Raw genomic sequence first — 140853 nt, 5'->3', positions numbered from 1 at the left:
TGATGGCAAATGCCATGTTAGGAGAGAGATTAGCCTTCTGCATGGCAATGATAACATCATAATTGTTCCCTATTTTTCACAGTATTTATCTCCTCCCAGGTGTAATGGTGCTGCCCTGTTCAGGTGGATGGGGTAACTTGTTTTCTTTTACTGTGTTATTTTATGTTTTTCTCTAACTTGTTTGCCAAATTCCCGATGCGCTCTCTGTTATTGCAGATGCGAGGCAAAAGACAGATGATAAGAAGGTTTGTTTCTAAAACTTTACAGAATCTGTTGTACACAAGTAGATAATTGGGAGTGTTCTGAGTTGTTTATGAAAATGGGTGATAGTGGTTTTGAAAACACTGCATTCTGTCTGTATTATCAGAGAAACAGCACTTTTTTTGTACATATGCCAGCTGTTACCTTCTTTCTTCTTGCAGTACTGCAGGTACATTTCCTGTAAGTGGAGGAGTTATGCATTCCTTCTCGTGCATTTCTGTTGGACCCAGACTTCATGGTCTAGTTTTACAAATGATTTAAAATAGTCCTGGAGATGTAATCAAAGTCTTGGTCTGTCTTTCAGCAAGTATTTTCACATGATATATAAGGAGCCTTGGGTTTTCAGACTGCTCTCTTATGTTATTCTGTCTTTTAGATCTTTGACCTGGTAAATATGCATATTTTTAAAGGAAGCGGGGAATGATGCTGTTTCTGGTTTTATGGCCATTATAAGTGAGTGTGTTTGACACTTTGTTTCGATCTGCTGGTTCATAGAAACTATCTTGTGTACATGAATAACTTACTATTATTAAATTTCTGGCAGAAAGGAATGTTGATGAAGGAGTTGGGATGGTGGTGGTGTAAAATCTAAACAAGAGCTGCTGAAAGTCTGAATTCTTTAAAAGGCTGAAAGATGGTGTCATACTTTGGTATGTGCTGTTGACACTTCAGCACTGATAGATGCTCTGAGTCTGTCTACTGATGTAAATACATGTCGGGTTTTGGTGAAATATGAGTTGGAATATTGCTGCTGTTTCAGAGGAAAGATGAAAATTAAAATCAGAGCTAAAATACATGTGTGATGAGAGCTAAAATAAATATGCACATACACAACTATAGGTAAGGTCAAAATTGTTTTATATTAAAGGTGTAAACACACTGTATGACACCAGCTAGAGGAAGAATGTAACTACTTTCTAAAGAAAAAAACCCTCACCTTGAAACTTGCTTTAAAATTGTGACTACTCAGAGATCAATTGTCAAATGTGAAAAAGCAGCAGAATTAGTATGGATATCGGCATTAGTGTAGAGTGTGCAATTTTTGTGGTAACTGCACTGTTTAATTCTATTTAAAGTATTTCATGTTACTTTTTCAAGAAGACCAAGAAAAGATGAGACTGAAGTTGGAAGGAATTTTTCTATTTGAGGAGGGGAGGTGAAAAGGGAAGATAAATCTGTTCGTGTGCATTCTCACTTAAGTCACAAAAATGAGTTTATATGTAAAGACCTCTTTTTATGTTTTTTTCATTTAATGTAAATACTTCTTGGAAAAGCAAATATGTATGAGGAAGAGCAGGTTTTGTTTTCAGTTGCTGTCAGTCTGTTTTTAGTAACCTTAGAACCACATTTTGGGATCTATTCCTTAGAATGCGTAAGACTGATCTATGTGGTAATTCAAAGCTAGGACAGTGGTGTTGAGTAGACTTGAAATACCTCAACTTCTTGTGCTCAAAGACCTTCCAGAATATTTGGCTTTCAGGAACAGCATCAGGTTAATGAGTCTGATTTACTTTGTAATCCAGCACAGCTCCCCAAGTTCTTTTCTACTTTATTGCTCCTTGGATGGCCAAATCTGTGTGTGTGTGTGGTTTTTTTAACATTTTGTTTTGCTTTCACCTGCATGAACTTTTATCCAGTTGGCTTTAGAATCCCTGATTTCCCAAGCTCACTTGGAATCGGGATTTCCTTCTCTGTACGCCTTGCAACTGCCACCCCCCAGTTTGGTGACATTTGCAGATTCTTCAAGGGGGCCTTTGGTCACCCCAAGTAATAAAGAAAGTACTAAGCAAAACTTGCTGCAGGTCAAGTTCTAGCTTGATCGACCTGAAATGCTTCCTGTTTTTTATACTGAGCCACGGCTTTAGTTATCTGAAAGTGAATTTTCCACTAGTTATGCTTATCTACACTGATGATTTTGGATCTGTGGTCTCCAGGTAATGTTGAACAGTGTCAGAAATGTCATTTATATAAACTATACCTGATGCTTCACTAAGACATTTACCCAAGGGAGAATATTATGTTGGTTTGTGGCTTCGTGACTGAATTTATCTTTCTCCCCTAACTTAGAACAGTTTTTACCCCTCTTTCCCCAGCTATATATCAAAATCTAAGTATCAGAATGAGATTGTTGGTCTTACCACTTCTTAAGTAATTTCCCACTCCTTCACAATTGCTGAAGAACATGTACCCTAATTCATATTGCGCTGGGATCTCCTGAGTTTTACTAGTTCTCACAGTAAATCAGTAATAGTTTAGAAGTTATTGAGACTAGTTATTTCTATACTCTAGTACACATTATTGTAGGTAGCAGGATGAAACCGTTAATTTTTCTAATTCAAAGATCAGGGTTTTTTAAAAAAAGGAGAATGGTTTTTTGAGTGTTACTTTGGGAACTTTCTTGCTGCTTCCTTTTGGAGCCCTAGAGTATCGGGGTCCCTCAGTGTTTAGACTAGATTATAAAATTGGCTGGCGATGCTATGTGCCACCACAAGTTTCATCATCCCTGTAGGCTTTGGTGGCCTGGTTGAGATCCAGAATCAACAGGGGCTATCTAAGCCAGCATGGTATTGAAAAGCTGCCATTATGTACTTATTCTTAATGAATTTGAGAGCAGTGTTGATATAAAGCTCCTGATTTTTTGTTGTATGTGAGTGCAGTTTGTAGCCCACCATCCCCAAAACTTATCTTGCAGAGCTTTGCTGGACTGGTATTTAACTCAGGAAGACTTGGAGAGAATAACTAATCCTGTATTGCTAACCACCTACTTACATGTATGATGTTTTTCTGCAGTTCCTATCTGGGCAAGACTAGGACTGACTTAAAGGTCGTCTTGCCTGAGTCAGAACAGTATAAAAGAGTGCATAGAAGGAGGTTCTTGGCTTGCAAAGATATAAAAAGCCAGACAAATGAGTGGCCTGTGTGACTATTTTTGTTGTACTACACCTGTCATTTGAGCAGACTTGCTGTGACTTCAGCAACATACAGTATTGCTAGGTATCCTGTAAATGTATGTTGTAATATAGATCCTGGGACTGCCTCGCTCATAGGTCTTCCCCTGTGATGACTGGAACCAGTTAGCAAAGGACGATGGTTCAAAAAATCTGTTCAAATAGCTGTAACACAGCTACATGTGCTGAAAGCTGAAGCCATGGTGACTGGACACTATCCAGAAATCTCTAAAGGCTCTTTCCCTAAATGGTTGCTGTTTGACAAATTTCTTCTGTGAATTACTGAACCAGTATTGAACATCCTTTGCTGGTGCTGCCAATTATACCACTCAAACAGCACGCTAAAAACCCTTACTCCCAAGAAGATACTTTATCTCTTCCTTTAATTTTATGAAATAGACTATACTGGTAAAATCGAGACATTAAAGAGCAACAGAAGACAAGCAGATGCAAATTCAATCTGGTTTAGTATTTTTTTCCATGTAGGTTTTTTGATAACTTCTACTTGACGCATGAGCTTCTGTTTAATCTGTTATGTCTGGGAAGGCATTTTAAGTGCAAAACAAGTAGAAAATAATTCCAAATGGCTGGAGAACTGAAAATATAGTTGTGCAGCAGTTTTACATTAGTTTGCTTTTTTTTAACTGGAAAGAAAATGTAGGGATACTTGCTAAAAATAAAAATTGCAAGATCTAAACCAACAGAATTACATTAATGACCTTAGGAAAATGTTATACTTTCGAGTGAAGGTTGATTTTTCTTTTCTACTTATGTTCTTTTTCCCCTTCGTTAGTGGAATTAATCTTACTTGTGAACAGCTGTTGAAATAATAAATCCTACTATTCAAATTGTAGTCATAGATGTGCTGTTTTCTTCGAAGTCTCAAGGAGATTTAAAAAGCAAACCCAAAAACTTCAGCTGGTTAAGCCATCAGAGGATAAAGTAGGCAGCTTACACAATAGAAGTTCCAAATAGAAAAAATTGAGTGAAATTGGAACATTCTTGAGTTTGGCCTACACATTAATTCACTGAATGCTTTTAATGAATGTACCGAATGCACTGGTGCCCCCTTTGGAAGGGGTGGCCCTGGCTTCTCCCACCTGCTGATCTGATGGTGGTTTGAGGGTCTTTCACCCAGAAATAGCGAGAGAGGATGACCGTGTGAGGGCTGAGCTCCAGAGCACAGCACATGCGCTTGTATTGCCTTGTGAAGTGCAGGAGTTGTCTCTTAGATCTCTTAATTCAACTAACCAAATATTTCCTGATGGGTTATGTGGCAGTGCAGGTTCCAATGCACTTGGATAAAACTGACCTGCACAGTATGAAGCTGTACAGTTAAACCCGATGCTTTTCTGAGTGACTCTGCCTGATGAATGTATCTTGAGTTGGCTGCTTGCAGCTGTGTGCCCTCTCCTGCCCTGCTGAACAGGAGCTGGAGTTGCTCATCACTCAGTTCTTAATCTGCTGAGGTTTACAGCCTGATGTAAGGCGACTCTGCGTTGATGATGGTTTGCCTTAAATGCTATTCTGGACATGATAGTTGCTATCTTGACTCATTGGTCAGAGCTCTGGGATGTGCAGTGCAGGAAAACCCCCCAGTGTTTTGTTTAGCTTAACCTACAGTTATTTAGATAACTGTTCTAGCAGTCCCATGACTTGGAACTTAGAGAGTGACTGCTCTGTCCCAATTTAAGACCTTTTTGTCAAAGAATTTTAGCTTGGACAGATTTCACACACAGTTTAGGTTTACTGTTCTGGCAGCTAAGTTTGCTGAAGGACCCTCATTTTCCTTCACTCACTGTTTGTAGCGCTGGCCGGACTTTGCCGGGGCTGGCGGGGCACCTGCACGTACCCTGGTGCGTGGCTGCAGTGCCAGAGCATGTCTTCTCCTTGCATCGCTTTCTTCTGCAATATTGGCCTCTGTGAGCTGTGGGTCTCCGAAATGAGAGTGCAGGGACAGTCTGTTCGGTACTGGTAGTGCTGTGTGTTGGCATCCAGTGCAGAGCGGAGGGAGGAAACGATCGTGATTCAAATACCAGAGGGCTGAAGAACAGAAAGGCAGGAGAAGATGCTGGGCTGGGAGACAGAGCGCCAGGCACTCAGAGGAGGAAGGAAAGACTGCAAGAGCCAGAGACTGTTGAAAAGAAAAAAGGGTAAAGAGGGGGGAGGGAACAGTACAAGGAAAGGTGGGAGGAGTTGATTTATAAGCAGTGAGCAGGAATGAGTAACAAAAGGAGGTTCTGAGGATAGGAAAACTGCAGATAATTACTTGTTCGGTTTTTAAAAGCCCTGGACGGCTTGGACTATTCTATGAAAGTAGTGCTGTTTGATACTGCTGAGATTTTGTGGCAGATGCTCTCAGTGGAAGGTTCTTTTTTTTCAGGAATATGGTTCTTCAACTCCTTGGTTATCTACATCTTAAATTAGTTAACTCTGAACAAGAATACTTTATATTTTGTTTAGTTTTGTCTCTATTTTACCAGCTGCTGCATCTTTGAAGAGAGATTTCCTGTGCCCTTCTTCAAATGTCTGTGATGCTTCCGAGAGGAACCATCTTTCTGTAAGTGGAGGTCTTTTCTGTGAACATAAAATTCATAATACGAATTAGTTGAATGCATTAATAGGATTGTGGGTGTGCAGAGAAGTCTGAACAATTTAAAAATTGGATGGTTTTAGTACACAATATATTTTTTGTGGTTTATAATTGAGAATAATGATCGATGCTCAGGGGAAGCTCCTTTTTTTGGCTTTGGTCATTTGAAATGAATAGTACACTTCTATTATAAACTTAGACAGTGATAATAAAAGCAGTACTTGTCTCTGTCAACATTTGAAAAACAAGTCTCTGGAGATTTCTGAATGTTTTATTTAATGATGAGAACAGTAAATCTGTCCTGTGTAATGTCTGGGTGAGCTGTCTTATATCAAAACATTATTAATTGATTTTTATACTTTACAGCTGTGTTTTGGGAATAAGTACTGGAATGAAAGCCAAAAGCTCAACTCTGGATTGTACGAACCATATTGGAGAAGAGTTAAGGAACTGATTTATTTTTCTGGTTTAGAAATTTTGAGCAGGAGGAAAAGGGAGGGGGACTCGAGCTGCTTACTTAACTTGGTTTGATCATCACAGGAGTGATGCTGACCAGCTCTGTGCAAGTATCTAGGTGTATGAAGATGGGCACCCAGCGAGATCTTTGTTTGCCCACAGATCTGTTATTAATCTTGAATTGTGAAAGGAGAGGTTTACTGGAACTGCTGAGGAACTGTGTATTTGCTTCTTTAGACATGAATATTGTGAAGACCAGTCTTCAAAACTTACCTCTTCTAGAAACACAGATCTTTATGCTCTGGATGCATTGTATGTGTTAATTCCTTAGTGTAAGGTCAGCAGTAGTGGCTACTGAAATGGTGTTTGCAGTACGTGATACAGTATGGATAAACAGCTATGCATGCTTATAAAGAAGTTTTGCTTCATCTTGAGTCAGAAGAATTCAGAGTTTACTCCACAGTTTAGAAACAAAGATTTTTAGGGAAATAAATAGCTTCACAAGTAGCTGTGAAGTAGGTATTTGTGGGGTGAGTTGACCCTTAGACATATTTTGCTCTCACAAGGAGAAATTCCTTTGAGTGTTGCAGTATGAGCTAATTTCATTTGAGTCATGAGTTTTTCAGATACATGTGCTGTATTTTGCTTTTTCTCCTCTAATGCAGAGGGCATACACAAGTTCTTAAAACCTTTAGGATATAGTAAAGTTTATTGAAAATGTTTGTAGATTTAAATTATGACTGGTGGTTTTGCATTACAGGTAAGCAGTACCCTGAAAGATTGAAGTCTTTTCTGCTCCTCTCTCTTCTGTTCCTCTCCGTAGTTCTCACACTTATAAGTTGATCTGCTGCATCATCTCAGCAATAAGAGACTGATTTAGTTTTTGTTACCGGGTTAGTTTTCCTACTGGTGTGGAAGCTGAATGTGTCTGTAATGTGAGGACATGACTGTAGGCCAGAAATAGAGAAGGAAGGAACGGAGGAGATGGGAGGGTTCAGTCTCCCTGTTCCTGGCAGCAGCAGGCTGTCAACTGGGCTGAAGCTGTAATGTTAAACTGCAGCCCTGGGCTTGGTGTGGGCCCCCCGCTCAGTCCCTGCAGGCCTCATAGGTGTTGGTATCTGTGTTACCTCTAACACAGATTGGATAGATCAATGGGGTGGCATTTAGACAGCTCGAGACTATAGGCACATACAATTGGCATTGATTTGCAGTGCAGAAAAATATCTAAGTCTAGGAGAATACAGCTGTGTATTTTCCCACTGTAAAATAATTCTCAGAAATCCTGTGATGCAGCACATTTTAGGAGATGTTCAGAAACATTGAGTTCTCTGGAATCACGGCTATTAGAAGTTAAGATTATGTGTGCTACTTTAATTATCTCCGTGTGTGTGTGTGTGTTGTGATGTAGGTATCTCATGTTTCCTGAGATACTGTATGCTCATGGAAGACTCTTCCCGTTGGGACCCCATTGTGGTCTCTTGAAAAGAATATGATGTTTATCTGATTAAACAGCAATTCCTTTATGATAGGATGGGCCTACTGAGGACATGCAGCATGCACAAGAGAAGGGGTTTGCCTTCTCTCCAGCCCTTAGCTTTCTCCTTTTTGGAAGCCAGAAAAATTGAGGGGAGCACGAGACAAGTAGGGCCAAAGTTTGGAAGGGGGGAGTTGGATTAGACAGAACCATAGCTGCCTCAGCTGGAATCACAAGGATTGGGGTGGGAGAGACAAACAGGGTGCAGAAGGCTGTTTGGCTTGTTAAACTGGGGGGGTTGGGTGGCTGGGGGTTGCCAAGGTTTGGGGCAAGCTGGAAACAGCCCTGCTTCCCCATCCGCTACAGTGTGAGAGGGAAAATGTGTCAGAATGTGAAGGTCTTGGGAACTGTGGTGGTAGTGGATTGATGTTGTACTGCTTCTTACTTGAATTGAAACATCTGTGATTATGTAGTCTGGTTTTGTTCCTACCTTTCACTAATGACTTCTACCTAATTGTGGTTTTGTACATGTGCTAATGTTTGGAAAGAATTTTGTGAATGAGTTTTTCTTTAGCTAAATGAATAGTGGCTCTTCTTTATACTAACTTTCATGTAAAAAAAGAACAAAAGAGTGTTTGTTTGTCTGGTACTAAAAACAGGCCCTTGTATTAATCTGTTAATAGGAAGGGTTTTCATCTACTATAATATAAGTAACAAGAATAACTAAACTGAACACTTTGTGCAGCACCCGTAATCGAAAACTGCATCTACATAGCCTAGAGAATAGCTATGGAGTAGGAGTCTCCTCTTTGAAAGTCACAATAACTTTGAAGACTACTCAAAAGTGGGGGAAGAAGAAAAAAGGACTATGTGTACTAGCTGTCTTTTGAGAGGAAGTTGGCCCATGGTTATGAAAGCAGATGTATGAATTTAGTAGTCATAGTAGTGGTATCATGAAAATGCCAGTTGTGACCTCTATTGCTTTCTACATAATTGAAATTTTAAAATTCTCATCAGGCTTTTTGGTATTGGGAATGAATGACAAATACAGATGGCTTACTGCATAAACCTCTCAATGGTAAAGCCAGCAGATAATATCAAGATTATTGAAGCCTCCAACACAGAAACCTTTTGTCCCACTGAAAAAAAACCCCATCCCATGTCATTAGTGACAGAAAAGTTGAAGCTTTAGTTACTGGTTTAATTGATTATATTTTATATAAAAGGTTTTAATGGTATTTCAAGTGATTTGGTTTTCAGGTATAAAGTGTATGAGGAATAATTTACATGAAGGAACTTGAACTAGGAGAGGGTTTGACAGAAGGTTTGATTTCAGCTCATCCAACAAAAACTGCAGAGCTTCCTTTTTCATCTACCTGCTTTATGTAAACATTCTGTACTTGTACCAAAAATATTTTACTCTCAGGAGTATAATTGTCTTACCTGCAATTTCATCTAATCGTCCAGTGTTACATTTAGTTTTTTAAAAAATGCACTGAGAATTTTTAAAAGTTCAGACTTAGGAATTTGAAGACATCAAAGGAGTAGACCAGTGACTGGGGAAATGGCCACAAACAGTGCAAAGAATTGATTAACAGGGCAGTGGCCAGGAGCCTGTACTGTGACATGCCAGATTAAAATAACTGGAGACATAAGGAAATAAGCAAATTATTTGATGAGTTAGCAATGATCTTAGCTGAAGCAACTTGAAGAGAAGCAAGGGCAGCCAACAGCTTGTCAATTTGATGGATTACACCCCAAAGTTCACTTAAAAAGAAATCATTAAAGAAAATCTATTACTTCTGTGTGGTTTCCCAGTGTTTGTTCGCAGGTTGTGGTGTATCTGAACCAGCAGTGGAATTTGGAGCCTGTCCATCATCTGTAGACCAACATATTTCTGATAACCATGCAATTGATCAATGGGATAGGAATAATTCAATATGTCTTACAAAATGCTGAACAAAATAATCAGAAAGAAAGAAAATAGAAAACCTTCAGGTCAACTTGGAAGCATCTGATAGTCTTCTTGGTAGTCCCCAGACTAGGCAGGATGACAGTTGATCTCTGACTTCTCATCAGTGGGCCTGCCCACATTTAACTTCAGTCATCAATCTCCTTCCATGCTTATATTTTTGCATCATATTGTGTAGAGCTCTGATTGCAGAAGGTGTGGAGGGTTGTGCATGTTCCCTTCCCACCCCAACTGCTTGTGTCTCCATGATGCTTTTCAGAGCTCTGCCCTTGCATGTTTGTGTCTGATTAATGAGGCCAAGGGTGTTGGGTTGGGGCTTCATAGAAGAATGGTCTTGAAAGAAGACAGGTGATTTTCCATGAGCTGGTGCTAACTACCTATTTCCTCTCAGAATTTTCCTGGGGAGGAGAGACCTCACCTTCTGAAGCTTCTGACAGTAAAACAGTTTTTCAGAAATTGAGTGGCTGAGTGAAGAGCGCTTTACTTTCACAATTCTTAAAAGTCCCAAGAAGACTTTTCCTTTTGCTAAGCTTGTGCATGCATTAATGGAAACTGTCTTGCATATAAAGATATAGGAGAGATTTTTTTAAATATTAGTAGGAATTGGATATTGGTAATCTGATTTCCAGTTAGTGTTAGCTGAGACTTCAAATATATGTTAAGGATACTTAAAACTGCTGTGCGTTTAAGATTATGCAAACAAACGTATTTCAATTATGATGTATTCACAGAAAAACTTTCAAATTCCTACATCTATAATAAATAATATACAAATGCTCATCTGAAACAACAGCCAGTGAAAATTGCTATTGTGAAGGTTTTTTTGATAAGATTTTTTTTCCTGGTCAGCCTACTATTAATTTGTGGAAATTTTCAGAAACTGTGGAGTGGATCTGCTTTATCTGTCATGAAATTTTTAGTGCTTACAGATGTGTTTAATATTTACAGAGGTTGGGTGTAATAAGTGTATATCAAACCCTCAAAGCAGGTTTCAGTAAGAACATTGGCACCCTCAGGTGCTTCCTTGATGCTTAGTAGCAGTATTTTGAATACTTACAGAAAATGAAAGCAGCTTCAGCATTGTATTATGGCAGTTGAGGTTATAGTGATTCTAAATGTAACTGGGTATAACCAAATACTCCTGTTGTATGGATATTTTAATTTTTTTCATAACTGTAAAATATTTTCTTTTCTTCTTTAGAAAGCTTTGCTGGCTGTCACTGTCTTTCAGATGCCTGTCAAGGTACTACCATAGCTCTTTTCATGTGTGCACATTAAAAGTTACAGTATCCGTAGGGAAAATATTTTAATTGGAGAACTTCCTTTTAATTTTTTATGGGTAAAAACATATGTATAAATTACTCCCTCCTTAAAAACAGCCAAATGCAATAACATGCAGGCTAAATCAGAAATGTGGACTTAATTCACCTGGGCATCGAGTCTCAATATTTATTTTACTGTACTATAAAATGTATATAGAATTTACCTTTTGTGGCTAATACAAATTTGAGAAACAATAAGAACTTGCAAATGCAAATTTTATAGCACAATTTCTGCATCAGCATAACAGTGCATTTTAACTGAGAGTATGTGTACAGTATGTGCAAGACGAGGACCTCACAAAGCTTTAAAAAAAAGAGGAGATGGGCCGCAGTGACTTGTATAATACATGGAAGATTTATAAATGAGGCTGGTGTTGTATTTTATTAGTTTATTATTGCCATTAATTATTGCCATATGGATTCATATTGTCATTTTATTTTTAACACTCTTAAGCACTCTTTTTGTTCGGCTTTTGCAGATGTTTATTTTTTCTTTGATTAGATCTAAAGGGTTTCTTGTGTCCTAAATAACTTAAGAACTGTTAAACCTCATCTTCTCCCAAGTCTCTTTTCTAGCTCTTTTGATGAGTTGTCTATTGCTCTGTTTCGCTCTATATTGACTCTCTCAAGGAAGGGAACAGGGATTGAAGATGTTGCAGGTGGTATAATGTCCTCAGAACTTGACCACAGGGCAGTACTGTGTTATTGGCATGTATGGTATCAGTTTGAAAACCCTTATTATGGAGCGGGAATGTAGTCTGCTATCTGAATGGTGCTTGGATTCAAAGGGAGTCTGTGATGATTGCAAGTTTTCTTATTTTCTTAGAACTCTCTGCACCAGACTGCCTGAAATGTGCAATCACAGCTTTTGCTTTTTCACGATAGTGCCCTTTTTATGAGTTTCAGTAACACTTTCTGTTAAGCTTACTTACTCTCTATTTTTAAATTGACTGGGAAGAAAAGGAAAAATGAAGAACTCTTCATAATTTCAGAAACATGGCATTATCAGACCAATTTTTCTTATATTCAATCATTCAGTACTTAGTGCAGGTATATTTAGTTTGATATGGTTGGTTTCTGCAAAGTATTTTCTTCAACTCATGTAGGTGCACAGTTAATACTGTAGAATATCAAATCATAAATCCACTGTAGAAAATACATAGGAATGTCTAGTGTCTTTTTACCTGTAACTTAGAAAAAAGATGAGATCAGTCCTGAAGTAAAAGATATTCCTGGTAAACAACAAGATAAATTGAAAAATGGGATTAACCTTATGTAAGAGTGTTCATGCACAGGGATGACATTGGTTTAACTAAGTCAGTGCAGTGTGAGTTGATGTATTCAATTGATGTAATTTGTACATATTGAACTCACTTTCCCCCAAGGTACTTTCAGAGAATTGTTCGATCTGGTTTTTTTCTATGTCAATTTGTCCATGTTTAAGAATATCTGACTATTTTTCAATTAATGAAATGAAATAATGGATTTAAGTCAAACGTAATTACTTCTGTTCCTTCCCCTGCATGTGCCCCTTCATGCGTGCACAGAGGGAGTGCTTAGATTTTTGCATGGTGAAATGAATTTCTGGTAGATTTGGAGTTTTTTAACCTCTGTATACATTAGAAAAGTTATTCTTCAGTGGCAAGTGATTGTGTAAAATGTGCTTTTTAGCTAGCACCCTGGTGAGTTACCATACCCAACACAGAATTTGTAGATCTAGTAATTATGTCAGGTAACTAAATGATGGAGAGTTTGACTTGAACCAGTCACATCTAATGGTTTTCTGTGAGTACACTTTAAGTGACAGCCATACAAAAGTTGAGCACTTAACAGGTTACTAGTTATCTTAGAAGTAGGTTTTAAATGTTAGGAGAATGATGCTTGAATGATGTCCATGTTTCTAGTAGGGAAGGGGTGATGGGCATGAGATGTGCCTTCCTCTCTGCATCTTGCTGATCTGCAACATAGGAATATCTTGGAGACTTAAGCTTTCTTCCTGAGGAATTATCTGGAGAATTTTCATTAAATTTTAATTTGCAAGAAATTGGCTCATCTGTCTGGTTTATTTACAGAAAATTAATAGGATTTGTATAGAATGCTAGAAATACTTTACAGCCCTTGGTAATGGTATTGTATAATTGTATTAGCCATAGAGGAGGTGCTTGCTGGCATGTACTGTGGGGAGGCTCTCTTTTTTTAACTAGTTGCCTGCTGTTGCTGGTACCAGATGAATGCTACTTCCAAGTTAGGCTGAGGAGCATCTTTCTGATGCCTTCACACAGAATGCCCTGGTAACCAGCCTCCTTGTTGCTTTGATTCTTAATTTAAGAGTCAGGTGATTCTTAATTTAAGAGCATGTGTATTAACTAACTCGCTGTGACTGTTTCTGAGTGGAAAGGGCAGTTTTTATTTATTTTCTTAAAATAATAGTTATTCCTGGCAATTTAATGAGGTTCATATGCACATTAGTAGAACACAGGCTCATCAGAAGCTCCTGTGACTCATAAGAATGTAACTTTTCAGCCATTTTAATTTTTAATACATTTTTTCCCAACAGAGTATTAAAGAAATATCCATACAGGTGCATACTACCAGAAGTGCCCTTTTTACCAGTAAAGCTTGAAATGTTCTTTCTTGAAGAAGGAAGCACTTTACTCACTTGAAAAAGTGTACTGTTTTTCATATGCCTCTGCTGCCTCATTGGTTAATACCTGTCTCAGATTCACTTCTTGTGCAGAGGATTATTTCAAGCTCTCTTCTCCATCCGTTATGAGGTTTGGGGATGTAGCTTTGAACAGTGCACCTGACACATTTTCAATACACACTTAAAACATACAGACAAAAGTATACCTTCTTACACTTTTTTTATTTCCTTTGCCTATGTTGTTTTCTTAGTTTCTTTTACTGGTATGCGATGACCTTAGAAGCTTTTACTCAAAATGGCCTCTAGCTTTTATCTGAACATGCTGACTTGTTCCATTTCTACAGATTTCACTGTACAGCTGGAATAGCTGTGCTTCACTAGTTTTAACATGAAAAAGGATTAATTTGTTAGTTTGATAATCTCTGTGTTTCTGGATTTAAGTCATACTTGCATCTGGTGAAGTTTGTGGAAGGCTGTTTTCTCGGTACAGAGACCGTGGGAAATGCATCGTATGTAATCTTCAAGAATATTATTTTCAGTAAGTGTCATATACCAGATGGCTTTGAGACCTTTAGCTATCTGTTTTTGTTAATCTTGCTTTGTTTGCTTGAGACCTCAAAACTTAATTTCCACACCTGCTGATAAATATAGGGTCAAAGGAATTGCCATACTGGGTCAGACCATCTGTTCTTTAATTAGGAGTAGTAACAGATGCTTGGGATGATGATGCAAAAAAATCTATAATAGGCAGTTATGACAATAATATACTCCAGAGTGTATCTCTGTGGGATCCTGTTAGTTCGGCTTGTGTCATAAAACTCAAAAGACATTTGTACCTTTTCCAGCTCTTTGTTTTGAAATGTTTTATATTACAATGTAATTTTATCTTTTGTTCTCCCCTTTAATGCTGCTGAGCTTTTGGCTTTGCAGGCCTGTATCCCTCGGCAATGAATTCCTTAGGTAGAAATATCCCTTCTTGTTGATTGTAAAGGTGTCACCTTTCAATTTAGTTCAATATCTTCTCTTGCTCTTTTAGTATTCTGGGAAGAAAATTCTTGCTGTGCCTTTCGTGTGCCACTTTCTGTAGTTTTTTGAGGGGAAGGAGAATCTTACTCTTTCTGATTTTTTTCTTCTTCATATTGATATTTCCATGCTGCTTGTTATTCTTGGTTCCTACCTCTGCGAGGCTTTCAACTAAGCTGCAATAACTGGATGATTCAAATTTCCTACTATGCTTCAGTTGAGAAATCCCCGTGAGAGAATTTTCTTATCTTATGCCACTGAAGATGTATAATTTGTAGAAAATGCCTTCAGAATTTTAGCTTTTAATTGAGGAATATGTGCTTTGTTGTAATGGTGAAGGTGTCTTTGCAAGGGGAATGTTGGCTAAACCTGCAACAGTGCTGCAGCAAAGTGCTGCTCTGAGCAGAAGCAGTGCTACTTTTTTTTTTTTCTTACTGCAACTAGAGTGGTATTTAAAGAATTGATGAACTGGGGGGCAAACGTTGTTTGTTGGTAGTAGCAGCAACATGAATATCTAAACAACAGTTCCCCAGACAAGGATTATGTCAGCTACAGATGGGCATGGAACCCAAAAGAAAATAGTTTGCTGGCTTGTGGTATCCTGTGCTGATCAAGAGCAATTGGTATAGAAACCAACTGATGTAGATTAAGATATCTCTGCAAAAGGGGTCTTAGTTCTCATCATTCTTGCCAGTTTTACTTCTTGGTGTGGAGTATTGCTTGGGTATTGCCAGCCTCCTTAAATTGCTTACGTTTTTCTGCGTAGATGCTTAGAAAACTTATTAAACCTTGAAGTGAGTGCAAGTTAGTAGTGAAGGAGTCCATAGGATTTGAGTGAACGGCTGTGAAGGCAAGTGAGAAAATTAATGGGGGAGTGAAACAGATTCTTGTTAGATACATTAGTAAAGAGAAATGAAGTGTTGAACCCTATCCTGACTAGCAAGGGAATGCAGTTCTTATTCTAACCTGCTTCTAAGCATTAGAGCCAGCAGTCTTTGTTGTGTTGTGTTCAGGTTTCCAAGGAGATGAGAGATATTTTTGTGAAACTGAGAAACTGAGAAATCATGGGAAGAGGAATTTTAAAATGTATGTCAAACCACAAAATACAGTGGCAGGGAGGACCTCTAATACACAGTATTTTAAGGGTGGAACTTAAATGTCATATGACTGAAATTGTCTTTTTCACCAATGGTAATGATTAGTGTTTAACTGAGAGCTATTTTAGGATGATAAACAACATTCCTTTCATTTTTAAATGCTTGGAGAAGAGACTAAGTGCCCAGTAATAGATGCTGTTTATTCCAAAGTCTGCAAGAATTTTTTACTTGGAAACAAAACCCCTAAAATGTTACTAAGAAATTAAATTTTGTTTAAAAGTGCTGGGGATCTAATTCTTGAGTTAGCTGTTTGGATTGAGAGTGTTTCGTGAAGAGATCTTACAGATTGAGCAACCCGGGAATGTTCTGTGTCTAAGATGTTAAGAGCTGTGTAAGACTGTATGAAGTGCTTGAGTCAACTTCTTGAGGAAACTGGAAATTTTCAGTTGACAACAGCATGTGTGTTGCATGCAACACAAACAGTACTCTGATGCAGGCTTATGCATATGAGTTCTGGGTAGCTGCAGCGAGTCCTGTGAAGCTGCTGGAAGAGTGGGTCAATTTTACTCGTTGTGGACATATGCCCTGTTTTGTGAAAGACCTCATGAATTAATAGTCAAGAGATGGACTTCTGTATTGGTGGTGGCATCACAATTTTTATGTTACAGAATGCAGCCTTGTTAACATTAGATAAATGAGACTGCAGCAGACTTAACAACAAAAGGAGAGACCAAGTAGCATCTCTGCTTACATAGTGCTAATTATATACTTGCTGCTGTATGGCCTGTTTGGATTTAAGATTTATTCTAGTCATCCACTTCTGTAGATTTATTTTGGTTTTCCTGGCTGCATTTCTATTTAATCTATTTTAATTCTCTTGTGGTTTTGCTTTGGCACCTAAGCTGTCACTAAATGGGCTGATTAGTGTCTTTATCACTCTGATTACAATACTATTTGTGCACCTCTTTTATGGCTGGCAGGTTGAGCAGACAGGTAGGGCATGTAGCAGGAAATCACGGGGAGTTTCACTATGAATCTCTGTGAAAATGCTGGAGAAGGCTAAGTGGAAACTAAGAATACTGCCCATGTGGTTTAGAACTTGAGCTGGAAGCCTGTGGGGATTGCAGTGAGGGTTTGAGGTAGTATTGGTGGGAAAAAAAAGAGGAGATTTAATGCATATGAGGAAAAAGTTGGCTCCAATTTAAGTGCAATTAACATCATAAATGAATCCACAATGAACTATATGACTATTGGAAATTACTCTTCCTCAGTACTGCTTGTTCAGCAGAGCCAGCAACCCATGGCATTGTTGGATCTTCAGCCATCATAGTTCTCCTTCTTGTTTATTCCATAGATTAACGAGGGTTTTCTTTTCAAGCAGACAATGATGTGACTTTTAAAGATATATGGAATATCTGATTTATTAAGAAAAACCACACCAGAAATGGATTTTTAGAACATCACCATGTAAGAAAAAACAAAATGCAAAGCACTGACTTAAACTATTCTGTAAAATGCTTTTAATTGGCAAATCTCTTTATAGTGCTTTCAAGCTGATTTTTACTTTTAAGATTTAGGTTTTGTTTTACTGAATATTCTAGGAAGAAGGATTGACCTACATTTATGTAATGTGTCAAACCTTAATTTCATCCTGTCACCCATTAAGATATTTGAACACTGATGTAAACTGAAATGTAAGCTGAAAACTTACTTTGTCTTCATTAATGAAAATATTTGTAGTATCATATTTGAAAATACTGTTGTTCTTGGGAAATCATTGAGCACAAAGTTTTGAAGAATATGAAATGTCTAAAGGATATTTTATTGATGCACAATAAAGGACACCTTTACCAGCTCTCTCTGTTTGCGATTTTCACTTAAACATAGTAATTTCTTAAAGTAGCAGGCCTGTGAACTGCGAAAACGATGATGGGGGTTTTGTCTTTGCTTGGATAATATTGTATGTTTGAGACCAAAATAATAAAATAAAAAAGCTTGAGGATTGAAAATACAAAAGCTTTGGAAAACTGAAACGAATATTACTGAAGGTTACATTAGCTAGTGTATAGGGGCAGTTATTAAATTGTTTCTCATGAATTTGACTTTATATTTGTAGAAATGGTGAAAGTGTGTGTGTGGAATTATATAGGGACCAACTGCTGAGAAGAATATCTTTTTTTCCTGTTGGTTTTGGCACCTGAATTACCTAATGCAAAGTGAGCTTCAGTCAGCGCTTCAAGTTGTGCAGAGATCCTTTCCCAACTTTGCTGACAGCAAAGTGCAGGTTTTTTAGTGTTGGGTGTTTTTTTTTGCTTTTTGGGTTTTTTTTTTTTAGTAAATGAGGTTCCAATGAAACCTTAAAGCTGAGAGGAATTTCAAAATGAAAATAAAATTATATTTATCAGGAGAGATTCATTGGCTGCTATTCAGTACAGAAAACTGTGCAAAAAGTTTGTGGCCAGCTAAATGAATACTAATGTGTTACATTAATTTTTTTTTTCCTTGCATGCATAACGGTACATGATTAAAGTTGGTTAATGACCACTTTGTATTTAAAACTCTTCTGAAAGAAAATACATGCTTTTTCTGAAAATCAGTTTTATGCTAAAGGAGTGATAAACACAGTTTTTTACATAGATTATTTATTTTTTCTTCAGTTATCTTCCATATAAAACTGACATCAAGTTTCGTTAAAAGTATGGTTTGATGCTGTGAGCATTTAGCTTGTTAAAGCATGTGGCAATAGCGCTTCCTAAATGTAGTTCTTCAATAATTTTATCCTTGATGACCAGCACTTACGGTATGTCACTATACATCTCATACAAGGAAGGATCATGACTTGAGTACATATTTTGATGTAGAGTCAGAAGAACTACTGTCTAGGTTAGATTTAATAATTAGTAAATACAATTCTGCCAAATGTTTTTATTTGCTATAGAAATCAATGAGGCAGAGATTTTGCAGCAAAAAGTGGCTATCTGAAGAATTAATTGAGCATTTGTGTAGCACTAATCTATGTATATGAAAGAAGAAATTGTCTAACAATGCAACAGCTTTTCCAGATTCGTCTTTTGGTTGTGATGTTTTAGAAGTTCTATTTGATCATTTGTTTTAGAGAAAACTGAAGGTGGATTGCAGTATTAACTACTAGGCTACAGCAAAATGCTGTTCCCCACAAAGGGTGTGGGTCAAGCAAATCTTCTGACATGGCTTTTTTTTCCTCCGATGTGAGAGATCTCTGCTCTTGCCTGCATGCAACTGTCATATAGGTGAATGCCAGTTGATACTCTGAATGAGGAATGCTACTTCTGTAGTAATGTATTGGCTGCCCCCAAATCCACTGGTTCCCATACGAGGCCTTGTGTCCACCCCAGTGTGCCTGCCCACTGGGGACAGAGCTGTCTGCCAGCCAGTTCAGGGAATACAATGGAATTCTCAAGTACGTGTTTAACCCCTGAATTTAGGAAGGTGGTTATGCACCGCCCCATAAAACAGGGCAGACAGGAGGTCTGTCTCTAAGTGGTGTTTTTAACATGCACAGTAGATGTAACAGTATAGGCTTAATGCTTTTCCCATCTGTCTTTTGTAGAAGATAGTGTGTACCTGTGCAAAAGCTTTCATCTTTATTTTCAGTTGAGAGAAGAGGAAGGCAGCATGCTTTGCAGCTAGTTACATTTTAAGCTTTACATAGGGACCTTTGTTTCATGTTGTACTTCTAGGAGCATTTCAGAGCCACGCTGCGACTGCAGCTCTTGTATGGTCACTTCTCACCTCCAGCTCTGTCTTCTCCCCTGAAATGCTGCTGGTGGTTAGTTGGATAAGAAACAAGCTCAAAGTTGTCTTCATGAAGCCATTAATTAGGTGCACACTTTAGATCTGGATCAGTTCTTCAATTCAGTTTGCCCATATGGATACCTGTCAGTAGAGGAGAGGGACCATATTATTTGGCTGCTGCTTTTGGTGGTAACCCTGGCCTGTGCTGGTCTGAAGGGCTCACAGAGCGGCAGCATATCGGTGCTATATTGCCTCCCTGGTACAGTGACACAGAATTTTTTTTTTTTTTTCCTTCACTGTCCTATCCTGGGAATTTGGAAGAGGGTTGTCCATGGATCACCGTGTCCCGTGGAGCCGTTACATGGCATCTGTTTAGCAGGTATAGCATACACTCTTTGGTACTTTGGTTCTGGCAAAAGTAGTTTTGCTGGGCCAGAATTGTTAGCACTGAAGTTGAGCCAAGACATGGCAAAACTTGAAGCAGCTCTGAGTTTGTCAATGTTTGGTCAGCTCCCCGAGCTCTTGTAGATAGGACTTCAGGGGGAAAAAAAAAAGAAAAGAGGATTTGAAGAAAAACATAATCTTTTGCTTCACCTCCATTTACTAGAATTTGGGGATTATGGTTGTGCAAGTAGTAATTACTGTCTTACTCTTCTGCCAGTGAAACCCTCCTTTTTCCTTACTAACTGTTGTAAACTTACTGCAGCAGTGTTCTGCTCTTTAGTTGGGACTAGTGTTCCTCTTCTGAACTCTCATCAGCTGTAGAAATGTAATAGAATAATGCTCCTTTTACAAAAAAATGCTATATAATGATGTGTGTTTTCCTCTTCCTTTCTCCCAGTTCTTTTCCTTTGCTACTGTCCTTTCCGTGTGCATCTTGATGTATTGTGTTTAGTCCAGACAAAAAAATAACTCTTTACAAACATTACTTGCTACTTAAATTACCTTTTTTATGTGAAGGAGCAAGAACTATGAGAAAGGGCCAAAGGCAGGATAAGCACGAAATATCAATGCTGATTTTGCTTTCCTGGTGTCTGATGTGATTTTTCTGTGTTTACAGCAGCAAAGAAGTAATCCTAGCCTGTTTGATAATCTGAGTCACGTGCATCTCTGGCCCTCAATAGAAAAGACACTGAGGAAATGGTTTTCCCTCTTGGAGAAGTCCGTTTTGAAAGGATATGAATTTGGCTATTTGATACATTTTATAGTGCATAATGTTGTCACTGGGGAAGAGAAATATTTAGTTTGGGGCACTTCATACACTTTCCTGTTGACAGTGAGATCATCTTCAGGGTGGACTCTACTGGCTTTAAAAAGAAAATGCCAATGGATTGTGAGGAAGGAGGGAAATATACATGTTCTAATAAAAAAGTAGTATGATACAGTAATACAGAAAAGATGGAAAATGCAGTAGTGTGAGTCAATGCTTATAAAAAAAAAATGCTGGTGAAGCAGCATTGCTTTCTTTAGTAGGATATTGTCCCCTCAAGATCTTGAATTTGGCCCTGACTGTGGTGGCACAGTATCTACATCTGCCTTTTTTTCCTTGCTGTTCTCCTTGAGGCTTTCCATTACTGTGCAGTGAAGAAGTCACCTTTATGGCACTCGATGTATAGTATTACCTGTGCTGCTTGCGTTATCATTCAGTTTGTAAAACGAGTACCTCATGGATGTCTTTGGAGCTAATTAAACATCGTCCTCCCAGGAACCAATTCTCCGCAAGCAGAAACAGCAGAATCATGATACTGTGCTGCGTCCCAGAGAGGATGAAACATTTCCCTTACTGCTAGTTCTGCCTTGGCTGACAAGTCAGTATCCATTTTATCAGTCACATTTACATGTGAGAGCTTTAAGCAGAAACCTCAGGGCATAGTAGTGCTTAATGTATAATAAATACTATTTGCCTTTTTTTAATGGCTAAATGAAATGTGCATTTTGAGCTTTAACAAGAATCTTTGTAAGCATTTTATACAGCTTTAAAACTAATCTTTAATGTGTTTTTTAAAAGGTCTGGTTAATAAAATGTATTTTCTTACTAATGCTGTCACCTAGAGATTTAAAGAAAAAAATACGGCTGCAGCTGAAATCTGTTTAACAGTTTCCTGATGGAATGATGTTAAGACGAAAACAAGAGTGTTCTAGCATTATGAACCTTGGGCAGTTTGGAGATGTGAAAGTTCATCAGTGATGTCAAATCCAGAAGGTGACTATATACAGATTAGGACTGAGGTGTATTGATGGGGCTCTGAGAGCCTTGTAGTATTTGTGCACTAGTTCTAGCAGTCTGTTTCCTGTTGAGTTAATCAGATGCTTATGACTTTTTACAGCTGTTTAGCCTGCAAAGGGCTAATTTTAGCTGCTTTATGATGTACAAGAGGCATGCCACGTATTACTCTTGTACTTCTTTCTCATTTTTACAACAAAATTAGGAAAGTATTTGTCTGAATCTTAACCTAATTCCTCAAAACAAATCTCTCAACAAAATATTACTGAACAAAACGCAAGATTTTTTTCCTCTAAAACTTCTCCCTTGACTATTTACTGTTCACCTTTGTCTTGTTTGTCTTCAGTCCTCCATTTAATACAGTGTCTTTCAGCTGCAAATATGAATAGACAGTGGAGAAAGCATCTCCTGCATCTGTTCCTTGCTTTACCTGTAGAGAGGTGTTAAGATCTATCTGTATTTCACAAAGATTTTTTAAAAGTGAATGAGACTGTTGTTCCTCTATAGGGAAATGTCATTTTCATTCTCAGCTTTTAGCTCAGTGTCATGCTGCTGTAATGATTACTTACTGTCAGCCCTGTAGGTTGCTCTGGTGAAAGTATGTTTGTGAAACTTTTTGGTGCATCTTACATGCTTGGGAGCATGGTTTGGGGTATTTTTACCCAGAGATACCACATGCTTCATCCACAAGAGTTTTCAGCATTTGAAACTGTAGATTCTAGCAAGCAAAATGCACTACTTTTATAGAGATTATTCATTTTATAATGGCTGGCACATTGTTAGGTCACCATGCTACAGAATCTAATTCCACCGGATGCTCAGCTGTCTCCTAGCCTCCAGCTGCTGCTTCCCTTACACTACACACTCAGATGGCTTGGAAAGTATTTGCAGTAATAGGGAAGGTGGACTTTGGTGTATTTTAGGCATCTTGGACTAAAGAATTTGATATTTCTTGGCTGGGCTGTATCACTTTTAGAGTTGTTTGGTCTTTTTAAGTGAGATGGTAACATTAGAAGAAAAACAATAGCAACAATCAAAACGTCCATCCATTTCTTTTTCATCTACGACATTTCTTCTGACACATCATCCTGTGGGATAATCCTTTTCTAACATGGTTCCTCTGTATTCTAAGAACAAACCACAGAAGCGGTTACTGTCTTCAGGGTTGTCTATGTGCACGGTTTCCTTGTGAAGCTTAGATCATTCAAAAAAGTTTTCTGCAAAATAAAATATGTCCCTTTTTGTTTTTATTTTAAACACTATTCTGTACTAAAGCTTCTTACTGATATTGAAGTTCTCTTATGAAGTGACTAGTTTTTAAAAATAAACTAATAGCTCATTGGATAATATAAAGGTATGTTTAAAAAAATTATCCTGATTCTCCGTTATTATTTTCATTGGCAGTTGTAGGGTGCGGTGGAGTAATAGTTGAATCCGTGAAGATGTGCAGTTTAGTAATAAATTCGGTGATGGCTTTAATGATAATACTGCATAGGCAGTCTTTTTGCAAGGAAATGTAATTCAGTAGTACCAGTGTTATAACGTACACTTTTTTCAGCAGTTATCATGCAGAGTAAAATTCGCAGCACAGTGGAATAATGAAAAGTGACAGTTGCTTGTTCCGGTGTAAATTACATAATAAAAAATTATGATCCATGCCAGAACTTTTAATTGGTCTTTTTATATATGTTTTAATAAATTATCCTGACATACTGCCAAAATGAAGGTGACTATGAATGAAATTACTATGATTTTTAGTTAAATACATGGATTTATTTCTCATACCCTTCTCCCTGAAACAACACTTCTGTAGAAGACTGCATTTAAAGATGCTTACCCAGAATTTCTGGATTGTCCTTTTATTCAAATATCAAAAGTGTATGTCAATAGCTTTACAAAGCTATGGTTTTTCATATATATTTATTAGTGAGGTTTTGAAATTGGCTTTGTGCATATCATTTTGTTCGGTAAAGTCTACCTTTTTCCCCCTTTGGCGGTATATTGTTCATTACTTTTTGTGGTGTTTTTGCCAATACTATACTGTGCTGGAACTGTAGAGTCATTGCTGCACAGTAGTGTTTGTCTAAGTCCTCATTCCTAGCCAGAATTTTCTTTTAGGTGTCCAGTGAGCTACATAGAATTATCTATCTGCATGAAGATAGTTAATCTGTGTTAAACATATATATATATATCATCTATATGTATGTATCTACATTAACATATCTGTGCATAAATATAGTTATACATATTATATATTTCATAGGTATAATATAAATATCCTAATTTTTTTTCTGAAGCTTCTTGAATCAGTATCTTTCATTATTAGGTTTGTTTCTTGCCTGCCTGATTGTTTCCCAGGAGTTACAATAAATGTCAGGTTCTGGTGTGTGGGAAGATGGGTGATAACCTGAATAATGTAGAGAGAATAATATTTTTAAGGGCTATTATTGTGCCATGTTCATTAACAAACCAGAATTTACAAGTACATCTGCTCAGATTGGAAGTTGTAGTCAACTAAAATGAGGTTCTGTAATAGAAGTTTTTCACAGTCGTCATGGTAGATGATGTTGATATCCCAGCTTTTAATGCTGCAGATGTGTTTTTCAGAATACTTTTCATGATGAGTTATCCTTAAAGTGATTTATCCTTGTTTAAAATATTGATATGTTTGGCAGATCACGGGGTTAGATGGGCGTGCCAACATTTCACACTCCTGGACTTCAAAACTAAGATTCCTCCAGTTCAAAAAAGTAGAGCTTATTAGAAGTTTTGATTGCTTTAAAGAGTTAACTTCCTTGATTAAATGGATATTGCGGTTTTAAGATTCAGAGGCTGAAAATAACTATAACACATCTACCTAATTTTCTGCTGTACTAATCACTTGTGGAGCTTCACAATTAAACTGAACGTGTCTCACTTTCAGGCTCCTATTGCTGTTCTTTTTCTGATGCATATGCATATGGATTTTTTCAGTGTAGCTCATATTGCATGGAAAAGCCTTGGAAGGCAACTACAGACAGGGTGAAGTATTTCATGCTGGCATGAAAGTAATGCTGTATCTGCTAAATAAATAGCCACCCAGCTCATTTATCATTTTCTGCTGTGTGATAGCTATGCCACCTGGAACACAGTGAGGATCCCTGGTTAAGTCTGCTGCTTTGGATGCACTTCTGCCTTGTTCTCTGTGTTACTGTGTCCATCTCATGTGTCCTTTACTGTGGCTTTCTGCATTTCTCTTTGAAACACTCTGCTTGTTTCTCTGACTTTTGTGCTTCATCTCTCTGCTTCTGCAGGGTGTAGAGTTACTCATCCTGATATGTACTCACTCTTTGAATGGATTCAGCTGCCCACTTGGAACATCAGCTGTCTGAGCTGATCTGTGATGACTTTTCCAAAAGGGACTGTACTGTCCTATGCTTGTGTCTGCATGTTTTGAAAATCAGTAAACTAGTGAATGGTGTGCTCTCTTAAATTTCAAGTGTAGGTTGTATAGTTCTTGTTTTGTGCTCAGATTTTTTTTTTAAATGAAGTTGATGTAAACTGTTGGTAATTTGGCATCAGTTAAAACAAACATTTGTACTACTGGATTTAAAAGCAATTTCTATTCCTGCCTCGCCATGCTAAACTTGATCATTGTTCTAAAAATATGGATTGTCTTTTCTGTACATTAAAAATCCTGTTGTTGTGTCTATATAATTGCTTGTTGACAGAGAGGATGCTGTTGATTTCAGAATCCTTGCTCAGCACAGTAATTAGATCTTCAAACTGTGTTTTGTACTTGCTGTCTGAAAATGACCTTTTGGGGCCCCATCTGTAACCTGGAGTTCTGGATCCATCTAGAAAGCAGTGGCCTGACATGGCTAAATGGACCTGCATGCGGAGCTTAGATACCTAAGGTACAGAAGAGTGTGCTGTCAGGACAGGGGAGGGGAAGGAAGGCTTTAGTCACCTGGAGTTCTGCCTCAGCTGGAGTACGTAGTTACCTTCTGTATTGTCACTTTGTGCTGCTGCTGTGATTAACAGAACTGTGGGCTGCATAAACATACAACTGTATGCACCCAGTCTACAGTGGTACAGTTTTCACCAAGACAGTAGTAAATCTGCTAAAAGCTTGAAAGTGCATCTCAAGTATACACCATTTTTAGCACATTACTTTCTTCAGTTTCCTTGCATATCATTTAACATCAGGGAAAAAAGATCAGACTTGAGTAGAAATGTCAGTACCAAATGTTTAAAGTGCTTGGGAGGAGATGGGGTATGTGAAATGTTGTCTAAGCTACCTTCATTACTCGGTCCATTTTTTGGTCAGAATTTCTGTATTTTTTAGTGTTCTCTTAACAGTTCACTTGCCTGGTATCTGTTATGATTTTTCTTCCACTCAGTGAATTCACTTGTTCCTATCCAAGACTATACCAGATAAAAAATATTCTCAAGTCTACCGATTTGATGCAGGAATTCTGCATGATCTGGGCTGTGAGGTCTTTGAGATGACCAAAAAGGTGTAGATCAGAGTCAGGATTGAGTTTTCTAAACAGGGCTGTTAGTGCTCTTAATGTTTCAGGAAGAGACCTATTATGAATATTTTTACATGCCTCGAATCAGCCAATTTTTGTGTCTCTCATGCTTCTGAGTCTTCTGAGTTGGTGTTTGTTGAAGTTTCTGGTTTTGATCTGGTATTCTAGTAGATTAGTCTCAGAAAATTCCTGGGAACCCTGTGGCTCCACTCTCCCTCCAGGTGATGGGAGGCGCTTGCCCTGTCTCCTCCTCTCCTCAGGACTTTATTTTTGTAGGGTGGGAGCTGTCATAACTTCTCTAATACCTCACAGGATGACAGTGTAGTTGCATAACGCTGGCTGAAATGTGCTTCCAATTTTTACTCTTTTCTAATGGATCTAAAGGTTTTGCGTTAGGACTGCTGGATTAATGAGACTGGTTTCAATTCAGAAGGATGACTTCACATTTACAAAGCCTTGTTGGAGTCTTCATTTGTAGTTTGAAGAAATATACTTTCCCTCAAATGAATCAGAGGAAATGTCACCTTCTTTCTATCTCCCAAGGATTTTTCTCTCACTTTTTTCATATGCTCTAAGCTGACTTGTATCCTACATTTCTGCCCCTGTGTACCCAAGTCAGTTATGCAACTATTGCTTTATTAATACAGACTTAGAAAATCTGTTGTTTGATCTCCTTAAAGTATGTGAGACATTAATGATCTTGGAAACATATCTTTATTTGATCATCATAGGTAATAACCCTTCCAATATTTCATGAAGAGAAGTTAAATGACATACCTAGATAAGATTTGTCTGCTACAGGAAATCAGTTTGTTTTGTTATTCAGCAGAGAATTCAGTCTCCATTTCTAAGGTTTGGCTTTTCTTGGAGAAGACCTTCTTTATCTGTTCTGCTACCACAGTAAATCAGTCAGGCTGTTTAATATGTGTGAATTAAAATAACATACTGTTTTTTCTGATCACTGGGAAAATAAGTAGAGTCAATAAAAATTGATGAGTTGTTCCAGCTTTTACATTTTTGACAGTTGAGCAGAAATTGTTGCTGATTTTTTTATTTAACAAATTCAATGCTAATATTTGGTTTGACAAGTGTGGCTGAACTTCAGGGCTTTTTCCAGCTTCCATTTCATTAGACAGTGGACCACACACTTCAAATTTGTATGAAAGTATTCCAGCAAATTAAGAAAATTCTGGAGTCACCTGGGAAGTTGCAGCTGAAGAAACTCTCCTAATCTGGTACAGGAGTCCTTAGGAGTTTCAGTAAATACTTTTTTCCTGGACAAACATCAGTTTATACCTTTGAGTTGTATCTCTCTTACTCATTTCATGATCTTTCTAGAGTTGTCTTGATCGCTTAGTGGGATAAAGTAAAATTTACTGAGGTTAGTGCTGTTTTGATTTTCAATCCAACTCCAGTGATTTGGGGAAGGCTATATGGTGCAGTTCAGAGTTTAAATGGTTTAACCTTTTTTTGCCAATGGTTGTATTGAAAATACTAGTTAATAGTGATCAAACGGTTATATCACTTATTTTGGAAACAGTTACATTACTATTAATATTCTGCTGAAGAAAAAAATTAAATGGTCAGAGTAAACAGCTCATGTGTGAAATGTGATTAAATGAAAAACCCAATCCCTTTCCAAGTGATAGGGGAGATAGTGAAATATTTACATATAATGTGGAACTGCACTGACTATAAGCAGATAAGCAGGATCATATCTTCCGTGATTCAGTGATGGGCAAAAACCATTTCATTGCTTGGTGTAATTTCTTGGTATACTGCTTTCTGAGTGCTTTAAGAGAACCACCTTAGTTCTTTGAAAATAATTGCTTTGTGATATTGTGCCTTTAGGGATCTTGGGTCAGTAGTAGTAATTGGAAAGAATTTTAAGGTTACTGAGTAGCACTTTAAATAGATTGAGGTAAATTTTTTCTAGTCTGTGAGCTTTGTTTAATTTACCTTGTGTGATTTCATATGCGTATAATTTCCTAAACTGCCAAACTGGTGTCAAGTTAAAACACTGGCTTCCCTCCATTCTTCACTTGATATGCCTTTTGAAATCTGGCTGTGCTACCAAAAAAACCCTAAAATGCTAGCTTTTAAAAGGTATAGAAGGCCCTATCTAGCAGATCTAAAAGAAATCTACCTAATTTGTAGTTCTTATCAAGATTTGAGATAAATGCTGACAATGAATATGGCAAACAGTCAAACAGTATGTCTGGCTTTACAGCAGAGGCAGTATTTGTGATCTTGTGAGCCCCAGGGGTCGAGAATGTCTGATGCTTTCTGTTATTCCGCTCTGGGTCCAGTAACACAACTTCTTGGCCAAAAGATTGAAAAGTTTAAAAATATTTATAAATGTATTCGCAAACCTTGCTGTCAGGACCTCTGCCATTATTCACACCTGAGTCGCTATCCTTTGCATGACGTATCCCCTTGAAAAATAATTAGCTTTATAGTGAGTGTGAAGTGGGAGTGGATTTGTAATCTTGGTGAGTTTTGCTCTTCCCCAGAATTACATTTTTGCTTAAGATTTGGGTTTTGTTCTGCCATAAAGACACAAGATTTACATTTTCCTTGGGTCTCCAGAAACACAGGAAGAAAAAGGCAAACTGTAGTGGTTCATGAATGATCAGGAGAATCTTCCCTCTGGTAATGTCAAATTGTCATTAAATGCTGCTTTCAAGGGTCTGAAAAATAAACTTTTCTAGATACAAAATACTTTAAAAATTCTGAGAATTTTTCATGCTTGTCGTCATCAGCCTAGATGGAGCTCTGAAGTACATTGTTGATGTTAGTGAACTTTGACTCTACTGCAATTTTGTGTATTATGTAAAGTGAGACTTTAGGTTAGCCTTCTATTAATAGTTGTCTCTTATTCTCATATTTCAAGGTTATATTTGTCATTAGCATTTTTCTGTCTGAGCTCCAGTTGCTGAAGTATCTGAAGGGTCACAATTAGGGATGCTTTTTCAATTATGGATGCTTTTCATTGTTTAAATATGCTTCCCATGGCATACTTTATCTACAGTGTGCAACATTATACTTCAGTGTTTTGGAAAAAGTTGACTGAAGTAATTATACCTAAAATGATAGCTCTACAAGTCAGTTCATTGCGTGACAGCATGAAATGCGTAAGTTGCAAGTATGCTGTAACCTCCCTAAAATCCTGGGTAGATTGGATGACAGTGTGTGCTGAAAACATTTGAAGCAGTAGCTTCCCCCCCCCCCCCCCCCAATGAATTATATTGCTGGTTTGTAAAGCACATGCTAGGTGCTAGGTTAAACAGTTGAAATAGCACTTGTTAGACAGTACAAATTATTTACCATTGTATTTTTGACAAGGTTAGTTGCTTTTTACAGTGAGATTTATTTGAGAGCTCCCACTGTAAATGCTTGATTGCAGTCCCTTAAGTTGACTTTAAATATGATTCAGCAACTTCGAGGAATAAACCTCAGGGTTTTGGGGGGTTGGGGTTGGTGTGTAAGTTTAACGAAATGTTCATGCTGTTCTTTGAATCTGAAGTAGGAACTTAACATTTGGAAGGTGCTGTAAGGGGTATGACTTCTTTCAGTTTTCCTGAGTGAAATTTTTCCAGAGAAGTGGTAATCTTTGTAAGCCTTAAAAATTGTTTGCATTTACACAAAGAGACTCTCAAAAATTGAAGCAATTTATCAGCAGGTACAGTCTCTACAGATTCGGTCTTTGATTCCTATTGACCATACTGTTAACCTGATTTCCCTTCTGCATGAAAACTGGACAACTTTTCTCATATAATCATGCAGATGTGTTTACTAATAATTCTGTGATGAAGAACTTTCTCATACTTGCTTTAGACATACTGATCTTAAAACAGAAGACTTAAGACTTACAATTCCAGAAAAGGACACCCCACCCAACCCTCTTAAACTATTGAAATTATTCTGGATTGGTTAAAGCGAGTATTTGAGTCTATGGTTGTTGCTTAAAGCCATGAATTCCTGTCCCCATCCATAAACTGTATATATATATTTTTTCAAATAAATATCTTTGACACTTCCATCTCAATTCTTGCAAAACATATCTACTTTTTTTTTTATATTCATTAGGCTTTCTGTTTTCTTGGATATCGGTTAAATCAGGGTAAGTTCACCAAAACTTTTGGATGCAGGGACACAGAGGGTGGGAAGAGAGAGGTCTTGGCTTGTCCCTCTTTCTTCTGTGTAGTATCCTGTAAGAGAATAGTTTTTCCCCCTTTTAGCCATCCTTAAGCTTTTCTGGCATTTTCCACCTGTGAACTTCAGAGAAATTCCATGTTGAGATTTCCTTGGGAGTCTCTTAGAGGGTACCTGGATTTGGGAATTTAATGGTCTCATGGAACAGTTGATTTGAGCAGCCACCAGCCTTGTAGAAGAATCAAATTTTGCTTCAACTTCATGTTTCAGTATATCAATTAGCATTTTAAAAATGTTTACCTACATCTCAGGGGGGATGTGATGCTTAGAGCAGTACTGCACTGCATTCATTTGAATCTACAATGGAGAAAACACATATATCTACAGAATTTACAGGAGGATTTCCAGTGAGATTTTTCCCCCCCCTTTTGTTCTTGCTTCTTCAGAGATATTTAGTTACCATAACAACACAAGGTAATTGTTAAATGCATGCTGAGGCTTTTTTTTTTTTTTTTTTTAGTTTCTTTTGCTGCTTATGTTTGAAAGTATATTATATGTAGCATAAAACCTCCTCAGTCACTCAGGAGCAGTATGATAGTTCTGTTAATGGCTTTTATTCTAAAACTAAAATATTCAGTTGATAAATGTGATGAAGTATTTAGGAATGGCACCATGGTTTTTATACTTTGAAGCTAACCCGTGGTATAGTGCTTATTAATGTGTAAATCTGGATTGAGACTAAAAAAAGACATAAATAAATAACATGTTTGTTGTCAATCTTTTTTAAAAGTAGTCTTAATCCACCTGAGATGTTATTAGGGCTTAGACAAGATCGCATTGTGATGTATTGCAACTTGAATACTTATCTACCTGACTGCTTTTCAACCGGTAGTGAGAACTGTCCACCTGCAATACCCATCCAAAAAAAGTGATGAAATGTAGGTTTCCAATGCATGCTGGTTGTCTGTGTTTTAGTGTGTTAAGTAGAAACTGCAGATAATTGTCTTTAACAGCAGTACACATACTGTTGCTGATGAGGAATGCTTGTTTTTATGTGCTGAACTCTGACACTGGCTTGTGGGGGTGAGGGGAGCACAACTGGTCACTAAACTCAACAGTGGTTAGAGCAATCCATCGTGGAGCAGAGTCTGACGGTAGGAAATACATCTGCTCTTCTTTGTGTGACTTGGTAGTGGGTAGAGTGCTGCATTGGCTTAGCTTCAAACTTCCAGAAAGGACAGAGCTATTGAGTATTCAAGCCAAAATGCTAAGTTATGAAAGAAAGCAAACGTTGTGCTTCCATTTCTGCCGGTTGCTGAAGCTGAGGAGCTGACATTTCAGCAGCAAAGTGATGTCTTCATAGAGATGATGAGTACAGGCTGAGTCATGTAATTTTCAGTTTCAAAAATTTAAAATTAATCTGCTGTACATAAAGTTTTTCATTGCTGCCAGCCCACTCTCAAAACTTAGTTATGCCATATTTGCCAGTGTAATTGCAGCAGTTTTGGCTGGCTTTTCTGTTTTTGTTTGGGTTTTGTATTTCTTTTTATAAAAGAAAAGAGAAAAGGGTACATAATTTTTCTAGAAACTTGCCAACAAACTACATTTAAACAGCCACAATGTCACCTTTATTTTGAGTTACTATGCCAGTTCCTTATGAACTTCAGGCTTTTTCTCTTAGCAAGCTCTATTGATAGCTAATTCCAGCTCATCAAAGTCCAAATGAACATTTTGTGGGTCAGTTACAGTCACTTTGAGGTTTAAACAGTAATGTGGATTTTTTTTCTTTCTGGGATTTACATTTTTTTTCCGTAGCATTTTAAGCAAATTTATTTAATTAAACATTCATATTTTGCTACAGGTCAGTAATATAAGGTGGAATCGAGTTTTAGGTTTGTTTGATTTTTACCTGAAATAAGGTACACCCATGTCTAAGTGTCTGGATAATCAGTTTGGCAAGGGAATGGGAAAACATGTTTCTCTGAGCTGTATTCTATGAAGTATAATACCTGTTGATCTGCTGTTTCTGGAGTGGATTATATAGTATCTTTGTGCATCAGGATGTGTTAGAGGACCAGTTAAAGCATGATGTTGGATGTACGGAATACTCTGTGTGACCGAGGGAAACAAGGGAAGATAATTCAGTGGTTTGAGATTTGGACTCTCCCAGTGTTAGAAGTTGCTCGGTTTGTTACCGTCGTGGTTTTTAAAACAAAACAAATATGGGAGAAAAATCAATCTGGAGGAAATGCTAGCAGTAAGGATCAACATACAATCTTGCTGTTAAATTCTCTCGACTTGGTCAACATTTTGGTTTATTTCTTATTTCACTTACTGCAGTGGTTCTGTTTTCATCTCAAGTTATTTAGTTGTCTTAAATTACTGATGGTTCCATGTGGTGGTACCACCATATATGACATAGCTGATGTGCCTGGGCAGTGTTTCCAAATCCGTGCTTGCTAGGCTCTGCCTGTTTCCTTCTCCTCTATACTGCTTTGTTTTGCCCATCCAGGCTTTCCTGTTTAGCTATGCTTGTCTCTGTTTCTGATGGGGTCCAACCTACTTTACCTTACCCTGCCTACCTTACCCTGAGTAAGGTGAAGTGAGTTCTTGAAAGTCCAGGATCTGTGCTCTGCTACTCTTCTTCCTCACTCCCCTCAGGCTCTTATCCATCTCTGTTGTCATCGTCACTGCAGCCAAGGCTGCCATTGAGCGTCACATCCCAAGCCAGGTCTTACTGGTTTGGGAACAGCAATCCAGTTGTGCATCAACCCTGGTTGGCCCATCCAGTACTTTCATCAAAAACTCATCCCCATTGCTCTAACTTTGTTGTAAAGTGTGAAATAAAAACATTTTTTTTGACTCTTAGATAGTAAAATTAATCTTAGCTGATTAAAACAAAATGTGATATTTTATACAAAATTGTATTTTCTGGAGCCATTTGCTTTTCTGTGTAAAATAGAAACTCGGGACACCTTTGGATGGTGGTAAAATACAATAAGGGGGACTTCTTTGCACATATCAGTATTTTATGAGTCAAAAGCAGAGGCAGATTATCTGGAATCAAGAAATTACTTTTCATGTGTGCTAAATAATCATGCGGGAGACATTCATTGTGAACAAGCTGGTAATACTTTCTGAAAGAAATTGCTGTGGTAACAGTGACATTTGCCAATTTGGTCTTAAATTACTTCTCTCTTTCTGGTAAAATGTAGTTTGTCCCAATAGGGGTTACACAGTTATTCTGTACAGCATCTTTTTACAGAGATGAGTGTTAGATTTGCAGACCATCTAGGTCATGTTTTTCTGGTGGGTTCCTTTTTTTTTTTTTTTTTTTTTAAATACCTGTCCTTTTAATGGAAAGGATTTGAAGAGGAAAATCATGAAACAAAATTTAGCTTAAACTCGATTAGTTTACTGCCAAGTTTACACAAGAATTGTGTGTTATCCACGGTTCATATTTTCAGCTGTAGTTTCCTCAATGATGTTTTAATGGAGGAAGAGGTCAATAAATGGCTCGCTGCCAGGAGGTATTGGCATCATACTAATGCAGTTTATGTGGTGATTCTTGCCTGAGTGTCAATGCTGAAGTATAAATAAATAACTTAATAGTTTCAGTGGGATTGAGATGTACATAGGTTAAATATCCTTATCATGTGATACCTTTATCTTTCAATTGAAGCTTATCCATAATGAAAGATCCTCTTTTCATGATGCATTAGTATTAAATATGAATTATCTTGTTTCTGATAATTTTAATTTTCTATGTATAAATATTTGCTACCAATGAGATTACATAAAAGGCATTAGGGAAAACTTGACCTGAAAATGGATAATTTTTACAGGCAAGGATTATTAAATCAAATAGGGATGTAATATGATGAGGAAAGTTCTTTCAGTCTGTCTGACGTTAGACATCACATCTCAAGGCTGGTAGGGGAAGAACTGTGAAATGTTGTAGTACCACTCGTGTAACCTATACATCACCTATTGGAGATGAATGTGTGGCAGAAGTGAGTCTGGGTTAAAAGGCAACTTTTGGGCTGCAGTTCTCTTGCCTCCTAACCACCAAGAAACCTTCCTCTTCTTATGGAGTTATCCATATTTTTGTTAGGTCTTCTGTCTGATCTCACCTTCTGACAACAGCACCTATGATCTGGTGGTATATTAGTTGTACAGGAAGGTGTATTTGTTGCCAGTGGTCTCATCCATGATGTCTTCTTTTCTTTTTAAAATGTAAGCTTTCCATACAGCTGAGTAAGAAATGAACTTTTGGCTGTTTTTTATCTTCCTAGGCAGACAGAAATTTCCTTGTTATCCTCTTTGAGGGAAAAATCCAGATAAGTAGTTCTTGGTATATTTTCTTAATCCTAACCCTCTTGACCAGGTAGGGCAGTAATCATTTCGTATGATGGCCACTCTCTTTTAAGAGCAACTGTAATTAATGTAAAGTGATTCTTTTGTGTGACATAGGTTAGCTATCTTGTAGCTTTCAAGTATGGAGTTCATTTGGCTTATCTCCAGAAAACAAACTGAAGGTTGTTTTGGGTTTTGGATGAATTGGGTTTTTTGTGTATAGTATCTGAATCATCACATGGAGCCATTTTTTTTCCCCTGTATTTAAGAAAAGATGAGAGTTTTCCCACTGTAAAGTTACCTACTTTTCCTAATGTTTAACATAAAGCAAAACAAGAAAACCTGTATGATTTTTATCATCTTAACCTTTTTTTCTTACAGAACTAATTAATACATTGTTTTTAAAAATTCTTTCTCTTGTATATTGGTTGCTTTTGTGGTCTGTTACTTAAAGACTATTCAGCTTTCATCTGAAAGGATCAAGAACAGTTCTCTTGAAAGACTGATACTTAGTTACTTGCATCCTACATACAAGCTACTGAGTGATGCTTTTGATGACCATATTATATATCAAATTTAGAAAAATTAAAAAAGACATTTTCTGCTCTTTTCCCCATCCTTACTCCCCAACTCAACTTGATAAGTCTTGGTCTCTTTGCTAAAGACAAGATTCACATACTAGGGAAAATGTCGTGAATTGCTGGTACGTTGCGGGGGGCGGCGGGGGGCTTGTGTTCTGCTTTGTCATCTTGTGTCTCTTGACAACTTTAGCTTTTAGCAGCTGCTGTACACAAATTGATGTTGGTACTGAATTATTCCCCATGAAGTATGAACATTATTACTGCATACTGGGATGCAGGCTGTAGAAAATAATAAAATGAACAAAATGTAATAATGCATGCTGTCATTTTAACCAGACACTCAAATCTCTCGATATACAATCAACTCCTTTAAAGTGAAGTCCGGACATCAGCACACCACAAAGTTGATTAATACCACCTTCTGTCAAATAGTGTATCTCTCGGGCAGCTCACTGTAGATGCTAATCTCCATTTTATTTTTAGCAAGCCATTAGTCTCACAGGGGAGAGTGGGAGTAATTGTCAAAGCTGGAGAAGGACTGCTATTAAACTGAATTGCTGTGGCAGGTGTTTTGTGGTATCTCCTTTGCTTTTATCAATTAGCAACTAGTGGCTTCACATTTTAAAGACATGTGAAAAGCAGCCCTGTCATGCCTTCCCTTTGGCATTGTTAGATTGGGTCTTTTGACAGGTATTCCTTGCAAAGTTTCTGTTCTTTGTCAACATACAATAATTTGTACTATGTAAATCCTTTCAATAGTCTTTTGGTTAGTTTTTAGAGGTGTTTTTTTTTTGTAGTGAACTGTGTTTAGCCTCAGTTTGCTAAGGGAAGCAAGGCTTTTGTGACTATACTTGCCCATCCATCAGTCCCTTTGTCTTAGCCCTCCTCCCTCACGCCAAAAGGCAAAAAAATGCACCAGCATTTTGGATGTTAACAGGGTGCTGATTTCCACTGTTGACAGAGGGGTGAAGGTCTCAGGATAAACTGTTGTGAAAATTGGTGGTTAAGTAGAGGAGTCCAGACCTTCACAGAGAAACAGTGAGGTAAAACCTAGACCATACTTATCCTGGATGGCCACATGTGCTTCTGCCTGTCGCTTTGCCAGGCAGTGTGCATCTGCAGACTTGCTTCTAGCTGTCATGTTTCATGGTACGGAAAGGATATATGGATGTATGAACTAGGGAGAGGAGAGCACTGGACTGTACAAATAATGGGGCCTGTTGGTCTCAGCAACCATCAGGAATGTGAATCAGATCTGCAGGGAGGGAGGCGATGGGTTAGTTTCTTTCCATCCTGCACGTTGTCTTAATACCAGTGCTTGCTTTGTCCATAATTTTCAGTCCACTTTGCACTTCTGAAGCCAGCAGTGTTTGAGGAGTTTGTTCCTTCAATTATCCTGAAAGTTGGAGCCTACAGATTTGTTAAAACAAAGCTGTGGTTGCATAGAAACTCCTTAGTTATCTTTGATTTAGCATTGTTGGAGTCCAATTTAAAAACAAAAAAACCTGAAAAAAACCCCACCCTAAAACCACTGAGTTTAAGAAAGACAAGATAGGAGAAGAAAAGATTGTACAAAGGAAAACACAGGCTACTTGCTTTGTGTATATCTGCAGCGAGTCCTGTGGTTTACCCAGACCGCTCCTTTCCTTAGTAATACAATCATGACCAATTGTATCTGACAGAAGACTTCTGTAAATTTATTGATTCCTTTATTGCTACCTTCACTGAGAAGCTTGTTACACACGTGTAGATATTCAGGAAGCTCACGGCAGCACAAGACAACAACTCAAAATAAACACAGTTCCCAGCAGGGGAGCTCTTAATCAAGCACTAAGTTGAGAAATCTTGCGGAGTGATGATCCAGCTCTTTTTGGCGATGGGATCTGACCTAATTAGGATTAATGCTCTTCTTCAGATCGTAACTGCCTCAATTTCTGTAAATGAAAAGCAGCTGTTAAAGCACCATATTCATTTGTTAAATAATTGGCCTGCAGAGCCAGCTCCAGGACCTTACAAGTTATAAAATTCTGTAAGTTTTCAGTTTGTAAGGAATCATAGAAACAGCATTTAGTTTGGAAAAATCTGGAAGCATAGGTAATGTCAGTACATTATATCTTTTCTTCTTTCTGTCCAGTTGTCAGAGCTATGGGTATCAGGTGAAAATGTGGTTGATAAAGCTGTCACTGTGTTGTGAACTTGGATATTAATCAGATGGCCAGCACAAGTTCTGAGCATTACTACATTACTGAGATTTCCCACATGAATGTTCAGAGGAGGATTTTAACGGTGCTTAAATCTTCTGAATCTCTGTAGCAAATTCTCGTTTACTAAACCAGGGCAAAAAAATTTAGTTTCATGCTGCTGTTATCCAGTTTCAGTGGGTTTTTTTCCTCTTACTGTAAGTTCTTCATCCATGTAGCTATGAAGGTCTGAAACGCCACTGCCTTTTAAGAACTTCCTTGTCTCTTGCTACTGAAATAGCAGATACACAGTGATAAAAACATAGTACAGGAATACTAAAAATTGAACCTAAAACTGTAAGCGGCATGATATGTAGGAGGATTAATGCCTCTGTTGCTGCATTAGGATTTTTGTATCATTTTAATGTAGTTCTAATGACACATTAAAGTTGAAAATACACATTTCATTTGGATTTTTTCCTGAAACAGGTTACGGTTTGGTTTTGAACCTTTTCAGGTTTGTCAAATAATGTATGAGTAATCAAGTGGAGATACTAATATTGACAGTGCTGATTTATCTATTGCAATATAGCAAAATACCCAATTTCAGAGTGCAAGACATACCCGATTCTTGAGGTTTCTTTAGATGGTCTAGTAAGAGGTTACTGGACAAATGTGTGTTTTCTTTCTCTTCTCGTTTCTAGTGCATTCCAGTGCCTTTTTTAGTAGAATAAAAAAATCAATCTCAATTTGGAAGAGGAGATTACATTTGCAACTCATTGCTTCATCTTTCAAATACATGGTTGTCATGTTTTTATTAGTGTTTTTGTTTTTTTTTTTAACGTGATAAGTGAATCAGAGTTGTTCTCTTGTTTGTTGTGAAGCCTTGATACATTCCAGTACGCATCCTTAGGAAAGAGCTTGGAAAGAAAACAATTTTCTGTGCAGGTCGTCAGAGACACTGATGAAAGTTTCTGTCTCTACTTCCCAGGAAACCTCATAGTATTCTTGATTTATTAATGGTGCATGCACACTTGTATATGCCAATTGCATATCTACAGCTTGATTGTTTTGCTTTTTCTACTGAGGATCACAACTAAATCAGTAAAATATTTTATGGATATAGAAGTCAGCTCTGGCCCTTGATTTTGGAGAAAATGGAAATAATGCTGTGGTTTTGAGGTAATTGGAAGACTGTTGAAAATAAATGTATGTAATTATACTGAATATACCCGCATGTATGTTTGTTAGATGGAAGAAGAATTTGTGAATCAATTTACACTAGATTTTTCTGAGTCTTGCATTTATGGTTGACTGGGTATTACTTTCTTCCTACTTAGAAAGTAAAAAGATAGAAAAGGGACCCCTATCTTGGTAAGAAATCCATACTGCCAAGAAGCCTACTTTTATTTGGGCTAATGACTTAATCAGAGAAGCAATGCATAGTATGCTGCATACCACAGTAGTCTGTTCTCTGGCCAGAAATGTAGCCTGTTGATGACGGGAGCTCCTTAGTGATGAACTTTTTTTTTTTTTTTTTTTTCCTCTATTCACTTAAAGAATTTACTACCTATCTATTGCACTTCTTGTGTGGCACAGCCTGCTGTACTTCTTGGTTTGGTTGTGCACAAAGTGATTATTTCAAGTAATTATTTGACTAAAAGGTCATCTTTGTTTTACTAAAAAAAACCCTCAAACACTTTGTTTAACAACAGAAGACCTGTCATCTTTATCCTGTTCCCACATTTATGTTTTAAAGGTTTAACAAGTTAGAGGATGAATTATATTAATTCAAGCTCTACCAATAAGGCTCTTCAAATGCAGAAGAGTAGAGTGGTATGGGCTGAAACTACATCAATCCACTGTTTTAAAGCCAAGTGCTTATAAGCCTGAAGTTTGATTTGGACTTCATAACCTGTTAGTTCCTAGGTGCTTGTCATGATGATCTGCTCTCAAATAAAGACATTCTTAGTTGTTGACAGTGTGTCATAAATGAGTTTGCTTAAAAGTATCATCAAGTCATAATGCAGTTACCAGTATAACCAGAAGTAAAAAAAATAATCAGTGTATCTTTTCCTCTTCTTACCCAAATCAAGGCTTTTAAAGCCACTTGTAGGAACTGCAGTTTTGTAGTGTCCCAGTTGTGCAGTGATATTCCTTTTACCTGACAGCATGAGAGTGTTTGGAAAAGACTCATACAATTTCTCAAAGCTTCTGAGAGTGCAGAGAAGCCTTTTCAAGAGTTTCCACTGTATGTGAACTAATCTTAACTGCAAAAGATTGTATACTGTACTGTCTGCTTATGTTCCAGTTTGAGTAGTGATATGAATAACAATAAATTATTTACATTGTCAGTTCATGCATAAAAATACAGTGTTTTTTACTAAAGTGCTGTTTACTCCCCCATTCTTGTTGCCAACATGTTTTATTTTGCACAGGTATTTCAAGATATCTGGTAATTCTCTGTATGTACCAAAGGCTTTTATCTGCTTATTTTCTCCTCTGCTGATTAACTATTGACCATTAGCTGCAGGAATTATGTGCTAATACAGCCTCTCTGCTGGAAGTTAGGCTGTTGATCTAAAATAATATTTGTTAGGATCAATACCCTAGAAATACAGCACTTTACTGCTGCCACTTCTCATTATCAGTCATCATCTTTTCAGAGTACTCACGGGATTGTTACACCCCTATATATTACTTGTAACTCAAAAAACAAATACTGTTTCTCACTCGTCTGTGTTTGTGAGAAACAGATTGGTTTATTTGGATGGTCTATATTGAATTTCCTATACAGAAATGATGATAAAGGTATATTTTATGGTATTTTAAGTACATACATTTTAGCTGCTGTGCTGAATACATAACTATTTCTGTTAAGAAATGTGATTCTTATTAATATTTTAAATAGTTTTCTATTTAGGAACCTTTAATGTTAGATTTGAAAAGTGGAAGGATGTACTGATACACTCCTTCACAATTAGTTCTCATCATTTCTGCTTCTCAAACTTTTACTTAATCTCTGCACTGTGGGTTGTCTTCTGTCTTTGTACAGTTCAATTTTGGGTCTCTGATCTGTGTTCTTGATGCTTTTGTTTTCTTCTGTGGATATATCTTAAGGGAGCTCTGGCCACTTGTTTTGAGGGACATGAGGTAGGGATGGATGTGAGTTGGATTCTGCAGGTATCACTAGTGCTGTGAGTTAATGTACTGCAGCAGAAAGTGTATCAAAGTGGAAATACTGTCCACACAATGGAAATAAATGAAACTTTTTAATTACTGTACTTTAAACATTCTTTTTTAAGTTAATATGATCCATTCTACAAATTCTTAAGTCAGACAGGATCACCTTAATTTACTTTCGGTGTGTAATTTAGATGAAAAATCACAGTGCTAAGAACTGAAAAATTAAAATATTTTTCCATTTGTCAAAAAGTTGATTTTGAATCTCCGCTAGGAACGTGAATACTTTTCACAAAGATTTCAGATGTAACCAAGCTCAATAAAAACTTAATTCTCACAGGAGCAATAATCATCATATTCAGTCTATAAAATGTAATGAACTGGAAAATTTTAGCATCATGTAACTGCGATTATTACATATATTCAAGGGGGTGTTCTTCTGTGATTCCCAAATGCTGTAATCTCTCAGTGATTGTTTGCAGGAGTAGTAGCAGGAGATCCATTGACTTTCTTTTCACATGTATTAGCACTAATGCAGCATCCCTGTTCCTTTCCATGTGACTTTCATCCAGCTTATGTTCTGCTTTTTTTCTCTCACTGTGCTTTCTTCTTTTGCTCACATTTCACATATATTTCTGACTAAAATATTTTTTCTTGCCATACCTGGAATGCATGACTTCTCTCCTTGAGGTTAGGTAGAATAGAGTTAGTGGGGGGTTGATGCAATGACATTGTAAGAGAGGGAAGTTATGACACCAATTCTAAAACAATGTGGTTTGAAAAATGGCAATATCAGTCTGTTCCCAGTGCACCGTTTGCACAGTTCATTTTCAATATGTCAGCATCACAGTACTGTGGCATAGTAGCAGTGCACAGCTCTATAACATCTCCTAGCATATGCAGATTTTTCAATTTAAGATAGGTACTGTTGATGATGTACCTTGGCATGTAATGTGCTTTTCACCTTGAGATCAAAGCTTTCCCTTCTGTTTTAGCAAGAAAGCTTCGCTGTTGGCTGTGATGAATGAATGGATGGGATAAATAACATTAAGAAGAAAAAAGCTGTTATGCTTCTGTCTTCCCCAGGCACATTCTTTCTGTCCTCTGTTTACTTCCTTATTATCCAGACTCTCAGACTGTTAAAGTAATCTTGTACCTTTCCACTCTTCTGGTTTTGATTTATATCTTTCTATTCTCTCACATGGCTTTGCCTGAAGGTTTCCTGATGGGGGGCTGTGAGTGGAGGGTGCCACTCACACTAGCTAATGTTAGCCTGGTGAGTGTGGTTTTGTAGACTTCATCTGTAATCAGTGAGGAGGGAGCCAAAGTCTCCTTTAGGGGGAAATTCAGGGAAGACCTGACTTTGCTGCTTATGTTTTAGATTCAGTAGGGTGAAGACAGACAAGGTTTTCAGGGAAAGAGTTGCTATGATAGGAAAAATCCTCAAACTAGCTTTTAAAATACCGTTAGATGTAGTCCTCTTACTATGACTGCATGCATTTGCAAGTTGCCAAATCGTGAAAATGCTTATATTTTGTGATTTGACAGACAGTCGTGAATAGGTGACATCTAAGCAATAGGTCTTAAATGAATATTTTGAGCAATAGGTCTTAAATGAATATTTTGAAGTCAGCTTAGTTCTGAGAGTAGTTTAGTTTCCAGAAGCTGCATTAGTGTATACCCCCCCCCCGCCAAACCTGCTGTTGGCATCTTTTCCTAATATGTTCCTTACCTTGGTGGGTTTTTTCCTTCTTCAGTTTATTGGCTGCTCTGACCCAGTGACCCTTTTTAAAATTCATTTCAATAGAGTAGCATGTTGATTTGGGGAGATAAATTTGCGAGACAGAAATAATTGCTAAGTTTTTAATTCAAACTTATAACCAGTGTAAGTGTAACAGTCTTTAAGGGCTTTACTAGTGCTTTTCATCTGAGGTGGCAATATAAATAGTATCTATTCCTTTAGGCTAGTTTCTCATATTAATAAAACTTGATAGGTTAATAAATCTTCAGTAAGAACATAAAAATAGCTGTTCTGAATCAGCTGCTATATCTCTTTGTATGGAAGAGAAAGGTGGGAGCAAGCAAATAGTTATCCATCTCATGGTATATTTTTCTAGTTTCTAGAAGTCTGAATGAAGAACTTTCTCAACTGCATGTTATACTATTTGTACTTGAAGCCCTTAATGAGATTTTTTTTCTTCCATGCATTTATCTGACTGCTTTTTCATGTAAGTTTTGGCATCCATAAGTCATAGTTATGAGATTCATAGTTGAATTATACGTACTTGTTGGTTGCTTTATAGAAATTTTCTGTTTCTAGGGTAACAGAAGTGCTTGTAATATTTCAGTTGATACCACAATTTTGGAGCACATAACTCCAACCCCTGATCAAGCTTCTTTTTGCATTTTGGTGCCCAGGAACATGGAACTAAGGTTTTCAGAGATCTGTCTGCAATATCTGCAAATGTTTTATTTGTTTTCTTAAGTCAGAAAAAGGTGATTAGGACTTATCATTCCATATGTCTAGTTAGTGAATGTCTCTTTCTCTTCTGTGTATTTATCAACTCTGAAGAAGCGGTAAAGTGATACATGCAATTCAGTCATTATGAAGAGATATTTCTGCAACTCTTTGCATTCTGCCAGCTGTTGACTGTCTTCCCTGTTGAATCTTTTGTTACCAGCTTAATTAACCGTACATAATCATCAGACTTTGGTGTCTTACTGTCTTCTCCAGATTATACACAAGAGTGTTGAACTGCATGTTGCCCAGTGTTGGTCACCTCTCTGCTGTGGAAGTGATCATGTGAAAGTCCTTTCCCTTATATCCTGTCCTTATTCATTTAGCCATTCATGAGGCTTTCCCTTTCATCTTCTAATGGTCCCTTTTTCTTTCACAGTCTTTATCAAGCTTGTCTTATAGAGGATTTAGGAAATCAGTCACATATGAAACAGATGTGTCTCATACTGGATGAAAGAATTGTAACAGACCTGCAAGGCAGGACTTCTCTCCCCATTACATCATTCTATTTTGATCAACTAATTTTGGCAAAATTAATTATTGTATTTATTTTTCTTATCCTTAGTTCAGTGATCACATAGGAGACTTGCAACAATTTTTGACCAGTCGGGAATATCCTGGGTGATATGAATGTCTTGTGAGAAATCTTAACCTATGTTATATTACGTTCTGAAGCGGTAATATTTTCTGTTGCTTTCTTGATGAATCTTATCATTGCACTATGAAGGAGTATGAACTATATGTAAACAGTTGAATTCTCTCGGGACTATGAATTCTTCTTAAACTTTTTGTCATTCCTTTTAGACTGTAAGAAAGGATGAATTTCAACTGTTGGTCTGTGAACCAAGTATCGTAGGGTGAGTTGCCTTAAGCAGTTGTTGCATCTTTAATAAAGATTAAAATGAACTGGAAGCATCTTGTCTGGCTGTAAAAATTCTCTGGTGATATTTTTACAGCAACAGTTTACAAAGAACAGACACTTAATTATGTATGTGAAGAAGTCTGAAGACTCAAAAAATCTGTTTTGCTCCAGTGTAGAATTTCTGCCTTCCGGTAACTATATTTTTTTGTTGTATTCAGAAAAAAAAAGAGCTTTACTCCCTCTTCTGACATAATGAACTACTGGAGAGTATCAGAAATATAATCTTGTTCAATTTCAGAAAGAGATTATTTATTCATTCATCATAGTTTATATGTTTGAAATTTACAACTAGGATGATTGCTTATCGTCAGTGGAACTTCTGGCAACTCTGTATTCAAGTACAGGTGACTAGAAATTTATCTAAAAGCTTTAATTTAAAAAAACCAAATGTATTTTGAAGTACTCCTATGATCTTGGGAATCAGTGCTCACTAAACAGTTTTAAAACTGTGTCTTTATTTTGAGCCATCTCTCACTACTCAAAAACAATTTTTTGGCTCACTGAATTTGGTAAATGACTGGATGGCTAGGATGAAGAGCAAAGAAAAAAGTATCCGTAGAACTAGCTGTACAGTGTTTTTAGGTCTAATGGCTTTTTCCTGCATGTGACCCACTCCAAACAGATTTGTCTGCTGTAATCTCATTACTGTGCTCATGGTAGGCTTGCAGATTAGAGGAGGTTTAGTGGGGTTTACAACCCAACTTGAGCTGTCGGGGTCTGATATTTTATTTTTATTTTTTAATTTTTCCTTCTCCCCCAAACACATATGTGCACACAAGTTCACATAGTTACACTGGCATCTTTGTGTAAAATCCTGAAGACTTAAAGTTCTATACATATTGAAGAGGATTTCCTTCAGTGAAAAATTGTGTTTTGAGAGCTCTAGTTTCCCCATCTGTGTGGGTTTGTTGTCTGCTGGAAATCTCCCTTCTCAACAGGCCTGTGGAAATTGCAAAATTTGCCCCCACTGACAGCGAAGGGCTCTTGTTCAGTCTCATCTCCTGAGACACCTTTCATGTTTCTGTGTAGATTCAAAGTCTGTGGCTTGACACCACTGTGGCTTAGTAGTGAAATAATTATAACACAACAGAGTTCTTAAAAATATGTAGGATCTGAATTTTTGAAGTCTGCCGCTGTTGCTGCCTCTCTGTGCTTGCAAAGCACACAAAGTCTGACATTAATACATTTGCCTGTATTGAAACCCCCTGTTTTGGGGCTAGGTTTTGCTAAGGGATGCTTGTCAAAATATCTGCTGCTGTCATAATCAAGGGGAAGTTTTACTTTATGATGAAGACCTTAATGGTGCTAACATCACACTGGTTACTGAATCAGCTACTTAAATTGTCATAAGACACGAGCATTTTTCTTAAAGGTTGTCCCGAAAAACCCCTCTGTATTCCAGTACAGAAAGATGAGTTGCTTTCAACAGTGATGGTATCATGGAGCAAAGTTTCCTTAATGGAAGGAGATATAAAACCATTTAATCTTTACAGGGTAAAATCAAGACTTGATTGTAGAGCATAGATATGATCCCTTTCTGATCAGAAATCCTACCAAGAATTTATTTGCAATGCTTCACAATTGCTGACATTTTCAAGAAGTTTTCGGATATTGATCTGCCTAACAGATAGTATGTGATACTGGTAAAATTCCTGTTTCCTGTTTCAGAGTAATAGAAGAGGGTATAAAAAACAAAAAAGAAAGTGTGCATGCTTAAAAAAAAAAAAAAAAAAAAAAAAAAAGCAGCCCTGCAAATTGAAGAACACACATTTGGCTTCAAAGTACTGTTTGTGTTACTAAAAAAACTGAGAAATCCTAGCAGGGCCTTCAGCTTCTGAAAAGGAGACGTAGCTCCAGCTGGTGCAGTGGGAATCACTTCAGCTCTGTGTGAGCGGGGAGTGCGTTAGCCCTCGGAGTCCGCTTTCTGCAGCCGCCCTGCAACGGCCTGCGGGTTGTGGTGGCAAGCAGAGCTGAGGAGGATGCTGCAGCTGTCACCATACTCGTCATAGGGACGAGCCACAGCCTTTATCCTAGTGGATAGTTCAAGCCAATTCCTGTGGTTCCTAGTTGGCTGTTAAGGCTTTTACAAAGCCGTGCATGGCTCAGGGAAGTCACCCCCCGACGTGTACGCCTCAAGGGTGAAAACTGGTGCAAGAACAGTATTTCTCTTTTTCAGAATGGGTTAAGAAACATTCTTTCTGAACTGTTATCAACGTGATTTTATATAATGAACCATAATCAGAAATAGTATGCTGGGCTGATTAAGGCTGTTGATGCAGTGAAACAGGAATACACCCACACATGTACTTTCTGTAGGTAATTTGCTTTTGAAGGTTTAGTATTGGAATCTAAATTATTTCAAATCTGTTTTCATTTTATAAAATGTTTTGCATGCATGTAAACCAGGAACAGATGTAGATATTTCCTTTTACTGACCATGCCTGGAAAAAAAAATCACATGAGTAAAAAGGCTTTTGCATCATACTTCCTTAGTTTTTCATGCAAAAATCTCAAGTAGACATGCTGGACTAAAGGATTCAGTTAGAAAGAGGTAGGTTTATTTTTCTTGTTTCTGCCAGATATTATAGCCCATCTTATGGAAAAGACAATAAATCTTCTAAAGAATAAATTCACTGGTCTTGGGTTGTAAGGGCAGTTGGTAAAAGACATCTTTAGCGTTGTGAAACCTGAGGTGTACCTGCATGGACAGGTGGGCAGGTCAGACACACCCAAGTTTCCTTACACTTTGAGATAACCGGCAGCATCCGACCATCCACCTACATTTGCCTCTTAAATTTTAAGATGTCTGGATGAAGTGCCAGTACTGCTGGCATATGTGTGCTTGTAGTAGACTGATTCTTATTTAAATTGCAAAGTGTGTTTTTTAGGTGTCAGTGCCACCTTGCTTGCTCTTTTCAGTTTGTATCCTGCTTTGCCAGCTTGACTGTCTGGATTCGTGACCAGAATTGCTTATGTTACTTCTCCCTAGTATTGCAGTTTGGTGTAGGTTGCTTTACACAATGGTTGGGCACAAATTTTTGCAATCAGTCCTTGAGAGTTGATGTATATAGCCAGCTAGGTATCATTTTTCCCTTTGTAGTTACTGGAGATAATTGTGTCTTCAGCCAGGTGACTTGTATAGCTATCTTTAAATTTAAAGTACTGCCTGTTTGAATGTTTTCAATTGCTTTTATTATATAGTATATGTTAGAACTATAGAACACGATGTACCTACATCATCAAAGCAAAGGATGTCATCTACCTGTTGGTCACTGCTGAGATCTGCACAAGAGAGAATTTCAAAATAATGAAGAACCTCTTCTAGGTTTTCTGCATATAGTTATTCCTCTGGTTAAGACTTCTGAAATCCTACCTGAACGCCCACTCATAGCACAGTGCTTTCAAGAAATGAATCAACTGAAATATTTATATCTAGCTTTATTATTTTCTAAATCATAAATGTTGCAATGGTGCAGCACGCAGATTTCTGCTGAGTAACTGCATATTTTCACAGGTAATCTTTTTTCTCTTTCCACATTGTTTTATTCACGCTTACTAGGATTTGAAGCATTGTAGAAGAATAGTTTAGGTACAACCAGTTGGTTTTTGTCTTGTGTTCATGTATGCATTCCCATGTGCAGTAGGAGAGTGTCATTAAGATACTAATTAATTTAGCAAAGTACAAGGCTTATGTAGTTGTACTGTGTTCCCTTCTAGGTTTTTAGTGCAGTTTACTAGTTTATCCATCGGTCTTTTGTGTTTCGCCTTGAAAGCTTCAGACATACCTTTCAATTTTTAAGGTGGTAATCATTAACAGATGTAACACACTTATCTTTATTGCCAGGTGCCTAGTGCTCAGGAATTAATTTCAGTTGTTTACAGATCCCATCTGTATTTTTCTGATGGGTTTTCATACCCAAAACATTGGTGAATGCTTGTTAAAGACAGTGTTTATTTTAGTCTTAAAGTTAAAGGACTCTGGAAGTACCAACAGGAAAATTAACAAAAGCCATATAGAGTCCTATGTGGAGGTTGAGCTGTTTATTCTTTTGTAGCCATAAAACTATGGAAACATAGTTTTGGAAAACAAATGTGTAATACATGTGATTGCTGTTTTTGAGAAAATACATATGAAGAGCTTTCCATCCTTTGACAAAGTGAATTACCCCCGGGGACCTCTGATGTCATGCCTGCTTATGTTATATAAGAGTTTAAAGCCTAAAAGCTTTTTTTTTTCCTGGTGGATTTATGGTGCCTCATAAGTTTAGATATATACAGCATGTGTGTCAAATGGTAACCTAAGATGGTTTTCCTATTTGGTCTGTGGGATGATCCCCATACTTAATTCTGAATGGGGAACATAGTAAATATATTCCTTGGTCAAAGTTTGCAACCTTTTTAGTTTGGCAATATCCATTATATCGGAGGGCTGAGAGGTGTTGCCATAAGCACTACCTAAAGAATATGTAGTGACTTATTGAATTGATTGCCATGCCTTCTAGGTGTTTAATTGTCTGAAGAAAAATGTTATTTCATCTGGTTATAGTTTTTATTTGCATGTATGCATAGACGTCAGAAAACACAAAACATGGTTCCAGAAAGAAGATTGCACCCATTCAGTTTCCCCCTATTGGAGAAATTCAGCATACAGTAATCCATCAACATCAGTAAAATACTGGTCTAGATGTTTGCTAGTGTTAGTAATTTAGAATCCTTTGCCAGTTAGTACAGAACTAATTTTTAAGTCTGTTCTAGTGAAAGGACACCAGAGTCTGTCTTGTAAAAGGGACTGCTGTGAGTTAAGTGATTTCAGGAAAAGTATGAAGCTGATGGTCTAAGAGAAAAAATGAAAAGAATGGAAAACATGAAAGTGAAGAGTTGCTGGGAATTATTCTTGTTTTCATGTAAAATCTGTTGCTCTTTTTTATCTTCCAAGATCAGTATCTAAATAAGAACACAGTTATAACTTTTTTCTTTAAACCCTTGTTTTTAACCTACCCTGAGGGCATTTTATTTCTTTTTTTTTTTTTTAAATCAAGTTCTTTACACTGGTATACCAGTATTCTTTTGAGGGTTTAAAAGTGTAGTAATACAAAACTTGTAATTTTTTAAAAAGTAAACCGATATATTGTTGAAAAAAGTATTAACGGGTTTTCAGATTCTTTTCCAGAAGGATTTACAGTGGAAGGCTGTGGAAGTTTCCCCTGGGTGCCTTTCAGTTAGAATGTTCCAGTTGTCCACAATCATAAAAGAAAAAAAAAATTCAAAATATTGTCCAAGTTTTTGTTTACAAGTGTGCATCCTCCTTTAAAGGTTTTAATTTACTTCCTTTCTTGGTGTTTCACACTTGACAGTCTCCTGAAGCAGAAGCCGCTATACTTCTTGCAAGGATTATTTGAGGATTACATGCTTCCCTATCTGTTCAGACATATGAACTGTTAAAAAGATCTGTCTCTTACTCTCTGTAGCCCTTGTATGACTTTATAGTCTGGACTGTGATTTTCGGTATTTTTTATTATTTAATTTTTATGCTGTCTGTACTTGACCAAAGTTTGAATGATCTGAATACCTAATACACTTCTACCGTGGAGCCTATCCTGGGTTATTAGGTTCTGTAATTCAAATTTCCTGTAGAAACATACAATGAAAATTTGGTGACGTTAGGTTTAAAATTGTTTGCTTTTCTTCATATACCAGTAGTGAATACAGATTGATGAAGTGTATAAAGTAGTTGTGGAAACAGTTGTTTAAACGATGTCACGATTAATTACGGTGTTTGCTTATATTTATGTACTTTTGTCTACAGTATACTCAAACTTGCTTTCAGAAGATAGCATTAACGACTTGTGTGTGAATATATGTAGATATATGTATACAAAAATATACGTGGTATATGTACCTACACACAAAAGCAAAACACCTTTTTTAGGGTAAAATACTTTAACTTTGTGTATGCTATCACAAAAGAATACCATTTAGACCAACAGACCTTTTTAATAGGTTATATGACAGGAAAATCCTTTTTCTAGCCGTCTGCTTTCAAAATACTTTATTTCAATAGTAGTTTTGAACTTGTTTTTTCACTTACATAGTGCTTCATTTTATCTGTATAACTTCTAATAGGTTTCTGTTGTTTTTCTCTAATATTCAGGAATTGGAACAGACAAGTCAATCTGCTTTGTGTTGTCAGGACAGTAGATAAGGCAGCAAATTCATTGAACAGCTATTAGCTATTTGGAAGCTTGAAAAAAGATCATTTTCTTGATGAGATGCTCAGCTGTCTTTTGAGTGGCTTTTGTTGAGAGACGAAAGCATGGTCTGAAATTGAAATGGATGGTGTCTGTTCTGCTCTGGTGGGGGGCTGCTGCATGACAGAGGTGTCCCTGGTTTGAGAAGGAAGGATTGTAGAGGGCAGTAGCTGAGAGTGCCAGCAGCTGGGCTTAAAGTGAGACGATGGTATGTGACTGGGTGCTGAGGAGGCCTGGGGCACAGGTGAAGGAGTGGTGGTGATGCAGGAATTGGGAACAGCTCATGTGGGCATTGAGTAATAATCTCCCTGCTTCTAATTCTCATCTCCAGTGCTGCAGCAGTACTTTTAAAGCAGGAGCAGTAGTTGCAGGAGTGCATTTAGGAACATGTGTGAATATGAAACACTAGATGGTTAATATGGGGGTTGCTGGGAATAAAGCCTATTAATTTTAGGTAAAATTCAACTCTCACTTCTGAAAAGCTGCTTTTGTTTCTCCCTTAAACACTTGACTGTGTGATCAGTCAACCTATGAAGACATGGTATTCTGTGGAGGTTTGAGAGCTGGATGACTTTCATGAAGACAGCAGAACAGCTCCTTGCAATTCTTTTGCCAAAACACGAGTTTAGGGAGAAGCAACTGCAGTGAAAGAGCAAAGAAATTAAATGGTGTTGGGAAAAATACTTTAAACACTATCAAAATGATGGTTTTATATTTTTTAATAATCCTATTACCAAATTAGGGACACAGTCTAACACCTGTCATTAAAACAATTAGCTTTGAGTTGTGCTTCAAACTACTTAGAAGCAGCTGGAAGTTTAAAAGTAGTGTGTTGAACACACTCTTTCCACCTCTTCCAGACTGAGGTCTCTTGCTCAGCTCTGTGGGATGCGATGAGGCGCGTGGTGATGACTGTGACTGCCGGCACTAGTGTGCCAAGTGTGGCCAGCAGGAACATGGCGAGTGGCTCAGCACAGAGACCACAGGCTGAGCTCTGTCTCTGGGTTGGTACCGAAGCTATGGCAGAAACAAACTTGTGGCTGGGCTGGAGGAGGGTGGTGGCGTATGAGCCTTGGTGCTGCAGAAGTATGAGCAAAGATGCAAACCTCAGGAAAGTGCATTTGTGGTACTTACTGTAATGTATGGCGATTATGCTGAACTGTACCCATACTGGCAAGTATCAGCCCATTTCCTTTGGGGTTCCTTGGTCTGGGTTTTTTTGCGGGTTTTTTTGGTTTCTGACTGTTCACAGGTCAGTCTCACAGTATCAGAAGTTATTCATTGATTAACTTGGGCTCTTTGCAGATAAGTAACTTTTACAGGAGTCCACACACCAGAGAGAGCAGTGTTTCTGCAACTATTACCTAGGGATGCAATATATCAACAGCTAGCAACAGAAAAAGAAACGCAGAAGAGAAACATCTCTTTAAAAAAAAAAAAAAGGGTGATGAGATGTAAGTGGAACTCTTCCATAGTTGCTAAAAATTTACTTTCTTGAGAGATGGTATCTGGGAACTAGAATATTTTGCTCTCATGTTTTGGCACTGGTTTAGAGTTGCTTCCTAGAGAGCAAGCAGTGCTATCAAAAATAAACTATTGTTGTTAACAATCTCATTCCAGGCATAGAATACAGTATAGCATCCAGTAAGGTTTGTCAGCATCTTTTTTTTCCGATTGTGTAAGTTAGCTTCTGGGAAAGGGATTCTGCATTTAATTAACTGAGTGACAGTGGTACCAAATTGGAGCATGAGTGTTGAAGTAAGAATAAGCACGTGTGGTACCTTTCCTCTCTCTCCCCCTCTGTCTCAGTTAAAAGGAATTTTAAAGGGTTTGTTTCAGCAACAGTTACTTGTACACTTGAGTATTGTGATATCCTTGTCTTGATTAATGGTTACGAAAGTGATGTGAAAACAGAGGACACAGTTCTGGCATGAGATGTTGTGGTGTTTACATGGAGAATAATACATGGAGAATAATGAGTGAGAGATCATAATGGAGAAAAATGTGCTGAAATGCACAGGTAGGGAATTACTGTCCCCCATGTTCATATATCTGTCTCAATTTGATAGCTTTTATTATGCTTCATTTAACATCCTGTTTGGTCATGAACATTTTACCACTGACTGCAAGTGAGAATGATTATTGAATGTGACTTCATGGTCTCCTGCACAGGGAGGCCAGCTGGTTCAGTGTACTCTGAGCCAACGGACGGCTTGTGTCTGCAGTTAGCAGGGCTCATAACCTGAGGGAGCAAATTTTGCCAAGTGCCACAGCGCACGAGTTTAGCCTTGGCACCCCTTTTAGTGACATCGCGCCCTCCGGTTATTTCACGTGTGGCAAAGCAAGCTAGTGTTTGTCTGTAGAAAGGCATGCCGCAAGAGCGTAGAAACTGATGGGAGTAATTCACATTAATTACTATTACACCTTAAAACCAATGTAACTTTGCCTAAGTACATATATATACACACAAAGTTCATAGGAGTATGAGCTTCTTCAGCAAAGAATGAAGTTAAGAATAAAGCACTATTAAATCTCAACAGATGAGGTGATCTACGGAGTGATCTTTGTGTATATGGCGACAGGTGTCACGCAGTTTCTTAGAGCAAAGGTTTTCTTTTGAGGGCTATGGAGCAAGGAAACATTCAGAGAAAAAGGTAGAAACACAGACTTGCTGACGTGTAGATTAGCGACAAATTTTGTAGATAATATACATTGGGGAGTTGGGGGAAGAAGAAAGAAGAGTTAGGGGAAATCTTGTCTTTCATGCTATGCAAAGCTGACAATTGTCACAAATTAGCTAAACCAAAACCAGCAATTCCTCTAAGTGTAACAAAAATAAAACTGGTAAGCTAGTAAAATACCAAACACTAGTCTTCAAATAGCCTTTCAGCTGATAAAAACCTTTCTCTGAAAGATGAACCCTTTAACTTTCCTTCATTTATAATGATATAACTAATCCTGGGAAGAGAATAAAGTTAATAATAGGTAACCACATAATGCTAAGTATTTCTAAAGATTAAATTGAATTTTTCTCTTCTGAGGAATTAACTTTATGAAATTAGGCATTATTTTGTACATATAATAACTTAATTGGCTGATAAATTAGTATCCCCCCCCCCCCCCCCCCCCCCAAGCTTTTGTATATATAATACGAAACAGCTTTGTAAAGCTGGATTATACAGGAGCTGTGACAGACAGCATTTTGTTAGCCAGGGGAATAAATGGAGCTTTTCATATCAAATCAGTTAAAAGTATGTGTTTCTATTTCGTTTCAGTCTTTTTCGTTGTTCTGATTTCTTTTTCTGGTTTCATAGATGCTACAATTTTTCGGGTTTTATGCCAGTGCCAGTTCTTTTCCCAGTAAGGGTTAACATGTTTTCTACCAGTACTCTGTGTGTGTGTGTGTTACACTGCATTTTCTACGTTGGCTAGATTTTGGTAAACCCTGTGGAATATAGATGACTTCATTTATATTTTAAAAAACTATTCATGTGTAAAATGTTATTCTGAGCTGCTTATCCTACAGTTTTCAGTATTTTAAAATATCCTTGGTGATATGCTTTGCTTACCACCCTCTACTATATTTTATTGTTCGAGGTGGGCTTGGGGGAGTGGTATGGAGGCTTAGCAAAAGTGAGACTTCTCTGGAATTTGAAAACAGATTACTTCCTTCCCAAATTTTTAATTATAAAATGCCACTTTTTAATGAGGGCTGATGGTGATGTATGAAGTATTTCCTCTGGATTATTATGAATCATAAATAATTTGGTGCCCTGAAATCTATCTCTGTCAACATCAGAGTATTAAGATCATTAGCATCTGTGATCCTACAATCTGAAGTCTCAGCATGTTCCCAGAAGATAGCAGAGTAATTATTAAACCTCTTTGAGTAAGACTTGGTTATGGGTAAAATCACTACTTTGCAAGGAAAACAAGCACAATTCCACATAAACTAAATCTAGGAAAAAACTATAATAGAAGGTCTCTGAATCGATGCGTTAGACTTGATCTATTTTCCATTCATCTGAACAAGCAGATGTTGAATTATCTTATTTGGCTACCTGAATGAAAGATAGAAACTGCTCAGTGTGCTGTAGTTTAGGATTTTTATGCTATCCTGAGTTGACTGGAGCGAGATATTTCTTCTTAATCAGCTGCTTCTGTTTGCTGCTTTGTAATCCAAAGGCCTCTGGATGAAATCTTGACTGGTAGGTCTTCATTTTCCTGGTGGTTAATTTCAGTCACGAAGAAGAAGAAATCACAATCTCTTGACCTAACTGTCTTTTAAAAGTGATGTAGAACTGCAAAACTATCCTGGGATTCGTTTACAAGGACCTTTTAAGTTTGATCAGAATGGTCCTTTGTCCTACACCTGGAACCCTGGTTTTGAAGGAGGGAGCAAAGTAAGGGCAGCTATAAATAGAGAGGGGAAGAATGAAAACAGGTTTGTCTATAGCTCATTTTGAGTTGAGAATAAACAAAAGGTCCTCTGGTGCTGGTAAAAAGCAATGAGTAAACTTTGTCCTATGGATTTGAGACCCCTTTTGAACAGATCCTTGGACTGCTTTGCTAGTTAACCGCATGCAATGTGATAAGCAGATCATTGGTTTTCCAAGCTCTGTTCTCTTAACTGGTTTTATTTGATATAATTCTTACTAGATTTTCATGGACCTCTTTGTAGTTTTTGAATGTGGTTTTAATTTACAACTTTTCGTATGTAGTCATTCATCTGAGTATTTTGTTGGTCTTCTCAATCAGTTCAGATTAAGTGGAGAAGCATACATTTTCTTGGTTATGCTAGTTTGTCCTCACCATATTCTTTTCACATAGGCATTCATAGCTCTGCCTTAAATTATATTTTTTCTATATTGAAATAGTAACAAAATAGGAATAGCTACTCTTCACAATTACTACTCTTGTCTTTAGAAGTAGGTACAATACTGTTTTATCTTGCAGTTGTAACTAATTTTAATGGATTACATATTTTGTGTTAGCAATTCTGCTACTTAATATTTAACTTCCTGCAGGTTTTCCAGTTCATAATATCACTGATGGTCATTTAAATAAAGTGTGATTCACCCTGTCTTTTAATGCTGTCATGTTTTGCGAGTAAAGATGTGAGAAAATGTTTAAGTACAGATTGCAGTTATTGTTCCTTTCCTATTAAATCTGATGACCAGCGTACCCAGCGTCTATGCTTTAGGAGTTTTTAATGTTATCGAATGTCATATTTTCACTTTATTTTGATTGGAGCTAATTGAACCTTTTAGATCAGACTGTTAGATCTCAAATTAGAGACCCAGGACAGGAAGGTCTAGGGAAACAACCACAGACAGGTGGTTACGGTCTCCAGAAAATTTGATGTAAGTGATTTAATTCATATTGACACAGGCAAGGGGTGGAGTTCAGTTCTGGAGTTCAGAGTGTGGTATTAACTATTGCCATAATCATTTATTGTCTGTATTTCAGCTGCTACAGCAGATGAAGTAGGACAGTTGCAAAAACCTGTAAAGCATGAAACAGCTGGTCCCCAGAGTGAGACATCCTTAATGCTGAGTCAACGAACAACAAAAGTATTTCCTTTGGAAAATGTACCATGTGGTCATGTAACTAACGACTGTACCATACGTACAAAAGATCACGAATAAGTTCAACAGACTACTTAGCTATTTTTTTTTCACACGTGATTCTGTATATATTTTTATATATATATCCTTAATTATTTAGAATTATTGTCTTGGAAATTTTTAAAGGAAAAATAATAATCTGAGACATGGGGGAAACTGGTAGCATTTGGATGCTTATATGGTTAATACCGAGCTTGGGAATTGTTAGAGCTGTTGTGTGAACTTCTGCCCTTAAGTTAATGAGAAACTTGTACTAGTAGGTTATCTGTTTCTGTAAGGAGCAGCACTTGAGGGGGAGGAGATGTATACTCTGCTTTGAGAAATACTGACAGTGGAAGGGGAACAGTGAGGGACAAAAATCTTGGCTTTCATTGCAGGCTGTGAAGAGGAGTGTGCAATAGTGGACAGTTGTAATTCTGCCTGTTTTATGTTCCATCCTCAACCTGACTCTTCCTTCGCTATCACTTTTAGCCTGTTTTCCTCTTGCCCTAAATCCTTATCAGTTTTCATTCTATTTTCCTTCCATTCTGACTATAAACCGAGCCTGCATAACTCTGTAGAAAGGGCTATGTAGTGTTCCCATTTCGCAGAGCTTATTGCATAAGTGGTATTTGCTACAGCATCGTTGAAAAGCAAAGACAGAACATTAGGTTATGTGATGTCACACAGTGTTTGCATTCTTCCTTCCTTGATCTGATTTGTTCATGAAGTTGTTTCACCAGCTTGATCAGTTCTTAGGCTGGAGAGTGTTAGAAATCCATAAAAAGTTACAGCTGAAAATTCAGTAGTTTTGCAACAGCTACGTGAATAGATTGCCTTTCTAAAGGTATTCTAATTATATAGGTAGAAAAAACTATTGTTTCAGCAGTATCATTGTAGCAGAATTACAAGGAAAGTAACTGTGCTTATGTAAATGGCTGTGCAAATACAATAATAGCGTAGATCACTCGCACCGTTCTGGTTATATGCGATGCAGTCAGCTTGCATTTTAAGTATCCCTTATGTGTTCAGCTTTATATAAATAGCAGCTATTCCAAGGAGGTGCTGTCTATGGCAAGTGAAGTAAAACAGGCTGCCTTTGGAGGCAGAAAGTGCCCTGACTTGATATTTAATTAGTGTGGAGCAAAGTACTCCATAGCTTTGAGAAGAGACTGCAGAAAGTCCTAGTTTCCCTGGAAGCATCAGAAGGCTTTGATTCATAGACAATACTGCATTGTTAACACGGTGCTGGTTCAGCAGCATCTCTCTGCACACATTTGACAAATATTTAAAGGCCACATTTTGTGTAATTGGTTCAACCTTTGAAAATTATTAACTTCTTTGTGTTAAAGGATGTACACAGCAGTGCAAGATTTTATCTTGACAGTCACATGCTTTTGTCTTCTACCAGCAAGGATGTACTTGTGGAATTTTTTTTAGCTCCTCAAAGGGTGGTATACTAAATGCTTTGTGATCACTTTGGTACTGATGAGGTATGGGAAGGCATTTAACTTCCATGGCTTTGTAAAGCTGGATTATACAGGAGCTATGGCAGACAATATTTTGTTAGCCAGGGAAGTAAATGGAGCTTTTCCTATCAAATAATTTAAAACTATGTGTTTCTATTTAGCTTCAGTCTTTTTATATGTTGTGAAATCTGGGCAGAGATAATAGATGCTTTCTGGACTATCCAGCTAATCTTCAAATAAAAGCTGTGCAAAACACAAAATAAAATGGGACTGATCGCCATACTCTCTATTATCATTCTGTAATCTTTTTGCTAATTAGCTTCCTTCCTTTTTTTGTTAGCATATTATAGTTACTTACATTAATGGCAAAGTTGAATAGGCATTGTTAATACCTAATTGCTACTTGGATGTGTGACTTGTATACGGTAAATTCTTTAAAACGTTTATAAACAAATTTGGAGTCCTGATCTGGCTCCTCTGTGGCTTCTACAGAAATGTATGCTTGCTTGTATCCTTCGGCTGAGGAAATTATTAACACCCTACTCGTGCTTTGTAAAACTGGCTGCTAACCCAACTAAAAAGTATTACTAACCAGTCCATAAGGAAAAAATTGTATTTAGGTGTGAAGTCTAAAGGTAAAAGTATTTTTTTTAGAAGGCAAATGAACAATATCTAGAAAACTCTTCATCACTGTATAACACAAATCTGTGTTTTTGAGATGATGATCTACGAGATTTAAAAGAATGTTTGTTAGAAATACTAATTCTGTGTAATCACTTCAATAGTTTCAGTTACAAAAATATATATATTAAATGATTAATGCTTTTATCTCTCTTTTTCTCTGTTCTAGGCTTAGAAGCATAAGCAATTGGATTACAACTCTCACGTTTTGGAGCACAAGTGATGTTAAAACAATTTGAATGTATTGCAGCATGGCTACTTCTTAAAATGCAAAAGTTAAAGGAAATTATTGCTTATCAAAACCTACTGAATATCTGAATTTTCTAGACATCCTGAATTTAACTGTATCCTTAAATGTCCATGATTAAGATCTCATGCAACCATTGTATATTTTGGAGACTATTCTCCAAAAGAGAACTGTGCATTTAAAAAGCAGAAATGACTGTGTTTTCTCTGGGAACCTACTAAGGTTAAACGTACTGAAAGATCATGACCAGCTTGAAGCGGTCCCAGACCGAAAGGGCTGTTGCCACTGGGGTATCAGTTGGAACAGATGGCACCTCAAAAGTCCACTCGGATGACTTTTATATGAGGCGCTTTAGGTCACAGAATGGCAGCTTAGGATCTGCAGTCATGACACCGGTTGGACCGCCTCGCAATGAGAGTTCCCATCATGTTACCTCTACCCCTGGAGTCCCTAAAATGGGGGTCAGGGCAAGGATTGCTGATTGGCCCCCGAGGAAGGAGAACATCAAGGAAACAAGCAGATCTAGTCAAGATATTGAAACATCAAGTTGCCTTGACAGCATGTCTTCTAAAAGCAGTCCTGGGAGTCAGGGAAGCTCTGTTAACTTGAATGCTAGTGATTCTGTCATGTTAAAGAGCATCCAGAGCACACTTAAGAACAAGACCAGACAATCTGAGAATCTAGACTCCAGGTTTCTTACACCTGATGGCTATCCCAGTTCCCCAAGGAAAGCTCTTCGCAGAATAAGACAGCGCAGCAACAGTGACATTACCATAAGTGAGCTTGATGTGGATAGTTTTGATGAATGCATTTCACCCACTTTTAAATCTGGACCATCTCTTCACAGGGAGTACGGCAGCACATCTTCAATAGATAAACAGGGAACTTCAGGGGAAAGTTTTTTTGACTTATTGAAGGGCTATAAAGATGAAAAGTCTGATCAAAGAAGCCCAGCCACAAGTAAGCTCAGTGAACTCTTGATTGCCAGTGGAAGCAAGGGTTCAGGTTTCTCTCTAGATGTGATAGATGGACCTATTACTCAAAGGGACAACCTGAGACTCTTTAAGGAAAGGGAGAAGCCCCTTAAGAGACGCTCAAAATCAGAGACAGGAGATTCATCCATTTTTCGTAAGCTGCGCAATGCCAAAGGTGAAGGAGAACTTGGAAAGTCTTCAGATCTTGAAGATAACAGGTCAGAAGATAGTGTCAAGCCTTGGACTTGTCCAAAGTGTTTTGCTCATTATGATGTACAGAGTATTTTATTTGATTTAAATGAAGCAGCAATCAACAGGCATAATGTGATTAAAAGAAGGAACACAACCACCGGTGCATCTGCTGCTGCTGTAGCATCACTTGTCTCTGGACCCTTGTCGCATTCTGCAAGTTTCAATTCTCCAATGGGCAGCACTGAAGACCTGAATTCAAAAGGAAGTCTCAATATGGACCAGGGGGACGATAAAAGCAATGAACTTGTGATGAGTTGTCCTTATTTTCGTAATGAGATTGGTGGGGAAGGAGAGAGGAAGATTAGCCTTTCCAAATCTAATTCAGGTTCCTTCAGTGGATGTGAAAGTGCCTCGTTTGAGTCAACTCTGAGTTCTCATTGCACAAATGCCGGAGTAGCAGTTCTGGAAGTTCCCAAGGAGAATCTGATTTTACATCTGGACAGAGTGAAAAGATACATCGTCGAACATGTAGATCTTGGTGCATATTACTACCGAAAATTCTTCTATCAGAAAGGTAGGTAAATGTTATTTTTCCCTGTGTTTTATTAAGGACTTTTTCATTTTACCAACATACAAAATTCAGCTGATGTATAACAGTATTTGCAAGAATTATATATATTTTTTTAATCATCATCATCAGTTTAATCATCATGGTATATTTTACTGATCAGTACATGCTATGTCTAATAGAGTCACAGTGTTGGAGTAAGAAAAAAATGTTGATTTTAGTACTGATAAAACATCAATGGCTACAAGTTATAAATGTATTGAAACACAGCTTTGGTATCCATGGGAGTGGGAAGGGGTTGGCCCTTGAAAAATAAAAAAATAAAATTCTGAAATAAGAGAACTTTCTTCTTTCCACATCAAGACTTGACATACTGAGGATCTTGGAAAGTTAGCATTTACAATAATCTTTGGACGTTTTATTATCTTGATCATCCTTTTCAAAATGGGGGGGCGGTATATTTATTTTAAATCAGTAATAAAAATGAAGATAAAAACATGTTTTTCTTGCTCACTATTTCCATTAAAGCCATCATTCTAGTCAGAAAATTCTAATTTGTTGGATTTTGCAGAAACCGGCACTGTATATCCATAATTCTCTCTATATATACACACATGTGTTGCAATGACAACACACTCTGAAAAAAACAGAATACAATTCTCTTATCCCATGGTTCTGTTGAAGCCAAGGATTATAATTTCCATTGAAGGTATGCAGAAAAGTGCCCCCTGCCCCCCAAATGATGCTGGCAGTGAGATGCAGATCTTTCTCTCTGTTCTTCCTGATTCTGAAAATGATCAAAAAGGATTACAGACCAAAGTCCTGTAAATTGTAAAAGAGTTCTGTCTGCAGAATTGTGTGCCTTGCTATGGTATCTCTTGATAGATAGAACTGATCTAATGACTGGCCTGAAGAGTGCTTGTTCCTTAGCTACCAATGGTCAGGACTGGGTTTCATCTCTTCAGGGAAAGCAGCTCCAAACAGTTTGTTTCCTAGAGATTAAAGCAACAGGGATGCCTGGTTAAAATGAGTGGATGGTCAGTTGAAAAAAAAAATTTAACTGCATGTTACACCCAATAATCTCATCTCCCATTTTTCCCTTGCTGCTTTGAAATACATCTATCTCTCACCTTTTTCCCTGCATTGTCCCTTGGTTGAGTGGCTCTTGTCACACTTTCCATAGTCTCGTTTTTGTGCAGTCTTTCTAGGGCTGAGGGGTAGCCTTTGCTGCGTGGTTTTTGAGAGTGCCGATCCACGTCCTTCGGAGGGAAAGGAGTGAGGAAAAAAATGCTCGTTTCCCAACAACAGTAAGCCAGATGTGCAATGTAGGATGAGGTGTGTTTGGAGGGGAGAGCCTGAGATTAGAGACCTTTGGCTGCGATTACCTTCCTGTCTGTCTCCCACAGTAACAATTAGATTCCTTATCACTCTGAGTTTTGTGATCAGCAGCTAAAGGTGTAGTTTCATGTTATGAAATTGACCTAATTAACAGCATTTCAGCACTAAAAGGGGAACTTACTCTTCCCTGTTCCTTCTACCAGTTCTCTTGTTTTGTGCAAACTTGATAAGCCGGTTCACTAACCAAGCAGAAATCTTGCTATCACAATAAATTTGCTTTTTGTTGCTTGGTTATTTCTCACAAGTTTTAGTGAGTCAGATCAGCTTTCCGTGCAGTCAGAGAAGTGCCAAAGCCTAGTGGCCCATAAGCAGTGAGAATGAACAGCAGAAGAGGAAGGAGGTGTGAGTGGGATTTCAGCCCTGGGGCAGCAGCAATTTATTAGTTTGGTTTATTCTTAAGGGAAACCACACCCCCATGCTACTACAATGCCAGTCACCATTATATCTCCATTTCTTTCTAGTTGTAATTAAGATAAATTAGATATGATCGACACAACCTAGTCCTAAGGGTATTGGTGAGCCGGCACACGAACAAATCTGTGAAAGTTGCACAAATTTGACCTTGAAATAAGATTAAGCTTTGAACAAAAAGAATAACAATGCATGGGGGAAAAATTATTAAAGGAAGTTGTTAGTTGTTTGAATTTTACATGGCAGTCATGTTTTTTTTGTAGGACGTTTTCTCTTCTTAACTTCAGTGCCTGAAAATACAGTTTCTGACTTGTTTAAGATAACAGGATCTTTTCTGGCATCTCTGTTTCTTAATCTGACAGAGACCCTTCTTTTAAGATGTCTCTTTGTTAGAGGGGTTTGCAGTTCCTATAGATGTAGTAATTAGCCGGACAGAGTAACGCTAGCTTCAGTTCAGTATGGCAAAATTTTTAAAAACTCTGATTATTGAAATAAAAGGTTTTTTATCTCTAAACATGGTGCTTTTAGAATTAATCAGAAGGAAAACAGATTGGGTTTGTTGGTTGGTTTGTTTTTTTCCTTTTCTGCACAGTGGCACCGAATGTAAGGGTGGGTGAGAAGGAAAGATTTCCAGAAGCTACCTGTCAGTTGTTTTGGGGCTACTTTCCGGACTATTTTTATCCTGTAGAGCATTCTGACATTTTTGTTTGTCCTATGATTTTGATGAGTATAAAACCTTGTAACTAATTTTCTAAGAAAATACCTGCTAAGACCGCTGATGAACTTCAGTTTTGATAAAAGGTGTATGTTCTTTGACACAAAGGAGAAACAAGTTGCTCAGGCCTTCTTACTGAAATGCAAGAAAAGATGTCTTTCTGTGTGAGGAAGTGAGATTCTTACTTAAATACATAACTTTCTACCCCTCACCATTTTGTACTGCTGACCACAATGCTTCAGTTTATTTAAAAAAAAAACAGTAAGAGAGATAGAAGCAAAACCCTTGAGCTCACTGCTTCTGGACATAAAATTACAGTTCCCAGAGAAGGGAAGTGTTGTCATAGGTCAAGCCAAAACTTCTAGTCCTACCTTCTGGGAAAGGCCAGCAACAGATACTGAAGGAAGAATAAGAATAGGGTGAAGGCATAGCAATACTTTCTGGGTATACTTCGCGTAGATAATGGACTTCTCAAACTGGTGATAATAGTAGTTTTTGGACGTATCTTTCAGGCATTTATCTGGGTGTTTGTTACCCTGAATAAACTTTTAGCATTCACAAGTACGCCTGCAGCAGCAAGGAGTTCTGCAGCTTGACTACACTGGTCATAGAGAGCCAATTTTTAGTGGCTTCCTGAAAGAAAACTAGGGACATCAGGTTAAACAGTCTCATTGCTAGGTGAAAAAGTTTGCGTTTCTCACCTTTCCTCACTATGTGTTTATAAGCCTCAACCATGTTATTCCCCTCAGTCATGTTTTGTTGCCCTTCTCTGAACCTTTCCAGCTGAGATCAGCAGACAGTATTTGAGACACAAGCAAATCACAGACTTAAGTAGTATCATAATGTTTTCTGCTTAGAAATTCCAAACATCTGGCCATAACTTATCACTGAGACTTAAATTTCTTTCCCATACATGGATAAAAGCTTTGTGTATGTGTTCTGGGTGAAGTCTTATAAATGTTTGTACGGTTAGGTGTAATGGGTTAATTATTAGCAATAAAGTATTTTTCAAGGAGAGCCACGCTTATTAGCCTATCTATATCTTGATATTTAAGACTTAGTAGTAGTAATAAAACCATGGGGATAGAAAAATTTGTTTCCATCAGCTTGTCTAAGTGCTGCTTAGTAAAAAGAGCCTATTGCTCCAGAGGAGCTGTCTGCTCTCTCTGTCCTCCCAGTTGTGTCTGGGAATTACTGCTCCCCTGGAAAGAACCAAGATCAACCATTTAGCTTTGGTCATCACCAGGCAGTAGTAGCTAACATCATTACCATTTAGGAGAAATTTGAGTTACTGTCTTAGAATGGAAGACTTGACTGAGAAGTAGTTTCCTGAGCTGGTTTTATAACGACTGAGCTGTTAGTCAGCTTTCCTTTTAACTGTTGATAGCCAGTGAAAAAAACCCTTTGCTCTGATGCTGTAAATCGCTGCATTATTTTATCCCTAAACCAGTCTCTTTCAAGTATGTGGCTAGAATGTCATGAGCAAGAGTCTGAAGACGTTATAGGACTGACATCTAAAAATGCTGCCCTCTTGTTTCTAGAAAACTGCTGGGGAGAGTTTTCCAGTGCTGTAAATACTGTGGCAGGACTAGAGGAAAATACTTGATGCAGTTTCATTCTGAAGTGAAATATTTGGGATTTTTACTTCTAGTCTGATTACACAAAATACATCAGTTGTGCATGATATCCAAAGGTAAATATGGTAAAAGCAGAAAAGAACCTTCTTGCTCAAAATGAAGTGCTTCTATTTGGATTTCCTTTGCAAGGGAAGCTCCTAAATATCTGCCAGGAAAATGAGTATTTTCACTTAGGTTCTGTCACTGGAAGTGTCTTTTGAATTATATGATAAACGCTTAACTATTTTAAAAGTATATATAATCTGTTTTAATGACCAGGTACCAGAAATTAATTATTTCTTTTTTGGCTTGGATTTATAAATTAATTTATGGATGTTGTTAGTTGTCCCCTGAATGTCTTTTAATTAAATAATTTTTCAAAGTAAATTAAAAAATGTCAGGCTTGAGAAGTGTCGCTTTCAATGAGGTTCTGTGTGGGGTGGAGGAAAAAGCTGTCTATTATGCTGTTGATGTTTGGCATAAAAGCCTTGTGAAGTAGCCCTTGTTTTTACAGTAAAAGTCCTAATTAACTACCTTTAGGTTGGATATTAAGTTTTGTGCAGTTAAATTCTGCTACTGCTTTTCCTGCTCCAGGAAAGGGAAAATGATTGAATGCAAGGAAATTCAGGATGTAGTGGAAAATCAGATGGAGATGCACCTCTGTGCCACGGTGAAAAGTAGCCAGATATGGGGGTATATACTGTAGCTTTTAGAATGAATACAGAGGTGGGGTAGAGGAGGAGAGTAAAGATGAAGGTAATGAGTGAATGACACACTGTAGTAAATGTGAATAGAGGTGAGGACAGTGTGAATAGAAGATGGGACTGGAGGGATAAATAGGAGAGTGAGAAAGACAACAGTGCAGAGTGAAGGGAAAGAGGATAAAAGACATTTCCTCTTAGCAGAGAAGTGTAAAATTCAACACTACTTTGTGCATTTTTCCAAATAAATAGGAGCTAGATAAAAAGCCTAATCAAATTATACAGAATTGCATGTGTATTTTCATGCAGCTTCAAATGTTCCTCTTACCAGCCTTCCTAAATGTTTTTTTCAAAATGTAGTTTATCCTCAGAAAATTATCTTATCTGAATTGCAGGGTAGACTAGTTACAAGGTATACAAATTTTATCGTGTATAGAGTTGTCAGTACAGAAAGCTTATGTAATCTTTGGACCCTCCTAGTATGTATTACCACCATATAATTTTTTCATTTGAAATTTCTTTTAAAAGTTACATCAATGTTTTTAACTCACTGAGCAGTTCAGTGTGGAGATGGCCAAGCTGTATCTGCTTTTGGAAGCTGCACAATATGCTGATAGAAAGTTGATCTCATGTTCTCAGTGACTGTGCTGCTTCTGCATTGACCCTCTCTGCCATAAACTGTTTGGTTGAGCTATAAACATCCTGAAAAAAACAAATCAAGTAACGAAGGAAGAAGAAAAGCTGGGGTGCTAATAAGATGGTTTAGGTTTTTAAACAACAGAAGCTCTCTGGCATTTACAGGGCTCGTATCAGTGGAGTAGTATAAAGATTTAATTAGGCTTATGTGGATGGTCTAATTTATTCATAATTTCCCCACTCATGACTAATTCAGTCACCCAAAACTTACACCAATATTTACGGGATATTCTACAAGATATTAAAAGTATTTTGAATCTTAATTACCTCTGTGCAGTGTATTGGCTTTTGATGGCTTGCAGAGGAATTTGGTAGAAAGCAAGGTTCATAAAACTGTGAGCATATTTCTTTTATGTCATACATGCTCTGAAATCTTAAATGGAAAACACTGAGGGAAAGGGTAATAAAATACTAGATACTGGGAAACAGAACAGAGCCCCCCCCAGGCTTAAAGGGGTGGACAGCTATGTGAAGACAAATGTGTAATTCTAGGGCACAAGTAAGTTCATAAGGAGAGAGTGCCTACTTGAAAAACTTTAGTGTTTTGGAGGAAAGTATAGCAAGAACCAGAAATACAATTTTAAAAAGAAATAGAATAAAAAATGAGGCACTCAAATTTTTAACACAGCAAGTGGTTGGAAAAATGACTGCCATTCACTTTGGATGGAGTGTATTTCAGTATCTCTTTTTAGTATCTTTAAAGATGCAGTTCTTGATGATGATATTAAAATACTTTACATTTTATGTCTAGAGCAGAATAGCTCTAGACTGCTCTTAAAGTTCTTGTTTTAAAGTCCCAGTTGTTTTAAGAATAACAAGTAATCTGTATATAGTAGTTCAGGCAGAATGGTTATGTTTCCTTTCAGGGCAGTTACATCTTTTTTTCATTCCACTGAATTTCACTTTTCTTCTTTGAACTGTTGAATTTTCAGATAGCTCTAACTTTCTATTTTTGTGCATGTATAAATTCATACATGCAGATATGCAGCATATGGAAAGTGATGATATGGAACGTAGTTTTCTTGTACAATGTTTGACTTCTATTTTTTTGACAGTTTCTGTTAAAATTTCCTTTCAGGTATTGTATGTTTAAATTCAGTTGTCACTTGACATATGTGCAGCTTTGTTTATATGTTGTTGTATTATGGTGAGGTACCTCTGTCGTTACTCAAAACAGTTTATAACTCTCAAAAGGTTCAATAGAAGAGCCTTCAACACCAGTCTCTTAAATTGTTGAGCTTCAGCTTTTGCAGATGCACTTTTCTTATTTTTTTGGCTTTACATATGTACAGTTAAATGAATATAAAAAAATATATCAAATAATCTACTATTTGCCTAGTGAGCAGTTTCTCCAGCCCTGTATTGTCTTCTGCCACCTTCTTAACCAGGCTAGTTTTAGACTCTTAGCACTTTAAATTTACTCTGAGTCGTTGGACACTTTGCTGTTAAATATTTATACTAGTCACTTTGTTTCTTGCACTTTATTTTATTTTTCTATGATACTATGATTTTATTACTACGAACAAGTCTTTTAACTTCTTTTTCATCTTCATCGGTTTCTCCCCTTTTATTGAGTAACTTCTTTGACTGTATTTTGCTTTTTCCATACAAAAATAAATGTTACATTCTTTGCTAAGTACAATTGTTTGCCGCTCCCATTTTAACATAGAGTGGTGAGTTTTCCACTTTGGTGCATTTGACTTCCTTGGTTTTATTTTTAAGGAGGGGAAATTGGTTGTACTTATTTAGCTCAATATGAATGAAACAGATTTCAATTATAAGAGCCAGTGCAAGAGGTGTATCCTGTTTTAGGCCTCTTTAAGCAGAGATGCAATGTTGAATTTCAGCCTTCTTGTTTAAAGGGAGCTCATTAGAGAACTGAAGCATGAGAATTAAATCCTGGTACCACTGAAGACATGCTATTATTGACTCTAGTGGAGCTGGCAATTTATTTCCAATATAACAACTAAGCATGAAAATACAGTTGAAGTGTAAGAAGTAAGATGGCTTGTGGTTTGTTTTGTTTTTGTATGCAAGAACACTGGAACTATTTTGGCGCGGATGAGAACCTGGGTCCAGTAGCTGTGAGTATAAGAAGAGAGAAGCCAGAGGAAATCAAAGAAAATGGACCTCAATACAACTACCGGATCATATTCAGAACCAGTGAGGTAAGCAATTCATGAATGAGAGTAAAGGAAGCTAGAAGTGAGCAGGCAAAACCAGGTGCTATGTGTGGGGTTTGTGTACTTTTCAACATTGATAGTGGCTTTCTGTCTCCTCTACATGCATACAATCCAGGAGTCTTGTGACAAAGTTATGCTGCATTTTATTTTACACAGAATACAGGTGTATCAGTGAGTTATTCCATAACATCTACTGCAGAGGAAACTGAAGGTTGTTTTGCTTAAAGCTGAAAAAATTTACAGGTGCTGTATTAGCTACAAGCAAGCAAAGAGGAGGGAAATTACTTTCTCCACTTTTATATGTGACAGTTGGTAGATCTGAGAAGCATACTTCTATGCTCTGCTAGAAATACTACTACTAACCTTTTCCAAGTGTTAGTTTTCTGTAAAAATTAAATCTGTTGAATCATTTGAGATATTCTGACTACTGTTAGCTATCAGTGAGTGACATTTTGCGTATCAGTGTCTGTTTCATGCAACATAAGTTATTTAATGTCCTCAATCTCTGTTAAGAATTGGAAAAATAGTACGTTCTGCTCCACTGCTATTGGTAATCAACCTTTTCTCAGTGCATAATTCAAGATATAATTTATTTTTGTTTTGTATGCTTAGCTGATGACGTTAAGAGGCTCTGTGCTGGAAGATGCTATCCCTTCAACTGCGAAGCATTGCACAGCCAGAGGACTTCCCCTAAAAGAAGTGCTGGAGTATGTGGTTCCTGAGCTGAATATCCATTGCCTAAGGCTGGCCTTCAACACTCCAAAAGTCACGGAACAGCTTATGAAGCTGGATGAACAAGGGGTAAGTGCAGAATTATGGAGTGAGACGAATTGTCTTAAACTGTCAGATTACTGCCATGAACTGCAAAATTACCTTTTAGCTTTAAGTGATTAGAGTCAGCCTATTAAAATGCCTCATTTAAACTAAAGCTTCTCATCTGTAGGCAGAGTTTTGTTGCATGTCTTTCCCCAAGTCTTGCAGAATATTTGGTATGTATGAAATCATGTTCATTGCTCTAAGTAGTCTGAAGCTTTAGATTAAAGTTACGGCAATTGTCTATTTTATTTTAAAAAAGACTATAATAGTTTTTCAAAGACTGTGGGGAGGAGGGATTCTGTTTTGGTTTTCTTACTGATATTGTAATGAGAAGAGACATCTCCCATGTTACTGAATGTTTAGTTGTAATATTGCATTGGCACAACTATTACTGGTGTGCTGCCTGTCTATTTTTTTTCTTTCTTCTTCTTCCCTGAAAAACTACATGACAAAATATTCTAAGATGCTTCTTCATACAAGTGGCTTGCGATTAGGTGATAGTCCCCATGTCTCTTAAAGATGGAACTGAGTCTCATTAGCTATATAGCTTAGACTCAGCAAAATGGCAAAATGAAAGACCATGACTGAAGTGAATTTTATGATTAAAATCTTCAACAGTGACATTTAACAGCTCTGAGTACTGAGACTGTCTCTTTCTCCTGGACTTTTTTGCTTCTCATGATCAGCCTTTACTGCACAGAATTAGTATCTATTTCTTCTTGTTGTCAGTCTTAACATTGCCCTCATAAAATTGAAAAAGGTCTAATTATCTGCCTCACAAGGGAGAGAATATAGCTATTCTAAACAGGTTTATAAGTGACTATCATGAAGATTTTGTCAGCCTCCTTGTGGTTTGGTTATTAAAATGGGCAAGATGAGGAATCCCCAAATAAATACCTACCAGAAGTAAAACTTGAGCTTGACACTTTGTCCTCTAGTTAGTTTCAGAGCCTCCTCTGTTTCACTAAGAATATGATACAAGAGGATGAAGAAATGGGTAGCTGTGGCTGTCACAGAGCATCCAGACTAACACAGGAGTGGTTTTGTGTGGTCAGCCAAACGTAGGTGCAGCCCAGTATTATCCCTGACCATGACCAACAGTGAGTGCCTGGTTAAGAATATGAGAACAGGACAAGCATAGAGTGATACTTTCTAGTCCTGATACCTTGTAGGCTTTTACAGAGTTCTCTGTACTACCACTGTGTTTTACCAGTTTGATGAGTCCTAGTTCAGTTAGTCATTTCTCATGTAGAAGTTTCTGATCGTGCTTTTGCCTCTCTGGAGTCTTTCCAGTTCCCTTCCTTCTCTCCCACATCTATTTTAAGAGTGCACTTCTGAAAATGGAGAAAAATTTTGATTTAATATGCTTCCTTATCTATTCCTTCTCTAATAATTACTGGTATTTTATTTGCTTTATGGCTGCTGTTGAACACTGGAAGTATCTTTTCATGAATGCCTAAGATCCTGTTCCTTAGGGGTGTAAGTCAGAGCTCATTGATGTAGATACAAAATTGTGTGTCTTTGTACCACATGAATTCAACCTTTCCTGCATGTGCATATTGGCTTCTGCAGAGAAACAACACTGTGATGAGCCAGCAAACATGGAAGGTTGAGAGGAGATAGCCTGCTAAAAGGACGACAGAATATTTAGATGCTTGCACTGCTCAGTATAACTATTCTCTTTAACATAATGAGATCCTAGTAAGTTAGAGGCCAGTGTGTTTTATTTGGATGATGAGAGCAGTAATTCCAAATACGCACATATTCAGTGTTTATGGTTTGTTACCTGAGCATAAGCCTAATCTACCCTTCGTCCAGAATCAAGCTTATCAGGCACTTGAAGACACAAGCATATGTTTCCGGCTCTTTCCAAAGTTTTCTGTTTCAGCAGTGGAGGAAATGGAATTTAATACAACATGGCTCCATAAGTGAGCCTTTGGAGTCAAGGATCAGTACCTTACAGGTATGCCCATCAAGAACCTGCAATTTCTGTGAAAATTTTCTCATCAACACTACTGAGAAAAAAAAAATCTAGCAGAAAATTCTATTTAAAAAAATAAATTCCAAAATTATTTCTGGTAAATACCTAATTTGAAAAGTAATTTAGCATAATTTGCTTCAGAAGTTGGCTATATCTAAAAAAGTGTGAGATTAAATTACCCTTATTTCATTTCCTATATGTCATTAAGCTCCCACAATATGGTATATAGTATGGTTTTCTATTACTACTTAAACTTTTGAAAATCATTAAGGACAAGCGATAGTTAAAATTGTATTACTACATCAAAGTATTTGCTGGGTTTGTGGTAATGAAACAGTTTGACACTTCTAACAGGAAAAGATATGCACACTCTCTACTAATTAGAAGCTGTGTTTTTTTATCAATTCCAAGCTAACAGAAAAATTTGGATAACAGCTGCTCTACTAATTAAGTACACAGAATGTTTATCACTTCTTGCTGAGTGTTGCAGTGTTTCATTACGGCATGAACAGGTGCCCATTTGATATAGCAAATAAATGTTTTGTAAATTGAAGAGTTAAGACTATAAAATGACCGTAGCCATTAAATTTCACCCAGTAACCCCTACATTGAGCCAAGTTTGCCTGCACGAGTTTTGATTAAGATAGGCTATCTTTTTTTAAATTTGAGTAAAGGTTTTAAAGCAGTTGGTGGTTTTCATGTTCAAGAATTTGCAGCTTCCAGACTTCTGATATCTTTCTCTGCTACATCTTAAGTGTGAGATTTTTTTTTCCAGCAAAGGTTTTTGTATGCAGTGATTAAATCATCTGTTGGTCTTGTTTATGATAAACTAAACAGATTGCACTTTTCAAGTCTTTCACTGCAACATATTTTCTCTAAATTTCATATCACTTTTATGGCTGAGCTCTGTCTCTCTTACTCTTTCAATAGCTGCATATGACATCCAGCGTCAGAATGGGAACGTTCCTCTTGCCCCAATTTTGCACTGGTGTTGTATGTCAAATACCACGTTCCTTACCTCACCTTAGATTCCTGGAGTCCCGGTAGCATCTGCTGTTCTGTACATACAACCTCTATTGCTTGTCACCTAGCTGTTCTTTTACTGACTTTATTAAAATGCATTCATTTGAATGGTTCTATGTTAAAAAGCAATCCATTTGTTCCGCAAGGCTGCACTAGCTTCCTGGCTAATTGCCATCTACTTATCTTTGCCTTGAATGCAGAGTTCATGGCAACTTCAGGTTTACTTCCAAATATGATTTTAAAATTTGCGTATTAGGGTAATTACTGACTTACTCCAGTAGAAGTTTATCTTTATGGCAATTCTTCATTCACAGAAATACTGTAAAACGTCAGTTGGTTTCTAGCATAGTTCCGTATTTATAATACAAATTTGCTGACTGGTTAAGTCCAAGATGTGCATTCTGCTGTCTTTCACTGGGTGCTAGACAAATACTTGAAGTGTGCTTTTCCCACATATATAAATATGTAAATACTTTTAGATTATTAAAATTAAGCTGCTACTTTAGGAATTTTACCACAGCAGAATTCATCCTTCAACTCCTTTTTTAGCTTTTATTTAGAGTTAATACACTTCTAAGGACCCAAGATTTGCCAGAAGGAGGTGTAGAAATAGGGACTGCATACCTTTCTTCCCTCAGGTCTGCTTTTTTGGATTCAGAAATACCATCTTGTGTTGTTCTTATGAAACTTTTTAAGTTCAGCAAATCTAAGAACACAGCTAGAAGGTATAGCCTGCTCTTTGCGTAGGCCTTATTTAGTTACTTAGGCTGACATTTTCAAAGCCATAAAGGACAGTTGTTTGGTTGTTTGTGGATACTGCGGACATCATTTATGTTTATGTCCTTGAAAATACTTCATTGGTCTGAAACTGAAGCTTAAATAGTGTAGGTGTGCTTGGTGAGAATTGGTTTTATTTGTTGTAACTTGTTTAAGTAAAATTACTAGAAGCTAATGTAATTAGCAGTGCAGCCAAGGCATTGTGGTCCCATGAAACACTTCCATCCTTTGCAGTTCTCTGGGAGTGGACAGAGAGCATATCTGAGCAGCAAACATTGCCTGAATGGTCCAAGTCAGGACCTGCCACTGATGTTATGAGAAGTGATGGCAGTTGTTCTGTCAGGAGTGACAGCCATGCCACCTCTCACCACCCTTCCTCTCTTGTCTCCTCTCTCCTGCCTTCCCACATGTCAGCAGTAGCTGGTCTAGGCTCTCTGTGAGATCACATAGTCCTGTTGGCAGGGGCACGAAGCTTGGCTGCTGTGAGGCAGTAAGCTTGCAGTGAGTGGGATCATGTAGTTCCTAGCTAAGCAGAGATCACAGGAATACACCCTCAAACCTCATCTAGCTCCAGTGATTCCTGAGAAAATTTAATCTCAAACAGTTGTCACGCAGAACGTTTTACCAAAAAAAAGTGTGGACCATCCATCTGTATCTGGATTTTAAACATTGTGTGCACTGATGGTTGTTTTTAATTTTTGTATTTAAATGAATGGGGAGTTGAAATAAATAATCATAATAAGAAATTGTGAATTAATTTGCATGTGCTTTGTATTTATTTTACTAGTAAGTAGCTTTGTTTCAAATCTTAATACTTCAGTGTCCGCAATACACATTCTTCCTTCTTAAAGTGAATGGTTTTGGTTGGGTCTCTAGTGCTGAAAGAGTATATTTCTTTTATATACACAGAAAGCGCATCAAATAGTTAACAGTGACAGAAAAGGAGATAGAAACATTACTTGAAGGCAAACACACACCCCACCCCCCCCCTTTTTTTTTTATTCCCCTTTCAATTGCAGTCTTGGAAGTTGGCCTGTGAATGTTTCTTTCATAAAAATAGATTTGCGATAAGGACAGGCTGAGAGAGCTGGGGTTGTTCAGCCTGGAGAAGAAAAGGCTCTGGGGAGACCTTAGAGCAGCCTTCCAGTACCTAAAGGGGGCTACAGGGAAGCTGGGGAGGGACTTACAAAGACAGGGAGTGATAGGACGAGGGCTAACAGCTTTAAACTGAAAGAAGGCAGATTTATATTAGATATAAGAAAAATTCTTTACTGTGAGGGTGGTGAGGCACTGGCACAGGTTGCCCAGAGAGGTTGTGGCTGCCCCCTCCCTGGGGCAAGGCCAGGTTGGACGGGGCTTTGAACAATCTGATGTAAGGGCCCATGGCAAGGGGGTTGGAACTAGATGATCTTGAAGGTCCCTTCCAACCCATTTTGTGATTTGGTCCCTTCCATTTTGTGATTCTATGCTGTACTCCTATTTTATTGTAAGAAATTCAGACATACTTAGAAGATGCAAGTCAGTCTTTGTGTCAGATAATAAAATAAGGGGCATTCTGGAGGGGAAAAAAGAAACAGCCTAGAATTGTGACTCATGCTCAACTTCAACCAGAGTAATCAAACCAGGTTATTTTTACCCTTCTTTTTTCCCCTCCTTATTTTCGTACTGCTAGTACGTTATCCTTGTCACAATTCATTCTTGGTAGTAAAAGAAGAATACAGTAAAGTTGCAATTTTCAGTGTTACTAATTTTAAAATTTACTCTAATTAGAGAGTAGGACCACTTCTGAGGGCTTTTAAATTGTCCCACTGTAAATATAAGAAGTCAAAATTAACTAATTTCAGTTTAATTATGTGTGTCTACATCATCCCAGCAAGTTTCAAAACATTTTGTCTCATGACCTGTGATAGAAGCTTTGAGAACAAATCACAGTACAGTCAGATGACTTAGTTATTTGCAAGGGCACTTGAAACTGTTTTCACTTCCCGCTAACCTGTAGCCCAAACTTGGAAACCTTATGCTACTTTCGATAGACTTTCTTGTGATTTTGCTCTGGCAGATCTGCGTGGTATTTATTTAAAATGGAGCCTTTGCAGAAATTCATGTGTGGGAGGAAAGATGATTTACCCTGCAATAAGTATGCATTTTTACTAGATGAATTACATGCATAAACTCTCCTTTGCGTTCTGCCAGTCAGAGTTCCTGCCTGTGAAATTGGTGTTGGAGATACCAAGTGAATGGCTGTGGATGCTGCTTTCTTCCCTTCTGTAACTTTGGTTTCCGTAGTCCAGACCTAAAGGGCACAGACGTGGTCTTTCTTTTGTGTGGATCTGTTTGGAATTGCTGGGAACAGTTTGCTTTGAGGAATCACAATTATGGTTGGGTAAAGAATTACTTCATTCACATCTTCAGATTCTGCTGTATTAGGAACATCAAACACCAAATTAGAGGGAAAATGGAACTAAAAGCACAAATGTATTTGAAGGTCTATGCTAGTAAATAATACCTTTAAGTTATTACCAGCATGTCTCAATTTAGCTGTTTCCTTTGTTACTGAATTCTTAAGTCAGAGAAGGCCAACTGAATGCGATGGACTCTTTCAACATTGCTAACAGGTGAATGCACTAATAGATGAATAGTTTTTATCTTTTCTTTCAAGTGAGGGAATGTTAATTTTGTCACTTATAATAATGAAAACATGCTTTGCCCTACCTATCTGTGTGAAAGGTTTAGCATAGGATTGTAACTGTGGTACCAGCCTAAGCGTGAGAGTCAAGTTCCTGGCATTACTCAGCCGGTGTTTCCGTGTGGCTCAATGTAAGACATTCACCATTTGCAAGCTGCAGCGTTGTCTTCATGAAAAGAAGGAACATTAATTTTTGTTTTGCTTCAGAAAGCATTTTGACATCTTCAGATGAAATATGCCATCACTGAGGTGATTACTGTGAAAAACAATGAGAGTATTTGGAAACAGACTAACATTTAAAATTAGACTGATAATTAGGTGGGGTTTTTTGTGAATTATGGGTTTATTAAAAAATTAAAAGTGAATTCAATAAATAAGTTGCTGCATCACTTGCTATACATAAAAGAGTTTAACGTTTTTCTCTTTGCAGTTAAGTTACCAGCTTAAAGTGGGCATCATGTACTGCAAAGCTGGGCAGAGCACAGAAGAGGAAATGTATAATAATGAATCAGCAGGTCCAGCCTTTGAAGAGTTTCTTCAGCTCTTGGGAGAACGAGTTCGACTCAAGGGATTTGAAAAGTATCGTGCTCAGCTGGATACAAAGAGTAAGGCTTTTTCAATTTTATCTTTTTTTCCACTTAAGTGAACCAAATGCATCATATAGTTGCTAACCGACTTTTTATAGAGTTTTTAAAAATAACCTCTTTGCTGTAGGAATACAGTTGCTTAATACTAGAATTGAAAGCAGAGAAAGTATGTAATTTGACCTGTACCTATATGGTCTTTCAACTCTGATAATGATTGGATTTTTGTACTAATTCGATACGAAATTGTCACTAAAGCTGCAACAAGAAACCAGTAACTGTGACTGTTATTGGCGTTTCAAATCCATCATCAGTGTGTTGTCTAAAGAGTAATCAATACACTTGGCATGCCCTAATTTTTTTTAATGGTATGGTATCACAAAAAATGTTTTGAGAGCCCATCTATAGCTCCACCTTGGCAAGTTGATCTATTGCTTTCCTGGTGTGTCTGTTGCATGTAGTTTTTCTTCTAGGCGGTTTTGTCTTACTCCTGCTATCAAATGTATTCCTCTCTCTGTGATTTTTCTTTTGAGTTATGGAAATTAAACTGGATTTGGCAGTTTTATTATCAGCTTTAACTGTAAAACATATTGCAACAAAAATGCAATGGGAAGATGATCTTGGGCAACAGTATCTGTAAAAGAAACTCCCTGCCTTTGGAATCAAGCATGTGAAATACCTGTTTATCAGCTAGTACATGCTATACTCAATTTTTAAATTAATTATTTATAAAAAAATACTCAGGGGAAAATTTTGGCCTTTGAGTATTTGAATTAACCAGTTCCTATGGAAATCTTTTGCTATTTTGCTCATTTGCAGCAAAGGAAATTAAATGAGGAGTTGATTCATGAAAGCTGAAAGGCATTCATCAGCTTCTGTGCAGCAAAAACTGCTCATGGTCCTGGGTCTTCTACCACAAGTACAGTAACTTGATATGCTTTAGTGCTCCACCATTCTGCCTTGTGTCCTTAGTTCTTACAGGCATCACGTTGCGATCTCTTCAGGCTGTTCTTGATCAGCCTAATCATCTCTCCTCAGAGGGTTACACAACTTCCTGTGGTTTTAAACCTAAATTAATGCCTATTTCACACACATTTACCACTGAGCATGCTTTCTTTTAGTTGCAATACTTATATTCCCTATTTATTCTCTGGAGTGCATCTACATGTTGCTGTTATGTCTCCTCTGTGCTTTTGTGATATTACCCTTAATAAAATGAACCTCTCTTACTGGTAAGGGAGGCATGGATTTCCGGGCTCCCCCCAGTGTCCCCCAGTTACCAGTATTACCTGGTAACCTTCCTCTGCATTCATCCAAGTTTGAATTCAGTCTCTTTATTTAGCAGCTAAGATTACATGGGTGATTCCAGATGAGATCCAGGCAGTTTCTGGCTGTAATATTTTCTTGCTTTTACTAGAATTATACAATAATTCTCAGGATGGGTTTTCCTTTTCTGCATCTCTGACATTTTATTTTCAGTTAACAAAAATAAGCTAGGTCAAAAATGAAATGGGTATGGAAAACAGCAAATATTTATTATTTCATAACTTCTGGGTTTATACTGTGACCTCCTTGTTACTTTCAATAGTTAAAGTAAAATACTCTCTTCCCTTTCCTTCTGGTTTAGTTGAGACACCTTTCTTGGTGTCAGTCCACACACACTGGTTTCTAGTATATGTAAATGCTGTATGATTAAGAGTTGATTCATCTGCTCAGATATATCCATGAAAGCTATTAAGTTTCTTTAAGTACTTGCTTGAAATTTTCTTATAAACAGCAGAATTTTCCAGTAATGTTTTGAGTTCCTTCTTGTTGCTTCTGACTTGAGGAAATGGTTTTGTTAGGTTTTGATTTTTATGTACTGCAATCTAGCACCTCATGAATGGATATGTGTGTAAACTTCTAGTTGACTGAATCTCTCCAGGTTTTAAGAGTTGGCATCTTGTAATAAAGGTTTTCTACTCTGTGTTGAGAGCTGACCTGTCTTTTTCATGTTGCCCAGTAGATCTACCAGCTCCATTCTGTATCTAAAAATAAAAGACGACTTTACATGAACACTTCACTGTGAGCAGAGAGGAGGGGGAATGCTTTGAGGGGAAACTGCTGCTTTCATGAAGGGTTTCCTACGTTTTCTTTCAGTCAGGGTTTACAAGCTCACATGCGTGGGACCTCATCAGCTAGAACTGCCTAGGAAGTCCTAAGTTGTCTGAAATCTTTCAGATCATGTCTGCAAGCTTACTGAGGAAACACATGACTACACAGCATACATGAGTTCTTAACAAGCAGGTTTAGACAGCAGCAAATGTGAACAATGGCAACAAATTTTTGTGATGGATCTTGATGGTGCTAGGTTTTCCTTTCTGCCAGTGTGCAAAGCCCAGACTGGAAGTGGGGGAAGAGAAGGTGTTTTTTTTGGGGATAACACTAAGCTCTTTGGACAGCTATATTCAGAAACCCTTATTTCATATTCTGCTGGGGGGGGGGGGGGGCGGGGGGAGAGACACCTTGTGGTAGGCAAAATCCTAAAGACCAGAGATTGTTGCAAGAGCTACGTCTTAGAAGTGGGGAATACGTGAACAGCAGAATTCAGAGAGGCAATACGTCTTCAAGAGCTACCCTAAGTAATCGATCAGTCTTCTCTGCCTCAGCCCTAACACAGAAAGGCCTGCAAAGGAGGAGACTGGTTTTTGCTATGACTTAGGTTATGGAGTTTAGTTGAAACGGCTAGGCCTGCAGTTAGAAAGTGAGATTTGCCCTTTTCCAGCTCTATGCTCTTCTGTTTCTAGAAATTACTGTCATGAAATAGTTCTTTCAGTCTCATTACTTGGGAAATTTTCCTGCATAAAAACTCTGTTAAATGTCAGCACAGTTGATTGCAAAGATAATCTTAAAAAGAAATGTCTGTGCATTAACTTGCAAGACGGGTCAGTGTTGTGTGAGTTACTTAGCTAGTTCCTCTCCTTTTGACAATACTTTGCAACCTACGAAAAGCAGATGAATGATGTAAAACACGATGAAAGATTTTCTCAGCATGGAGGGAAGCTGATTTGTATATGTACTCTGGAAATTTTCACAAGATGTTTTTAATTTATGCAAATTTAGAAAACTAAAGTTGCTCTACCAAAAGGCAGTTTCAGAACAGTTGTTGTTCTTAGAAATTTTTTAGAATTAGGGGCCTAATTGGTAAGTATCCATAACAGAGCCAATTTTTAAAAGGAGGAATCTCATGCATCCTATTAACTGAAAGTCTATTTAAGTATATTGGATACTTCAAGGGCTTTAGCTTTGGATCTCTGCCAGTGTCACTGTGGAACAGAGCTGCTACTTTTAAAGTTTTGTTTGTATATTTCTAGAATTACCAGAGGGGAAGCAGTCTATCTCCTGGCAGCTTGGAGACTTTGGATAGGAAATAGAGCTTGAAAATGTCATCTATCTCACAGTTACTAGGAAGCTTATGGGCATCACTTTAACAAACATCACAGTAATCTTTCAATTTACAATGTCAGTCATTTTACTTTATTTTCTAGGTGTAATGTTTGTTTTATTTCCCTCCCCCTCACTTGGTCTTATTTCTCAGTATTTTAAATTGGTAAATGGGATCATCTGGATGATGCATGTTGGTAACCTGGCGTGTGTGTCCAGCAGAGCGGTACTGTAGTTGATGCAGGAAATGAAGGTGATTGATTAATAGGAGTTGTAGGAGTTTAGGAATTATCTATTTGATAAGATTATAAATTTAGCTAATAATGGTAGGTTTCTCTATTAGATGTTTTTACTGCATGACTTTTGGTCAAGACATGAGAATATAAAACCAGCACAGAAGATACTAAGTAGATTAAAAATTTAGGGGATGAATGGACTTCAAATTGACATTTCGTTTAGGGATTGTCAATAAACCCCAGTGCTTGTAATGAAACAATACAGATAGATTACCTTCTTAACGTGTGCTATTTAACATCTTTTAAACCACATTTAAGAATAGACCTACTGTTGGGTATGAGACATTCACTGAGAAACCAATAGATAAAGGGGGTGAGAGGTTCCTTGATTGCCTAAGAAGCAGAACTGGGGATGAGGGAAGTCTGTCTGCATTTTTCAGTATTTGTGTTACACATATACTTTTGTATGTTACAAAATAAAGAATCCTGTCTTCAGAAATGATGTCTGAAAAGGACTTGGATATTAGAGGTTGAACATGAGTGCTTGGTATAATCCTTGCGTATAATGGAAAGGAGAGCAGGTTTGAGAGGTGCTGAATTTGAGCAAATAACTAGAAGAAACTAAAAATAAGCAGGGCCTTCTAACAGCAAAGGTAGATGGGAACAACATTAAGCTCTGAAACTTCTTGTGCCTTTTACTTGTGAGCACTGCTGCAGTTTGTAGCAAAGGCTGTTCCTTCTGCCTCATCACCATTGTGTATTTTTTGTTTTCCTACAATTCCTTGCAACGTGTTTTCCTTTGAAACACTGAGTTAGCTTTCGTACTTATACTGGATTTTATACAGTTTTCTAGTGCAGAGATTTTAAAAGCTGCTGTAGAAGCAGACACACAGTCCTGTGGCTTCAGTGAGGTGAATTTATCAGCAATATGCTGTGGTGTCAGTCACAGTTTTGAGCACTGTTGGTGTTGGAAAAAAACACTTAAATGGAAGTCTGTTAAAACAGTCCTTGTGATGATAGCTGAGAAACACTGGAAGGACAGAAGAATAAGGTGTATTTTTAAAGGTGAATAGTGATGGAAGGCGAAGATCAGATAAAGTCCTCAGCTAACTAACCAAATCAGGTAATGGGACAAGACTGAGAAGGCAGCATTGATGGGTATGCCATAAACCAATGGCAGGAGGGGTGTCTTCAGTGTATTTAGGTGCCAATGAATTTGTGGATCCCTTGGGCCTCTTTTAAATATAAGGAAAACACAGTAGATTGCAGTGCTGGCTTAGAGTTCTGACCCTGAAATGATGGATATATTCCAGTGCACAGTCTTGGATTTTACTGCAGTGGCAGTGATTTGATTTAAAGCAAACACCTGTAATCATTGTGTTGTACTTCAGAAAAAGTATTCTGGACTTCTAAGAAGAAATAAATATGAATGGTGAGAAAGATGCACAGCCTCTAGTGGATATGGACTTGTGTTTGTAGTTGTGTTTGACCAACAGGGATTTAATCTGTGAAGTACTTGAAAATAATTGGTATCATTAAATGTGTCATTTCGGTTGTAGCCTTATTACTTAGTTTGCAGAACCAGTGCTGTTCTGAGAACCCTTTTCTGCCTGAAATGAAATGTATAGGTGGTGTTCTAGCACATTACTTGTGAAATTGTTTTATCCTTTTCCCCTTCCTCCCAACCCCTTTTGGACCCCTTCCCCTGTCTGTCTTCTTACCCACCTCCCTTTCTTTTTGCACCTGCTCCCCCTTTCCAGTTTTTTATAATGTTTTTATATGGTCTATTTATGAAACATTATGTACAAATTAGCATATTTGAAGTTAGACAAGAAAAAGCCAGTAAGGAGTTACACTGATGTTTAGGTGACTTTCAGGTGCATCTGCCTCCTTCAGTGTGGATTGTAATGATCAGGCAGAGGATAGAAGCTGCTGTGAACTGAGTTGCAAGATGAGATGATTCTCTTTCAGCTGTTGTGCAGTTACAATTATTGTTAAAAAGAAAACATTTAGCAGTGAGCTAGTTTTTCATAATGGCAATGTTGAGTGCTGGAAAAGAGAGCCCCATCTCCTTGATACATTAACTGAGATTTCTTTGATTTCTTTGGTAAGATTGTAGAAATATTTTTCTTATTCCCATTTTATTCTATATAGATGATTTAGAAATGCAAATTCTCTGTGCAGCTATAATGTAGAAAACTGACTATTTCATTTTATGGGTGATGTTACCCTTTTTCATTTACAGCAAAGCTACCTCTATTTTATTATTCTAAATTTAACTGAAAACAAAAACTTTTTGTGGAAGTTTATACCCCAAATCTGGGTAAATAAACTGTGTATTTATGTTATTGTAAATGCCTCACAAATTCAGAGCTATTATCTCCTTAGTAACATCGTTTCTCTGCCAATAAAAAATGCCAAGGTGTAGTATTTAACAGCTTTTTAAAATACATTGCTATAAATATCTGGGATTATATAATATACTAGTATGTTTATGTAACTTCAAATAACCAGGATGCTTTTTTTCATATATGAATCTAGTTATTTTTTCATTTCTGCTTGAAAATGGGCTTTCTGCACTGTGGGCAGCAGTTACATTTAATAGAGTATATTCAATATTTCAGCTTCAAATGTGTTACTAAAATTAATGGAACATTTTTCAAGGTATCTTTTTTTTTTTTTTTTTTTTGAGAGAGAGAGAGAGAGAAGGAAAAAGTAAAAACAGAAGTTCCCAATTTGACTGTATTCAAGTGTTGTCTTCAACCAACACTTTGTAAACTTTAATAATATCCCCTCTTCTTTTTTTCTTTCTAAACTTCATAATCCTAGTTTTTATCATTTTCTCTCCACATGGAAGTCTCTCCATCCACGTATAATTATTTTTGTGGCCTGTTTCTGGATCCCTTCTCTTTCTTCTATAACTTTTAAAATAGGGTGGCCAGAACCCCAAACAGGTGAGAGTACCTTTGATTAATATACCAGCATCATAGTGTCATTGTTGTGGGCTTTTTCCATCATCAGCTGTAAGCATGCTAGCATCCTATTTGGGTTTTTGATTGCTCCTCTCCATAAAGCACCTGTTTTAGTGAAGGTTTTATCTGACTTCATCACAGTTCATTTAGAGTTCTCATGTTTAAAAGAACCCATTCGATTCTTTCATATATTGCGGGTTATATGTCCATTGATATTTAATTATGCATGAGATCATGGTTTTCATTCTCAGTATCTTTCTACCTTCTTTTCTGGAGTCCTTTTTGCATTCCTTACAGTTGAGTTTCATTCTGATTAGCCTGAGATACTGAGCGGTGTCTGAAAATTATTTCAGAATTTGTTATCACTTTTCATGCTTAAATAGGCTTTCTTCAGGGTTTTCTGGTATGAATTCCCTATTCCTAAGAAGTTCTTCATGGGGAAAAGTATGCAAAATTACATGTGCCATCTATGTGTCATTTGCTTTGGCAGGTGAATAAACTTTGGGTTTTTACTTGCAGACACTTCATCTAGGTTAAAGGATGATTAGCAAGCCTTGTATTGTCTGATGCTTTTCTCTGATAATAATGAAAATTTGTGTTTAAACTTTTTCTAACTAATGCTTTTATTTTCTCTCTTTTCTTTAACTGAAGCTGATTCAACGGGTACTCACTCTCTATACACAACATACAAGGACTATGAAATCATGTTCCACGTTTCTACTATGTTGCCATATACTCCAAACAACAAGCAACAGGTAAGATGGCTCATGCCTATTTAGAATGGATTTTTCCTCCAGCTCAAAAATAGCTGAACTATTGAATATTTGTGAGAACTTTCACTTGTTACTAGCAAAGACAGCACTTAGAGTCAAAAGTATCAAAAGTAATACTGTCAGGTGGATGAGCAAAGCAGATAGATTGTTGTAGGTACATCATACGTAGATTTTTCTTCACTAGGACAGTTTTCTATTTAATTATGCATTATTTACTGAATCTTCGATGCAAATATACAATAATATTAGTAGCACATCTGTGTTACATAAATAAGAGTTCATGTCTTGATGTCATTTTCAGGCTTCTGCCAGAAAGTCGATTGCACTTTAAGGATTGCATTCAGCAGATTATAATGTGCACAGAGTCAGAGGTGATGAGTGGGTGGTTAATTAGGCACACTGCACAACACAAGAAGACATGAGACAAAATCCCTTTTTTAGTTTTAATTTTTTTGTATTATACTGAAGAGCTGTGTAGGCTGACCTGCTTTGCTACTCTGAAATACCTGGTCTGGTTAAATAAATTACCTGGTCTTGTTAGGGCATCTTGTGCATGATGTGTATGCATTTTACACTAGAAACAATGTTATTTTGTGTTTCTGCAAATAAAGTAGACATTTACTTTAACAATAAAAGATAACACAGCATTCTTTTTAGTTTTCTTTTGTACACTTAATATTACATTACTCTGTAGTTTACCTTTCTTTTTTACTGTTGTCATGGATTTTTATTATCCAGGAAAATCATTATACCATGTCTTAAGGACAATGATGACTATTTTCAACTTGAAATAGAACCTACTTCTGGCTTGTAAAAATGTGTGCAGTGGGGAATGTTTCCTAGCTTCCATGTATCACTAATAACTCTGATACTAGCAGTTTTATTGTTGTTTTTCCTCTTTGTTAAGCTTAACATTTTTCCTAACATCTTCCTGTATGCTACATGTTGAAATGAAATAGCTATGAAAATGAAAATGCCCATGCCTGAAATTCATTAGATTAATAACTAACATTCTGGTACTTGTCATATAAATCCTCAACTGTTTCAGTTTTCAACTTGAAGTATCATTCGGAATAAAAAAATTGAGCAATAGTGGTTTATAATAATGAGAAATAAATAATTGAAAATTGTGGAAAGACTGTGTTTTAACCTCTTTTTTTTTTTGTTTGTTTGGTTTTTTTTTGTTTTTTTTTTTTTGTTTTTTTTTTTTTTTTTGTTTTGTTTTTTTGTTTTTTTTTTGTTAAAGCTTCTGAGAAAACGACATATTGGAAATGATATTGTGACAATAGTTTTCCAGGAGCCTGGAGCACAACCATTCAGCCCAAAGAACATTCGATCCCACTTCCAGCATGTCTTTGTCATTGTAAGAGTGCACGGTCCCTGTACTGACAGCGTTTGTTACAGGTAGCTATTGCTAGTTTCACTGAAAACAGGAAATTTGCGTGCAAAGGGAGATGTCATTCCTCTTTAAATTCTCAGTAGGGAAGCATAATGAAAGATAGGGGATGGGGAGATTTTGGGTCATGTGAATTTAGAACACTACTTTTAAAAGTAAATAGACACACATGAGTATGTAAAGGTAATGCCTAATGAGTGAATTAATGCTGTCAGTATGTGTGTACACACATACATATAAATCAAGTATTTGGGAGTGATTTAAAAATTCCGTTCTTGCTTTCTCTTTATTCTCTTCATTAAAAGTCTGCTAGAAGAGTATTTCTGTTTTGATTCTTATGAATTCCCTTTTTGTTCAGATGATTTGGTCATCCGAGCTTATGTTCCCTTTTTGAAAGTAAGGCAATGAAAAAGTAGGACTAACCTCTCAGAAGCTGAGCTATCTGAAATATTTTGTCTGAAATACCTTCATTTCTTATCTCATTTCAGTCCAACAAAGAAATTTCAGAGAATTATGCAGAAAAAAAAAAATCTTAGTGTGACCTTAAAGTCAATATGATTAAATTAGAAAATGGTAATTGATAATAACATATAGTAAAGAATTGGAAGGTGAGATTCCTATTTAGCATACCTTTTTTTAATCAAATTGAAAGCATATAAAAATGTTTGAGTTACACTTACTTTTATGATCAATGAAACTTTTAACCTTTGTTATATCCTGAACTCTTCGTGTATTTTTACTTTTAAATGTTGACTGATGTCAGCAAACTTTTCTAAAGCTACTTTATTTAAACTATGAAGCGTCAGAGTAATGGATTTAGAGCAGTTATCTTGAAATTGAGGTACCCTTAGAATTAACTTGTGAAATGCAAATGTGCACTTAAGTGTTTCAGTCAAGTGCTTATGTAGAAGAAGAGCTAAGTCTGCAGTGTCTGAGATGGTGTATTCATGGTTTTCAAGTAAGTGTAGTAGGATTTAAAGGATTTTCTGTCCCTGTAAGTTTTTGGTAAAGCTCACACAGCACTTCTGAAACTCATGCGAAACTTTGTACATGTATTAAACTCTCCTGGAGTAGTTGTGTTCGTGTTGATACCTATTTTAAGGCAGCTTATTGATACATTCCACAGCTACATATTTTATGTGGACATAGCCTGTTTCAGCTCTTATTCTGTACAGAAACTGATTTTGAAGTAAAGGGAAAGTAGGAAATATATCCACAAGGGGTACAGATACATTTTTCCATTTGAATTGCATTTTACAAACAAGAGAGAGATCTGATTTTGGTTATTATATTATGACTGCATATTTTCAATTTCTTACTTTTAAAAGGCATGGGAAAGATTTATACTTGTTACACTGTAATAAATTTTAGATGTCTTAGGGTTCTATTTCTGACCTTCAGCCTTCTGAATCGCTTTCATTTTTGAAGTTCACAACTACAAGGGCTGGAACCTTACTGGTTTCTATATTAGTGAATAAAATATGAGAATTTCAGCTATAGTGACGCTCTAGGCTTAAATTTGAAAAGGGGGGGGGGGAAGAACAGATAGGAAAAAAATAGTGTCAGTGTTCACTTTGATAGAGGAGACCACCACAGCATTGTATATTCTGTGCACTGTCTTGAAGATTAAAATCCTTTTTCCTTTTTTGTCTTCTCCATGCAAACACTTGATTTAAATTTCTAGAATTCAATTGTGAAAAGTTTTTCTAGGAAACTTTTCAAAGTAAGTTGGACTTCTTTTTTGTTTTTCATGGAATTATTTGGAACAGTTTCATAGATTCATAATTCTAGACAAAACAGGAAGCCATATAGCATAAAAATGTACTGGAATTTATATTAAAAACTACATAAGAGGAATAAAATCAAGCACTGTCTTGGCCAGTGATTCTTCCTCACAACTAAGATAAACAATATTTCAAAAGTCTGGATTGTATGTCAGCATCGTTCACTTTTTGAAACTTCTCTAGCATATGTTAAAAATCAAATTCTTATCCCTGTGATTCATGATGTTGAAAACCTAATCAAACAAGATGTCACTGGTAATTTTTCATTACATCCAGTAATTGTGTTTAATACTTAGGCTTCTATCTCATAACAACAGGCCCTTCAAGATCATGTCATGGTTCAACCCCAGCTGCCAGCTAGGTACCACACAGCCACTTGCTTACTCCTCCCCCCACCTGAAAACTGAAAAATCCTTGTCTTAAGGGCTACTTACCAATAACTGTAGCATTGGTGTGTTACCAACATTATTCTCACACTAAATCCAAACCACAACACTGTACCAGCTACTAGGAAGAAGATTAACCCTATCCCAGCCGAAACAGTACAGACCACTGAAGATGATCAAGAGTCAGATGGCTGCATCATGAGCACCCCTTGTTGTATACTGTTACATATATTAGCATACATTTGAAGGAAATATGACACTCAATTCTGTCTTTCAATACCAGTTGCCAGAAAATACAATTTTAAAAAAGCAAAACGAATAAAACCAAAACAAACAAAAAAACCCCCCACCCCACCCCCCAAAACTGGAAGATGTGGTTAAGGATTGGGTGACATTTTTTATTTTTACTCTTCCTGTGTGCCCACCTCACTGCACAAAAAAAAAGCTTTACTAGTATTTCTGCAATTTCAGGTATTGATTTGGCGGGGGGGATTTCTCTGGTTATGTTTAAGGATTCAGATGTTAGAACAAAGTGTGAAGATAATAGCAGCCAGTCTTCCAAATGAAACACCACATACATTTCTACTGTGTTCAAGTTCCATCCTATTTTTCTTTATAAAGCTACATTACCGTGATATTTTTGCCAAAATCAGTTAATGCTTTTGCAGATCTAGTTATATGTATGTAGTAAATCATATTTGGACTGTTTGTCACAAAACTGTTGCAGTACAGTTGTCAGTCTCCTCTGAGGGCAGACTGCCAAGTGAATGATACTGGACTGGAATGGCAAATCTTCAGTGATGCCAAACAACTCATCTGCTCTGTATCGAAAGAGAATTGACATGGGAGAATAGCTGAGCTTGTCAGCATTGCCTAAGGCCATCTTATTGTCCAGTCCATCACTTGGTATGGAAACTAAAAGGAGGTGTTGAAAAAGAAAGCATCTATTTCTAATATATGTCTTCATACTTCTAAGAAATTTCTTATTTCTAGTATATTTTGAGTCTACTTCTGTCACTAGCATGTGATATCAGCTAGTGCAGTTTTCGATACAGACATTTAAAACAATCAGTATATGTGTATATATGCATTCAGTCACCATACAATTATTCTTACAGTGAAATTGGCCTTGTGAGGTGACTTTATTGTCTTTACCTTTTTAATGTGTCCATTTAATCTCTATTTCAAGTATTGGTCATACACTTCGCATTGCTTTCAGATGAGCCTTTCAGCTTTAGGTAGCTAAATTATAAGCTAGCCTTTGTGATAATGTGTATTACAAATTTAACAAAATTCAGAACTGCCAGACATGAGTGATTACTTAATCAAAAACCCATGATTTTGCATGTGGAGCTCTTTAAGCTGTGGTACTGAGGATGACTCAAAAATGCCTAGATGCAAAAATAAGTGGCCTTATGTTTATACAGTAAGGGGGACATAATCACATTGGCAACATTAAAATGTAAATATAGGCATATTGCCGAGAAAAAGAGAGAAAAAATGAGGGCTTAAGGAAAAAAGGAAATGTATTTCCTGTATTCAAAACCTGCTGAATTTCCATAATGTGAATCACTTTGCTTCTTCCTTATTCTTTTTTTTTTTTTTTAGTGTGGCTGTGACAAGATCCAGAGATGTACCATCCTTTGGACCACCTATTCCAAAAGGTGTCACATTTCCCAAGTCAAATGTGTTCAGGGACTTCTTGCTAGCCAAAGTCATTAATGCAGAGAATGCTGCTCATAAATCAGAGAAGTTTCGTGCGATGGCCACCAGGACCCGTCAAGAGTACTTGAAAGACTTGGCAGAGAAGAATGTCACCAACACACCTATTGACCCTTCTGGCAAGTTCCCCTTCATCTCGCTTGCTTCAAAAAAGAAAGAAAAGTCCAAGCCTTATCCAGGAGCAGAGATCTATAGTTCTGGTGCTATAGTATGGAGTGTCCATGCAAAAGACTACAGCAAGGGTATGGAAATAGACTGTCTCCTAGGCATCTCTAATGAGTTTGTAGTCCTCATTGAACAGGACACAAAAAGCGTGGTGTTCAATTGCTCCTGTCGAGATGTGATAGGGTGGACTTCAACGGACACAAATATCAAAATATTCTATGAGAGGGGTGAATGTGTTTCTTTGGAGAGCTTCATCAGCAACATTGATGATATCAAAGAGATCGTCAAAAGGCTGGAGGTTAGAATGTGTTCTCTTGTTTGGTTCCCCTTCTTTCTTCTCTCGCCTTGCTGCCAAGTAAGGCTTCAACTTAAGTATGCTTGGGATCCTTAAAACTGTTCTGCTTGTTTATTGTTAAATCTGTAAGGACTTCCCTGCTTTATTTCTCAAAATCCAATATTGCTTTCACTTTTATTAGTTATCAGCCAACTTCAGCTGGTTGTGTGTGTGTCAAAAATATCTCAATATATTAAAAGACAAAAACAAAAAACAGAGCCTTCAGATGCATAAATTGCTCCCACACAGTAACTACAGAAGTGTCACCTTATTTCTTTTCCTCATTTTCCTTCCCTTTCTCTGTTTTATAGGCTTGTTGTATCTTGTTTCAAATGAAGCTGTAATATCTTTGAGACTGATTTATTATGTTGCCAGCAGGGTGCAGTCCCAATCCCTATTGCAACCTTCAGATATTCTCTGAATGCATGTGATAAACTAAAAACACAGTGAATCATGGTATCTGGCTATGAAACATTCTGTCCATGCTCATTTTTAATCCAAGTTATGAAAGTGTGTTATATTTCACTGTCTTTCCTGTATTTTCACAACTGTAGTTGTATAACGACCAGGAAAAAGGGAAAACCAGGCCATATTAAATTGCTCTTGATGGTATTCATGCTCATGCTATGTAGAAGAGTTGGCATAGACCCTAGTTTACTGTGCTTCATAGCAGCATGCCACCGCATTCTGACTGAAAGTAATGTTGCAGTTTACTGAAACAGCTAGAAATGTAGAGTGGTTGTTTGGTTACTAAAGTGCAAAAGATAAAGTAGAGGTGTTGTATAACTCTCATGTGTTTTTCTGTTGTGTGCTGCCATGGATCTTCTGAAATTCCTGTGCTTTCAGTGAAAATTTCAAGGAAGAACTTGGGTAGTCAGACTTTACTGAAAATACTAGTTTGAGTGACAAGACCCATCTCAGCTGATTATGTACCCAGGACTGTTATATATATTCCTTGATCGGGTCCCACCATTGTCTTGGGAGTTGGTTGACTGTACAAAAATGGAGCCCTTAAACCTCCATTAGCACTGACAGTCTCTCTGTGCATTAAATTCTGTCTTCATTTCAATTCACAGCTTGTGACTAAGGGCTGTGAAACAGTGGAGATGACTCTTCGTAGGAATGGTCTGGGTCAGCTTGGTTTCCACGTAAACTATGAAGGCATTGTGGCAGATGTTGAACCCTACGGCTACGCGTGGCAGGCGGGACTGCGACAAGGCAGCCGGCTGGTGGAAATCTGCAAGGTGGCTGTAGCCACTCTGAGCCATGAGCAAATGATTGATCTTCTCAGAACATCAGTAACAGTGAAGGTTGTCATCGTCCCTCCGTATGAGGACTGCACACCACGCAGGTATTGTATAGTAGCAACCTTTGGTCTCAAATTGTATTTTGATTTGTGGGGTCGGGTGGAAAGAAACACCACAGTGTAAGCGTTAACCTCCGAAACCCACGGTATAGTGATAATACAGCATCCAGTACTGTAAGGTGAAAGAGGAGGGCAGGAAAACCTGCCCACATTCAGACTCCAGGCCCCACAAAATATTCACTGAATACCAGAGTTTAATAAAATGTGTGAAGAACCTCATGTACCCTTTAAATTCTATGGAATTTAATGTGGAAATCAAACAACTTTTTGTTGACAGTTGTGTGTTTATGTTACGTCAAGATTAACTGTACATTTCCTTCCCTCCTTTCCCATTTGTTGGTAGTTTGCAATGTCTGTGGCCATAATTCTTGAAAGCTATGAATAGACTTACATTCTTCTACTTTCGCAAATAAGAAAGGCTGCAAATGATGAGAGTTTATCAGAGGTATGGATCTGGCCAGAGAAATTGCTGCAAATTATAATTCTTCTTTACTTAGTAGTAGATCTTGCTGAATCTCTCTCAGTTCCCATCCCTGTTAAGCCCTGAGGCTTGTGTCAACTGTTATTTTAAAATGTTGCTTGATCAGAAACAAACAGTAATATGTGCTTTTTTTTCTAAATAGGCCTTTAAGTCCCTCCATTTTTCCAGAACTCACACTAAAGCTTGCTGTAAGTTTTACTGCTCCCATCTGAACTCTGCAGTTGTCTGTAGCATTCACCTACATCACTAAATCAGATTCCCATGTTCCTGACATCCTGTATTAATATCTTGCAAATACTATATGATTAAAATGGAATGATCTTTAATAGACTAAATTTGCCTGCAGGCTAGCTCAAGGTTTTTATGCCAGATTTGCCAAGAAGAAGCAAGTACAGTTATGAAAGTTTGATGTTTTCCTTGCAGCGAGAAACTGTTTTGCACTGCTGTTTTCTAATCAGGCAATATTTCTGTAGGGGTAGATGCTAAATCTTTGTGTACTGAAGGTTGGGGCTGAGCTTAAATGCATATTTATTGCATTGATTTGAAATCGTGTTTTCGAGCAAAGCCTTGTACTTCCATAAAAGAAGAATCCATGTTTGTTTTTACTGTGAACCATATTAACTCCTTTCGTAACTGGCAGCAAAACAGGAGCACAGAGAAAAGGAGTTTTATTTGTCCTTTAGTTGTCAGTGGAAAATTGAATACATGTCAGGGATTAAAATGAGCAGTGGCATAAGGTCACCCATGAGGTATTTGGGAAGCTTTTGTACAGTATTCAGCAGCCCGAGCAAATGGAAAGTTTAGCTGCAATCATGGCAAAAGGATTAGAGCAGAAAAATCTGTGTGGAAAGCACAGATCCTATTATTCCTGAACTAAATTAAGTACAGCCAAAAGTAGGTTTAGCTTTAGTGGATCCAAACCCATAGTGGGAAGAGAAATTACTGCACTTTTTGAAATATGGTACTCAGCATCAGTGAGTTTTGTTGTTGTCCTGCAGTGAGTAAATGCTCATGGTGGATTATTGCCTAGTTCTAAAATTTCATAAAGCAACTCTTTATCCTGCTTGCTGTATCCAAAATCATTTAGGTTTAGGAACTGTGTCTTGAATTTGTAGCTATCCATACATATATTACTAGAGACTTGACTTAAATCTTTGCACAAAGCAATTTCTCATTTGGCAGTCAGTTTTCCATAACTGGAGTCCTTACGTTATGTCCTCTGGAGGTCATTTAGTGTTTCTACTATAGTAACTTCCACAAACCGTAGCTAAGAGGAAGATCAGTTCTGCTTGGTATAGTACAGTCATATGAGAAGCAGTCCCTATCCTAATAAATTGATCGTCATGAAGTTGGAGGAAGAGCAGGGATGCAGTTAGGTAAGGTGACTTGCCAACAGGCAAGTGTAAAAGGTCAGTAGCAGATATAAAAATATATCCAAACACCCTGATTCACAATCTAATGCCCTACACAGAGGGCAGGCCTTGTTATGGTTATATCTCTACTAGAAGACGGTCATTAAAACACTGCCCCTGAACTCATTTAGTGGACTGATTGCTGACCTTCAAGTTGAGGACACAGCAGCAAGAGGAAATTGTGTTTTCTTGCTTCTTAAACTGTACCTATGTTTGCAAAAAAGGAGAAACCCGAAGTACTCAAGCATATAATCGCTAGGGAAGGAACAGCAGGAGACATGAAGAGAAAGTTAAAAACAATGGCATCAAGATTTTTTTAGGTTGTGAGTGGACTTTGAAGATGAACCTTCTGATCATCCCCATCTGCCAGGCAGTGGCTCACATCAGAGTGGCCAGGAGCACACAAACGTTTCCTTTCAGCTGGAGCCTCACTAGATGTGCTTCCGAAGCACACCTCTGCTTTCCAACTGCTGATTTAATTTGCGGGTCAAGACTAGAGGGTAGGCCAAAGTAAACAACAAAATGTGTATGTTGTGGACAGCAAGACCTCAGCACTGATGGTTTCATTTTGTCTATTCATATGAGACTGCACAACTTGCTAATGTCAGCATAGCCAGAGAACAGGTTATCTGGTTTGGTTTGTATTTTAGCAGGGAAGAGATACTGATATTTCTCAGTACGCATGGTGTAATCACTTAGAGGAAGAGGTAGAAGTTGAAAATTTTGCAATGATTTTTTTATTTTTCCTTCCCATTAGATAATGATGTGTGTAGATAAGTAATCACAATAAAAAAATGACTTAAATAGATGTGTATATATTTGTCAAATTATCCTCACTGAAGTTTAAGGTCACATCTACTTTCCAGATCTCTCTTTTTAAATGTATGCAGAAGTTCGTCCTGCATCTTACATGGACTGCGTTAGCTGATGTCCTGTTTCACTCCAGTTTTTATTCTGTCCTGTTCCTGTACATCCTTAGGAAGCAATGGGCATCTTTTGGGATTGGCATCTACAATTTTTAGCAAGTGTTTTGTTTTTGTAATGTGCAGATTTACCAACTGAGATACTCCAAAGCTAAAGGTGTTTGAAAATGAAGTGTAATGCATTTTTTTCATGGGAATCTTGTTTCCATTGATATCTGTGCATCAGAAAGATTTCTTTCAAAAAGAACAGACATTTCAGGTCTTATTTGTCTGGGTGCAGGTAAGTTCAAAAACCCTTCACTTTTTTAAATTAGGAAGAGGGGAGGTACCCTTCAAGCAGATTTTTTTTTGCTTTTATAACCCAGTAATCAGATGAATATTAAAATGTATTAAATATGTGTCTAAAAAGCCAAACCTTACATTTAATGTTGATTGAGCTTCTGCCTTCAGGTTTCTATCCTTGTGAACAGAATATATATTTTTTTTTTTTTATAGTATCATGTTAAATTTCTTCATTTCCAGGAGTTCTTCAGAAAACTATCGTATGCCAGTGATGGAATACAAAGTGAATGAAGGAATGTCATATGAATTCAAATTTCCCTTCAGAAATAATAACAAATGGCAACGGAATGCAAGCAAAGGACAGGGACCTCATGTGGCTCAGGTACCATCCCAAATACAAAGTCCAGTAACATCTAGGATTGGCTCTGGGAAAGGAGAAGGGAAAATGCCACCCCCAGAACGAGCAGCCAACATCCCCCGAAGCATTTCTAGTGATGGACGCCCATTGGAGAGTCGGAGGTATGTGTCTTGTCATTGCTGCTCAGCATCTTGTCTGGAAAAAAGCACGCTGGACTTATATAAGCATCTGAAAACTGCTTTTAATCTTGGTTTTAATTAGTCAAAAGGCAATATGAATATGGGCAAAACATGAGCCAAAAGGAAATACCTTTCCTGGCATGATTAGCCAGAAAATGAAGTGTTACAGGATTGTTAGGCTATGTTTCTTTGTGTTGGATGGTATTCTAGAACTGCTGCATTGTTATTTAAGTTTTAAATTAGTTACAATTGAGGTTTTAGATCTAAGTGTTCCTGAACTTAAGCATTTTGTAGTAAATCAAAATTTTAGCTTGTTTTATAGGCTTGTTGGAATCACCTAAAGCTCCCAAGGCAAAAATAGCATCTAACGGGGTGTTTAGCAAGGGAATGCTAAGCAGCACAAAAAGCAAATTTATGTGATTGGGGAGTTTTCAAACTTTTTAGGCTAGAGACGAGATTTGCTTCAAGTTTGCATTTCTCCAGGGTGGTTTGGGGGTTTTTGTGGGTTTGATTTTTTTTTTTTTTTTTTTTAAACAAGAAAGAGATTATAATTAATATAAAGGTATCAGGCACATCCTATCACAGTATTTTCATTCTTCCAAGGAAGAAGGTATATTTGATAGTATTCAAATGACCTGTCATTGTTTCAATTATCTATACAAATCTGTCAGTGTCTCTGCATTTACACAAAAATCTGTTGAAGGAAACAAGCTCATAGCTTGTATTTCTTCTTTTGGACAATTCCTTTTAAAAAAAAAAAAGCTGTAGACAGATTCTGATCATGCTTTACACTGCTGAAAAATAGGAAGGAGTGAAAATAAGGTGCATACTGTAGAAAATTTAAAGACAGTTCTAACAAATTAACTCAAAGCATTTTTCACATCCTGAAGAACTGGGGATTAAAAAAATAAATAAATGTTCAAAGATGGTACAGCCAAGACCAAGAAACTGCCAAGGTGAAACTGAAACTTCTGTGTAGGACACCTTGTTAGGAAATCATAATAGTTGGTAAGGACTTAATTTTCTTACTTCCTTTTTCATTAGACACTATCATATTTCTGCACTCAAACTGATTAGAGATTGCCTCCCCAGTTGTAGCTTTGTGAGTTGAATAGATGTATACTTAAAACTCCCTTCAGTGTGAGTTGAAAAGGAAAATTTGTGACACTGAGAGCACGAATAATTTGAAACAATCGGGAAGATTGTGGAAAAGGTTGCAGAAGCCAGTGAGACACTGGATTTAGCTCTCTAATGGTATATTTGGACCAACATAAGAACTGCATGGCTTCAGGCCATATCTGCCTGTTACAGCTGAAGACAGGCAGATGCTGAATTTGAAAGGAATAGCGGTTGGGGTGTTGGGTGTTTTTGCTCTCCCCAGTGCTGTAGAATCTCACTCTGTAATTATGGAAGACATAGTAATACCTGGGCAAAGTTTAAGGCAGTGGCAGAGGGTCAGATTCAGTTGAGTTGCTGGGTTTTTTTCAGATGCTTCCGTCTTTTCATGGTATTAACCAGTGGTGGGTTGACCCTGACTGGATGCCAGGTGCCCACCAAAGGTTCTCTGTCACTTCCCCCTCAGCTGGACAGGGAAGAGAAAAATATAACAAAAAGCTCACAGGGAGAGATCACTCAGCAATTACCCTCTTAGACAAAACTGACTTGACTTAGGGAAATCATCTTAATTTATTACCAATCAGATCAGACTAGGATAATGACAAATAAAACACCTCCAGACACTTCCCAAACATAACTTTATGCCCACTTTATCTACCTCCTTCCCCCACCAGCAGCACAGAGGGACGGGGAATGGGGGTTGTGATCAGTTCATCACCCATTGTCTCTGCTGCTCCTTCCTCCTCATGGGGAGGACTCCTCACACGCTTCCCCTGCTCCAGCGTGGGTCCTTCCCACGCGAGACAGTCCTCCACGAACTGCTCCAGCGTGTGTTCCTGAGGTCGCAAGTCCTGCCAGCAGACCTGCTCCAGCCTGGGCTGCTTGGGATCACAGCTCCTGCCGGGAGCCTGCTCCAGGGCAGGCTGCCCACGGGGTCACAGCCTCCTCTGGGCGCATCCCCCCGCTCTGGTGTGGGGTCCTCCTCGGCCTGCAGGTGGATATCGGCTCCTCCGTAACCGCCGTGGGTGCAGGGCTCAGCTGCCTCACCAGGGTCTGCCCCACGGGCTGCGGGGGGATCTCTGCTCCCGCGCCTGCAGCACCCACTGACCTTGGTGGCTGCAGAGTTGTTGCTCTCACATATTCTCACTCCTCTCTCTGCCTGAAGTTGCTGTTGCGCAGCAAATTTTCCCCCTTCTTAAACACGTTATCCCAGAGGCGCTACCACGGCCGCTGACGGGTCTGTCCTGGAGCCGGCCGCGTTGGCTCTGCCGGACACAGGGGAAGCTTCCAGCAGCTTCTGACAGAAGCCACCCCTGTACACCCCCAGGTGCCAAAACCTTGCCACACAAACCCAGTACATAACCAAAGAGTTATGCAGCTGGCTGTTCCACAACTCGTGTGGAGGAGCGTGAGCATCTGGCTGCACTAAGAGACAGGGTGTTATTAACTGTGTTTTTCTTGTGCATAAAATCCTCTGTGGGCAACATCACACACCTAAAGCGTCCAAGATTTATCCAGTCACTGGATGCTTCTAGAGGGGGGTTATGGCCTGACAAATGTTTGCAAAGTGAAAATTACATTTCCATATACTCAGTATTTGTTTTCAAAAAGTGAAACTTTTGACTTTCCATTTCCTTAGTTTTCAAGGCATGTGGCTGGGGTTTTTCATCTCTAGACATTCTTTTATGTATTTTTCTAAATTATTTTTCAAAAAGGGTTCTCTTGGATCTTTTAATCCTTAAAAGTGTATTATCAATGTAGCTTTTAAGTTTGTCTGGGAATTTTTTTGGATGCCTGAAAAATGTCTTCTCTCTTATCTTTTTGGTCTGCTAAACATGTTAGTCTTGGCTGGATCAAGTTTAAATATAACAGCAGCTGCAGAAGGTTAATGTGTTTCCAGTTGAAGTGAAGAAAAATATGTTTTTGTCATTTTAAAGGAATACAGGAGATTAAAAAAAAGCAGTAAGCTCACTCCAATACTCATTTGCCTTTTCTTTGCATGATAAGAGAAAGCATGGCTTTTGGAGAAGCTCAGGTACTTCTATTCTTACTGTTTAAAATCTCTAAAATCAACAAAGATGGGATTTTCATAGCCCTCTTAACTATTGTCTCAATTTTTTTCCCCACCAACATTCATACTTTCCATAGTGGAAAGATCACCTCTCGGGAGGTGCTGGGATCTGTGCATGTTTCTGGCGCAGGTAGCAGCGATGCTGCTCTGCTGTGCTTTGCTCCCTACGATTTTCACTTTGCTGAGCTCTCGGTTGGAGAAATGGAAGACCAAGGGATAACCTGGTAATACGGATAGCAGGATCTATATGGTGGTCCCTGTGATCCAGCAAGGGCCCTCTGATTAACAGGGTTATAAACGTGACCCCGCCGGCTACTTCAGTGTCTCTTTCCCTGCAGTATTTATGTTCTACACAGAAATTTTAAGGGGTTTTAGAAGAAAACGCCCGTCATTAGCAAAGCAGTACAGATAACCTATATTTCCTTACTACCATTAGAGCTTCACTTTCACAAAGAAAGTACTGCCTAAGTGTCATCGAGGCTGGAAACACCTATGAAGATCAGCATCAATAAGTAATTTAAGTACTAAATTATAGCTGTAACCTCAATTTTGATCTTTGGTTGTGGTTTAGATATCTAGCTACCACTTGCATTTCTGCAGTGCTGAGCCACAGTTCAGTCTTGCTGATGTTTGACTGATCTTAATACTTAGTTGTTCTGAGACTGGAGCTGGCATTTATGCCTCTTGTGCTCCTGCCTTTTGATTGCACATTCTTCATTTACTGAGCTGGGCGCAGTGATGGCGTATCTCATCTGCCGCCAAGAAACAGCAATCTGTAATTTATGATATGTGTTTTAAGGGATGTGGCAGCTGAGAAGCCCACAGTAAATTGATCCATGTGGCCCTCTGAGATGATTTTTGGAACTAGTGTTGATACCATGGGACCACAGAAGGTTGGTACTGTTATTAGCTGTAGCTCCAGCAGGTGGGGTTTCAAAGAATGATATAGAGGTATTATAATATTTCTGATGTATCAGACCTGACATGGAACTCATTTTAATGGTAACATATCAGCAATAAATCCATGACTTATATTAATTCAGGGAAAAAAATTAATATTTGAGGGATTTAAACAAAAACAGCTTAACAGACAAGTGTTTCCCTCTTTGAGTACAACTCAGAGTAGAAAGAGTACAGGCTTAACACTTTTTGGATTACCTACTAGTGGTATTTGACTGATGATCACTTTATATAGCTAGAGTCTCTAAATATGCATACTGAATTAAACAAACTTATGTTTTTTTACCATTGTTGATATTTTCACTTTAGTCCTCCTAACTATAATAAAGGTAAATAAAAGGTGCATTGCCAGTCCTAAGAACAGGAGGATTTCACTTCATATACATAAAAGCCTCCCTATGAAGATTGCTGTTGTAGGTGGGAGAGTAGCTTGCTTGACAGTCCCTGATTCTGAGAAGGCAGACAAATGACCAGTCCTGTGCCTAACCAGCAGAGTATGTAAGTTTGCCATTATTGGATTGTCTTCATGTATCCATCTCACTAGTTTATACTTAAATTCTCCCTGGTCCTCATAGTATCCTGGGCCCTTCAATGTATATTAATATTTGTAGGCAGGAAAAACAACGTGAAACTTTATGAATCTTAAAATAAATCTCTAATGTTACTGCAACATTAAGACTGGAAAATCTAATAATGTAAATGCGATAAATTCAAAGTTATGGCTTCTTTCACAACATTAAGTAGTCCACATGGGATGCTATATAGCCTATAACCCAGAATAAATATCAGAGTGATACATTAAGGAAAAGATCAATAAACCACATATCTGTGAAGTATGCCAGAGCTAATGTCATTGGAGAAAATATCATTTTAGAGCTTGGTTCCCCCACCCCTTTCCCAATTTTCAGTTTTTATTTTGTATACTCGGTTTCCAGATTTTATTAAGAAAAAAATTTACCAGGAAAGGAAATGAGATAGTGTTAGATGGTAATCTTTTCTTAAATAACTTACCATAAACCGTAAGCAGTCTTAACTAAAACTTGATTCAGCAATTGTTTGTAAAATGTGAAAACCACTGAACAAAGCATGCTGCTGGACTTGTGCAGTTCAGTACTGTTCTGGATGAAAGCTCAAAGCTCTAACTAGAAAATTTCTGAACACAGTCAATATTTTGAACCCAATGAAAAACTGAATTACAGCATGACTGCAGTCAAATACTGGCTGTAAAATTCCACAGTATGGAAATATTAGAACAATATTCCTTAAGACTGGTTTTAAGTCTTATTGAGGACTTTAGAGCACAGTCTTGCCCTAAAACTGCTTTGAACAATGCTTGTGTGTAATCGGTGACAGTAACTGTGCCAGTAGCAGTTTATAGGTTAACTCCTGCAGATAGATTCTAGTTTAAACTGTTCCCATGTTACATAAAAATCCTAATCTGCTGCTTAGCTTGGATCAGTGACGTTTTTTCCTAACATAAACAAGCAGGTGTCTGTGCTCGTCTTGCCACCTGTCAAGTGAGCATTGTAGCATCGAGAGCGATCATTGCCTGCCTCACAGGCTTTGAGAATTTGTTATTTTAAAGTTTTCAAAATGTTCTTCAAATTAAAATGTGTACTAATGTGAGATTACATATTATGTGTTCCTTACTGGCGCCAGGATTTAGAGCTGGACCTAGCAGTGGAAAATCAAAGGTTGGATGGCCAAACTCCTGTGTTCCAAAAACATCCGAGAAGAGCCATGCTGTGTCATGTCAAGAGTTGGTGTCTCTTGTTTGACAGTGGCCATCAGCAGGGACCAGGGAAAAGCATAAGAAATGCTTACAAGTGTAAAGGAAGGCTCCTGAGCAGGTCCAAGAGCCTCCCAGCTGGCTGCTCTTTGAGATGGCCTGGAGCTCAGGCACCTTGTTTCATTGTGTTCAACAGCTGCAGACGGTCTCTCTTCACCCAGGTGCACCCAGGTGCCTGCTCATTGGTCTTGTGATAGTTGAGGTCTCCTGCCTTGTTTTTTGTCATGAGGCATAATAAACAATCATTGTTTTCTCAATCCAATATAATCCATGTTTGGATAGATTGAAGCAGATCTGATAAAATTCTGTGTAATCCATGGAGCCGTATAGCTTATTCAGTGTTTCTTCATACAGAAGCCATTCTGTACTGCTGGTTGTCCCGTTGCCTATCTCCTTATCTTTTCTTGTTATAATACATGTCTTCTGAAATGCGATGATCAAATTGAAGAAGAATGTTTAAGAAGGTATACAATGTGGTGGGAGAAGGTACAATATGACAGCATAAATGCATTTTCTGTTTCATTCACTATCCCCTTCCCCAGGCTGATGTTCTTTTTTACTTTTTGAATGGTTTAGTTTCCTTTTTAACATAAGAGCATTGAGTCAGTGTTTTCAGAGAACTGTCACATCGTTCAGTATTATTAGGATTGCAAAATTCAAACACATGGAAGGTAAGCATGCCAGAATTAAGATTTGCTGTGCAATTATATTCAGAACTCTTGTGTAACCATATTTTTTGATACTTCCTTTGATTAAATTACGAGAATTTCTTTTAACAGAGGACATCTGCCTCATTCAGTTCACACAGTGGATGCAGCTCATTAAAGAAGAGCTATTTAATATTTTTTTTTCCTCTTCATTACTCCATCCCTTATTTACTGGATGGCATTCAAATCCTGCTGTAAAGATGCAATTACTAATTCCCCTCTAAGCTTTACAGTGGCGCCCATTACTATAGTTTTTGAATGCTTCATGGGTATTAATTAAACTTGATTTTCAAAACTCTTGTGTGAGAAGAGATGTCTTTGGCCCTCTTCAGATTAAGAACAAAGGTAGAGAGAGAAATTATGTACTAATCATTTGCTATGTCTTATTTTGGGCATCTCATATTTGGAAGTGTGCCCAGCATTGTTAATATTTTATATATTCAAATTACAGCTTAGTTGACTTCAGCTGCTTTGGTTAAGTTTTCAGCTCAGCAGTAAATCAGGCCTGGAAATCACATAAGGCCTGTGCGAAACTTGCAGTTGGTGACAATGAATGAAAAATTTTCTTTAACAAGTATGCCAGTGGTCATGTTGGAGTGCTGCAGCAAGCGCAAGATAAGAATTCACTTTGCTAAGTCAGCACTGAAATGCCTTGACTAAAAAGCCATCTCTTCTCCTCTGCCAGCTGGCACTGCCTCTGCTTCCGAGCTGCGTGGCTCTTGGAGGAGAAGTTGTAGCACAAAATCAAACTGCATGGGGCAGAGGTCCTAAGGGAGGAGGCACCTGTGTATGGTCATGCAATTACAGAGTGCCATAGGCCATAGGCACCAAGCGTGCTAGACTGACATTTTTCTTATGATGTGTATATTGCATACCTATGCATACTGAAGAAGTGGGGAAAATGACAGCTAATGACATGGAAATTAATTTATTAAGAGCAAGATGCATGCTTTCAATGTCTGTGTTGTCATACTAAACAAACTTATGCCCACCCTACTCACTGCTGTCACAGAAGGTGATTTTCTTCCCATACTTGACAAGACTCAACCAGTCCTTTCAGGATGAACTAGATCTGTTAGAACTAAATCATGCATGGTATAATCCCAGGTCAGTTGACTGCAGTGTAATTGTATCTGTTTAATACAATGGACACTTGGCCTATTTTTAAATTCAGTTGTGGGACTTGTGCACTTAACCATTTTGGAATTTATTCTTAAAGCTGTCTTTTGAAATAGATAATAGCTTGGTTTAGTTTGGGTTTTAATTATAAATAAAAGACAAGCACAGGATATCTTAACTATAGGGGCATACTACTAGCACAATACTCCTTTTGTCTTGGGAAGTGCCTTTCATCAGTAGATTTCAAAGCAGCTCAAAAAGTCAATTCGAACGAATTTACTTTAAAGTTATTTTGTCTGATTTATATGTTTCACATAAAATGAAATGTCTTTCACTGTTAATGTTTTTTAATGCTATTGTGAACTCTACCAGCAAAATATATTGCTGCTTTAAATAATAGGATGTCCTACCTGACTGGTTGTTCCCTGCTGTTGTTCAGACCACATTTATAATGCAGTTTTGTTTGCCCTCAAGGTCTTTCATCTTTGTAAATGAGTTATAACTCCATAACATAATTCTGAAATCTTGACATTCCTTCTGAACAGCGCTGTCAGTTTTTGGTAAGGCATAGGAAGTAAAGAAAAGGCATAGCTGAATCTGAAGTGAAAATGTAAGCATTTTCCAAAAGGAAATCATTTTACAGAAATTATGCAAGAAGTAATTGGTTTCCTTGCCATAAATTCTAATTTATTATTGGGGAAAAAAGGTCATACTTACGCTCTGCAAGCATAACTGAGTTTAAATGTGTGTGCCTTATGTAGGGGAGTGAATGCTATTGAGAGCGCATACTTTTGTTGGCTGAACTTTTTTTTTTCTCTTTATAAGAGTGCCACTGGGAAAATTAACTGCTAGGCTCATGGCTCACCAAGTTTCTAGCTCTTGAACTGTGTTCTTTGCAATCAAGTATTTCAGAATTCTTGTTTGATAAAAGTGAGATAAGCTAAATTCAGTTCAATAGAGAGAAGGGAATTACTGGCTTTGGTATGGTCTTGTGATGGTCAGGTGTTAGATCATTTCTTTCTTGTCTGGGAAAAGGAGTTGTTATTAGTCATATGTGCTTGAAATTCCAGATGATAAAGATGTTTGGTCCGGTCCTAGTGCTCTTCACATTTTAAGATTTTGTTAGTTTACTGCTTTTTTTGCCGATTACTGAGGGGGACTAAACCACATTTGATCTAAATATATATATGTATATATATACACACACTCTCTTTGGATACATATATATACACAAGTAACATTAATCAGTGCAGTGTTTTTTAATTTTCAAAAGAGTTTGTGTACTTTAAAAGTTCTTACAGTATTGTGAGAGCTGATTAAAATCTGCCACTCCTTTGTAGATAAAGATTAAATGGCTAGGCTTGTAAATCCACAGACCCGAGTTGTGTACTGAGGCAACTATCTGTGTGTTTCTCTAAAGTCAATATGCATTTTTAAAAATGTTAAAAGTTAAATTGCTGTTTAACTTGTGCAAGTTACCGTATTTTTCCTAGTTAAAATGAGTAAAGGTTTGCGTTCACAGTAGGATTTTGGTGTTTGTGGATGGTGTAATTCAAACTCCACTCAAGTCACTGCAGAAGTTCTGAATGGCTTCGGTCACCACTGAGCAGAACAAAGAACTAGCTAGCAGCAGTGAATTTGATTGGGGTTTGGGAAACAAAATGCACAAAGCGGAAAATGATCTAAAAAAGCCTTCAACTACAGAACAATATATACGAGTTGAGCAGTATAATAAACCTACTGCTTCTAGCCATCCTGCCCAGGTGCATGTGTTGTAATTCTAGCCCGTTTATTTGCTGTGTGGTTATTCTGACAGGAGAAAGCTTCAGATGACTCAGGTCTGTATTTTCAACCAGAGGTCTGATATGTTGAGCTTTATATTAGAATGTTAAGTTTTTAGGGAGGATTTTAAGGTATTTATAAGAAACACAGTTTTTTAATCCTTGTGATGTAATTTGCGCAAGTTTGGTGGCATAGAGACAAGCTCAGTACTCTTGGAAGAGTTTGCATAGACAGCTCACTACAGTTAGTTTAAATTACATGCAGGAGTTTGAGAATTAGAAATATGTTGTTCTATTTGGTATTTCAGTGAGGAATATCATGCTTCATTGTTCCTTACAAGCAATCTGTAAAAACAAGTCAGGACTTCAGAAACTGGGGTGTTTTCCTAGTATGTGCCAGGATTTTCCTTCCACACTTGCCTCTCTTCATTTATTCCCCTGTATCCATCTTTTTACAGCAGATTTTTCATGGTCTCCAGTAGATTAGTGAGGCAAAAACATCTGATCCTTCAACTGACTTCATTTCTGCTGTCTCCATGAAGCCATGTTCTTTGCTGCTGTGACAGTTTTCATGACGTTTTCCATCATGCTGTGCACTATGATACTGCTGTTCATTGTTGCTGATCCGACTGGTTCATTTGCTCCAAACAGGTTGTCTCCTGGTTCTGATGTCTACGTCACAGTTTCATCTATTGCCTTAGCAAGATCGCAGCAGTGCCGTAATTCTCCAAGCAATTTATCATCCTCAAGTGAGACTGGCTCTGGTGGGGGCACATACAGACAAAAATCTATGCCGGAAGGGTAGGCACCAGACTTTTTTCATATTCTTTTTAGGCAGGTTTTTTGTTCTCTGTTCCATTTGTTGTAATGTATATTAAACTAAAGGAGTGCTTACGTAGCTTCCTGTCACCTGTTGTTTACACGCATTAAAACATGTCTGTTTTCAAACACTGTCATGCTTCTTGAAAAAGTCAGTTTTAAAAATCCCTTGCTTCCACCTTTTCCCTTTGCAACCTAACCTCTTTCTAATCGTAGTCTACAGCTGCTCAGGTACAAAAGAGACTTTTATGTATTTAAAAATCTTCATCAAAGGTACTGGTTCCATGTTGCAAATTACTTCATTTCACAGGTTTGGATTCTAAAATAAAATAAGTAATAGATGTGGGATTTACAGTCTGTGCTAATAGTTGAAGTAAAGTAGTGTTGAGTGCAACTAAGACTTCAGATGTGTAGGCACAAAAGTGCTGAGTAAACCACAGCTAGCATCCTTTTCACATATTCAGTCATCCTGTTGTAGGTGCTGTCTTCCAACTTTCCAGAAATCCCCAAACTCTGTGAAGTGATCCAATGTCAGTGTAAGGGGCAACTTGCAGAGGAAGAAATTAAATCTGTAATTTTCAGAGAGCACTGAAAGGAGCAATAAATCAAGTATCTCCAAGTAGGAAAAAAAAAAATAATTGGCAGCAGAAGAGCTGTCTGCCACGTTCCAAATTACTTCCTATAGAGAAGATAAAGGGGCAAAACTGCTGATAGTTCACATTGCAAAGCTTCCCTCTGAAGTCGTCTTGAGTACATTGCAGGTCATGGCGTGTAATTCATTCTGGTTTGGGTCTTTCATAAAGTAGAAGTATCTTTTTCTCTATTATATTATTAGTAAGATTAAATAGCACTGTCGGGAACTGCTTAGTGCCAGGCACTGTCTTTTGCCTGTTGATGTTCCTGTAAGAAGACACTGGTCTGGGTCAGTCCAGAGAATGCTGTTCGGAGCATGTGTTTGAACAAGTGCTGTTTCTTGCTGCAGAGTGCTGAAGATTTGTTCTCCCTGTCCTTCTCCTTGCACCCCAACTTGAGGTTTTCTGAAGAGGCTGACTCTTTTCTGCTGCACACCTTCATGAATGCTTTGATTCATGAGACTGAGACCTGCTCAGGTCATTATTTAAGCTTGTGCTTAAGTCCTACTGACATTAGGCAACTTGCTTTAAACCCATTAAACTTTGCCGTGAGGAAACTAAACAGAAGGGTGTCCAGAGCTCTGCAGCTGGAAGAAGCACTTACCTCTTTATACACGGCATACTTCCTGGCTCATTCATGCCAGCAGCACTTGTGTTGCATTGAATTCTGAAGAGCAGCTTGTGCTCCCAGTATCTTGATTGCTCTTTCCCAGCTACTTCATTTGCTCTACAAGCAAGGTATTCCTGCCATGTGTCCTCAGACCATCACAACCATAACTGCTTGAGTAGGAAGGGATTTTCAGACACGCTGGGGTTTATTTTGAATGGACCTCAGAGTGCATCCGTGCCCATCCCAACCCGTTTCCATCTTTTAAGTTAGTTTATACACATATGTTCACTATAGCATTCTCTGAGCATTTTGCAAGTTCAGCAGAGATTTGTCCTAGAAACCTTGTGTATACAGTCTTTTTGGTTTTGAAGTTTTAATTCGGTGAAAGAAAACACATTTTAAAGGGCATAATGAAGACGTAATTAATATATAAACTTTGCACATTCCTTATTGGATGCTTTTTATAAAAAAGAAAAATTGCTTATTAAACTCTTAATTATTTGGCTATTATGTTCTACTCTTACAGAAAAAACACTTTGCCTCCCATACTGTCCTTGTAGACATTAATCATATCTACTCAGGACTTTCCAAACATTTTCTGCTAGGCTAAGTGGAAAGCATGAAAAATGTAATTACAAAGGAAACTTTCCCTTGCCTTGATAAGCAAAGTAATGTTTGTCACATTAATAAAAATAATTGCGGTTCCATGTGTGTCATGTCTTGAGATTTGTCTGAGACACCAGATTCAGGGCAGCTCTGTAGTGATGTTTGATGTACCAGTGAATTGTTGGGGTTTCAACCCCAAGCCCCAAATTAAGGTTGACATATGGGTGATTCCCACAGGCCTTCACAAAGGGGTGATGAGTTAGCCTTTAAGCTTCCCTCCAGGGTGCTGGCCTTGCAGGGAGACCCATTGGGTAAAGGAGCCCCAGGTGTCTGCATTAAGTGAACCAAGGTCAGGTGTCCCACTGAGGGATAAAAGCTGGGACCACTTGCAGGAGGGGCAGTGTCTGTCTGTGAGGTGGATGCACTTTGCAGAGTTCCCTGTTGGGGAAGGACCTCCTGCCTCCCTGGGACTGGGCTCCAGTCAGGTCTGGCTTTTGTAAACGTGGGCTGTGTAGAGATTCAGTATGTGGCTTCCTTGGTCTTATGTGTTTGACTTGTTGACTCGGTTGTCTCCCATCCCTTCTTTGGGAGACTGCATGTCACCATTTATTCCACCCATTGTTGGTCATGTGGTGTCGTTGTTGGGGTCAGTGGGACTAATGTCGATTATAATCTGACTTGTTTGTACCCCCAGCGCTCACCCATGTACTGACCCTTTTGTATCAAATACAATTTGGTTATTGGTTCATCTTTATGCTGGCTGTGTCCTTTATGCTAGGCCTAATAATTGGCAAAACAACCAGGTAGAGCTGGTCAGTGATTAAGACATATATGTTGTTAAAATAGGGGAGGGAGATTGTAGCATTCAATTGTTAAGATGTTGAAGAGAAGGGTGGGCTGGAGTAGGTACCTAGCAGAGGGGCACCATGTCCTGAAGGTAATCTTCCCAAGGTGAGGCTCCAGTATGCCCTGAGTGTGCCAGTCCCTGAGGAGATTTCCCAGTGCAGGAAATCTCAGCTGCATAATTTGTGTATACATTTCTTTCTTGTTGCATGATATGACAGATTTGGAAAGTTTGTGAAACTTAAATGACTGGAAGCGTGGGTGTGAGTCCAACCTCTGTCAGACATCGGTAAGAGCAGTAACTGCTGCCTCTTCTGGATTATTGGTCCTTGTCCTGAGCTGGGTATAGGCAAAAGCCTCACTGCCTTCAAAAATATCCAGATTGATCTTGATGTATGTATGTGTGTTTTGTATACTTATTACTGTGTTTACCTGAAGATACGTATATGTAATAAATGATTGTAGAATGTAAAAACAAAATTCAAAACACTGAAATAATGAGTGTCGTCTTATAACATATATATATAAAATGTATATTTAAACAATTTCACTGTTCTTTTAATCCATATTGATTTCTCTGAGTTTTGGGGTTCATTCCTACGTAACCTAATGGGCTATATATTTAAGCAGCATAGAATATAGCACCACCTGCATTTATTGTTCCTTTTTCAAATAGCCCACTTCATGTAAAAAAAGTCAATCTAAAGACATTTCTTGTTGCTCAAATTAGTAGAGCAGTGATTTAATAAAATTAAATTAGAAACACGGTGGTTTCGTGTATCTCTAATCTTGAAAAAAAGATCCCACATCATAAAATATCTGCCAAATGCAAAATTGACTGTTGTTATACAGATGACCATTATGGGGTTTAAGTAAGAGGACAAAGCATAGAAAATAAAATATTAGTGCAGTGCAGCTTCATTGCAGCAAAGTTTTTTGGGGTTTTGGCTTTTTCTTTTAGATATCAACTTCAAGTGATTTTATCATGAAAAGATATTCTTCCCATTTTACAAGTCTTAAAAGGTTGAAAATCACCTGAGATCAGTGTTCAAAGAATCAAGCAGCTTTTGAAATGCTGTGTTTAGACCTTTTTATGCATCTGTTGAATTGGTATTGAATTAATCATGTTTAATTTAGGTATTTGGTTAACTAAAATCATAGCTAGTCTGTGTGAACAGAAAAGGTTACTCACTTAATGCAATTTCCGTTTAAATCGTTTGTATTCAGAAGGCAGATATATCCAGGTTTTCTTTTCCCATTTTTTTTCATTAAACTGTATGTTGGCTGTACCAGGGAGTGGTGAATGGTGAACCAAAGGGAAGTCGGGTCACGTTTGGGTGAAATTTAGAAGGCCTAAATCTCAAATGTGACATTTTGTAGCTGTGCTCGTGTACAGGCATGTTCCAGCTTCTTGTCTTTAAGGATGGGAGTGGGCTTTTATTGTTCTGAGTCATAGGATGTTTCTTTGGTGGGTTCATTTTTTTTAACAAGGACATGAACTTTCGGATGGGATAACCACACTGAGCTTGTTCTGACAGTTGGGCAGATGTCTGTTTTATGTTGGAGGTCGTGTGGGGCAGCTGGTAGATTGAGTAGAAAGCACAGTCTGGGTATTTTATTTTCTGTTGCTATGTTAGACACTTAGAGCTGGAGAATCTCCTTCATATGTAAGAGAATATATCAGCTTTTTGTAATTCTTTTGGGTGTTACTCTGTGCATGTAGAATCTTGGAAATTTTTTTGTTCCTTCAGAGTATGTCTGATTTAAAAAAAAAAAAAAAACCACACCTCAGAAATACATTATTCTTGATGAATTCTTAATGATCGATTTTGAACCCAACTATAATTCTTATAGACTTATAAATGATTTATATGTAATACAGACTTACAGATTTAATTCTTACAAGCTTTTAGGCATATAAGGCATCCTTGAGCTTCCTGTATCTTTATTGAGCCGAAATCCATCTGACTAACCTATCAGGATTTACAGAGTTCATTGAACACAGTTTTCCTTTTGCTCTATTCTTTCTTCAACAGCAATAGGTATATGTGTCTCACTGCTTTCCTGCAGCTGTATTTACTTTACAGTGGTCCACTCAAATTATTTTAAGATGAAATAACTTAATAATTTACAGAATTTATAATCCCCGGTTTCTGGGAATCCATAACCAACTTTATAAATGCTTAATTAAAGTATTTGGCAGTGTAATATTATCAGAAATGGGTCTGTGCTTTTTGCATATGTGTCTGCATCACCTAGGTATGACCTTACTGTAGCCTTTTGCTTAGAACCCAGGAAAGTTGCTGAGATCCATGGGATTGTCCCAACAAACTTTATGATTCTCACTTTAACTAGTTTGAGGTAGTGCTTTCCCAGTTAAAAGAATCCTTTCTTGTTACCTTTTCTTGATAAACACACCTCATTTCCAAACTACATGGCTTTTATTCAGACTTTTAGGTTTTACTTGTGGTCATTTTTCTGTAACCATGTAAAGGTCTGATCACTTTTCCATGTAAACATCTATGTAAATGAAAACTAATAATTTTATTCCTGGCTGTTTTGGTCTGGTTTTTAATTGTATTCACTATAATCAGGTGGTTTTGATCAGAGATGCTTAATAAATTGTGTACTGTAATCTTATGCATTAAAGGTGCTAAATGGGTCCTGAGAGCTGCCACAAAAATTAAATGGAAAAGCATTATAAATCCCTCAAGCAGTTGTGCTGTGTATTGCTCTGCCCCCTTGTTTGACACTAGCTTCTTAAAGGTGCTCTTTTCCCCTTGTGTGAGAATCATGCATGTTTTAAAATCATTATCTGCTTTGTTTTTTGGGGTGTTACAACAGGTTTGGAATTAGCCGTAGATCCCCTGCTTCCATTGACAGGCAGAACACGCAATCAGATACGGGTGGTAGCGGCAAATCCACACCCAGCTGGCAAAGAAGTGAGGATAGTATCGCTGACCAGATGGGTAGGTAATTAATTCTTTACAATGAGTAAGTGGTGCTAACCACAAGGTGACTTTGACGATACTTCTCCATGCAGAGAGAGAACCCTCTTAAGCGCCGTGTTTTCAGTGACTTTGAAAATTAACCTTGTTCATCAGGATTACTAATTAGGTCTGGAGCATGCACTAGCTTCTGCAGGCTGTTTCCTTGAGACCTATGAGTATCACCTGAGGAAGAACTGATTTCAGTTCTTCATTTGATTGTGAGACTAAATCTACCTTAATGCTCTTACCTTGAAACACTCTGTCCTTTTAGAAGCGGTTGGGTAGACACACTTATTAATTTGTCTTGCTGTTGAGGACTTGTTTGACCTCACCTGCACTCCTGAGTGGCTTGGCTTAGTTTAATTTGCTTAGTTAGTCTAAAGTGCTTGTGATGCTTCCTTTCAAATGGTGCTATATAAATGCAAATTGATTGTTTGATCATTGAAGCTATAAAAATACCATGTACAAAATGGAAAAAAATGCAATTAAAGTTTAAATAGCGAGGTAAATCTATAGCTTGGTAATCACCTTCCACCAGTGTATATATTTTCATTGCACTTAGCAATTAAGCTGTCAGCTGAGGGAACATATTAACTACATAAAACAGCTGGGTACTGAGAATTTGCATTGTTAAGCCTTCATTTGAAGTTTTTGTACACAGACCTTTTGCTGCAGCTATGGCTTGACTTGAGTGGATACTGATGAGATTGACATTAGTGGAAATGTCCTGCCTACAAACAGCACTGATCCAACATGATGACCATGGTCAAGATTGCTAGATTGGCTTTTTCTAACTTTGTTACCGTAGATTAAACAATTCCAAACTTTTTCTGTTGTGCATGTAGATGATCATTTCACTACCTCACAACTTTTGTTCTCTATAAATGGACTAGTGCTGAACACAGAGTAAGGTTCAGTGAGATCAACAGGAGTTTAAAGCAAATGCCAACTGCAAGTTCTGGAGATGTACTTTGTTCACATACCTTCACAACCTCAGTGAGCAGTGCCTTGTTATTGAAGCCATCTGTCAGTCCCTCCCTCACAACTCCCCCCATACTTTTCACAAAAAAGCTGTGATTATGCTGATCTGCAGTTCTCATTTTGACAGAACGATTTTTAATCACATATGTTTTGATACTGTGTGATGGTAACGACACATGTAAAACTGATCTTTTGCTCAGCATTACTTTTGCAGACCAACAGTTGGGTGTTGGTGCTGGCACTGAGTGGAACTGCCAGCAAGTTCTGTTCTACAATGTCAGGTGTCACCATATCAGCAAAATAAATAAATGAGGCCAAAAAGAACTGGGAAAATTGTGTGGTAGAAGAGAAGGCTCTGGCATTTGGCAAAGGCTGAGAAATGCATACTGACATATAATCCCTGTATTTTGTCTCTTGTGTATTGTCCTGCATTGATAGTCGGAAGCTGCATCTCTGACTGGAGACTTATTGCGAGTTTCATGAATCTAGGTGAAAGTTTGGTTCTATGACAAATAGGCACATTTCCACTTGGGATAATCTGTCTCAAGGTGAATAAGGCATTAGGTGCAACGAATCCATACATTCACTCCTGCCTGGACCATTCTTAGCTACAGAAGACCTTTGTTCTTTGTGCACCAGCACTGTTTGTTATCACTTGCCAGGGGGAAATCAAGTCTGATTTTTTTTTTTTAAAAAATATTATTATTATTTGTTTATATTTTTTTTCCAAAAAACGGTTTCATTTGTTTTTAAAAAAGCTAGTAACGCTGCACATCAAGATGAACAAACTGTAGCTGTGTTGAGGAAAGCATTGCTAATTACCATGGGTATTGTTAAGTACTTGATGTTCATAAGCACATATTCTACTTAAAAGCAGCATTTTTAGAAGTGCAGAATATTGCATAACCACAGGAGACAAGATACATGTAAAAAGTCACAACTGAGAGAGCTTCTTTTAAAATACTGACCTTGGGCTCCAAGAAAGCAATTACCTACCTGACAGGCTGTGTCTGAATGCCTCTAGACCTCCATGGTTAACTCCTGGGAAAAAAAGAAGTTTAATGGGCAAAGAGCACTCCTGTGAGTGTCCCTTTTAAGAGGAGTGATTTGAATTCCATCCGCTTCTGTCAGGTTTAGTTTAGTAAGTATTCCTTTTGTACATCTGTGCAGTTTCTGCATGCACAGCCATCAATTTTTAAGGACTGTGATTTCAACAGAATTTTTCTATGTCTTCAATTAGAAAATGTTTATTTAACTCACCCTGACTTTGACAAGAATTATGCTTAGTAGTTGTACTGGAGAAAATGTGTTCATTTAAGTGATCACTGTAGATTTTTGCTATTGTCCTGCCTGAGTAGAATACAATTTAAGGAAATGTCGATCTTCTCCACAGGCAATGTGCATATGTCAATAAAATGTCAATACACTGTGAAAACGAATACTCTAATGTTTTAATGCTCTGATACAGTGCTGTTGGACAATGGGGGTGTGCTAACAAAAGCCAGGATGGTGGCTGCTGTTTTTTCATAGTCTGATTTACGCCAGGCAGGAATGGGCCCTCACTTACCTGTGTTTTGTCACAATCTGTATTTATCTGGAGTGAATTTCATATTAGGTATCCAAAGTTTTGGCTAATGGTAGTACTGGAAAAATTACAGCATAAAATTAGGTTACACATTTTCTTAGTTTGTTTCACTGCACATGCTCTTCAGTACATCATTGTGTGCTGTATTGCAGAACCAACATGCCATCTCCCAGCAGTATCAAAAGTACTGCCATCCTTCAGAGAAAGCCCCAGTGGAAGACTGATGAGACAGGATCCTGTGGTTCACTTGTCTCCAAATAAGCAGGGTCATGTAAGTTATCCTAAAAAAGGAATTATTTAATGTTTTGCTTTTGCTCCACAAGTTCTTGATACCAAAAGTGTTGTTCAAAGGTATATTTAGAGTGTCAGTTAAAAAGAAAACGAAAAAAAATCCTTAAGCCCTGTACCCTGCTAGAACACGGAGGAAGCAGTCGAGCAGACCTGTTGTGTCCAGAATCCTACAGAAACTAAGCACAGCCTACTGAAATATTTATTAGTTAATAAAGTTTTGTTGCCAGTTGAACGGCAGCTTCTTGTCTCTTCTTTTGTAATAAGTAGAGGATTTGCTGGGAGTTCACAAAGCTATTCCTTGGCCTCACATGTGAGACTTAAAAGTTTACCAATATCTTTTATAAATATGCAACATTCAGAAAGCTGAATTTTGAAACTTTGAAACAGAGTAGTGATCTTGCTTTTGGTTTTTTCTCCATTCTCATCTGGTATAACCGTTACTTCCTTTCTTTAACCTACCTTACACACTGTTGGAAGACTGAAAGATATGCTGGAATTTTGCTGAGCAACATCTTTCTTGTTTCATTCATGTTTAAGTTCTAAATGGTAAATTCTGTCTTTCTGTCTCCGCAGAGTTAAATATTCACACCTTGATGGACTGTCACTTCCTGATTTACATACAGAGAGAGAGATAAATGCAGTAATGTTCATAAATCTAAAATGTCTTAAAAATTTAAGTCACTAGAATAAAAAAAATCCTTTAAACTTTAAATTGCCCAATAAGCTGTATCACTTTTTAATTTATTTGCACAATCAGCTAAGTTACAGAGCTGTGTTGCATGATTATATGGAAAGTATTAGTTGCATTTATTTAGGTGTGAGAAAGTCTAGTTGGTTCCTGTTATTTGCTCCTGCTTATCAGCATTATTCTTTCAATACAATTGGCCATGTTGCTTTTAGGTTATTAATTCATAAAAACACATCTTTATGATTTAACAAAATAAACCAAAACAAACCCAACCAATAAAAAGCCCAGCACACCTGTCTTCATATTTTTAGGAGCACAAACTGGTTCTTATATTTAGATTGACCTGTTTTCCGTGAGATGTATTTGACAGGGTAATGATGCGATATGTAACTCATTAGGTTGCATGCAAAGTGCAGCACTGGAATTATTAATGCTTGCATTCTTCTTATTTAGTCATTGTTAAAATAAATCTTTATTATGGGGACAGATGGATGGGGGAGTGATGCAGTTCCTAATGAAGAGCAGTAACTCTAATTGGAGATAACTAGGAGTCCAGATCAACTTACTTAATATTCCTCCTGTTTTTTCTGTCAGTTCTTGCTTTAGTATGATAAACATGGATGCTGAGATTTCTTGCTCTCAGTATACATCCATTCTCCATTTTTCCCCTTTTCCAGAAACAGTATCTAATTTCTTATATTTGACTGGGATCTCTGCCCATGCCTGTTCAGTAAAACTCCAGGGACAGACAAATAGGAAAGGTGGTTCTAAGTCTCCTTTCCACCCCTTCCCTTATTCCGAGGCCATCTGGTCACCAAACAAGTCCCTTGCCTGTTGAAAAACTGCATCAGTTCTGATTATATAAATGATCCAAACTTAGATAAGTTCTGTAGATGGAAACTAAAATTAAGGAATTCAGATGGATATAAATACCCCAAAGATAGGTGAGCTCCTAAGCAATGATGACTGTATGGCAAGAAATTCTTCTTGTAGTGGGATATTCCACCACTGGCCACTATGGAATTGAGGGCATGCAGTTTCTTTGTAACAGCTGGCTGTAACCAAGGACAGACGGTACCAACCAGCCAGACACTGGCATGCCCTGATGAAATAACTTAAAAGCATTGCATTAACGCTTCCCTTCTTGTAATTCTGCCCTTTGGAAAACAATTTCAGATGACTTAAACAGCATTTTAGTGGTCATTTGCAGAGGACACTCCTGCTGAGGAAGAAATAAACCCTACTACAAAGGGCTAGGAAGAGCAGTGGTTATTTTGCCCTACTTTAACCTTTTGAAAGGCATTGGATTATTAAAATAATGTGCACTTTCTTGAGGATTGGTTATGTTTCATGTTCTAAAACACTGGAGTCTTAAAATTAGAATATTTTTAATTATAGTAGTTATAAGCCAAGTCAAAGTCTACACAGCCAGTTTCATTGGAGTGGGCTGAGCAGTACTGTGCTTGAAAGGAAACAGCGTATTTTGGGACAAAATACAAACAACTCTGGCTTTCTCTGAATAGTTAAGACATGGCTTCCAAATCCCCATTAAAGCTTTTTATGTGCACCCAGAACAGAGCACATGCATTGTGTTGGAATGGAATTTTTAGAATTTATTAGTCTCCTCAATTTATCTGTCCAATATCTCCGGATAGAAGAGCTCCTATTGTGCAGTGGTGGCTTTTGTAACTGTTTATTTCCTTCTCCTCTTTATTGCCATAATTCTAAAATAAACCTACAAGTGTGGTTTTTTTTTGGATTGCTGTTTCTTCTGTAGTCTGACAGCCACTACTCCAGCCATTCCAGCAGCAATACTCTCTCCAGCAATGCCTCCAGTGCTCACAGTGATGAGAAATGGTACGACAGCGGAGAGCGCACCGAATCGGAGCTGAACAGCTACAACTATCTTCAAGGGACTTCAGCCGATAGCGGCATAGATACCACTTCCTACGGACCTAGCCATGGCAGCACTGCCTCCCTGGGAGCAGCAACATCTCCCCGTACAGGGCTGGCAAAGGAGAAGGTGGCACCCCTGTGGCATAGCTCCAGCGAAGTGGTCTCCATTGCAGACAGGACATTAGAAAAAGAGAGTCACATGGACCGGAAGACTGAGTCTTCGCTGAGCCTGGATATTCACAGCAAGAGTCAGCCAGCCTCCAACCCGCTAACGAGGGAGAACAGTGCTTACAGTCTTAGTGATGCCGTCTCGCATACAAGGTAATTTTTTGACTTGTTGAGCTTGACCTTTCCACACTCATTTTCCCGTTCTCACTCTCTAACCCATCAAAAGTCGGAAGGGGATGTTGGAGAGATGTTTCTACTTATGTTAACCAGTGTTTTGAAAAACTTTGCTGTGCAGAATGCTTGAAAATTCAGACCACTTTTAGCCTTCACATCTGCTACTGATTATAACACTAAAGAGAATGTCTTTTGAGAGCGTACTCCGTGCTGCTGCTGCTACTAAACTGACATAAGACAGACGTGTCTGATGTGCTCATAAGGAATATCTTGCAACAACTGCAGTTCATATGTAGATCAGAAAGGAGATCAGTCCATTTTATTAATGAACACTTTAATATGGGGTTCTTTTTCTAGTCTTGCAAGTACACATTTCAGATGATTCACAGTTTTCCCGGTCTTTTAGTTTAGAAATCTGCTTGCAGTCAGTATGATCAGTACTGAGAGCAAGTTGCTTGGGAGTGCTAGCATGTAGATTTTAATCTCATTCTGCTGCAAGCTTGTGGGTATGACACATTGCAGTCACCTTCCCTCTCTCCCTTGGTTTTGCCACTTGTAAAATTGGCAATATCAAGTACATGTATAATGTGCTTGAACACCTCAGATGGAAGATACCCACTTTACAAGTTAATCAGAGCTGCTAGAGGCAGAAAATACTTTAGACCATTTTCCTAACCCATTTCCCAAGAAGTATTCGGTGTGCTTTTGAAAAGTACTCATACAGTGTCAAACAGTGTCATACAAGAAAAAAACACAGGTCTTTCAAGGAAGATGCGTGATCATTATAATTTGTTGGCCTTGTGGAGCCTGACTGCATTTTTATTCTTAAGGTGCCTCTGTTTTGAGTGTGCAGCTAAAATACCCACAGACTGGAAGTCTGAAGCAATTTTTGCTAATCCTTTTGAGTAAAGGTGCATTTATGCAAGGCTAGATGTTTATTAGACAGTTTAACAACTCTTCATACAGTAGCTGCAAATATAGGGGGTTGTCATAGAGACTGTAATATAGTGAATGGTCTCCCTGTACTTTGTCATGGTAATTTTGACTAAGTGATCTATTAATGGTGGTCCCGCTTTGGTTTTCTGTCTCTCTTAGTTGGCCATTTTTGGCACTTAAAGTTCATATTCAGGTCTTTGAGACTGCTGTTTTCAGTAGCTGTGCACACATGAAGGACTTCAACAAGTCTATAGGAAACACTGTGCAGAGGGATTTACTTAAGATTTTTACCTTCAAGAAAGGGGCATGTGCTAGCATTGCCCAAGATCTCTGTGGTGGTGATCTACAGTTTTACACCTTTTATATCAAGACAAGCATGTTTAATGTTAAAAAATGCATATAGAATCAACCACATGCCCTATGGTACTTGTCTCAGTGTAACTAGCAGTAGCATTAAATGTGAAATTCTTAAACAAAATGCTCGTTGTAATAAAGTTCTCAGTAGCATTTCCATGTGGAAGGATTTTTTCAGAAGCAACTCAAGCGTCGAAAAATTACATGTAACTCTTGGAAGCTTCGTTGTAAAGGCGTGCCCAATGGGAATGGTGTCTTTGTACATCTGAGGTTCTGGTTTCCTCTTCTCTCAGCACCAAATAGGGTTAGTTCAGTAGAAAAGCCGAGAAAATTTAATAGAGAGAAACACATCTTTGCAGTGCAGGCATATCCTGACACCTCTCATCTTTGACTTCCATGAATGTATACTTTGCAGCTTGACTGCAAACTTATTGTATGGTAGCTTTGTGTCTCCAAACACAGTATTTTCTCTGGTTGGTTTGGATTAATTTTACGTGATGTTTCTCTGATGATACTGAAATGATTCTCTGCATGTTTTTGGGGGGTTGGCACTGCAATTTCCAGATAAAGGTTCCCTAGGCTTTATGCTGAAGAAAACAGTTGTGGGTTTTTTTTCCCAGTTTCATTTAAAAATCAGCTGTTAAAAATGCAGCTCTTTGCAAAGAGGAGTAGTAGCAATTTGTAGAAGACACTGGGCTTGAGAAATACTGCAATCCTTGCACCCACATCGTTTATTTTGGTGGAGAAAAAAGACTGACTTGTGTTTCTTCTTTATTATTTCTTATTTCTGAAGACTAGAACATGTGTTTGCCTCACAATAAAGCAAAGGCACGGCTGGGCTAAAAATCTTTTATTTTGTTTCTGATGGCATCCTCGGTTGGTGGTTGCACGCAGCAGCAGTGCTGACCTGGGGAAACCCGTAGGCCCAGCTCTTTGCTCCCAGCTCCCCTATTGCTCCTTTTGTGGTAACACAACAGCTTGGAGCTGGAGGCTTGTTAAACCGGCATGGCCAAAATGTAACCACAGCTGCCTGCTTCAAGGAGGGGAAGGAGGGGAGGCTGAAGGACCATTCTGAACAGGCTACTTCTTGTGAGAAATGAACAGCTTAGTTGGTGTGTATCTCTATCAGTTCCTAAATTGTTACCCTTTGTGGCTTTTTGCTTTTTTACCTTTTGCCCATGGATGCCAGAATGTCTGTAATGTCTTTAGAGTTGGGTTTCTGAGCAAGAAGAAAAGGAATTTGGCCCTAAAAAGAACTCTGTGACAAAAGAAAAGAAACCACAAATTAGAGTGTTTGTGTCTGTAGAAGACAGGAGCGATAATTAGTGTTCAGATCATTTGATGGTGCATAAAAGAACTTGTACCTGAGAACTGGTGGCAAAACGTAAATTATAGTGATTAACTTTTACAGCAGAGCTGCTGGCTGGGTTTTATTTTTCTTCTCCACCCCCATTTCCAGAGTCCTTCCTGATGATTGTGCAGATTTCTCATAGCATCCCAGGAGAATTGCATTATGTAGGCCAGTAATTATACAGAATCATTATAGCTGTATGTCATTAAATGAAGCCATATGCGCTGATGGCATGAATTCCCTAGGAAAAAAATAAAATCAAACTTTCATTTCCACCTAAACTCTACAGTTTCTTATGCTCCTCTTACCAAAGCTGAAAGGAAAACCATGGCTATTTCTAACCAAGTGTCTTTTGCATTACTTCTAATAATTTTAAGATACTTAAAATATTATTTAATGGTTGTAGAGTACTTTTATGAATGGTTCATCTGCAATTCTTGTGAATTGTCATGTAGTATTTTATTTTTTCCTTAATTAAATCTTTGATGTCTCAATAATTGAGGTGGGAGGTGGGGGACCAACAGTGGCTGTCTCTGTGTCCTGAGGACTGAATTTCTTCCAGATATAATCAAGTTGGCCCAGGTGTCTGTTACAGTATGAAGAATCCTCTGCATCCTTCCTGATGTTGAATACTCTAATAACTTCCCATCACTACCACAGTGCTCCAGCTCTGACTTAGTTTTTCCAGAGTTTATCCAATTAACAAGGGTGTCTCTAACTGTCAGTATCCCATGGACTTGCAGGGTGAAAAGCTTCAGTCATAGCCACGGTTCTGTGCGTAGTTCCTGAAGAATAATATCCTCCTAAAATACTATGTTGTAAAACCACAGCTCAAAACGTGCAATACACTTTAAAGAAAAGTGTGTTTAAAAGTGTATGCTAATTTTCTTGCTTATTTACTAAGCTGCTCTTAGCCTCTATTACATGATACATATTGTAATAAATATTAAGGTAATAATACTTAAAATACACCATGTATATATACTATATGATATATAATAAAATATTATAATTATTATATCTACATATGCATTTTTTATATACGTTTTATGTAGAGCATACAGAGCATCATTTTTTACTCTCTTTGCCTAGTAAGATTAACACTACCAGCCTATCTAGGAGTTGTTACTGGTTTTTATCAAGAAAAGTTTTCTCACCACTAGCATTTCCTTGAGAAGTACCTGATGGATTAAAGAATTCTCAAATGTGATCTGAACTTCTCTTTTCCTACACTGAAGCAAAAGACTCCTCCAAAATAAATAAATGAATAAAAAAGCCCCATCCAATTTCTTTAAATATGTGCATCTTCCCCAAATCTTGGAATTTTGCGGTGGTGATGCCTCACAGATGGGCTGGTTTACTCAGCATGTTTAGGAACTTTCAGTATTGAAAAAGAAGAGATAAAGGGGAAAGAAGAAAAATTTACTGCCTCTGCCCCTAGCTCTTATTTTTCTCTGCTTTCTTGCTGTGAATTATGTTTACTTATATCTGCTACACATACAAAGGTTGTGATGTGCAGCACCAAATTTATGGGCTTGGTGGACAGGAAAATACCTTCTTATATTTTCTCAGTCTGCCGTCTTTTGTATAGGCCTTTCAAATGTACAGATGGAGGGAAGAAAAAAAAAGATTCTGTGATACAAAATCTGTATTATTGTCATTTGATTTGCGTGCATGTGGGGAGATGCATCTTGCCCCTGGTGTGAGGGACTTTGCAACCATGCCTGTGTAGGTTAGATGGAAGCACAGGCTGCAGCAGCCGGTGCTCTTTGAGGTGGGAAGGCTACAGTCCACTCGGACTCCTCATTAAATCCACAGCACTTAACTGCTGGGATTGTGGTGCTTAACTTGAACCATATGAAAATAAAACATAGTTGAAGGTGATTTTTTAGACTCCCATCTGTTGTCAGTGGAGAGAGGAAAAACTCCAAAGCATTAATTGTAGCATAATGTGTATCTGAGACACCTAATTTAAGGAGAATCACCTCCTAAGGATATTTCTGCATTGACTACAGCAGCAGCCAGACAAGTGGTGTGGGTTAGATAACTGACTTCTACAAGACTAAATGTAGGTCACAACATAAATTTAACCTTAAATTCTTTTTTCTGTTCCAGTAAGTGAGATTGAAAATGCATTGTTTTATCAAGATACGAAGAGAGTGGTGAAGAATTTTCTGTTAAGCTAAGAAAGAAGAGATTAGTCAGTGACTTCATTCAGCCTTCCAGTTAATTTTTATTTCAGTCAGAAACTGTTCTTTACCATAGGGCCATCTGTTTCAAATTCCTTCCTTGCAGTGTTGGATACAGGGATGAAAATGTGGCAAAGTTGTGTAGCGAGCTGATAGGAAACCAGTCTCCAAATATATAATGCTATTTCAATACTAAGGCTGTACAGAAAGTTTTCCTGCAACTGTACTTAGAAATGCCTGAGCTTTTAAAGTTGTTATCGTAAATAGTGTCTTAAGCCCTAGTACTCCTGATGTTTTGCAAGTTGCATCAGATTTGAATATTTGCATAACTAAAGAGTAGCTCCTGTTTAAACCACCACCACCCCACTTTTTTCTGACAATAAACCGCAGTTTGGTCATCCCAACTCTTTTCTTCTGCGTAGACAGGCTGTGATATATGTTAGAGACCTGCTTAAACTTAGCAATTTAAGAGTCTTTTTTGCAAAGGGTAACTGCTTTTCAGGCAAAATCCAGGAAGACCTTGTTTGAAAGATGTGTGTGTTTCTTTGGTTTGTTGTGGGATCTTAAAAAGATGTTTCCTGTTGCTTCAGTTCCTTCAAAATATGTTTTATTCCACAGCCAGGAATTCCAGCAAGAAATTGGATTTGAGGTTTTTTGTGAATTCAGCTACAGTCTCTTGTACTACTTTCAAGCTGCCTAATGACTGTGCCCCTAGATTTCCCATTTGTGAAGCGGAGTGAGGGGGAAGCTGGTCTAAGGATATTGCAGCCTTGGAGGTTGCTCACAAGATTTTTCATGACTATGACTCAACCCGCTATTGATAAGATAACTCTTGTGCCCAGAGTTCTGCTTTAAAAATAGTTAAACAAGGTGCTTATATACACATTTGAAGCAAATTTTGTCTTTATTATGTTTTTCTCCTAGTACCATGAGCTCACGACACTCTGCCAGCCCGGTTGTTTTCACCAGTGCCAGAAGCTCACCAAAAGAAGAGCTTCATTCTGCTACTTCTCCCCAGCTCGCACCTTCTTTCTCCTCCTCCTCTTCCTCCTCATCTGGTCCTAGGACTTTCTACCCTCGCCAGGGTGCTACTAGCAAGTATCTCATCGGCTGGAAAAAGCCAGAAGGGACCATAAACTCAGTGGGGTTTATGGATTCAAGAAAGTAAGACTGTTTTTTGGGTTTTCTTGTTCAGTTATTTGTTTTAGTTGTAAAGAAGCATTGAGATTTGTGACACTTCTCTCTATGGAAGGTCTGAAGACTGTTTAATAGAATGCTGTGTCTTCTGTAGAATTTAATCTCTAATCTAGTTAGCCTTAATTATTTGCTAATTAGCTAATCTCATTCCCTGTGAACTTGTAAAAGCGCTTTTTTTTTTATCATTTCTAGAAAGCTGTATGGATTTTAGTCCTTGTAAAGCTTATCTTTCCTTGGGAATTCTTAAGTGTGACTCAAAATGCTATTTGAGCAAATATTAAAAATCCTGTTAACGCAGAGCCTGAGTTTTCCTTTAAGCCTCTCATCCATGTAGTAGTACTGTGCATGCTATACATTAACTCTGTGGCACTCCATGGTGCCTGGTTAAGATTAGTGCCAGTATCCCATCTAACTGGCTTAAAGCAAGCAGAGATCTCTCAGCATTACAATATGCAACCATCTCTTCTGGAAGAGAAATTGAGAAACAACTTACCAGTGAAAATATTGTTCCTTTTAAGTCTAGTACGATTTGGTAAGCAAATGGTTCACAAAGCCCATTTCAAAGTAATTTATTTAACCGTTCTTGACTTTAATTGGGTCAAGCACAGTATACTTGGACAATAGCAATAACTGGCTGTCAAAAGGAGATGGTGAAACTCTGTGGTGACTGCATTTTAAAAAGGTAGTTAAAAGACTAAAGAAACGTAATGATTTGCTGCTTTGGGGCTCATTGAAGAAATGAAGACATGTACAGAATACATGTTATTTTAACAGATTCAATCCCTTATTGGGAAAAATATTATTATAATCTTCAAGTGTATTGCTAGTTGATGTTTTTAAACAAGTTTATTGCCTCAACAGGTATTCATTAAGATGAGGCTCTGCTGTATTAGCAAAACTCCTTCCCTTCTCTTTGCCCCCTACCTAGGTTTTTTCTTTATTAATCTTGAGGGTGCTATAATTCTTGTTTCATTCATGCCTCCTGCCCCAGGGCTTTGAGACCTGAATGTGTCTGTTCCATTTCATTTAAGACGTCACCAGAGTGATGGCAATGAAATGGCCCACCCTCGGCTGCGTGCTTCAGCAAGAGATCTACGAGCATCACCGAAACGAGCATCCAAGTCCACTGTTGAAGAAGAGCTGAAGAAATTGATAGATCTTGATAGCCCAACACCTGAATCCCAGAAGAATTTTAAGGTATGTTAGAGAGTCAGTCACTTGGATATCTCTTGTCACAGTTAAGTGAAATCTGAGAATACCTGAAGAGCAATGCACAGGTCCTCTTTTGATCCAAGGCATGGTTCTGTTGTTACAAAACAGAAATGTGTAAAGTTACACTTTGTCAGAATTTGAAGATTGAGTTTGTTGCTGCCTAGGCATATCAACTAATACAGCAAATGCTTCACAATTTGGAAAAGGATGAAAGCCATGAAGCTCTAAGACTTCTGCGCAGAAAACGCTGAGTGCTTTCAAAGCAGTCAAAGCTGAAGCATTCATTCATACAGAGCTTACTTGGTTGGAAATTGCATTGGACTCAAGAGTGCCTCAGGATCTTTTCTAATCTCAACCCATAACAGGGAAATAAAATGCAAGGCATTCCCTGAATTCTCATCATGGACAGAAAGTCATCCACCTGTCACAGATTTAGCTACTTGAGAAATACATTTGGGGAACAGTTTCCTTACAGTCACTGCAATATTATTATAGTTTTGTGTGCAAATTTAAAGAGACTAATATGCCAAATTGCAAAGAACGTTTAGGACTGCTGGCTCATGCAAAATCCTGTGGGGTTGTCTTATGCATTTGAATTGTTCTTCTCTGATTGCATCACTAGACAGTGACTTGTGGACAGTATTGAAACTCCTTGCAAAAAACACACTTTTATGCGTCAAATCCTGTTATGCACAAGGACCAAGAACGCTTCCTAAACTTAAGCAAATATTTATATAGAATAAATCGTTAGAAACATTTCCTGATGTGTTTCAGAATGTGTATAATAACACAAAAGTGCATATATTAATTTAAAAAATCCATCATTTTGAAGAGAAAGTCTTTATTTCTACAGTCTCTACGTACAGTCTGCTTAACAGCTCAGGCTCATCACCTAGGGCCCACATGGTTTCCACAGCAACCATGCAGAAGAGAGAGCTGCAACTTCTTTCTTTGCTTCTAAAAACCCAAAGTGCCTTATTAAAACTTGTGCTAGGTTCCGTACACAGATTATTTCAGATGTTACGTTTGAGGCCGGAGGAAAAAAAACTGCCAATAGCAGAGTATCTTCTTCTTAGGCTTGTGGTGGTTCTGAGGGAAGTGGGACAAGGGCAATGTGAGCACCTCCTGTGGGTGGTTTTGGGCAAGGGGATTGTTCTCATTCCAAGAAATTCCATTCGATTTAAAGAGGTGGCCTGAAGACCATGAAAACTGTATTGTTCCCAAGTTTGGGGTTTTTTTCTGCTTCAGGGTTAGTGAATCAATTCTTACCCTAATCTTTATTTCCTGGTGCCTATAACAAGTATGTTAACTCAGGTTACACTTTTGATAAATTTCAGCAAGTTAATAACAGTCGATCACACCAATAAATTAGATCTTTCCTGGTTTAAAAATAACAATCATTTCTGCCCACTGCGTGATTTATATTTCATCTTACAACAAAGTTGCTCTTACAACATAACATTTTCTTGACAGTTTACAGAAAAAAAAAAAGAAGAATGATAATGGCCTTCATTAGTTCACTGCTCAGAGATCAGAAATCCTCCTCCTTCCTGACTGTTGGCTGCCAAAGGCTTTGTTTGCTGGTAGAATTTGTTCTAGGCTGTGATTTTGTCTCATGCGTCTTTTTATTATCTTCCCAGCCTTCCTTATCTCCTTACCTACTACTTATGCGTTTTATCTTCTCAGACAAGTCACGCTTCTCTTTTTCTTCCTTCTACTCTATTACTGGAAGATAATTCCTGCTTGTATTGTCTTTGTTACAACTCCATCAGATGTTCATATCTGTGCAACTTCAAATCTCAATGTCTGATACTAACCAGTGGTTCCAACTCCTCATTCTTTAACACTAAGTGAACTATACCACCCTCAAGTAAACACTGCTTGGCTTAGTAGCCCCTTCTTTTCCTTTGCCACTTCAGGACAGGTGTGGGGAGACTTCCCTGGGTCATAATGTGAACCTGCTGATTGAGCTTTTAAATTGAAGAATAAAAAAGCAGCTTGATCCTCAGTGTAACATAGTGACAATTGCGTACCAGAAGTGGTAATTTCTGTAATGTTAACCGTATGCAAGGTTCATACCGTGATGGGCATGTCCTGAGAGAGGCAATGCAGAAGGAAGAATTTGACATAAATGAAGTTTGGCATGGGACACGGCTTCTCTTTCCTTCCTTGTCTTTTGGTGATAGCAGGTTTTTGTCAGTACTCTTATTTGTTTCTGAATCATAAAACAAAAATGTGCAGCAATCATTTAATATCAGAATTAGAAGGTTTTGGCAAAAAAACCCTGACTTGGCAGATTGCCTTCGGCTGTACAGTAGCATTAGTCCTTCCTTCACGTTCTTCTCCCACCTTGTAGTGTGGGATTTTATCACAGGACTAGAGTACTGTCTAAGTATTTTTTTCCTCTTTCTGAGAGAACTATTTTTATGTGCAAACGAGCAACCCTTTATAATATTTAATCCTTCTTTCTGGAAATCATCCTATCTCTGTTTTTGTTTAAACTTGCTTACAAAGCGAACGAGGTTGGTGAGGTCTCCCTTTCTGTTTGCCATCTCTCTGTGAAAGCCTTTGGACCAAATTTCAACCAAACGGTAAAGAAACATTCTGTCTTAGAGATAGTCATGTTGCTACAGGTTTCATGAAAATCAGCGTCTCTGCTGATGGGAATGGTTGTGTGCCCTTTGATAGCAGCTCGCTGGCGCTGGCCAGAGCATGTACCTGCAGGCTCACCACAGCCTTGCTTTCTCCTGTGTGGAGCATGGAGGGAGCCGGGATGATGGTGGGGGTAAGACATAAGTTCTCTTACTCATGGGACTGTTTACTTAATTTTGATTCAAATCCTTCTGAAGAATCAAAGCGGTGGTGGATGTTCCTAGTCACTCAGTAATAGGAGACTTTTAATTAGTTGGCATTTGCTGGTGCTCTGCCTGCAGGAAGGCAGCCTCCCCCAGGCAGGAGGGAGAGCTCTGGTTTATGCAGCATTCAGTGTGTTTCTCTAAACATGATCTCTGCTACATGTTAGCCGTAGAATCTGCAAGGGCTGCCTGAGATTTCCACTTCAGAAGTTTGAAGGGTGTTTACAAGGTAGAATGTGAAATAGGCTTAAAAAAGACCTATATGTGTTACCTAGTTATAATCTCCTTCAAAGCAGATTCTTTTAGTTCTTTTTTTCTATCCACTCTGAAAAAATGCAATGTTAACACTTGCTTTCTTATTTAAAAAAGTTTTTAAAAAACTATTTCTACACAAACGTCAAAAGTTTCTTTATTGATTTTTTTTCTTCTCATTTCTTTTTATTTGTTTTTATGAATGTATAGTCACACACTCTGTCCTGTCAGTCTCCCTTTCCCAGCACTCCTACCACAAGGCGTGCCTTGCAAAGGACTTTGTCAGATGAGAGTATTTACAGTGGTCAAAGGGACCACTTCTTCACCTCACGGGCCTCGCTCTTGGACCAAGCCATGCCAAATGATGTACTATTCACCAGCACGTACCCTTCGCTCCCAAAGTCGCTGCCATTACGGAGACCATCGTATACTTTGGGAATGAAATCACTACATGGTAAGCGTATTTCCTATTTTCCTACTTTGAAAGGAATCATTTGTGAATCATGTTAAGGGAAGATGTTTGTTACAGCAATTAGTAATTCCATCTTGATTTTGATAAAACGAGGAGGGTCAAGTCACTTGCCTGAAATTTTTTTTGCCTCACTTCAGTGGGTATAAGACTGCATGACTGGTCGTGCAGGTACCTTGTGGAGGGACCCCAAAAATTTGCCTCATTGGCTGTAAGTTTTCACCATTTTTTCCAGGAGTCATCTGCACCAGTTGGACCAGTGGGCAAATAACAAATGCCTGGTTATTCACCAGTGACAACTTCAGGTGTCAGTTCCTTCAGTGTGGGATTATGGGAACCAAATACTATTAAGAAAACAATGATATGAAAGTGGTTAAATACTAGTGGGCATTTGGATGTACAGCTACACCAGATACAGTTTTTATTGCATGACCTGTTTTTAAATTCACTCCCTTACCCGGTTCATTTTACAGGATTGAGTTACTTATTTTAGTCACGTATCAGCAGCTAACAAGAAAAAGTTACTTGGTAAACTGCTGTCAGGAAGGCACTCAGCTTTCCCCCATTAGTTTACTGAAAGTCTCAGTAGGATTATCTTATCAGTTATGTGTTGCTGCATGTGAATGTCTCGGTGAGAAAAGAATTTTCACAGGTTCCCACTGTACCTCATAACTAAATGTGTACTAAATGTGTTTTCCAGAAATAGAGCTAGATCTCACAGTGTAGGATTCTGCAGTGTTTTCTGAAGTACATATCTGCTCTGATTTATTCATGTTTTAGTATGTTTCAAGAGGAAAACGCAAAGCTATCAATAGATTCAACTCACTATAGTGAGCCCCAAGCAGAGTCTGTATTTAGATACACGGGATACATTTGACAGTGAAGGCTGCTGAAGAAATCTATTTTAAATTCTTTTCATCTGTCTGTGATCACCAGGCATCAGTTTTCAGTGTTGAACCTGACATTTTCATGAGCTGTTGTTTCTGTATAACATGTTTCTTGCGTAAGAGTTAGGAAACTGAGCTCTCTTCACTTCTGCTTTTTATGTGCACTAAAATAACTTTGCAGACTTGGTTACACTTGTAACTGGCTGGTGGATTTGGCTTCTGAGGTCTTGGGGTCAGAAGATTAACGATGCCATCTGAGTAGAAGTGGAAAGCTGCACTTAGTCTCTTTGCGTTTAGATGCCTGTATTTTCCGAAAAGAAAAGCCCAAAACCGTCTTTCACTGTCACATTCTCTTCCGCACCAGAACGATTACTCCTCCTAGCACATAAGCCTTCTACATTTGTCGACAAAACAAGGTCTTCTATTTTCTATAAAATGTAGGGCCTGCATGATAAAAGGACCAGCTATTTGAGTGGCACACAAATTGTCTCCCCCATGCACACCTGCCCTTGCTGAGAGAAGGAGTAAGTAGAGCTGGATATTTAATGCCACAAGTATTTGTTGGCTTCCAGCTATTCAAAATTCTTTTAATTCAAAGATCTTAATAACAAAGAACAGCCATTCCAGAGCACCTTCATTTGTTTTGAAGAGGCAAACCAGTGAGCTAAAGATATCCTTACTTACTCATCTGTCTTAATTAACAGTCAAGCTCACACTCTTAAGACAGGTAGATTTTCAAAAGGTTAGTTTTTCTTCTAATTCCGTGTATCTTTTCACTAATTGTAAATATTTTTATGTTAAGAACTTCCCAACTAGCTGCCCTCTCTTGGGGAGATGATACAAGAATCTTCAGTGTTAATATTGAGCTGAACATAAACAGTAAGCACATACAGAAATAAAATATAATTCAAGATTTTTGAGCAGAGGAGTAGCGTAGCTTTTCTGGTTATTTTTTAGCAAAAGTCATTATTTAGCGAAAGTTATTTTAGTTACTGAAGTTACATAGTTACTGTCACAGACTGTCAAAAAAAGGGGGGGGGGGGTGTATGAAAAATAAGCAACACAGCCAGTGGCATTTATCTTCCAGTGGGCTTGTATCCTGCCCACCACCCTGTCTTTCTGCTCTCTCTGGTCCAAAGGAATTCTGCACTATACCCTTCCTCTCCGTAGCTTCCTCCCAGATGCCCAGTCCACCTTTTCACCCCTACGTCCCTGGTGTTTTAATACCAAATACAAATTTTTCAAAGCTTTCTTTGCACCCTGACAAAGGGCATGAGGAAGCAAGCTGTTGCTGCTTCTGAGCTTACACATGTGCTGACTGGCCAGGCATTGCACATTTTTTTGATTGTCCAGCCAGTAAATTGAAATGAAGTAGATAATTGTTGGTTCACAACTTGGTCTTTCCCTAATTAGTAGCAATAATTCAAGTGTTTCACTTTGCTAGGGACCAGTCTGCACAAAAATTACAGGGACTTTCTGTCCTTCCATCAAGCTTCCTGGTGTTTTTTCCATAGTGGGGCATGTACCAACTTACAGGTGGGTGCAGGTACTTGTCAGTAAATTTCAAGAGGTTTCACTAAACTGCCGGGAGATGCATGATGCTTTGGAGGTCATCTCAAGGGTTTTCTTGTTCTGATTCATCATGGTAGGCCTAAGTCTGCTCCCACTGGTTTATGAGATGGTAAAGAGAGGAGGGAAAAACCCCACATCTTTGTATTTTTACAGGAGTAAATAGACACCAGGGAATGTAGAAGCCCAGCAAGCTGCAGAGCCCTCCAAAGTATCTGCAGTTTGTGCAGAGGCAGGAATCGTTGGGTACAAGAGTACTGCCCCCAGTGCTGGGGGGAGGCAGGGACTGGTTTTTGAAGTGCTAAGCTGCAGAGATTCAGGCAGGTTAGAAATGACTTGAATGTCCTGGTGAGAAGCACCATCTTAGAAAACTGACTTGGAACATGCTGTATCTGGTCAACTACAGTTGATCAAACATTCTACGGAGTTCTGGTTCCAAAAGTGCTATCCCAGAAAAATTAAAAATAGGGATGCAATAGTATTAAGAAAGGAGTTTGGGTTGTTTTGTTGTGGTTTTTTTTTTTTTATGGTGGTTACAATTTGTTCTGCATTACTCTAGGAGAGTTTTCTGCGTCAGACAGCTCCCTCACAGATATTCAGGAGCAAAGACGGCAGCCCATGCCAGACCCTGGTCTTATGCCATTGCCTGATTCTGCCTCTGATCTGGACTGGTCAAACTTGGTAGATGCTGCCAAAGCCTTTGAAGGTAAGAGAATGTAATACATAGCTGACCTTTGTGCATGCTTCGTTAAGGATTGGGTTTGGGGTTTCTAAATGTTGACTCTTGCTTTTGTTGTTGTTGTTACTGTTTCTACGTAGTCCAAAGTTTAAGCTCATTTAAAATAGCAGCTCAAGCCGAAAACTTAGTATGTAATACTGGGGTACCATTTCTTCCTATTGGAATCCCTCTGTGCTACAGTTTGGCCAATTCTCTGTGAAACTGGCTACTTTTCATTTCATGTAGAGCAGTTGCAGACATTACAGATAGGGTGGAAAAGACGTCTGGCACAAAAGTGCAGAAGTAAAGTCAAATAGCAGGGGAAAAGCATATGAGCACACTAATGACTGCTTTCTTATTGCACTAGCAAGAAGTTTCTGTAATGCAGCTGAAGCACACTGCCAAGGTAATTTGGGAAATATGCCTTGTTGGTATATACTTTTCCATTGCCGTTGTTCCCTTTGCATACTCTGAATACATAGACTTGCACATAAGTGTTGTTTCATCCTATGGCACTTTCCATCTCCTTGACACTTAGTAAACTGAAGAGAACTGTAAGCTGCCTAGGTGTATTTGAATTTAAAATTAAATACATTTCAGCCCAAAGGGAGTTTACCTTACAGTTACTATAATCTGATGGAAAAGTCTTCTGTGTGTTTCAAACAGAAGTGCCTTTTCCTAATCTCTGCATAGATGCTGTCCCACCTTCAGGAAAGTGTTTTTGCTGATCCTGAATCTTTTAGATGTTATTCTGCATGGTTGGAGAAGGCTGTGAAGTAACTTGCTTTTCTTGGCTGTTCTCTGGTAGTAGCCATAGACATCATTAAGACAGCGCATGTCTAAGCTGGTGTTCAAGACATAGATGTGTGCTATGCTCTATTGCCATAGGAGTTGTAGGATCAGCTTGTCTCTCTTTTGCTGTGCAGTCTTGGGAAAGAGTATTCAAAGTAAGCCTTACTCCTCAAGAGGAAAGGAGGGCAACGAAGCTGGGTGAAGGGTCTGGAGCACAAGTCTTAAGAGAAGTGGCTGAAGTCACTGGTGTGGTTTAGTCTGGAGAAAAGGAGGTTCAGGGGAGACATTATTGCTCTCCACAACTACCTGAAAGGAGGGTGCAGAGATCTGGGGATGAGCCTCTTTAACGAAGTAACAAGCAATAGGACAAGAGGGAATGGCCTCAAGTTGCACCAGGGAATGTTTAGACTGGATATCAGGAAGCATTTCTTTACAGAATGGGTTGTTAAGTGTTGGAATGGGCTGCCCAGGGAGGTGATGGAGTCCCCATCCCTGGAGGTGTTTAAGAGTCGGGTCGACACAGCGCTGAGGGATATGGTGGAGTTGGGAACTGTCAGTGCTAGGTTAATGGTTGGACTAGGTGATCTTCAAGGTCTTTTCCAGCCTAGATGATTCTGTGAATTTGTAGTGATGTGTTTTTTCACCACTGCATAGGGATGAAACCCAGGTTTTAATGCATTTCACTATGGTTGGCAATTCCTGTTTAAAAGATCCACTTTTTTTGGTTAGATTTGACTGACTTCGTTATCCTGAATCCCTCACTCTTGTGGGCCTCAAACTCACCTGTATTTCTCTTTAGAGGTATGAACAAAGTCAGTGAAGGTAACAAACTGAATGCTCAGATAATGTGGTGGCTGGCACCTTCATCTCACCACTGTAGAGATATATTCAGATTTGACTTGGAGAGGGAACGGCTGTCTGATGTCAGCATAATCCCAGTCTCTAGTCCCTGCCAGGTGCCAGTAGGGATTGACAAGTACCAAGCAGCCTAAATTCTGATTTATGATCCTGGACACCTCTCTTCTACATCACTGGTTGGTGTCTTCAGCACAAGCCTCCAAAGTTACAAATAATGATATCTGTAACCAGCTGAAACATAAGCTGCCTGGATCCCTGAGCTACACTAACCTTCAGTATTTTCATTCAAAGGAAAAAAGAGAGGAGCAGGAAAAATTCCATCCAATACCAAGGCACATTAATTTTAGCCTAGTTGAATAAAAATTTGCCAAGCAGAAAAAGACGATACTGTTCTGTTTCCAGTGAGAGGCCAACAGCTGCTGAGGGAGAGTGATGTTAATTTCTTAAACTAAAAAGTGTTTATGTTACTGTTTGCTAGGAAACTCCAGAGGTAGGGGCAGTTGGTAGTTTACAGTCATACCACATGTGACAGTGATTTAGAGATGTGTTCAAACATCTGAGAAGTTACAGGACAAAAAAGTATAGACACAAGGCAGAAAAGAGGTTTCATGTTTCCATCTGAAAATGTTTTCTAAGGCATAAGAAAAAAATTTCGGGTTCTGAAAAATTACATTGGTCATCTTACTTTCCACATATAAATTGTGCACAGTGAGCTTTTCTTTCCTCAAGATAAAGGAATCCTTTATGGAGTGAAGAAAGCTAAATATAGTTCCTGAGTTATTGGGTAGTGTCACACAGGAAGTTCCGCACAGCTCTTCTTGTTCCAGCTTGGCTTCTTGCCTCTCATGGAACTGGCCTTGGATGGACTCTGCAAGCGCTGTTGGCACATCTCTGCTTTGCTCTCTCTAGCATTTTCCTCTGGAGAGTTTCTCAGCCTGAGGGTGATGCGTGGTCTGTGTGAGCGTGCAGTGCTGTGCCAGAGCTAGTACTTGCTTGTTGAATCCAGTACGGTGGAGAACTTGGTGCAAGCACTTGCAATGCCGGTTTGCTTCTGTCAAGTGGATATTGGTATGTCTTATCACCTTATCTTGCTTGAGACAGACTTCTTAGATTGCTTTGAGATCCTGCAGTGTAGCTGTTGTGCTGTGCATGAACAGGTAATTATTACTGCTGCCATTGTTTTTTTTTCTGTCTGTTTGCCTTCTCAGTTCAGCGGGCTTCATTCTTTGCTGCTGCTGATGAGAATCACAGACCTGTGAGCGCTGCCTCCAGTAGTGATCAGGCTGAGGACCAGCTTACTGCACAGATAAAGCCTTACACAGGGTAAGTAAATACAGCAGCTATGCAGGCTTCCTCAGCTACAAATGGAGGAAAAGAGCAGGAACATCTTTATTTGGAAGCCATCTCCAGGCTTCACAGAACTCTTCACGAGTTCTCATGAAGATGGTGGTGGGAAGTGAAAATGGAAGAATCCGAAGTACAGTTGAACTTTTTTGCAGGTTCTTCCTTGTCTGAGATGTTCATGAACATGTCCAAAATTCAAGGCACGTATAATGAGTAGAAGTAGGGAGAAGTCAAAAGATGGGATGGCCCCAATTAATTGAGAGTTAAAGTTCTTCTGTTGATTAATGTGCTGCATGTATTCTCTTCATTAGGTTCTTTTTGTTCGTTCTGTGAATTCTTTGTGTACCTGAATGCATATTTACATAAAGCCACTTGGTGTAGACAAGTCTGTTAGCAACCCTGTGTAAAGGTAGTAAATCATACCAGTGTCTATTCTTGTTTCCTGTTTTCAACAGTAAAGAATCTCCTCCAACTCTCGCCTCTAAAGTGGACCAACTGGAAGGTTTGCTCAAGATGCTGCAAGAGGATCTAAGGAAGGTAAACATTTCATCTACAGGAAACTTGGCAAGACATATATTTAGTGCTGATAGGTGATGCTAATAGCTGCGTAATCCTGCTTTGCCATGCCTGAGCCTGTGACAGTCTCATCCTTGTATGAGAAAAAGAGATTTCTTTACTACTTTTCTCAGGCCATACTTCTAATTATGCAAGGCTAGGGTGGAGTGTCTAAATATATAGGCATCTGATTCCTCTGCTTAAATTAGGAGGGTGATTCAGAGTACCTCCGCTCCTAATTCAGGTGACACTGCGAAAGGTTGGAAGGTAGTCCATTTAAGTATATCCTGCTGATGTTGAAAAGTCAGAGTATTATCTAAACATATAATTTCTACTGTGGAAACTTCCCGTATTGTGTTACTGCCTGCTTGGACCAAGAAGGATCTGCTGTGGTCAGACGAAAAGTCTTACAGCTGGGGAAGTATTTGCAGGACTATTTCCTATCCCGTACTTAGTTAACTATCAGCAGTTGTACATACATGTTGTACATACCGAAGGGGGCATGCCCGATTTAATTTCACCACTTGGGGATCCAGCTTCTGTATTAGGATTTCATAGAGAATAATCCTGCCTGTTCAAGCAAAAAGTGAGAAATGAAATGTCACAAATGTCCCTTAGATACGAAACCGTGTGTTACTGCACATAAAATCTTTATAAAGAATGAGACTCACACTCTCTTTAAGAGATTCTTGCGCCTCTGTATAGGTAGGAAGGATGATCTGAAATTTCTGCTAAGATCTGTATTGTTCCTCATGTCTAAGGAAAAAGAGGACAAGGCCAGTCTTCAGGCTGAAGTGCAACATTTGCGGGAAGACAACTTGAGGTTACAGGAGGAATCCCAGAATGCAACTGAGAAACTGAAGAAATTCACCGAATGGGTTTTCAACACAATTGATATGAACTGAGAACAGTGTACGGGGAAGGAAACTATCTGTTATGAATATTATTACTGGGACTTAAGCTTTAATGCCACCTTAATCATGACATGTGAAAGTATAGTCAGAGCACTTCCCTGTCCTTCATCCTCCAATAACCCTTTTTTGCATCTCTGCGCGCACTCAGAACAATTGCAGATCAACAATCAATGTCTGCCTTTTGTAGAAAAAACAAAGTAAATAATTTTAAAAAGGTAAAATAAAAGTTTAACTGCTAAAATGTGAATGTCTATTTTTTGCACATTGTCTCTTTATCTGTTATGTACAAAATTATTTGGAGGCAGGATCAGGCTTGCTGTTCCACCTGCCTCTGTTTCCATTAACTCCTTTCTCTCTGTTTCCAGGTAATCTGCTTTTCCTTGCAGCTTTGGCAAATATTATGACATCTAGAAAATTAGAAAGAAATGTTTATTTTACTGCTCTTCTTACATTGTTTTCTGAAGTATGCCACAGACAAGGGGATGTAATGCAATGTTTTAGGTGTCTCCTTAGCAATTTGCGCTTGATTGCTAGTGCTACCTTCCCATCCGTTACAGAGAACGCCTGTCCATAGTGTGTGGTACAGTACAACCAGCGTCATAACATTTGGAGAGAGACTAGAGACGTGAGCCATGGGTGAGGCATGTTACATCTATTGCATTAGCATTTCTGGTAGCCTTTGTTTCCCATGGAAACAATGGCTGCAAGTAACTTCACGAACAGCAAAACTAGGCATGCTGCAGTTCGTACTGTATCCGGGCAGGCTGAGAGATACTGAGTACAGTTGCCGTACCGCTTAAGTGTAGTCCCCTTCCCTTCCAGGGGAATCTGTTACTTGCATATGTGCAGAAGACTTAGGCTGAAGTTGTAAAGAGATTAAGATTTCTTTCCCCTGACCTGTTTCCATTAAATTCCACGTAAACCATCTCCATGCACCAGCCCTCCCATTCTGTTTCTCTGGACTTCTCAAATCGCAACAGATTTGAGAAATGTTTATTCAACTTGTGTTTTATTACATGAGACCTCTTATAACTATGGTAGACAGAGGAATATGTAAAGGTGAATTAGAGCAGTGTATTTTTCAAAGTACTGGGATAGGATTGGATCTCTGAAATCTCCGATCCCCAGTGAAACTGTCTAGCGTGAGATTTCCCAAACTGCCTCATGCCAGGAAAGTTAATTTCTTGTTCTTTGAAGGAACAGCTGACTTGCCACAGCATGTTACCTCTCCAGAAAATACCTTTAGGTGTCAGAATACGACTTTCAAGCACCGCAGTTGCACAGGCATTGAACTGTGCAGTGTGCTGAGAAACTTCTTCTAGTCCCTTCTGAGGATACAGTCATTAATAAATATTGTCTTGCATAAAGCGCAGTATATTTGGGGGTTAATTTCAAGAGCATCCACTCCCTCCCCTTTACCACATTCTCAAATAGACAGATTAAAATCGCCAGGCACAGTCTTGTCACAGAAACTTCCACACTCTTTTCAGATCCTTTTTTCATGCTCTTTAATCTTGCTCCACACAAGTACACACTACACTTCAACCTCAAACTTCATTTGTGATGCTAATCCCCATGGAGTCCTTCTCTAATGTTTTGTCATGGAAATAGATCTCTTTGCAACTATTTCTGGAGTGCTTTTGTAAAGGTTTAGAATGTCTTGGGTTTTTTAATGACTTGTATGAAGGAGATTTATATAATGCCTGATATTATTTGTAAATGGGAAATATTGCTAACATCTCTGAGCATCCTGAAGTCTTGCTTTTATTCTCTTTATTTTTAAGTTGGGTTTTTATTTTATTTCAAAAAATATTTTGGGACTTGGGGCAGACTATTTATTAGAGTTTTGCAACAGAGTTCTTGTATGATGCCACTGAAGGCTACTTGTAAAATTCTGACAATAAAACTCATTTTAAAGGCTCTTCTAAACCATTTTCTTCTGATTTTATTGGGTTTGTTGTTTAAGACTTCCCAGAGTCTACATTTCTTCCTGCTTTCTTATTGTACCACATTTCTCGCTGCTTAGCAATAGCAGAGTTTCATTCTCTAACAGATTTCTACTTTTTATCCCTCTGAAGGTCATTGCTTGGTATGTATACGTCTATTTCATCCCTTTTTTACTTACATTACTGTGCAAATGTATTTTCTTCCCCCATTTACAAGGTTTTGCTGCCTATAACAGTGACTCTGAGCTTCACCAGGTTGATATGGTAAAGGAGGAGCAGTGATTTTTTTATCATTTATCAGGATTTTAAAACTTACTTGGATAAACTGAAACCAAACTTGACTGGTGCATCTGCCTAAGGGCATGTGCAGCTATCGGTGGTGTTAGGTTTGTTTTGTTTTCTAGATCTTCTCCTTCCACCTGGGAGATGACCTTGCAAGTGTTTTGAATAGACTTTTTTTTTTTTTCCTAGTGGATCCATGCACCCTTCTGCATGGCTCAGAACTGTGGAACTAGGTCGGCCTGCAGGAAAGCGCCTTCCAGGTTCACTGAATGGATCCTTAAAAGGCATGTGGAGAAGGAAAATCCATCTCTTTCTAGCAGCAAAGTGCCTGACCAAGAGAGCTGTGAAGCAGCAAGAGCAAATAGTAGAAGCATCTGATTGAAAAATGGGTTGAATCTTGGAAAGAAAACTAGATGCTGTCTTACCATTTGCAATTGGATACTGGTAATTGAGTTGAAGCAGAAAGTTCCCTGTGGGTCAAGGAGCTGCCCTGCCCACAGTCATAATGAATTCACACCCAACGTTCCCATGCTCCACCATGCACGCTGCTGGGTCAGCCTAGACCAGGGCAAGATCTAACTTGCAGGAATCTCCTCACAGCCTGACTAGGTAGTGGCCTTAAGCAGAAGGCGGGTGGCTGGGGAAGGAGTGTGGGTAGCAGGGGCTGCTGTCCTAATTCACTCATTTGTCCCAAGAAAGTGATGTTTTATATTCCTGGAGACAATTTTGTATTCCTTGTCTATGTTTCAGTGCAAAGGTGCTGTTCACCCTGTGGCAGTGTTTTCGGTAGCCAGATGTGGCTGGTAGAGCAGCAGAAAGCTGCCTTCTCTCAAAATCCCCAAATTTGGGGGTCACCACAGGGAGACTGCAGCTTGCATGATCGACAGTACTCTCTCAGACGTGAAGCAGGGTGTAGGTAACAGGTCAGAGGGTATCAGGCTCCAGTAAGAGGCAAGCTGTAAGACACGCAGGAGGTGGGATTGTGAGGGGAGAGGCTGGTGGGAAGGAGACTGGGGAGCCAGTTCTGGGGTTAGGGGAGAGATGGGATGAAAGGCAACACACGCGGGTGTTACTCCTCACAAACTGTGGTTACCATATGATAGCCTGTTGTTTCTGTAGGAAGCTGTGCTCCAGACCCAACAAATGCATATTGTGAGGAAGCCTTTTCCCCAGCTTTTCCTCTTGTGGGAAAGGTCCCCATGAACCAGGCACAACTTGAGAGGGTGGTTTTGTCTGCTTTTAAAACCTTTACGTAATTCTTCTCTCACCCTCTAGGGCCTTCTTTTGGGTATGCTGTTAACAAATCATTTAAAGCAGTTGGCTGTCTCCTAGCAGACACTTCAGTACGGTGTTAGTCCTGTATGTGAGCAACTTGCTTTGCTGCAAGACAGCCGGGGAACAGAGGCGGTTGCTGTTTACCAGCTGGTATGGCATCCAAAATTGGATTCCCTGGAGGAGAGATGACACTGTCCCTCATCCACCGCTGCAGCTGGAGCAGAGACATGGGCTTTGTTGAGGTGGTTACTAACAGACAGGAGCTGGGTGATGAGTCTTGTACAGATGCCTTTGCCTCTTCCTGATGTTAGCTGTGGTGAGGAAATCTGTGCTGTTTGAGGCAATGCTGGAGGGGTGCAAAAAGCTTGTAGAAATATTTGCTTCAGAGCTCTGCAGTAGGAGCCCCTTTCCTTAGTGGAGGCTTCAGCTGGGCGTGAGGGGAACGAGGATGAGGAGTTCATGTGAGTCACACTAGTTGGAGGCCAAGGTCTGGATTTGGAGCCCCATTTTCCCAAGGCAGGCGGTGGCTGATGGCAGCTACCTCCCCCCCTGCCTTCCACAAAGAAGACCAGCTGCAGCTGCTGTCAGGGAAAGGCAGACCCTCTCCCACTTTCCACTGCACAGCCTAGGGGAGTCACGCTCAGCTTTGGGGAGACACAGCTGGCTTCTGGGGGGGACTTGCGGGGTTTTGCTCCACTCGATATGCAAAATCACAGCAGGCAAGTCCCTCTTGCCAGCTCCCCCTGCACTTGGATGGACCTTTCTCCCTCCGGAGTGTGACTTCTGTGTGTCACAACCAGCTTGTGTTTCTCCCTGGGCTGTTTGTGGCATGGTGAAGTGTGGCCGACTCGAGCGGAAGCTCCTGCAAGGAGTAAAACCAGGGTGCTGCAGCAAGCTGCATGGCCTTCCCAAACCACAGGGTTGGGGGCTACAGAATTAGTGGTCCGTCACAAGGTAGCTCAGGTTGGAAGGATCTTCAAGAAGTCTCTTGTCCAACCTACAACCAAAGACGGGTCAGCTCAGGTCAGACCAGGTTGCTCAGGACTTTATCCAGTTGAGTCTTGGGAAAAAAAACATCTGCGGATGGAGACTGCATGGTATCTCTGGGCAATGCATGACGGTCCTCATTGTGAAAAGCTTTTTCAGGGTTATTAGTATAAATCTGTAACCTCAGCAGCAGTTGCAGGCTACATTTTGCCTGCATTCCTCCAAGAGCTCAAGACACAGGCGTCTGTGCCCTCCTTGAATGGCTGTGAGCTGTTGTCCCCTGCCTGGGGCCGCCAGCAGAGCACCCACATGCGCCTTCCCTAGGTTGAGCCTGGCAGGAAGGAGGCCCTGCGGCTTGGTTTGTGCTGAGCTTTGTTTGCTCCACTAATCAACTTCCTACAGTACAGTTCTGACTTTTTTTCCTAGAGATTTCTCATTTCTGTACTCAGTACCACTTATTCATGCTTTAACCAAGACCTGGGTTGAGTCCCCCTGGTTCTGCTTCACTCTGCGCTGCCTGCCAGGAGCAGCAGGGAGGCACAGCTGCTGGGCAAACGATGCTCTTGCCAGCCAAAGGATGCCCATGAGCTTTTGGCACACAAAAAGAGAGACTCAAACTAGGTTTCCTAACCTCATGTTGTGATAGTGGCAAATGCTACCAAGTACTAACTAAAAGGAAGTTTTAGGCCACAGGGGTGTAAAAAAACAGGGACTTGTCCTGGTGCTGTTTTAAGCTTCCTTCCTGTTCTTCTCTCTTGCGTCCTCACATCTGCTCCTGCACTTTTCTTCCAGCAGTTTGTTTTGTCTGGTGGCTGGTGACAGCTGCTTTGCCACCAGGGATGTGGTGCAGCAAGGGTGACTGCTGCACTGACCATGGCAAGGAAGGTGCCTGCCTGTGGCTGAGCTGAATGGTGAAACTGAGCTGAGCAATGGAAGCGCTTGGCTGAACAAAATAGTTTGGCTGCTCGCTTGTTTTCATGAAAGGGGTCGAGGTGCATTTGCATCTTCTTTGCATCTCACACCCAAAATTGAGTTTGTTTAGCTGGAGCTGGGCGGCTCAGTGATAACTTACCTGTATGGAAGGAACAAGCCACGTCATGCCTGAAGAGCTATGTGCTGGAGATAACACCTGGGATGCAGCAGAAACAACCAGTGTGTGCTTGCCTGGCACTTCGCTCGGGGTTTCAGCTCAGTCCAGCTCTGCGCAGAGGAGCAGCCCAGAGCTCTGCTGTCCCAACTTCTGCTACCGGCATAGCATGGATGGCAGTGTGGGGACATTTCAGTCCCTCGTTTCCTCCGTGACCCATCACATTTGATCCTAATAGTGGGATGATACAAATACACATCTATTCACTGCTGACATTCTTTGCAGCACTTTAAGCACTTTGTTGTTTTGAAGAGGTTAGGGTTTTTTGAGCTGTGTACAAGCATTTGACAAACACCATTCTTGCAACTGCTTCACGTCAGTGGACTGGTCAGTCATCACAACCTGCAAGTCCTAATAGTATTACTGACTCTAGATTGTTTTGTGACCTTCCTTGGTTTATGTTCTTCCTCAGCTTGTGCTCAACATGCAGCCCAGGAAAGAAGACGGGCAGAGAGAGGAGGTACATAGAATCAGCCTCTTGCCTACTGAGTATTTGCCTCTTGATGCCTGCCTGTGTTTTGCCATACTTAGGACTGTTGAAACTGGAGAATTTTGCATCTGTGAAGCTTTCAAGATGACCTGGAAGTCCCTCATGGCAAACATCTGAGTGCCACACTGTATTCCACTAACTGCTCAAGCACCAATCAAGAAACCGTCTCCTCTTCTTGATGAGAAACTTGATGGGGTTACACGTGTAGCAGGGAAAACATGTGTCTCCCCCTTGTCTCTGAGTTCTCTTTCAAGGCTTCCATGGCCTAAAAGCAACACTCAAACTAGCATTAGTTCCACAGCTCTGATTTGTTTGCCCTGATTTCCCAGTTAGATCTCAGCTGATGTTCTCCACTAAAAATCCATGATTTTTAGCCAGATTTGTTTAACTGAGTCATCTTAATTAGACAGTCAAAATATGGGTCATATCTCAGCCTACATAGACGAGACTCATCAGAATCAGAGCATGCAGTGTGGGTCTCTGGTCT

The 140853-nt window shown here is 38.4% G+C and overlaps 1 protein-coding gene across 3 annotated transcripts; it reads left to right on the top strand.

Moving 5' to 3' along the window:
• Nucleotides 1-58380: 58380 nt before the first annotated feature.
• Nucleotides 58381-136168, top strand: SIPA1L1 (signal induced proliferation associated 1 like 1). Of its 3 annotated transcripts, none has more exons than XM_074909650.1 (20): nt 58381-60188; nt 67757-67887; nt 68515-68703; nt 75616-75790; nt 83052-83155; nt 84420-84577; nt 88348-88924; nt 90037-90311; nt 93665-93943; nt 104156-104305; nt 109859-109983; nt 112723-112841; nt 115327-115766; nt 121542-121781; nt 122846-123011; nt 126365-126587; nt 129618-129764; nt 132635-132749; nt 133226-133307; nt 134087-136168. In XM_074909650.1, the coding sequence occupies exons 1-20, from the start codon at nt 58691-58693 to the stop codon at nt 134228-134230; spliced, it is 5337 nt and encodes a 1778-aa protein (XP_074765751.1). In that variant the 5' UTR covers nt 58381-58690; the 3' UTR covers nt 134231-136168. The 3 variants fall into 3 exon arrangements, with proteins under 3 accessions (XP_074765751.1, XP_074765750.1, XP_074765753.1); XM_074909649.1 differs by having other exon boundaries at nt 126344-126587; XM_074909652.1 differs by lacking the exons at nt 126365-126587; nt 129618-129764; nt 132635-132749; nt 133226-133307; nt 134087-136168 and having other exon boundaries at nt 122806-122982.
• Nucleotides 136169-140853: the final 4685 nt, after the last annotated feature.

The sequence above is a fragment of the Athene noctua genome, chromosome 6 (assembly GCF_965140245.1).
Source record: "Athene noctua chromosome 6, bAthNoc1.hap1.1, whole genome shotgun sequence".
Taxonomy (NCBI): Eukaryota; Metazoa; Chordata; class Aves; order Strigiformes; family Strigidae; genus Athene; species Athene noctua.
Note: the sequence above shows the minus strand (reverse complement) of the source record. Positions and strands in the feature narration are given on the sequence as shown.

Bases quoted from the DNA above. Each gene is read 5' to 3' on its own strand.
- SIPA1L1 (XM_074909649.1), top strand. From the start codon at position 58,691: ATGACCAGCTTGAAGCGGTCCCAGACCGAAAGGGCTGTTGCCACTGGG. The intron at 129,765-132,634 runs GTAAGAGAATGT...TTGCCTTCTCAG, and splicing joins TGCTGCCAAAGCCTTTGAAG to TTCAGCGGGCTTCATTCTTT. The intron at 133,308-134,086 runs GTAAACATTTCA...CTCATGTCTAAG, and splicing joins TGCAAGAGGATCTAAGGAAG to GAAAAAGAGGACAAGGCCAG.